The sequence below is a fragment of the Acinonyx jubatus genome, chromosome E2 (assembly GCF_027475565.1).
Source record: "Acinonyx jubatus isolate Ajub_Pintada_27869175 chromosome E2, VMU_Ajub_asm_v1.0, whole genome shotgun sequence".
NCBI lineage: Eukaryota > Metazoa > Chordata > Mammalia > Carnivora > Felidae > Acinonyx > Acinonyx jubatus.
This window is the reverse complement of record NC_069396.1, coordinates 56,847,823-56,971,493: the sequence shown is the minus strand read 5'-3', so window position 1 is coordinate 56,971,493 and position 123,671 is coordinate 56,847,823. Positions and strand designations below refer to the sequence as shown.

Below are 123,671 nucleotides of genomic sequence, written 5' to 3'. Positions count from 1 at the left end.
GTACCAATGTATACCCACATGTAGCATGAGCTCAGTTTTGAGTGATCCGCGCACCTGCTGGAACCCTAAGCAGAACACTGAGTTTGGAACACCTCCAGATCATAAGTCTGAAGCAGTTGCAAGCTGGTCACTTGTTGAGGCCTTCACAATGCAGGAAAATGGGGGTGATAACTGCTAGGAAGGGGTCAGCTCAGTGGCAAAATGACCGAGTGTACACAATCAACTGTGCCGTGAAAAATAGAGCACAGACCTGGTCACTGAGGGAATTCCCAACCAAGGCAAGGGAGAGAACTTGAAAACTGGAAGGAGACTTAAAACTAAGCATGCTTTAGGTCCTCAGAGGAAGATGAGACATGCGTGATATAAGAAGAGTTGTTCAGTGGAAACAAAGAGGTGCTCCCTAAGGAAATTTCATAGGTCAAAACTCATTAATTGAATGAAGGAACTCAAAAAATCTATTCTCTAACGGATAGAAGATAGCTGATCAGAAAATTGGAGAACTCAGGAGGTATTCCAGAATGCAGCGGAACATCATAAAAATAGAAACCCAAAGGATAAGATCTGAGACATGGAGAACAGAATAACCAGGTCCCAAGACACATCTGTCCTTCGTTTTAGGAGGAAACAAGAGAATGGTGAAGTGGCGGTAAGCAGGTGTCATTTTGGAAGTGAAACCAGAGAAGTGGGCAGCACGGGCTGTCAAAGCTGAACTGTGACTGGGAGCTACATCCTCGAAAGCATGTCACACTGTCAGTACCCAAGCAGGGTGATAACCTGCTCAAACAAACATCCACGTTGCCCAGAAGATTCTGTCAGAACCCAGTGCCTCCTGATGTAAAATTCAAAGAAACAGGCAAGTCTCAGTAACACTCAAAGGAAAAAATAATCAACAGACACCAACCCTGAGCTGACCAACCGTCAAAAGCCAGTTTTATAATCAAGCTTCATGAAATAAGGGCAAACACTTGTACAATAAATGGAAAAAAATAGACTTCTCCCAGCATAGGAATTATAAGGGGGAAAGAGGAAATTTTAGAAAAAAATTAAGTAACTGAAATAATTCATTGTGTCTAGTGGCAGGATGATGACAGAGGCAGGGGTCCGTGAACTTGAAGACAGAACAAGGGAAGTGCAATCTGAACAGTAGAGGAAAAAAGGATATAAAAAATGAATGCGGGGTGCCTGAGTGGCTCAGTCCATTGAGCGTCCAAGTCTTGATTTCAGCTCAGGTCAAGATACTAGGGTCATGGGATCAAGCCCTGAGTCGGACTCTGTGCCGAGCGTGAAGCCTACTTGGAATTTCTCTCTCTTTCTGCCTCTCTCTCCCGCTTGCACTCTCTCTCACTAATGTTTGTTTTTGACAGAGAGAGAGACAGACACAGACAGACAGAGCATGAGTGGGGGAGGGGCAGAGAGAGACAGAGACGCAGAATCCGAAGCAGGCTCCAGGCTCCAGGCTCCGAGCTGTCAGCACAGAGCCCGACAACGGGGCTCGAACTCACGGACCGTGAGATCATGACCTGAGCCGAAGTCGGACGCTCAGCTGACTGAGCCACCCAGGCGCCACTCTCTCTCTCTCTCTCTAAAATAATTTTTTTTTTAATTTGTGGGGTGCCTGGGTGGTTCAGTGGGTTAAGCGCCTGACTCTTGATATCGGCTCAGGTGGTGGTCTTGCTGCTGTGGGACGAAGCCAAGTCAGACCCCACTCTTAGCTTAGCCTGCTTGGGATTCTCTCTCTCTTCTCTCCCTCTGTCTCTTCCCTCCCCCACTTTCTCGTGTTCTCTTCCTCAAAATAAACAAAATAAAAATCTATCAAAAAAGATTTTTCTTTAAAAAATAAAGGTAAAAAATTAAAATTGAACACAGATTCAGGGATTTGTGAGTCAATGTATATAGTCAATCTTCCAGCAAAAGGAGAATGATACTAATGAAGAAAAAAAGTTTGAAGAAATAAATAGCTGTCCATTTTACAGATTTGTTGAAAGTCATACATTGACATGTACAATGTCCAAGATGATCAGCAAATGCAAAATAGGATGAGCTTTAAGAACCGTGCCCATGCACATCATAATCATAATTCAACTAGTCAAAACCAAAAAAAAAAAAGAGAGAAAGAGAGATGCCATTTTACATAAAGAGGGAAAACAATTAGAATGATTACAGATTTCATATCAGAAACCATCACGGTCAGAAGATTTTAAAGTTCTGAGAGACAGAGCCAACCTAGAATTCTGGATATATTCTTCAGGAATGGGATTCCTGGGTGGCTCAGTCAGTTGTCTGACCCTTGATTTTGACTCAGGTCAAAATCTCATGGTTTATGGGATCAAGCCCCACGTTGGGCTCTGCACTGGCAGTGCAGGTCCTACTTGGGATTCTCTCCCACATGGCCCTCCCCAACTCATTCTCTCTCCCTCTCTCTCTCAATTTTTTTTTAAAGGAATGAGAGCAAAATAAAGTCATTCTTAGAGGAAGGAACATGGGAAGAGTTTGTGACCAGCAGGTCTGCTCCACAAGAAATGGTAAGTTCTTCAGACAGAAAGGAATTAATTCTAGAAGGAAGCCAGGAAGTTCAAGAAAAAGAGATGAGAAAAAAAGGTAGATAACTAGGCAAATAGCATACTTCTTTCCTCTTACATTCATTACCATACGTATGGCTGTTGAAAGCAAAGCCAATAACGTTGTCTCGGAAGCTTTGAATATATGTAGGTGTAATACATACAACACATACAACATGTGAGGGTGAAGGCCCTAGACACTTGTAAGGCTTCTGTGTTTCTCTGAAAGAAGTAAAATATTAACTCTATGTAGAGTCTGTGAAATTAGGTGTGTATAATACCTACAACAGCTACTTTAAAAACAACATATGGAGATACAGAGTTATAGTTACCAACAGGTAAAATGGAATGCTTAGGGGCACCTGCGTGGCTCAGTTGGTTAAGCACCTGACTCAATCTCAGCTCAGGTCTTGATCTCAGGGTCTTGAGTTCAAGCCCCACATTGGGCTCCACCTTGGGTGTGGAGCCTCCTTAAAAAGTAATTAATTTAAAAAGTGGAATACTTAAAAATATACCAAAAAGCCAAAAGAAAGCAGGAGAGGGAAAACTGAAGAACAAACAATAAGAGGGGGACAGAAAGCAAAGAGTAAAATGATAAACCTAAAATCAACCTTATCAATAATTACATTAAATGTAAACGGTGAAAGCACAATTAAATGGCAGAGACTGTAGCACTGGATTAACACCACCATGACCCAACTATGTGCAGTCTACAGGAGGTAAAAGGAGAAAGAATACATTTTGCAAACATTAATCGGAAGTTAAGCTGAAGTAGATTTATTAGTTTCCTATGATTGCTATAACAAATAGCCACACACTTAGTGACTTCCAACAACAAAGATTTGTCTTACAGTTCTGCAGGTCACAGGTACAAAATCACTGGGCTAATGCCAAGGCGTCAACAGTGCCACTTGCTTTTGGTAGCTCCGCAGTGAGAATCTGTCCCCATGCCTTTTCAGCTTCCAGAGGCAGCCTGCAGCATGTGGCTCCTGACCCCTTCCTTCCATCACTGCAGCCTCTTGATTCTGTCCTCACATCCCCCACCATTGGCTCTGACCTTTCGCCTCCCTCTAATAAAAAGCCTGTGAATACATTGGGGTCATCCAGATAATCAGGTACTTTATTTAGTCACACTTCCAAAGTCTCTTCGGCCTGTAAGGCAACATCCTCACAGGTTTCAGGGACTAGGGCATGGATGTCTTCGGGAATTGGGAGGAAGCAGCAACTTTCTATCCACCAAAGTGGCCATACTCTCCAGAACAGTACAGTAAAAGATACCAGGTGAAGTAGGCTTTGGAACAAGAAAGTTATTAGGGATAAAAAGGTCAATTCACCAAGAAGACGTAGTAATCCTAATCATGTATGCACAAAACCACAGAGCTTCAAACACAGAAAGCAAAAACTGTCAGAAATGAGAGGACAAGTAAGTAATAGTTACTTGTCAGTAAGTATGGTTACTCAACAGTTATGGTCAGGGATTCCCTTGGTAATTGATAGAGCAAAGAGCAAATCAGCAAGGATATAGAAAACCTTAGCTACACTGTCAACCAACTTGACCTAATTGACACAGCACTCAACAGCACAATACACAGTCCTTTCAAGTGCACATGGAGTATTGGCCAAGATAGTTTATATCCTTGGATACAAAACAAAGCTCAACTGATTTAAAAGAAGCAATATCTTACATCACTTCTTTTCAGACTCTAATGGAATTTAAGTTAAAATCTATTACTATAAAGATAATCTCAGGGCACCAGAGTGGCTCAGTCGGTCAAATTCCTGACTCTTTGATTCAGCTCACCATGTGATCCCAGGGTTGTGGAATCGAGCCCCATGTTGGGCTCAGTGCTGAGTGTGGAGCCTGCCTGAGATTCTCTCTCTCTCTCTCTCTCTCTCTCTCTCTCTCTCTCTCTCTCTCTCTGTCTCTCTCTCTCTCTGCCCCTCTTCCCCACTCATGCTCTCTCTCTCTAAAATAAAAAAATTTAAAAAAAAAAAGATAATCTGGAAAATCTTCAGCTATTTGGAAATTAAACAACACACTTTTAAATAATTCATGGGGCAAAGAGGAGCTCAAGGAAAATTGGAAAATATTTTGAACTGAATGAAAATGAAATCAGCATACTAAACTTTGTGGGATGCAGCTAACACACATTTAAGAGGAAAGTATGAGCAATGAGTGTTCATATTTTAAAAAGGGTAGTTTCTAGTCACTAACCTAAGCTTCCATCTTAAGACACAAGAAAAAGAACAACTCACCCCAAAGTGAGCATGATAAAGGGCAGAAGTTGGTGAAACCAAAAATAGAAAAACAGTAACAAAAGCCAATGAAACCCACTGCTGATTCTTTAAAAAGACCAATAAATTGACAATGCCTGGCCAGGCTAATCATGAAAAATGGAAGACACAACTTGCCAAAATCTGGAATGAATGATAGGACATCACTACAAACCACACTGACATTAATAGAATATAAGAGAGCACTGCAAACTCTGTGCCCCAAAATTTGGCAACTTGAATGGTTCCACTCTCTCTTTTTCTTTTTTCAGTATAGTTGACATACAATGTTACATTAATTTTAGGTTTACAACTTAGTGATTTGACAGCTTTATACATTATGCTGTGTTCACCAAATTATAGCTACCCTCTGTCCCATCACATTGCTATTACAGTATCGTTGGCCATAGTCCTTGTGCTGTGCATTTTATTCCTGTGACTCACTCCACAACTGGAATCCTGTATCTCCCACTCCCCTTCACCCATTTTGCTCATTCCTCCACCCTTCTTCCCTCTGGCAACCATGAGTTTGTTCTCTGTATTTGTAGGTCTAATTCTCCTTTTTGTTTGTTTGTTTATTAGATTCTACTTATGAGTGGAGTCATATGGTATTTGTCTCTCTCAGTGTGACTTATTTCACTTGGCATAACAACCTCTAAGTCCTTGAATGGACCAACTCCTGAAAGACAGAAACTACCAAGACTCGTTCAAGAAGAGATAAACTTAATATTCTTTAAAATATTAAATTGCATATGTAGTTAAAACAACTTTCCAACAAGGAAAACTCTCAGCCACAATGTTCTCACTGGCATGCACCACCAAACATTTGGGGGAAAAATACAATTCTACACACTCTCTTCCAGGAAGTAGAAGAGAAAGGAAAACTTTGAACAATATTGTGAGCAAGCATTATTCCAAACTCAAATTAGAAAAAGACAGTACAAGGAAATAAAGCTGCAGACCAGGAGTCCCCAAAAACACAAGTGCTAAAACCCTCACCAAAATATTGATAAATAAAAGCCAACAGTATATGAAAAGGATCCTAGCATCACAACGAAGTGTGATGTATTCTCAGATGACAGGCTAGTTGAACATCTGAAAATCAATAAAGGTAATCCATCGCATTAATAGACTAACAACAAAAACAACAACATCATGATAAATGCATGCACAAAGATTTGATAAATAAAACGCTCAGCTGTATGCACTTATGAGGGAACTTCCTTAATCAGATAAAGAGCATCAATGGGGGCACCTGGGTGGCTCAGTTGGTTAGCGTCCAACTCTTGATTTTGGCCCAGATCTGATCTCACAGTGAGATAGAGCCCCACATTGGGCTCTGCACTGACAGCATGGGGCCTGCTTGGGATTCTTTCTCTTCCTCTCTCTCTGTCGCTCCCCCGCTGGTGCTCTCTCTTTCTCTTTCAAAACAAGTAAATAAAAGTTTTTTTTAAAAAGAAGAGAATCAGGATGCCTGGGTGGCTCAGTTGGTTAAGTGTCCAACTCTTGGTTTAGGCTCAGGTCATGATCTCACAGTTTGTGAGTTTGAGCCCCACATCAGGCTCTGTACTAACAGCACGGAGCCTGTTTGGGATTCTCTCTCTCCCTCTCTTTCTGCCCTTCCCCTGCTCGCACCCACTCACTCTCTCTCAAAATAAATAAGTAAACTTAAAAAAAAGAAGAAGTTCTATGAAAAGCCTTTAACTAATATTCTGAATGCTTTTACCCTGTGAAACAAATTACTGATAGTCTCACAACTTCTATTCAGAACTGGCTAGCAGTAAGACAACTGAAAGAAATAAAGGCATACAGATTAAAGGGGAAGGAATATCAATTGAATTTTATTCTGTAAATCAACAAGGAACAATTGGAAATCAAAATTAAAATATTATAATAGCTCCAAAAAGCATACACATGTAGGCATAAGTATAGATGTGTAAGATATGAAGACTGAAAACTATAATACTTGGCTAAAAGAAATTAAAGAACTAAAAAAAGACAGATACCACATTTATTGATTGAAAGACTCAACATTGGGGGTACCTGGCTGGCTCAGTTGGTGGAGCACACAACTCTTGATCTTGGGGTTGTGAGTTCAAGTCCCATGTTGGGTATGGAGCCTACTTAAAATATAAATAAACAAACAAAAGACTCAACATTGTCATAAAAAGAATGAAATCTTGTCATTTGCAATGACATAGATGGAACTAAAGAGTATAATGCTAAGCAAAATAAGTCAGAGTATAATGGTAAGCAAAATAAGTCAGAATTGATTTCACTCATGTGGAATTTAAGAAGCAAAATGAAAGAGCAAAGAGAAAAAAAAAGAAAACCAAGAAACAGACTCTTAACTATAGAGAACACACTGATGGTCACCAGAGGGGAGGTGGGGGTGGGGGACGGGTTAAATAAGGGATGGGGATTAAAGAGTGCACTTACTGTGATGAGCACTGGGTGATGTATGGAATTGTTGAATCACTATGTTGTACACAAACTAATATTACACTGTATGTTAACTAACTGAAATTAAAATTAAAAAAAAAAAAGACTCAACATAGTCAAGATATCAGGTCTCTCTAAACTGATACGCAAGCCAAATCAAAACCCCAACTAGCTGGGGCACCTGGCTGACTCAGTCGGAAGAGCAAGTGACTCTTGATCTCGGGGTCATGTACTACAGCCCCATGTTGGATTACTTAATTAAATAAATAATTTTTTAAAAATCCCAACTAGCTGTTTTAGCGCTGACAGGCTGATACTAACATGTATGTGGAAATATGAAAGCAATAATAGGGGCACCTGGGTGGCTCAGTTGGTTGAGTGTCCAACTTGATTTTGGCTCACATTGTGATCCCAGGGTCGTGGGATCAAGCCCCTCATCGGGCTTTGTGCTGACAGTTTGGAGCCTGCTTGGGTTTCTCTCTCTCTCCCTTTCTCTGCCCCTCCCCCATTCATGCACTCTTTCTCTCTCTCAAAACAAATAAACTTTAAAAAAAAAAAAAGAGCAATAATAGCACAACAATTCCGAAAAGGAATAAAATTGGACATCTTCTTACTCCAAGATTTTCTGTGAAAGGAACAAATGTAATGGATGGTGTGGTATTTGCATAGAGATAGGAAGGTGGAAAAAAGAAACAATAGAGATGCTAGAGGTAAACATGTATGATTGGTTGACTTTTAACAAAGTGACAAAAAGGAGGAAATTGAGGAAAAGATAATAGCTTCAACAAATGTTGCTGGAACAACCAGATACCTTTTTGGAAAAAAAAAATAAACCTAGGCCTTTACCTCACATCATACACAATAATTCACATGAAGTGGATCTAAGACCTAATAGCAAAAGTCAAAACCATAAGGCATCTAAAAGAAAATATTTTTGGGAATGCAAGCTGGTGCAGCCACTGTGGAAAACAGTATGGAGGTTCCTCAAAAAACTAAAAATAGAACTACCCTACGACCCAGCAATTGCACTACTAGGCATTTATCCACGGGATACAGGTGTGCTGTTTCGAAGGGACACGTGCACCCCAATGTTTATAGCAGCACTATCAACAATAGTCAAAGTATGGAAAGAGCCCAAATGTCCATTGATGGATGAATGGATAAAGAAGATGTGATATATAGATATAGATATAGATATATAGATATAGATATAGATGTATACAGTGGAGTATTACTTGGCAATCAAAAAGAATGAAATCTTGCCATTTGCAACTATGTGGATGGAACTGGAGGGTATTATGCTAAGTGAAATTAGTCAGAGAAAGACAAAAATCATATGAGTTCACTCATATGAGGACTTTAAGAAACAAAACAGATGAACATAAGGGAAGGGAAACAATAATATAAAAACAGGGAGGGGGACAAAACAGAGGAGACTCATAAATATGGAGAACTAACTAAGGGTTGCTGGAGGGGTTGTGGGAGGGGGGGTGGGCTAAATGGGCAAGGGGCATTAAGGAATCTACTCCTGAAATCATTGTTTCACTATATGCTAACTAATTTGGATGTAAATTTTAAAAATATATAAATAAATACAATTAAAAAAAGAAAGTTATCAGAATGAAAAAAAGAAAACATTTTTAAAAATCTTTACAACTTTGGATTAGACAAAGATTTCTTAGTGAGGAACAAAAAGCACAAACAATAACCAAAAAAGATTCTTGGACTGCATAAAACTAAAGATGTACGCTCTTCAAAAGACAGAATTGGTAATGGAAACAGCAAGCCAAGACTAAGAAAAGTCTGTGTGTATGTGTGCATGTCTGATAAAGGATTATATATAGAACAAATAAGGACTTTTACAAATAATAACAAACCCCCCCATATGAGCAAAACAATTTGAACAGACATTTCTCAAAGAAGATATATAAATAACAATGAAGACATGAAAAATGCTCAACATCTATAATTATTAGAGGAATGAAAATTTAAAAGATATCAATAAAATGGATGAGTTTTTCAGAACATACTGCACAAAAGAGTGCAGATGTGACAGAACACATGTATATGATTTCATTCCTGCGAAGTTCTACAATGAGCAGGACTAACCCGTGGAGAAGGAAAGCTGGTTGCTGTTTACTTCCATCAGGTTGACCGACAAACTCAGCATGGAATTTTAAGGAGTGATGGCAATGTTTTAGTATTGATTGTGGTGGTGGTTTTTAAATGAGTTCTGCATTTGCCAAAGGTGAACACACTGCACACCTAAAGAGGTACATCTTACAACTCAGTGCACACACACACACATACTAGTTAGGTTCCATCAGTGTCCATTCCACCGGGGATGAAATCCTCTTGCAACCACTTGTCTGATTTGCTTCCATAGGAATGAAACACTACTAGGGACTTGGTGTCGGTCTCCGCTGCTGAAGCGATGGACATTGAGCAGTGTGTGTAGTTCAGTCACTCTTGGTGAAAGGCATACCATAATATGAGACTCCCAAGTGCCCTCTGTCTTCTGCCACCTGTCCATAGGCCCCTGCATAAACACTGGGAAAGGAAAAACAGAGGCTGGCTGACATCTGCCCAATAAGCCACGTTGTCCTCTTGGCCATTAAGGACCATGTGTACAGGGGGCTCTCTTGGGGACATTTATATCTGATTCAAAGACCCAAGTGCTTTGTGCCCACCCCTACACATCTATGCATACACATGCCTCCTTCCTGGATATCCCTATCTCCTCCCTACCTGATTCTGCTCCTTCCAGTCCCCTGACCATGGAGGTGAGGCATTTGCTACTATCCAGGAGTCTGTGTACATCACATCTAGCCAGAACTCTTTCCACAAAAAGTGTATTATTGTTTCATCCTGCTTATTACTCACATACCTGCTCACTAAGGGCATTTTCCCTCACTGACATTTTTCAGAGTCCCACCAGTGTAGCTGTAGAGCAACACTACTCCAAAACCTCACACCACCCCAGCACAAGCCAGGCCACGCAGCTGTTGATGACCCCCGAAGAGAGGCGTCATTGTGAGAGCCTAGGTGTGTCCTCTGGACCTTTTCATGGCCACAGGCCTACCACTCACCCAACAGTGGGTTGCAAACTTACGAAAGGGTGGAAATGGCCACAGCTAGCTCATCGTGGACACTTCCAGTTGTGTACACACACGTGTCTCTCGTCAGTCATACAGTTTCTATTGGGATCAGAGGCAGCTTTTTATTTTTGTATTTTTTTATTATTTTTTTAAGAAGCTTTAATTCACTTTATTTTTCTTGTACAAAACTGTGTGGTGGACACCAGAAGCAGCTTTTTAAATGGTGCCTAGCTGCCTTGTGTGGGTGATGTGTTGACATGAGCCCAAAGCCCATTCGAGCTCGGCAGAAGGGTCACACAGCATCCCGACACACATGCCTACTCCCAGCAGCAAGATTGGGCAGGTCATGGACATGGCCACAGGGGTCCTGGTGGATATGAAAAAGTTGTGCTTATGATAGACTCTAGCCTATCAGGTGTGCATTATGTCTAAAAAACCAATGTACATACCTTAATTTAAAAATACTTTATTGCTGGGGCACCTGGGTGGCTCAGTCGGTTAAGCATCTGACTTCGGCTCAGGTCATGATCTCGCAGTTCGTGAGTTCAAGCCCCACATCGGGCTCCGTGCTGACAGCTCGGAGCCTGGAGCCTGCTTTGGATACTGTCTCTCCCTCTCTCTCTACCCCTCCCCCAGTCGTGCTCTGTCTCTCTCTCTCTGTCTCAAAAATAATAAACATTAAAAAAATTAAAAATGCTTTGTTGCTAACAAATGTTAACCATCGGCTGAACTTATAGCGAGTCATAACCCTTCTGCTGACGGAGGGTCTTGCCTCCATGTTGGTGGCTGCTGACTGGTCAGGGTGGTGGTTGCTGGAGACGGGGTGGCTGTGCCAATCTCTTCAAGATGACAACAGGGAAGTTTTCCACAACAGTTGACTCTTCCTGTCAGTTTCTCTGTAGCAGGTTTCATACCATTTTACCCACAGTAGACTTCTTCCGAAATGGGAGTCCATTCTTTCAAATCCCACTGCTTTACTAAGTTTGCATGAGGTTCTAAATCCTTTGTTGTCATTTCTACAGTATTCACAGCGTCTTCTCCAGGAGTCAGTTCCCTCTGAGGAAACCGCTTTCTTTGCTCATCCTTCAGGAGTGAGTCCTCATCCATTAAAGTTTTGTCATGAGAGCAGAGCAATGTAATCTCTTCTTCAGGCGCCACTTCTAATTGAGCTTCTCTTGCTGTTTCCACCACATCTGCAGTTATGTCCTCCACTGAAGTCTTGAACCCCTCAATGTCACCCGTGAGGGTCGTAATCAACTTCTTCCAAACTCCTGTTGATGTGGATATGTTGACCTCTTCCCATGAATCACGAATGTCCCTCGTGGCATCTAGAATGCTGAGTCTTTTCCAGAAGGTTTTCAACTGACTTCGCCCAGATCCATCAGAGGAATCACCGTCTATGGCAGCTATATGCTTACGAAATGTATGTCTTTATTGCTAAGACTTGAAAGTTGAAATTCCTCCTTGATCCACGGGCGGCAGGATGCGTGCTGTGTCTGCAGGCATGAAAACAGCCTCTCATTGTGCATCCCCATCAGAGCTCTTGGGTGACCGGGTACATTGTCAGGGAACAGTCATATTTTAAAGGATTTTTTTTTCCCTGAGCGGTAGGTCTCCACAGTGGGCTTAAAATATTCAGTAACCCCGTTGTAAAGAGATGTGCTGTCATCCAGGCTTTGCTGCTCTGTTTATGGAGCAACATTCTTAAGGGCCCTGGGATTTTCAGAGTGGTCACTGAGCTCTGACTTCCACTTAAAGTCAGCAGCTGCGTTAGCTCCTAACAGGAGTTGGGCTGTCCTCTGAAGCTTTGAAGCCAGGCCTTGACTTGCCCTGTCTGGCGATGAGAGTCCTATGTGGCATCTTCTTCCAGTAGGAGGCTGTTTCGTCTACACTGGAAATCTGTTGTTTGGTGTAACCACCTTCACAAGTGATCTCAGCGAGCTCTGGAGAACCTGTTGCAGCTTCTCCATCAGCACTTGCTGCCTCACCTTGCACCTGATGTTATGGAGATGCCTTCTTTCCTTCAGCCTCCTGAAGCACCTCTGCCAGCTTCAGACTGGTCTTCTGCCGCCTCCCCGCCTCTCTCAGCATTCACAGCATTGAAGGGAGTCAGGGCCTTGCTCTGGAGCAGCACTTCCAACATCCTTCACGAATTTCTCCTTTGCGTTTACAGCGGGGATGTCTGGCACCATAGGCCTAGCTTCTGGCCATCTTGGCCTTCGACCTGCCTTCCCCATTGAGCTTAAGCACTTCTCGTTTCTTCTGATTTAAAGGGAGAGACGTATGACTCCTCCTCTCACTTGAACACTTGGAGCCACTGTAGGGGTATTAATGGGCCCAATCTCACCACTGTTGTGTCTTTGGGAACAGGGAGGCCCACGGAGAGGGAGAGAGATGGGGAATAGCCGGCCAGTGGAGCAGTTGGAACACACACAACATTTATTAAGTTTTCCCTCTTATGAGGGTGTGATTCTTGGCGCCCCAAAACAATGACAATGGGAAGGTCAAAGATCACTGCTCACCCATCACCATCACGAATATAATAATCATGATAAGTCTTGAAATACTGGGATAATTACCAAAATGTGACCCAGAGACACGAAGTGAGCAAATGCTGTTGGGAAAATGGCACCAGTATATTTGCTTGACGCAGGGTTGCCCAAACCTTCAGTCTGTAGAAAACTCAGAGCGCCTTGTGTGGAGCGCCATGAAGGGAGAGTGCCAGTCTTTCCTCCAGCCCCTTCCCATCTGGAGAAACGCCATTCACGCCAGCGGTGCACTGATCACCATTAGAAGTATGCATGCATTGACGTACTTAGTCTCCACATGCGTTGACGTACTTGGTCCCCACAGGTGTTCATGTAGTCTCCAGCACTGCTTCAGGAGCCCCGCCAGGGAAGCTTCCCTCCCTCATGACAAGGAGTCACTAATACGGTCATCAGACCTGTTGTGCGGAGGCAGATCTGAGGCACCAAGCTTGCCCAAGATTACACGATGTGGAAACCAGTGAAGACCAGGCAAAGGAGAAGAAACAACGGCCACTGTGACCAAAACACAAAGGCAGGAGGAGGAGTGGGAAATCTCAAAGTGCAGACCGAGGAAAGCAGGTGCCCCCTGCCCGGAGCCTGTGGGCCCAGGGGAGCTGAGGCAGGCTCACTGCAAGTCGCTGTCTTACCTTAGTGGTTACGGGAGCATATTTGCCTGTCTCTTGTCGGTCCTAAATTAGAGTCGGGGACACAGATTAGGGGAGCTGGCGGTCACTCCTCAGGCCCTGGCCATTTTGGAGCGATTGTTACAGGGTTATCGTCTGGCTTCCTGCACGGCTACTAGAGCTTGCAGGCAGGCCTTCTGGGCAGGTGGCCACAGGCTGTGGGTCAGAATTCTATCTCGTGTATGGTCTGGCCATCCGTGTGCCGTGCAGTCTCTCAACAAAGGAGGTCAGGCCAAGGCTGGAGCTGAGACGGTCCGGCCCTATGCTCCCAGCGGGCAGTGCCCCCTCCTCTGAGAGGCGGCTCCACTCTAGCCAGACCCGTGGACGGAAGTCCTGCAACCCCTTGCTCGCTAAAATCCCCTGGACAAGTTTTGCAACCGTTCCCTGCCTCAGCTTCCTCCCCTGTGAAATGGGGGTGTTGGCGGGGCCTACCTCATGGGATCGCGGTGAGGACTGATGAGACAGTCCACACAGAGTGCTGAGGGCAATGGCCGCACAAGGAAAGCACCGTCAGCATCATTGTTGTTACCCTCACCATGTATTGCTGTCTTTCAGGCTCCCTTGTTCATTTTTACTTTCTTGTTTAAAGAGTAGCTCCCAGACGAAAAAGCTGTAGGAGGGCAGAGGCCTCATCTTTCCTAGTGATCAGTGTCTTAGGAGAGGCTCAACTATAGTTAATAGTCACTAAATTGTTAAATGTATGAATAACGGGGGTGCCTGGGTGGTTCAGAGGTCCAGCGTCTGACTCTTGGCTCAGGTCATGACCTTGTGGTTCGTGGGATCGGGCCGCACATTGGGCTTCCCACTGGCAGTGAGAAGCCGGCTTGGGATTTGAGATTCTCCCTCTCCCTCTCTCTCTGCCCGTCCCCTGCTTGCACGTGTGCTCTCTCTCTCTCTCTCTCAAAATAAATAAAGTTAAACAAATAATTTAAAAACGTTAACTTACAAAAAGTTAAATATATGAATAACTCTATGCGTCATCAATGATTGACGTTTCTCACAACCCCCTCCTCCAGTTCACTAATTTGCTAGAGCGGCTCACAGAACTCAGAGGAACATGTTACTTACCCGATCACTGTTTCATTACAGAAGAATGTAATGTAATGGAGACGCATCGGCCAGGTGTGGGGACAGGACGTGGGGCCTCCGTGCACCCTCCGGGTACGCCGCTCTCCCGGAACCTCTCCGATCCCATCCTTTGGCATTTTTATGGTGGCTTCATTACATGGGCACGATTAATTAAATTGCTGGCAATTTGTGAGCAACCCAACTTTCAGCCACTCTCTCTTCCCTGGAGGCCACTTCATCAATATAAACCCAGGTGTGGTTGAAAGGGCTGTGTTAGAAATATCAAGACACCTTTGTTGCTCTTAAGAAACTGCAAGGGTTTTAGGGGGACTGTGCCAGGAATGGGGCTGAAGACCAAATGTGTATTTCTCATTATAAATCACACCAGTGATCATGGTGAGACAAATAAATCAAGAAAGAAGGGGCAGACAGGAGGGGTGTTCAATTTTCGGGTCAGGTTACCATGGAAGGCCTGAGGTGACACGGAAGGAAAGGCCAGCGGGCAGTGGGGGACAAGACCATGTGGCTACCAGAGGAAGAGCATCCCCGGTAGAGTCATGGGAGCCCGCGTGGAGGGAGCAGCATAAGCAAGGAGGGGGGCACGGATGGGGACGGAGAACGTGCACCGTAGGGCCTTTGCTTTGACTTTGCGATGGAAATTACTGGAGAGTTCTAAAGGGGAGGGACACATCAGACCCACCTATTTACCCAATTACACCAGCCGCCAGCCATGCTGTTGAAAACCGATGACAGGGGCGCCTGGGTGGCTCAGTCGGTTGAGCGTCCGACTTCAGCTCAGGTCACGATCTCGCGGTCCGTGAGTTTGAACCCCATGTCGGGCTCTGGGCTGATGGCTCAGAGCCTGGAGCCTGCTTCCGATTCTGTGTCTCCCTCTCTCTCTGCCCCTCCCCCGTTCATGCTCTGTCTCTCTCTGTCTCAAAAATAAATAAATGTTAAAAAAAAAAAAAAAAAAAAAAGAAAACCCATGACAGAGGGGCAAGGGTGGAGTCCAGGGAGAGGAGTCAGGAAGCCACTACAGTCATCCAGTGCGTAATGTCGTTGCCTTTGCCAACGTGTTGGCCGTGAAGGTGGAGTGAAGTGGTCAGATCGGGTCTACGGTGTTTGGAAGGTAGCACCTATAGGTTTTTCTTAGACCAGTTTTAGGTTCGAAGCAAAGGTACAGAGGAGTGTGCCCCCTGCCCCCACTCACGCACAGCCTGCCTCTCCCATCCTCAACATCCCCTGCCAGAGGGTACATTTGTTACCACCGATGAGCCCACATAACACGTCATCAGCACCGAGGCCGTAAACATCAGGGGTCACTCGTGGTGCTGTGCCTTCTGTGGGTTTGGACAGATAATGATATATATCCAACATTTTGGTCTCACAGAGTAGTTTCACGGGCCTAAAACTTCTCTTTGCTTCCCCTGTTCATCCCTCCTCCCCAACCCATCAGCCACTCATCTTTTCAGTCTCCAGTTTTGTCTTCTCCACAAAGTCATACAGTTGGAATCGTATGGCATGCAGCCTTTTCAGGCTGGCTTCTGTCACTTAGGAGTGTGCATTTAAGGGTCCTCCATGGGAGCGCCTTGGGGGGCTCAGTCACTTAAGCCTCCGACTCTTGATTTCAGCTCAGGTCGTGATCTCACAGTTTGTGAGCTCACTGAGAGCACAGAGCCTGCTTTGGGTCTCTTTCCGTCTCTCTCTCCCTCTCCCAAAATAAATAAACTTAAAAAAAAAAAAGGATCCTCTTTGTATTTTTGTGGCTTGACATTTCGGCTCTCTTTAGCACTGAATAGCATTCCATCATCTGGAGGGACCACAGTGTATTTTTCATTCATCTACAAAGGACCTTGGTTGCGCCCGAGTGTCGGCAATTGTGAATAATGCCGCACTAAAAACATGCGCGTGCAGGTTTTGTGGGGTCATAAATGTCGGACTCCTCTAGGTAAATCCAAGGAGCATCACTGCTGGGGACAGTGGCACCCACTGCGGATGGTGAGGGTACACTCAAGTTTTGTGAAAACTCTCCACACCATCCTCCCAAGTGGCTGTGCCACCCTGTTCCCTGCCAGCCAGCCGTGAACCAGAGGTCCTGGCGCTCCACGCCTCGTCAGCACTCGGTGGTGTCGCTGCTCTGGATTTCCGCCCTTCACGCAGGCATGTAGCGGTATCTCATTGTTGCTTGACTCTGCACGGCTCTGATGGCACAGGGAGTGGGGCACCTTCTCACGTGCTTGCTTGCCAGCTGCGGGACACCTTCAGCGAGGTGTCCGTTAGGGCCTCCGATCGATTTGTTTTTTGGGCAGATAGTTTCTCATTGTTGGCTTGTAAGAGCTACAAAATATTTTGGACGACAGTCCTTTATCAGCTGTCTTGGACAGGACTTTCTCCGTTTTTCATTGTAATGAAGTCCAGCTTACCAATTCTTTTATCGGGCACACCTTTGGTGTTGTGTCTGGAATATCACTGCCACACCCACGGTCATCTACATTTTCTCATTACCTCCCACAAGTGGTCTAGCTCTGCATTTTATATTGAGGTCTATGACCTATTTTGAGTTAATGTCTATAAAGGGTATGAGGTCCATATCTGGATTTTTTGTTTGTTTGGTTTTTGCATGTGGATGTCCTTACAAATTTTGTTTCAGCAAGCTCTAGGCCCAACCTGGGGCTCAAACTCACGACCCTGAGATCAAGAGTCTACCGAATGGGCCAGCCAGGCATCCACATGTTTTTTAGTGAGGAATTTTTGAGAGAAGACATAGGTACTGAGTACTGAGTCAACTAAGTACTTTGTTGGAGAGAAGAGACAGCCTGGAGAAGATATTTACAAGCCAGTTACCAAAGAGGCACAAAGAACAAAGTGTTAACCAGGCTGGGGTTAGGGTCCTGTTTTAAATTAATCTAAGATTACTGGCAGTTGTGGTTCTAGCAAATGTGTTTACTGTGAAGGGTAGGAGAGAAAGAAGAAACTGGGGGAAACAGACTTTCAGCCCCAGAATCATTAACCATGTGACTAGACTTCAGTAACGAAATCTATTTGACAAACCTATACATTTAAAATCTACCTAGGGGCACCTGGGGTGGCTCAGTTGGTTGAGTGACCGACTTCGGCTCAGGTCATGATCTCACGGTCTGTGAGTTCAAGCCCCGTGTCAGGCTCTGTGCTGACAGCTCAGAGCCTGGAGCCTGCTTCAAATTCTGTGCCTCCCTCTCTCTCTGCCCCAACCCACTTACATTCTGTCTCTGTCTCTCTCAAAAATAAAGATTAAAAACAAAAATTTTTTTTAATAAAAAAAATAAAAAAGAATTTGGGAGCACCTGGGTGGCTTAGTCAGTTGGGCATCTGACTCTTGAATTTGGCTCAACTCATGGTCCCAGGGTCGTGGAGTCAAGCCCCACGTCAGGCTCTGCACCGAGTGTGGAGCCTGCTTAGGATTCTCTGTCTCTCTCTGCTTCTCCTCCCCCAACAATTGCACACACACTCTCTCTACAATTAGAAGAAAACAGGCACCTGGGTGGCTCAGTTGGTTAAATGTCCAGCTTCGACTCAGGTCACGATCTCGCGGTTTGTGAGTTCAAGCCCCATGTCCGGCTCTGTGCTGACGACTCGGAGCCTGCTTCAGATTCTACGTCTCCCCTTCTCTCTGTCCCTCCCATGCTCATGCTCTGTCTCTCTCTGTTTCTCAATAATAAATAAACGTTAAAATTAGGGGAAAAAAAGAGGGGGGGGGGTCCCTGAGTGGCTCAGTGGGTTAAGCATCTGACTTCAGCTCGGACCATGATCTCATGGCTTCTGGGTTTGAACCCCACCTTGGGCTCTGTACTGACAGCTCAGAACCTGGAGCTGTTTTGGATTCTGTGTCTCCCTCTTTCTCTGCCCCTCCCTGGCTCGCGATCTGTCTCTCTTAAAAATAAGTATTTAAAAAAAAATTTTTTTTAATTAAAAAAAAAAAGTATAGGTGTAGGGTAAAAATAATTCTAAAAATAATTCTATACACCTGAATAAACACCACCCAGGTCAAGAAAAAGACCACCTCCAGCATTCCCCAAGCCTCAAGTGCCCTTCTGGGCACTCCCCTTCCTTCCCCTAACTCCTGTCATGAAATTGCAAACTCACGTCCTTCTTTTCTGCAGGTGTATAGACATTATTTCATTTATGCCTTTGTACGCATCTGTAATGTTCCGTGACAATCTTTTCAAAAGGAGGTTCAGTGCGGTGGACAGAGTTCAGACTCTGCAATCAGCAGGACCAAGTTTTAAATGTCAGCCTGCTGGATACCTCCTAGATGTGTGACCTCCTTCAGGCCTTTCCCTCGCCGGCTTAAACAAATGCAAAGGCCCACGCTTCCCAGGATTGCCGTCGGGATTGAAATCACAGACTCCATGTTTATTCAACAAGTTTACTGGGACCTGTTGGGACCTGTGCCCGGTAGAAAACAGACATGAATCAAACCCAGTCTTCACCCTCAAGAAGCTCACAGTTTGGAAACAGGTAACTACAAAAACATCGCAGCCAATAAGTGCTTTGAAACAGGGAGGGAAGTAAGAAGGCGTAGTGTTTATAAATCCAGACTCAAAACTTAACCGCAGAGAGAGGGAGGAGGGTGTTGAGGCCTCCCGCGCAGATGTGAGCATGGGACCATCTAGAAAGGCTCTTTCCACAGATGCAGCCACGTCCCCCTAGGTCTCTGGAGTTCACTGCAGGCTGGCCCACTGCAGGGAGGTGTAGACCACCTTACCGTCAGGCTGAGGAGAACACAGGAGCAGCGTCTTTTTGACGCTGGTTCCCAGGCGGCCGGCAGAAACCAGGTCCTGGAGTGGAATGGGGTCCCCAGGAGCCCAGCACTGAGCAATGTAATGGGCGTGGAAACGAAGTGGGTCACCTGGGTGAGAGAGAGAGACATGTGGCAATTTCCAGGGGCAGAGGGCCGGAAGACGCTGGAATGTCCATAGGTAGGACATGGGAACCATCTTCGTAATCTCTATGAATATTTAAAAATAGCTATTCTTGGACACAGCAATTCCACTCGTGGAATTTTTTTCTTACAAGGATAGCACCCCTAAAATGGAGAATAAAGCTCTTCACCCTGTTATCATTTACAACCGCTAAGAAAGAGAAATAACCAAGCCACAGACTTGTTAAATTCAGGGTCTCTCAGTAAGACTGGATAGCATACAGCCTTTAAAATCGAAATGGTGTACCAACTTGGAAAAGCCAATGATACAGTGGGACAGGGGCAGGAAGCTGCCACACACCAACAGCATAATCGTCCTTAAACGACAAACCGAACAAGTAACTGAATATGTCACTGTCGTGATGTAAGAACCAGGATCACAAAGTCAGGGAAAGCCGTGAGGAACAAATAGGACATCACGTCAATGTCCAGGGAGAAGTGACTCCAAGAGACTAAAAGAAAAAAAGAATTTACAACAGGATGGAGTAATGAATAGATGGGATAACAGAGTTAATACAGCAAAGGGCCACACAGTAAATATTGTTTTGTGGGTCATGTTACAAGTACACACCTCACTCCTGTAGCACAGCAGAAGCCACAGACCGTACGTAAATAAGTGCATTGGCCTGCGTCCCAGTAACTTTCTCTTTAAAAACTGGTGGGCCGCATTTGATGGGGGCTGCAGTGTGCCCCTGGATTAGATAAATGTGATCGAGCAGAGTAGGAACCAGTGGGGCACGACACAGAAGATTAAGTGGTAGGTAATGGAAGTCTCCAAGAGCAAGGCTACGAGACATCCCATCTGACAGGGGAGTGTCATGGCAACAGGAAAACAAGGCCCAGGCTGGCAGCTGGGCCTCCAGCAAGAACCCGGCCAGGAGCCAGGCATCTCTCTGGCTGGTATGACACCTGCTGAGAAGGAAGCATCAAAGACTTGAGAAGTTACCCCAAAACTGTTCTTAGAGGCTTACTGTCTTTAAAGTTCAGGAGGATTTACTGTTAGAAATATTTAAGGGGCGCCTCGGTGGCTCAGTTGGGCAAACGTCCAACTTCGCCTCAGGTCACAATCTCGCGGTTCGTGGGTTTGAGCCCCACGTCAGGCTCTGTGCTCAGAGCCGGGAGCCTGCTTCAGATTCTGTGTGTCTCTCTCTACCCCTCATCTGCTCGTGCTCTGTCTCTCTCAAGATAAATAAATGTTTAAATATATTTAAGGGATCCAGACCTTGACTATTAATCTTCAGGGGACAAGGATTCCACGTATATTTCATACACTGAGTATGTATCATTTTAGAAATATTGATCCACTAGAGCTAACAGGCCAGTCTTGTGATTCAGTTTCAAATGTGTGATTGAGTTATTGGTGGAGTCAAACTTTTTTTAACCTGAAATTTTGTAAGTGTATTAACAGCATTAGAACATATAAACTTAAAAAGCACCCCATTTGTAGTTTTTTAGATCTGAATTAGCAGCAAGTTCTATAACCAAGAAAACCATTTTCCTTAAAAAGGAAAATATATTAAAATTTAAAATGCAGCTTATCACATTGAAAATTACTTAACTCCTTTTGCAAGTGGGATCAAACTTAGACTAAGAGTCCCCTTAAAATCTGCTAGACTGAAAAGATTTATAAATTGAACTGGAAGCTTCAAAAAGAACTGGATATTAGCATTCATATGATTAGTAAACTGACTATTCATTTTCAAAACCAAACTAATCTCTTACATACGGGAGTCTCTCACACACACACACACACACACACACACACACACACAGCAGCAGCAGCAGCAGCAGCAGCAAAGTAATCAAAGTGTGGTTATCTGCAGAGCACAGGGCAGGCACACTGTCCTGGGTTCCTAAGCCAGTCCCTTAGTTACGTGTTCAGTCTCAGAAAAGACGCAGGCCCTCGCCTCACCTCAGACACCCCAGTCGGTCTCCAGTGAAGAGCTAAGACCTGACTACTTATCAGGTGCTTCTATCTTTCTACATTCTCAGGAGGAACAAAGAGGTTGATTTTCCTGCAGACTTATTTTTCTTAACCTTTCAGTTACACAATAAAGGCACTCTTACTACAAATTCAAAAATTAACTGATACAGCAAAAGGCTCATGTTCCTACACCTGATGCAAATTCCCTCCCAGAGGAAACCACTGTACTTGGGCTGGAGTCCGTGTTTGCACACCTTTTTCCACTTGTTTGATAGGATTCTCTTCATCTACTCACACCGTTTTATCTTAAGTTCTGTCCACATTCTTTCACTGGAGCCGTAATTTTTAATGCTACTTAAATAACGTGCATAAGACTGCACAGTAACATAAACTATAGAGTATTTTACCATACACGTTTTTGACAAGTGGTTCTTTTTCTCCCCCTTTGGTCATCTTTTCATAAATGTACATGGACCTACGTTACTCTGACGACTAGCACCAGTGTTTAACTGCTAACCCATTCATAATCATTCTGGGGGCACCTGGGTGGCTCAGTCAGTTACGCGTCCAACTTCAGCTCAGGTCATGATCTCGAGGTTCGTGGGTTCCAGCCCCACGTCGAGCTCTGTACTGACAGCTCAGAGCCTGGAGCCTGCTTCAGACTCCGTGTCTCCCTCTCTGCCCCGCCCCCGCTTGCGCACAGTCTCTCAAAAATGAACATTAAAAACAATTTTTTTTAATTCTGCTTGTTTTCTAATATTTCACTACTTTAAAGGATCCTGTGATGATGATTTCTTGTATGTTCTGTGCACATATCTAAGTGTCTCTAAGTGAAATTTGGGGGTCAAAGTAAGTGCTTAATGAAATTTACTAAACTGCCCTCCAAATGAGCTTGGGTTCCCAAGTGTCTCCTGTCCTTCCACAGGTTTCAGACGCTGAGAAAAGGCAAAAAGGAAACATGCGGACTGTGGAGGGGTTGTGAAAAAAGGGGCCACAACTGGAGGTCCCCACCCAAACTCACCAGGATAGACCAGGAAGTCACCCCCAAACTTGCCAGCAGCACTGAGGAAGAAGCCTCTCTCCCACAGGTCTCTGTAGATGCTGTAGCGAAGTTCATGGAGAGGACGGCCAGCATGGGGCCAGTCTTTGGACTGGACGCGCCAATCCAGGGGTCTAGCCTTGATGGGTCGGGGCCTAGCAGTGGCCAACTGGACCAGCAGGGCGGACCTGGGCAAGGGGGCCACCCCATCTGAAGGCCCTGGCTGGGGAGAAGAGGAACCTGGGGGAGGTGAATCCAAGAGAACTGGGTGAATTCAAGGACGACGTCTTTTCATCCTCCAGGGAGTCCCAGGCCGGGATTCCAGCCAGGATTCCCAAAAGACCTCTCCCTCCCTTCCCCTGGTCCCTGGACTCCAAGTCTCAGCCTCACCTGCTTCCTCGTGCTCTCCAGAAGCCTGGCTGGCACTGGCCTCATTCTCCGCGGGAGCCAGGTTCCCACCCGCCTCCTGGCTCCCACCGGCCTCCTGGCTCCCGCTGCTCCCTGATTCCTGTTCCAGCCTCTGCTTCTTCGCAGCCTGGCCCTCCGCAATCTTCTCTAGGAGCTCCTGACGACGAGTCTCACGGGCCTCGGCTGCCAGGGCGCTTTGCTCCTGGAAGTCTTGCTCTTGCTGGCGTTTGAAGGATGCCAGAGCCTGACAAGTAAATCAGCGAGAATCCCAGGATCCAAGTATATCCCGCTTTAGAAAGCCAGGTATCCTGACCCCCTGACCCCTCCCAACCTCAAAGCCCGAACTCGGGGATGCCAATCTCCTGCACCCACATTCTTCCAGAATCGAGGACGCCCTGACCCCTCCCACCTTAGGGACCGAACCCGCGGAGTCCAGGTGTCCTGCCTGTACTTCCGCAGGTCCAGGGCGTTCGCGCCCCCGGCCCGCCCCTTACCAGGCTGTGTTGGCGTGGATCCGGGCGCGGGGCGCTGACCAGGGTCACGGCACCGATCTCGGCCAGGAGCCGCGCCTCCTCGGGCATCAGCAGCAGCGGGAGGCCCAGGCGCGAGTTCTGGCGGGGCCCGCGGGGCAGGGCGCCCACCGTGCGGCCCCCCACTCCCAGACGCTCCCGCAGTGCCTGCACCGCTTCGGCCCCCCATACCAGGGAGCGGCCGTTCGCCACCTCCACCACCAGCATCCTCCTGCGGGAGCCAGGGGGACACAAAGGTCACCGACTTAGCGCTCCCACCGCTTAGGGGTGGGGAGTGAGGGGGCGGGGGGGCGGGGGTTCAACGGGGCCCCGCCCCTGAGCCCCGGGGGTGGGGCCTCGTCAAGGCAGCCTTTGCCACCTGCTGAGTCTCCAGGCCGAGCCCCGCCCCCTCAGCGATCCCGCCAGGCCCCGGGGCCGCCGAGACAAGACCCCGCCCTCCGCCGAGTCGCTGGGGCCCCCAGGACCCCGTGGTCGACATCCCGGCCATCTCGCCTTCTGGCTCCGAGACAAGCCTCCGCTAGTGCAGGGCCACGCCCCCTTCGGGTGGCTCGGAACTCGGGCCCGCCCCCTTCCGAAGCCCCGAGGCGTGGCCTCCGGGCCTCCTCGCACAGGGTCGGACGCCCACGACAGAAGGCCCGCCCCCGCCCGGCGCCAGATTTCGGGCATTCGGACCGCCTCGACGCGGCCGAACTCGCAGCCCCGCCCCCTCCCGAACGCAGCGGTCCTGCGATCGGGCATCCTCGGCTCCCGTCAACCCCGCGGCCAGGCCCCGCCCCCTCCGGCCTCAAGCACTCCCAGTTGGGGAGTACCCGCCCCACTGAGCGAACCCCGCGGCCGGAAGCCCCTCCCCCTGGGCACCACGGTCCGTTCTCCGTCCGGGCGGGCTCACCCCCTCGTGAGCGCTCCCCTCAGAATGCGGCACCGTCCTCTGACAGAACCAGTTAGTCACCTCGTAAACACCAACTCGCAGTCCCGGCGGAGCCACCCCCTACGTAGCGCGCCACGCGCTGCTTCCTCCACCCCTCCGCATCCCGACCCCCTGCGTCAATTTCGTCACACCGCCACCTCAGCGAAGCGGGAAGTCTGGGATCCGCCCCCAGCGGCGCCGTAGCCCCGCCTTCCTCGTAGAGTGGAACACCTTGGCCCCGCCCTCGCGAAGGGAACGTCCCCGCTGCTAGGGTTCCTCCACTAGAGAAAGTGAGGCTTATTACCCTGGCCCCGCCCTATGGTGACGTCATCCCAGGGCCCCGCCCCCTCCGGCCGGGATGCTGTTCGTTCCGCCCCTTGAAATGTTCCAGATCGCTGCCTCCTTCGTGTTGCCTAAGTCTGTGGCCCCGCCTCCTTCTCCAAGAACGAGACGTCGCCTATCTCCTAACCTGGGTCACTGGTACCCAACTATGCTCGAAGGAAACCAACGATATGACCCCGCCCACATCCGGCCGAGGCTCTTGGCCCCGCCTACATCCGAACGGAGACCTCCGAACGGAGACCGAAGCTTGTGGCCCCGCCTCCAAACTGCCGCCGATTCTGCCCGAAGGAACCCGAAGCGGAGACCCCGGCTTCTCCCGGCTCCGAAGCGTCCGTCCAAGCCCGAAGCTCCGGTCCCCGCCTCTTTACGTGCACTGGGCTCGGCTGCCGAGGGGTAAAGGTGCAGCCACGGGCTGGAGCTGTCGGGTGCCGGTTGCCGGCCGCTTCCCTGCCCGGCCCGCAGCCTGACGGGGCAGCACATCCGGCCCGGGACCACGACAGAGCAGCGCGCGCTGGGCCGGGGAGGCGTGGCCACAGCCGGGGCGCCCGTGGGCCCGGACCGCTTGTCCGCCTCCCGCCCGGCGGGCGGCGCGGAGCCAGGCCCAGGTGGGCAGGGGCACGGGCGACCTGGGGTGAGGCGGGGGCTGCGGACCGGCCGGCGGACGGAGGCGGACTCGGCGCCGGGAGCGCGGCCGAGCAGGGGGTGGTGTAACCGCCTGTGGCTCTGCCGGAGCCGGTCTGACCTGCGCTGGGGGAGTGGGGACGTAGGGGGTGGGGGGCGCCCTCCAGGCTTTAGGTGGAAGAAACGTCTGCACCTTGGATGGAGGTGGAGGCTGGAGTCTGGGTTCTCAGAGAGGGAGGGCCCGAGTCCCTGGATCCTTCCAGGAGGAAGGGGCTGGGAGCTCTGGAATCCTGGGCTCTGCAAGGGAAAGGCCTGGGACAAGGGTTGTTGCTGGGTTCTCAGCGAGCGATGACTGAATCCGTGGGTCCCCAATGGGGGTTGGGAGATTAGCTTCGATTTCTGCGATCGCAGGGGGAGGGGCCGGATTCCTGGATCCTCGGGGGAGGGGCTGAGAGGTCTGGATTCTTGGGTTCTCAGAGGAGGACTGGAGGCCTGGGTTCTCCAAAAAGCGGGGCTGGGGGTGTATTGCTTTCTCCTTGAAGGAGGAAGGTCCTGGAGGTCCGGATTCCTCTGTTCTCAGAGGAGAGGGGCTGAGGGTAGGGCTCCACGATCCTCCACACTGGGGACTAGAGGGGGTGGGTTCCTGAATCCTGTAAGGGTGAGGGGCTGATGGCCCGGATCCCTGGGTTCTCACAAACCCTCTGCCCCTCCCCCAGACCATGTCGCCTGAAGAATGGACTTATCTAGTGGTTCTCCTTATCTCCATCCCCATCGGCTTCCTCTTTAAGAAAGCTGGTGAGTCAGGTTCCCTCCCTAGTGGAAAATTGGGGGGTGGGGGGCACCGGGCAGGGGACTCCCTGGAAGGGTCCAGGCTTATGCTGTCCCTTCTCCCCGCAGGACCTGGGCTGAAGAGATGGGGGGCAGCAGCTGTGGGCCTGGGGCTCACCTTGTTCACCTGTGGCCCCCACACTTTGCATTCTCTGATCACCATCCTTGGGACCTGGGCCCTCATTCAGGCGCAGCCCTGGTGAGGATTTGGGGGGGGGGGGTGTGGAGGGAGAACAGAGGGGGAGGAAGCAACCTGTTTCCTTTTTGGGTCTATCTCCCTTTCTGCCTTTGTCTCTGGGTGTCTCTTTTTATCTCTGGATTCTCCGTGTGGTTTGGTCTGTGTTTCTTCCTGTCCGGCCTTTTTTTCTGGGTCTTGTCCCTGCGTGTTTGTCCTGGTTCTTAATATCCGTATCATGTATTCGGGAGAACGGGGGACCGGTGGGCCGGCCCTGCCACCATTCATATTTGTATTACGTCTCCCTTTCTTTCTCCGTGTTTCTCGCCTCCCTCGGAAAAAAAATGGAGGCCTGAAGGGTTTTCACCCTAAAGCTTATCTTAACCCCTCCTCATTCTCTTCTCCGTTGTGGCGCATTTCTGTGGGGCTGAGCCCCCTCTTGCACTGGTTCAGTCTGGCTTCTCCCGTCCTTCCCCCCCTTATCTGTTGGGGGGGGTGAGGGAGGGCTTGTAGCTAGACTAGAATCTGGGGGAGGCGGAGTCGAGGTCCCTGTACCCAGCACACTCGTCGTCCTGCTCTGCCCCAGCTCCTGCCACGCCCTGGCCCTCGCCTGGACCTTCTCCTACCTCCTGTTCTTCCGCGCACTCAGCCTGCTGGGCCTGCCCACTCCCACGCCCTTCACCAATGCCGTCCAGCTGCTGCTGACACTGAAGGTCAGACGCCCCTCCACCCCTCTCTTGGTGCCAGGGAACGGCCCATCTTCTCGTCCTCCTCCACACCCACTCTCGGGGGCAGTAGGGGAGGTGGGATTTTTATCTCCGGAGCACCCCCAGGGGCAAGACTTCACCTCTCAACTGTTGGGGGGGGAGGGGAGGAAGAAGTAGTCCCTCCTTTCCCCGGGCCAAGCAGGGTAACCGCGGCCAAGTAGTGCAGGTGTCATTTGGTCTTTGCCGTGTGCCAAAGGTTGAGCTAAGTGCTTTACGGACCAGTTCTCGAGGAGTGCCTCTTGGTAGCAAGCCATTTAGCCAAGGAGGGGGAAACGGCTTTGGCGAGAAGGCGCTTCTCTGAGGGCACAAAAACAGGGCACCCGTGTCTGGCTCGAAACCACCTGGGGAGATGGGTGAAAGCAGGTTCCCAGGCCCCACCCCAGACCGAAAAGTCCTGAGTTCCTGTGTGCTGGGCTCCAGTGACATGTCACACAGGACACAGGACAGTCACGTGAGGTAGCGAACCAGGTCTCCCGAGCATCTTGTGTTCTCGGTGGCCCGGGATGCAAGGGCAGGCCGGAGTTGGTTGGCTGAGAGTTGGAGGAAGAGCCTTTCGGCATGTAGGAACAGAACGTGGAAGGGAGCAGGCTGAGCCCGGTGACTGGGCGCCAGCCACAGCGAGTGTTCATCGAGAGACGGAAGGGGAGTGGGGCCAAGGTGAGGGGTTTAGGCTTCCCAGGGGGCCCAGGATCCACCGGAAGCGGTCTTGGGGTTTGTCGCCAGAAGAGGTAAGGTGACCACATTGACGTGTTTGGAACTGCGCCCTGGATGCCCACAGAGTTGCCAGGGGGAGCGCAAGAAGGGATGAGGGCAGCCTCCTTGATCAGAGTCCCGCTGACCTGCAGTGGTGGCCCGACCCAGGCCATCGGTAGGCCAGTCAGAGCCCCAGGAGCAAGTGCCGCGTTGGGGATACTTTGAGGAGTCCTTCTTGACAACAGTGTGGGTGGGCGGGGGGCGGAGGAGCCAGAAGGGACAGTGAGGATCCTGGGCCAGCCACGGGAAGCCGGTACCAACCCTGGGGACGAGAGCGGGGCCGGTAGTCGAACAGAAAGGAGAGTGTTGTGTGAAGTCCTCCCTCTGCCTTGAGAGGATGGACCAAGGGACACGGCCCAGCCCTCACACCTGCCTTCCCCCCTCTGGTCCTGGGGCTCCCTTCTGGCAGAACCCAGCGGGAAGCCGGAAGGCCGGCTGAGGCCTGTGGCTGGCGTGTCAGCCTTGGGCCTGCGGAGAAGGTGGAGAACAGGCCTGCAGGGGCAGGCCCGTCACGTTCAGCCTGGGGGCTGGGCAGCAGAACGGAGGCCAAAAGCTACAGACTCAGAGACCTACGGTAGATTTGGGGAGTAAGGAAGGTTCCCCGCCTGAGCAGTTAATTGCCTGATGGTGGCATTTGCCGAGGGGAGAGCGCCGACTCTGGGGAACGGTAACGTGTTCCGCTCTCGAGGCCGTGAGTTTGAGGAACGGGATAGGCTTGTATTACTGACAAGAGGCACTTTGAATGGTTTTGGGGATGGAGGAAGGAGCCCAGACAGGGTACAGCTTGGAGATCATGAGAGCGTGTGTGGTATGAAGCCACAGCCCGCGGGAGAACACAGAAGGGGGAACGAAGAGACAGAAAGGCCCAGGAGGCAGTGCTAGGGAGCACCTGTGGCCAGAAGCCGCCACCCTGCGACTCATGACTCTGGATGCCGAGAGCCGCCCATGGACTAGAACCTCAGCTCCCAGTGGCTTCCCTTGGCTGCAGGAAGGCGAGGGTGAGGAAGGCCTGGGGTCTGATCTGTCCCCCACCCGTGCCCCTTCCTCCCAGCTGGTGAGTCTCGCCAGTGAAGTTCAGGACCTGCACTTGGCCCAGAGGAAGGAAATGGCCACGGGCTTCAGCAAGGGGCCCAGCCTGGGGCTTCTGCCTGATGTCCCCTCTCTGATGGAGACGCTCAGCTACAGCTACTGCTACGTGGGAATCATGACAGGTGAGTGTGGCTGCGTACCCAGCCCTGCCTCCCTGCATCTCGTCACCACTGCCTGTCCCCATTCTCCACCCGGACTTTGGTGCCTGTTCTGTGATCCTGCCTCTGTTCCAACATCTGCTCCTTTTTTTTTTTTTTTTTTTTAATATTTATTTATTTTTGAGAGAGAGAGACTGAGTGCCAGTGGGAGAGGGGCAGAGAGAGAGGGAGGCACAGAATCTGAAGCAGGCTCCGGGCTCTGAGCTGTCAGCACAGAGCTCGAGGTGGGGCTCAAACTCACGAACTGTGAGATCATGACCTGAGCCAAAGTCAGATGCCATGCAGGTGCCCCAGCATGTGCTCCTCTTGAGGGCGAGCATCTCTGCCTGGGTCTACATCAGACTCTCCCGCCGGCCCTCCAGAGCAGAGACAGACTGTTCTTGGCCTCAGTGGTTCCTTGTGGCTTCTTGGGAGCAATCAGGAGACAAAGGAGCAAGGTCTATGCAACCCTGATGTTTCTATCACCCAAGGAACAAATACATTCACATTATGCTCCCATTTTTAGCGTCCGAAAAGATTTTCCATTAATGTTGATGTCCTAGGAGGTTTTCTGTCTTTTTTTTCCTAAGATTTTTTTTAAGTTTATTTATTTATTTTGAGAGAGAAAAAGAGCACAAGCAGAGGAAAGGCAGAGAGAGAGAGAGAGAAAGAATCCCAAGTAGTCAGCGCAGAGCCTGATGCGGGGCTCAAACTCACAAAGTGAGATTGTGACCTGAGCTGAAATGAAGAGTCGGACGCTGAACCGACTGAGCCACCCGGGTGCCCCTAGGAGGTTTTGTTTTTTATGACAGCTTTATGGACCCGTAACTGATATGTTCACCCACTTAAAGCTACATGCAGCTCAGTAGTTGTTAGCATAGTTACAGACTTGTGCGGCCGTCACCACCATGTCATTGTAGACATTGCATCGCCCCAGAAGGAAACTCTGGATCCTGTAGCCATCGTCCCTCAAACCGCATCTGCCCCCAATCCCTGGGAACCACTGACTGACTCTCTGTCTCTATAGATATCCCGGTGCTGGTCATTTATGAATGGAATCCTACTCTCTTCTCTCTGTTCTTTGTGACACGTAAGGCTGTCACTTCCGTTAATCCGCACCTGCTCCCTCCCTGGGCCAGGCCGCCAGTTTATCTCCAGCGCTACCACTGTCTCCTGTTTTCCACCGGTGACCCTCTGCAGCCCCCGCCCTGCTCAGGGGCCAGGGTAAATGGCATCCCAGCACCTCTCTGTTGGAAGAGCCTACAGCGGTTTCCTGGCTCTTAGAACAAAACCCTGAGTCCTCCCTGCCTGCAACCCTCTGACCTTTTCTCAAACCACTCTGTTCCTCTCCAGTTGCACTGCCCTACTTCCTCCTTCATGCAGAGGTCACACCCCCCCCCCCCCCCCCCCGCCACCCCTCGGGTCCCGCCTATCTGCCCCTGTGTTTGCCTATCTGCCCCTGTGTTTCTTGGGGACTTGTCTCCATACCCCCCACTCTCCAGCTCTTTGTTCCTCGCTACTTAGCGGTCTGTCCTTTATCTTTTTCTCTGAGTCCTTGAACTCCCCCTCTCTGGTTTCTTTCTTTGCTTTCTTTCTTTCTTTTATTTTTAATGTTTATTTATTTTTGAGAAAGAGAGCGCAAGCGGAGGAGGGGCAGAGGGAAAGGGAGACACAGAATCCAAAGCAGGCTCCAGGCTCTGAGCTGTCAGCACAGAGGGGCTTGAACTCACAAACTGTGGGATCGTGACCTGAGCCGAAGTCGAACACTTTAAGGACTGAACCACCCAGGCGCCCCTACTTTATTTTTAAGTAATCTCTACACCCAAAGCCCCACGTGGGGCTTGAACCACGACCCCCAAGATCAAGAGTCAAAGACTCGCTGGTTTCTTGTCCCTTTCTCTCAGAGTCTCCCTCCTCTTGTTCCCGGTTACCTAGCCCCACCCCCTTCCCCACTCCTCAGCGCCCAGTCTCAGCCCCCCCCACCCCCCCCCCCCCCACCTCCAGACCAGTCTCTGACGGCTGCCCCTCCCTCCCGCCACAGGCCCGTTCTTCCGCTACCGCACGTACCTGGACTGGCTGGAGCAGCCCTTCCCGGGGGCCGTGCCCAGCCTGCGGCCCCTCCTGCGCCGAGCCTGGCCGGCCCCGCTCTTTGGCCTGCTCTTCCTGCTGTCCTCACACCTCTTCCCGCTGGAGGCCGTGCGTGAGGACGCCTTCTACGCCCGCCCGCTGCCTGCCCGCCTCTTCTACATGATCCCCGTCTTCTTCGCCTTCCGCATGCGCTTCTACGTGGCCTGGATTGCCGCCGAGTGCGGCTGCATTGCTGCCGGCTTCGGGGCCTACCCCGTGGCCGCCAAAGCCCGGGCCGGGGGCGGCCCCACCCTCCAATGCCCACCCCCCAGCAGGTCAGGCGGCGGGAGGGAGGCTTCCCAAGACCCGGCAGGCCCCGTCAGCACAGGCTGGCCCTGCCCCTAGCAGGGAGGAGAGCAGGGGAGCAGGGGGTGCAGCTTCGCCCCCTGCTGTCAGTGGAATGTCGCCCCTTGGCCACCACCGCCCACCTACCCCTGCCCTAGGGAGCAGTACTCTTCATACCTGCCACTGCCCCCTGTTGCTAACGCTTGTCACCTCGTGGGATGGTGAATTGCTCTCTGTTGCTAGGAAAAGGTGGTATCTTAGCAACCATGTGCCTCCCCTCTGTTGCCATGGAAGTGTCACCCCGGTAACCCAGCTGTTCCTGGTTACTTGGGATACCATCTTTTGGCTGTGATGGGGCCCACCCTTTGTCGCTAGGGAGATGGTTACCTAGCAACTGGACTGCCCCTCTTTGTTAGGGGGGCGCTTCCCTAGCAACCAGGACCTGCCCCTTCCTGCTACAAGACTCGCTTTTCATTGCTATGTAAATGGCGCCCCCTAACCTGCCCTTGGTTACTAGACGCCAGCGCACAGGCCCCCAACCATGTGATGTCCTCACGTAACAGCCTGCACTTTCTGAGGACATGGCGTCCCTGACCATGCTGTCCTCTGGCAGAGAGGACACCGCTCCCAGCAACCGCGGGTGGCTTTCCTACCACTGCTGAGGAAGTACCCCAGTAACTGTGGACTGACCTTGTTCCTAGTGCCACCCCCCCCTCCTCGTTCTTGAATTGCTAGCCTGGAACTAGGGGCTATCTTGTTGCTAAGGAAGTGTTGCTCTCAGGTTGCTAGGGAAATGATGCTTCTAACCACTGGGACTGGACTCCACCTCCCCACCCCACCCCCCACTTCCCCCCTCCCCCATCCCCGGTTCCTAGCAACCATCGGTAGACCTCCGGTTACTAGTGAGGGCGTCCGCCAGAAAATGGCAAGCAGGAATTGAAGGCTTTTGTAATAGATGGCTCCCCTCCCATTCTCAGAAGCCACCTACCCTGGGGTGGGTGAAAGATGTTCGCCGCCACTGGGACTGTTGGCACCAGTGATCCAGGAGCCACTGTAGTGCTGGAGATGACACTTAACTGAATAATCATAAAGACCAGGAGGGGCCCTTTCTGGAAGTGTTTCTAAACATCCTAGGCCTTGTTCCTAAGGAATACCCTTTCCCTAGCAACAGAGACCATCAGGTGTCACGTGGGCCTCAAACATCTCCCTAGCAATCGTAGACCACCGCGTTGTTAGGGATGCTACTTCCCTAGCAACCACAGTGTCTTGACAACTTAGGACCACACTGGGCAGCTGCTCTGAATACAGTGAGCTTGTTTGCCCTTCCTTAGCATCTGAGACCCCTGAAGGCTCAGGTTGCTGAGGACTTGTAGCTTAGCAACTGTAGCCCCTCAAGGCTTTTCGTTGCTGTTGTAGCCCTGAGACCAAGAGAAGGAGGACCCCTTGTCAGTGAACTGTTGTGCCCCCGCCCCCAGTCTTCATCCAGGAAAAGGCTCCCTCTGGGCTACCCTCTCCGGTTGCCCTAGCAAATGTGACAGCCAGAGCTCTGGCCTGGCCGCGATCCCCTCCTTAGCATCCGGGGCTGGGACAGTAGCCAGCGTCGGGAGGGGGCCTGGCTGAGCTGCATGTCTGTCCCCCACCCTCATCCTCCACCCCCCCCAGTCCGGAGAAGGCGGCCTCCCTGGAGTACGACTATGAGACCATCCGCAACATCGACTGCTACGGCACTGACTTCTGCGTGCGGGTGCGGGATGGCATGCGGTACTGGAACATGACGGTGCAGTGGTGGCTGGCGCAGTACGTCTACAAGAGCGCACCTGCTCGCTCCTATGTGCTAAGGTGAGCGCGCCTGCCCTGGGAAAACACGGAACTACACCTCCCAGTAGCGCCTGGGGCTGCTTGTGGGCTCCCGGCCGGGCCTCCGCCCCAGAGGGTCATGGGAGTTGTAGTTTCTTGAGCCGGTTCCCAGCCCCTGATTTGCATTGCTCTGGGGTAAATCGTTCCCTTTCTCTGGACCTCAGTTTCTACTTGTGTAAAGTCAACATCTTCGGACAGAAGCAGTGTACTGAATCCTGTGGACTCTGGCCAGACTTTCTGGGATCCTGGCCCAGCCAGACACAGAAAAACCTTAAGTAGCTAGTTGACCTGTGTTTCCTCAACTCTTAAATGGGGGTGATGCTGTTAACTTACTTCAGAGATTGATGAGAGGTTTAAGCGATGTGAACATACCTAACGTGAGGCCCGCCAGGTGAGTAGTCACCGTATAGTAGCTTTTATTCTTTATTCATCCGATACTTCTTGAGTGGAAACTCGAGTGTGCCAGACATTGTTATGTTTACAACCTTAGGACGTAGAGCTTACTACCCTGGTTTCAAAAAAAATTTTTTTAATGTTTATTTGTTTTGAGAGAGAGAGTGTGAGTAGGGGAGGGGCAGAGAGAGAGGAAGACACAGAATCCGAAGCAGGCTCCGGGCTCCGAGCTGTCCACACAGAGCCCGATGCAGGGCTCGAACTTGTGAGATGATGACCTGAGCCGAAGTCAGACACTTAACCGATTGAGCCACCCAGGCTCCCCGCCCTCATTTTAAAGATGAGGGAACTGAGGCTCAGAGAGGTTAGGTAACCTGCCGAGTGTCACTCCGCCTTCCCAGAGCCACCAGATGAGGTCAGGACGCAGCTGCAGAGCTAGGAGCTAAACCTACCTGGGTGTCCGGACTGGGCACGGCCTGGATGTGGGGATGAGAACGTGAGGAAGTGAAGCGTGATGCCAGGTGATGGCTGTGAGTGACTGAGATGGGAAGACTGGGCAGGAGGAAGTTTCCGGAGTGGCTCGGGTGAGGGAGTGAAACTTGGGTGGAGTCCCACGGACTCCCAGGTGACTGTCAGGTTTCGGTTGGGGTTACTGGGTAGGCGGTCAGTTACGGGACTCCGGCGCAGAAGGAGGAGACGGTGTGAGAAGCGGGCGCTCAGGTGCCTTCAGGTAGTGGTACCTAACACTCGGGCTGAGCAGCAGGTCAAAGCAGCGGGCGCTCCAGTGTTTCAGTTAGAGGTTCTCGGCTGGGGGCAGCTGTGCCACACTCCCCGGGGGCATTCGGCAACGCCTGGGAGCCCTTTGTGCCATAACTGGGAGATGCTACTGGCAGCCAGTGGTTACAGGCCCAGACGCTCTTCAACACCCTGCGCGGCACGGGACGGCCCCCGCTCTAGCACACAGTGATCTGGCCCCAAATGTCCGTAGCGCTGAGATTGAGAAACCCCGGTGTAGACGAGGGGCGAGGAGGAGCCGGCCTAGATGGAGCCGATGAGCTAGGAGGACAGTCAGGAAAGCAGAGAGGGGTCATTTGTGTCGGGCGGTCAGGAGCCTCAGTACAACAAAGGCTCGGGCTTGGGTGCGACGGGAGGGTGCGGGGGGTCTCCAGCAACCTTGACGGGAGCAGTTTGGAGGGTGGAAGTGAAAGCCAGCTGGAGTGGGTTCCAGGGAGGACGGAAGTGGGGAAAGGCCGAGGGGAGCACGGACTGTTCTTGGGAGAGTGTGCAGGTGGGGAGAGCAGGTAGGGACCACAGCTCAGAGTTCAGGTGCCTGTGTAGAGTTCAAGGTGCCTGGTGGGCCTTTTATGTGCGTCCCTTCCACCCTGTTTCTCCCTGTCAGAGAATGTCTCTTGAAATGCTCCCGACCCGGGAATTCTGTCTCCACCATTGGCAGAAAAGAAAGAACACGGTTTTGTTACTAAAGAGCTAGCATTGAGCCAGGCTGTGCACCATGTAACCCGCTAACGAGATTACCAAAACGAAAAGAAAGCTCGCCTTGTCGGAGCCACCTGTCACAGTCCCCTGCACAGCATGCTCCCGAGAGAAACGACAACCTGTCCTCAAGTAAGAGGAGCCACCGACTGTTTGCGGTGATGCACGGTCTCCTGTTCTGCCCAAGTTCAGTTGGCAGTGGGGTAGCCACCTGTGCTGATCGTCTCTACCTGAAGGAAGAATGCAACTAGGTGTCCAGCAGGCGGTAGCGTGATGCCAGGTGCCTAGGATGAACCCCCACAGTGGCGGGGAGACAGGGGCTCCAACTCCCATGACATTTATAGTTCAAAGACTGGGTACCTCCACCCTCCAGAAAAACATTCGTGGACTGTGTTTTCTTAAGGCTTATTTCCAAGCCTTTCCGAACGTTTCCATCTATATCCGAAGGACGGAGAAAAGTTTCTGAAGCACTCTGTTTTTTTCGTGGAAGTGGCTGAAGAAGAGAGAGAGGGGAAAAGGTCTCCCTTTTGGGCAAGAGTGAAAATTCAGCCTTTTTACAGACTCTATGCCTCCAAGGATGGGGGGCAGCATTATTGTGTCCTTAAGTTCAAGCACCCTGATGTGCCCCAGGGAAAGGCTGATGCCCACAGACAAGGAAGAACCCACATCTCCATTCCAGGCGGAGTCCTCTGTGGTGATTTCTCTGTCTCTGAGGAAGGAGGGACCGGAGCCTGAATTTATAGCATTTTGGGGTCCAGAGAGAGAGGAGACCATGGCTAGAGATGACTGAGTCTTCATGAATCAGGAATTCCACTCTTAGATCCCCAAGACGAAGTGGCTAGGGGCTCAGGTTCATGGGTCTTGAGGGAAGCTGTGATAAGAGGGCATTAACTGAGTTCCTGAAAACAGAATAGTGATTCCTGAGTCTGAGGGAGGAAGGGGCTGGGGGCCTGGACTCCTGGGTCTGAGGGAGGAGAGTGGAGTTCAGGACTCCTGGGTCTGAGGGAGGAGAGGCTGGGGGGGTCAGGACTCCTGGTCTGAGGGAGGAGGGGCTGGGGGCCTGGACTCCTGGGTCTGAGGGAGGAGAGTGGAGTTCAGGACTCCTGGGTCTGAGGGAGGAGAGGCTGGGGGGGGTCAGGACTCCTGGTCTGAGGGAGGAGGGGCTGGGGTTCTGGGCTCCTTGGTCTGAGGGAGGAGGAGGGTCTGAGGAGTCAGGACTCCTGGGTCTCAGGGGTCTGTGCTCCTGGGTCTGAGGGAGGAAGGAGATGGGGGCCTGGACTCCTGAGTCTCACGGAGGCGGGGTTGGGGGTCTGGGCTCCTGGGTCTGGGGGAGGAGGGGGCTGGAGGCCAGGACTCCTGGGTCTGAGGGAGGAGGGGCTGGGGGTCTGGACTCCCGGTTCTGAGGGAGGAGGGGTTGGGGGCCTGATCCTAGGTCTGAGGGAGGAGGGGTGGGGGGGGGGTCAGGACTCCTGGCCGGAGGGAGGAGGGGCTGGGGTTCAGGACTCCTGGGTCTTAGGGAGGAAAGCCTGGGGTCTGGACTCCTGGATCTGAGGGAGGAGGGCCTGGGGAGTCAGGACTCTTGGGTCTCAGGGGTCTGTGGTCCTGGGTCTGAAGGAGGAAGGAGATGGGGGGCTGGGGGTCTGGGCTCCAGGGTCCTGAATCCGAGCCCCTCCCCCAGGAGCGCCTGGACCATGTTGCTGAGCGCCTACTGGCACGGCCTCCACCCTGGCTACTACCTAAGCTTCCTGACCATACCGCTGTGCCTGGCGGCTGAGGGTCGACTGGAGTCGGCCCTGCGGGGGCGGCTCAGTCCCGGGGGCCAGAAGGCCTGGGACTGGGTGCACTGGTTCCTGAAGATGCGCGCCTACGACTACATGTGTATGGGCTTCGTGCTGCTGTCCCTGGGAGACACCGTCCGGTACTGGGCCTCCGTCTACTTCTGCGTCCACATCCTGGCCTTGGCCGCCCTGCTGCTGGGGCTGGCTTTGGGCGGGGGCGGTCCAGGCCGGAGGAAGACCGCGCCCTCGGCCGCCAGCCTGGCCCCAGAAAAGCTCCGGGAGGAATAGGCTGCCGCGGCGCCCTTTGCCAGTCGGCCCGCCCACCAAGCTTCTTGCTTGGGAATCCTGTGACCCTGGCTGCCGTCTCCTTTCCCAGAAAGATTGCTGGAGCGGCCAGGGGCCTGGCGAGGATTCCCGTCTCCGCTCCGTACCCTGCGTCCGACCGACGGAGCCGGGCTGCAGCTCTCGCTGCTTCCCCGCCCTCTGCCCTCTGCCCCGAGGGCTCAGGACAGCCCTCGACCACCCAGGTGTCCCTGCCCCAGCTTCCGGAGAGAGCCGCACTCCCCGACCCTGCAAGCAAGGGCCGCCAGAACACGGCTTCTTGGGCTTTTTCCTGGCACAGGGTGTGGGGTAGGAGCTTCGGGGCAGGTTCTGGTAGTGGGGAACATCCTCCCTGGGGCTTTCGTCCCACTTGTACCAGGATTTCAGACCCGGAAGGGAACATAACCCTCCCGTTTCATAAGGGGGAAACTGAGGCACCGAGGAGCAGGCCTGCGGACATGGTTCTTGCAGCTTCCATCTGAGCCACCTCAGGGTCCCAGCGCACCTGTCACCCTCCTGTCATTCTCTGGCCTGAGACACGGTCAGAATGTGTGAGCCTCCGCCAATAAAGTGTTTCGCAAAGACCGTACGTGTGCCTGTGGGTGATCGACGGGCGTGGGGCTCGTGACGCCGCACCTCCAGGGACCACGCTGGCGTCCGTGGGCTTGTTCCTAGGACGTTTCCCAGCAGCCGCCCTGACACCGAAGTGCTTGCCGTCCTCCCGCCACCGCCACCTGGTGGCCAGGGGAGGACCTGCCCGGGGTCCCTTCCTTACCTGGGGCAGTCCCCGCCCAGCCGGCCGCTAGAGACGGAAACAGTCGCACCTGGGGCCATGGAAGCGGGCCCGACGTGGGAACCGGAGGCCTGGGGCTCCTCCGGAGGCTGGCCGGCACCCCGGGGGGCCAGAGCAGGTGGGGGGAGTGGGGGGAGGGGCGTCCTGAGGGAGGCAGGGAATGGAAGCCTGGACTCCAGGGTCCAGAGGGCAGAAGGGGGATGGTTTCGGTTCCTGGCTTTCTGGGTGGGGGAAGGGAACCAGGGCGTGGGACTCCTGCGTCCTGGGGAGGGGTCTGGAGGTCCAGATTCCAGTCTCGGGGGAGGGGGGGGGTGAGGATTGCAAACTCCTGAATATGAGAAAAGGAAGTTGAAGAATGGGCTCCTCAGCCCTGGGGGGCCCACATTTGGGTGCTTGCAGAGGGGCCCTAGGTCCTGCACTCCCAGATCTGAGGGAGGAGGGGCTGGGGGCCCGGACTCCAAGGCCTGAGGGAGGAGGCCCTGTGGTTCAAGACTCCTGGGTCTGAGGGAGGAGGGGCTGGGGGCCTGGACTCCAGGGTCTGAGGGAGGAGGGTGTGGAGTTCAGGATTCCTGGGTCTGAGGGAGGAGGGCATGGGGTTCAGGGTTCCTGGGTCTGAGGGAGGAGGGGCGGGGGGGGGGTCAGGACTCCTGGGTCTGAGGAAGGAGGGGCTGGGGGCTGCGAGTCCTGCACCCTCCCAGCCCCCGCTCCCCTGCCCCAGGCCCCTCGCTCTCCTCTGTGCTGAATGAGCTCCCCAGTGCCGCCACCCTTCGGTACCGAGGACCCGGGGTTCTCCCCTGGGGGGCATCGGGGGAGGAGGAAGAAGATGGAGAGAGCAACATCCAGGCCATGGCCGAAGCCGCCCAAAAGGAGCTGGGAGAACCCATCCCCTCCAGGGAACTCCCCTGGCCCATGCAGGCCCGCCGGACCCACAGGTGAAGCTCACTTCCCGCTTCCTACCCAGCTGTGGGCCGAGTCTACGCGGTGTCCTCTGTCTCCCCCTGCCTGTGTCCCTGCTTCTCTGACTCCGGGGAGTCCTGCCTCCCCGACCCTGGGACTCCCTTCTCTAGCCTCCGGGCTCACGTTCTCTGTCTCCGCTCTCGCTCTTTCTCTCTGTGTGTTCCTCTCTGCTTGATGTGTGTCTCTGTGTCTGTCTCCTGCCTACTGACGCTTGTCACTGCTCCTCCTTTCCCTGCCGCCACAGAGCTGGCCGGGCTGGGGGACGATGCCTGGTCAACAAGGGGCTCCCGGCGCTGTCCAGAGTACAGCCTTCCCAGGAAACCTTTCCTAAGCCCGCTTGGCGTAAAGCTCAGACCATGTGGCTCTTTCCTCAAAGCAAAGTGCGGCGCTGGAACTTTCGGAAGGCGCGAGAGCGTCGTGCATTCCTAGCCCCGAGCTGCACGACGTCAGAAGCAAGTGCCAGGGCCGTCTGAGGACGGGGCCCCGCGTCCTGAAATTGTTCTCTGAACCCCTTCCTTTCGGGTGTTTATGGAGGTTCCCCTACACGGGCGGGCTTGATTAAATCTTGGGCCAAGGGCCATCGAACCCCGCCTCCAGCCCCGTTGCTCCCCCGGGAGGTCGGGGGTGGGGCTGCAGGTTCCAAGCCCCTCCCCCCTCCGCACCTGCGGGTGGTTTCCCTGGCAAGCCCCCCCCCCCCACTCTTACCTGGAGTCCAAAAGTCACCTCGTTTCCGCTGCAGACGACACCAGGATCTCTTCACTTGGTCTCCCAAGGGTTTTTATCGCTCCGCGCCAGGAACAGGGACAAACGCCAAACCAAACCTTCTTTCCTTTTCACTTTTCCTTTATGATACCTGCCTCCAGACAAGTGCAGGAGGCACCCTGCGCAGCCCGGGAGTACTCCCATGGCGAGCGCCCGGGCAGGCTGCACCTGGGGCAGGAGACTCCGCCCTGGGGAGCACCCCCACGTGCCCCTGTCACCCCCCTCTCCCCACACAGGTCCTGTGTGATGATCTCCCAGACCTGTGTGACGATCACTTCCCTGCCTTCCGCCCGGGGGCGCATCCCTAAAGAGCACGGCGTGAGCGTGCTTGTTCTGGAACTCCCAGTAGACCCCTGCACCCTCTGATTTCCGCCTGGCTTCTTACGTGTCTGCTCCTATCGCTGGAGAGCATCCCAGCCCGGTCCCACTGGCGGGGTGCTTCGCCATTTGGGGGTGTCCACTCGGGGCTGCCACGCCCTTCATTTTCTGTCTCTGAATCTGTTTCTGTACCAGGCAGAGCCATGCCAGGGACAAAGTGGCCCAGGGATCGGGTTCCAGGGTGGCCCAGTGGGCCCTGCGGCTTCGGCGGTCCAAGGAGAAGACCCAGGAACGCCTGCACACCTTGCAGCCCTGGGCGTGGACGCTGAAAAGGATCGGGGGTGCGGCAGGGCTGAGGCTGCTGGGGCGGGCCCACTCCTGGGTCTGAGGGAAGAGGGGCTGAGGGGTCTGGACTCCTGGGTCTGAGGGAGGAGGGGCTGAGGGGTCTGGACTCCTGGGTCTGAGGGAGGAGGGGTCTGGGGTTCAGGACTCCTGGGTCTGAGGGAGGAGGGGCTGGGGCCTGGACTCCTGGGTCTGAGCGAGGAGGTCTTAGAGGACCATGACTTCTGGGTCTGAGGAAGGAGGGGGCTAAGGGCCTGGACCCCTGGGTGTGGGGCAGGGGCTGGGGGCCAGGACTCCTGGGTCTCAGGGAGGAGTGGCTGGGGGCCAGGACTCCTAGGTCTGAGGAAAGAGGTTCTGGGGGACCATGACTTCTGGGTCTGAGAGAGGAGGGGGCTGGGGGTCAGGACCCCTGGGTCTGAGGGAGGAGGGCCGGGACTCCAGACTGAGAAAGCAGCCCCCCGCCTCTGTGGCGCCCCCTGCAGGCCAGTTTGGCGCCGGCACCGAGTCCTACTTCTCGCTACTCCGCTTCCTGCTGCTTCTCAACGTGCTGGCGTCCGTGCTGAAGGCCTGCATGACACTGCTGCCCACCTGGCTGGAGGGGACGCCCCCGGGTCCCCCTGGCCCTGACACCTCCTCACCCTGCGGCTTCTACAACCCCGACCCCCAAGGCCTGGTCACCTTCCCCACCCACCTCTTCAGCTTGCTCTCAGGAGTGGTGAGTGCCTGGGTCCCTGGGAGACACCCCCCACCCCCCACCCCCCCCCCCACCCCCGAGCCTGGGCGCCGCACCCCCCATTGCCTAGCCCCACGGTGACCTTTCCCTCGGCAGGGTTTTCTAGAATGGTCTCCTCTCTTCTATGGGTTCTACCCACCCCGCCGACACCTAGCGGTCGCCTACCTGTGCTCCGTCTTTGTCATTGGCCTTCTGCACCTGGTGCTCATCCTCCACCGGTCAGTGACACCTGGGACCCCGGGGAGGGAGTCGTGGTGCTAGCAGACCCCTCCCCAAGAGTCCAGAGTCTCCCTCCGTGATCCTTTTCTCTCAGTTGGAGTTGAAATCACACTTAAAAACGTTTCATTCGTGCTAAAGACCAGTGACAAATTGGGAAGCTTCTCCTTCCCGTGGCTTCAGAATCTAGAGCGGGAAGGTAAGATCTTAACCACACAAATTTAACGACATCTTTTCTGGAGGGGAGCATGCTTTGTAGGAAACAAACGGGTGATTCACTCGTTCCGGCAACAGCTGTTTATTAAGCACCTACTACGTGTCTGCCGCCGTGGTTCTAGACACAAACAGAAACCAGACAGAGTCCTGTCCTGGGGGAGCTGACAGTTTACCAGGGGGAGACAGGTGATAAGTAATAAGCCGTAAATGAGTCAACGACACGGTGCGTTAGAAGGTGACGGGGGCTCCGGACACAGATGCAGCAGGTGAGGCGGGCCATCGGTGAGAATGCGCCAGGCTGCTGCATTTAGGGGTCCCCCAGGGATGCCTGGATGAGGCGAGATGTTTAAATAAAGGCGTTGAGGGGGTGAGGGGTCTGGTCAGAGAAATACCCGGGGAATGAGCACTGCAGGCAGAGAGCACAGCCAGAGCAAGGCAGGAGCAGGGATGCGTGGCAGAGGGTGCACGGGGAGGTAGGGAGAGCCACGGGGGATGCGCCCCACTCCGTAAACGATGTGGCTGCTCTCCAAGCGCCAGGGGACTCACTGCAGGCTCTTGAGCAGATCACCCCGATCTGATTTAGGTTTCAAAAGGCTTCCTCTCTGGCTCTGTGGTGGACGGAGGAGGGAGAGGGGGGGCAAGAAGGAAAGAAGGGAGGAGAGTCGGGGATGCGCAAGCAGCAGGTGCAACAGTGACGGGGCTGTGGCGATAATCCAGGCAAGAGACAGTGGTGGTTTGCTCCGGGGTGGTGGCAGGGGTCAATTTTGGATCTCTTTCTCCCCTTCCTTCCTTCCTTCCTTCCTCCCTCCCTCCCTCCCTTCCTATTGAATTTCTAGCCACCCCCCTCAGCTTTCTTGAGATATCATTGACCTAAATCACACTGCGTAAGTTTAAGGTGTTCAAGGTGCTGATTTGATACATTTATGTGTTGCAACGTGATTCCCACCCTGGCATTAGGTGACGCCTGCACGTCTTTACATTATCATGTCTTTATTTATCTTGAGAGAGAGTGCGCGCACGCAGGCCGCAGTGGGCCAGGGGCAGAGAGACGGTGGGGGGCGGAGGATCTGAAGGGGGCTCTGAGCTGTCAGCACAGAAAACGTGGGGCTCGAACCCATGGACCATGAGATCATGACCTGAGCCAAAATCAAGAGTCGGGGGATCAAACGACTGAGCCACCCAGGCACCCCTCTATATTTTTCACTTTAAAAATATCACACATATCCAGAAACATGCAGAAACCAGAGGGTAGGGCTTGGTATGTTCCCATGAATATCAAGAAATGGAACATGGGGTGCCCGGGTGGCTCAGTCGGTTGAGCGTCCGGCTTCGGCTCAGGTCACGATCTCACGGTTCGTGGGTTCGAGCCCCGTGTCGGGTTCGAGCCTGGAGCCTGTTTTGGATTCTGTGTCTCCTTCTCCCTCTGCCCCTCCCCTGCTCACTCTCTCTCTTTCTCAAAAATAAACATTAAAAGTTTTTTTAACTTGAAAAAAAAAAAAGAAAAGAAATGGAACCTGACCAGCCTCCAGAAGCCCCTCAAGATCTCTTCAAGCTCTCACGTTTCTCCCCCAACTCCCCCCCCCCCCATGCTTTGTGTCAACACCGTGGACTGCTTTCACCTGTTCAGCATAGAAGAGGGAGGTTCTCCATGCCTGTTGAGCAGGGCCCAGAGGATTCCCAACGACTGGCGGGTTGGGGGCAGGGGGAGGTGGGAAGTTAGGAATGACTCCAGGTGTTGAGCCTCTGGAAGGGGCAGGGCTGTGGTCCGACGGGGAGAGCTGTGGAAAGGGCAGCACCCGCGGGGGGTGTGTTTTCGGCCGGCTGATTCTGAGATGGCTTTGGACACACGAGGGGAATGATGACTAGGCAGTCACATGTGGGCTCTGGAGTCCGGTCTGCGCTGGAGACGCAAACGTGGGACTCGCTGGCATTCAGGCAAGCCTGGGGGTTCTCTCAGGGGAGGAGAAAATAAAGTGGAGTGCCGTCTAAACTCCAGGCACTGTGCCAGGGCCCAGGGATACCAGATGAAGGTCCCCCACCTTTGTGCGGCTCACAGTTCAGGAGGGGAGATAAACTGCGAGATAAATAAAAAGCCAATTTTCTGCTGAAAAGCAAATCAGCTAGGGGCACCTGGGTGGTTCGGTTCAGTGTCTGACTTTGGCTCAGGTCACGATCTCACGGTAAGTTCAAGCCCCGTGTCGGGCTCTGTGCTGACAGCTCAGAGCCTGGAGCCTGCTTTGGATTCTGTGTCTCCCTCTCTCTCTGCCCCTCTCCTGCTCACACTCTGTCTCTCTCACTTTCAAAAATAAATATTTAAAAAAATTTTAAAAAGCCAATCAGCTATTTCAGTTTGGGAGCCCCATCTAGAAACCAGATGGGATGCTATGATCAAGGTGATAGGACAGGGAGCTGCATTTTTTTCTCGATAAAGGCCAGATAGGAAATATTTTCATCTTTTCCGGCCAGTCTCCGTGTGAATTAAACTCCGCTGTTGTCCGGCTAAAGCAGCTGTCGACAGTAAGTAAATGAGTGCACGTGGCCGTGTTCCAATAAAGCTTTATTTACAAAAACTGGCCCCGTAGTTCGCCACCACCCCGTGATAGAGAATGGGCGGGGACCCTCGTTAAATGGGGCAGTCAGTTAAGGACTATCTGAGGAGGCGACCTGTACAGAGAGCCCAGAAAGATGAGAAGGAATGGGCCAGGTGAGTGGCTAAGACCTGGACATTCCGGGCACTGGAAACTGCAAGGGCAAAGGCCCTGTGGTGAGAAGAGGTTTGGAGTGTTCTGAGACTCCAAAGGCAGGGGTGGGGGGGAGTGGAGGGGGAGGGACAGGATTTGAGCTTCAACAAGTAGGTGGGGGCTGGGTCAGGTGCGCGCTGGCTGGCTGTGCGATGAAGGGGCCTAAACGTCAGAACAAGGAGAAGCTGTGGAATAGGTTTTAAAGGGCAGTAATGTCTCATCTGCATAAAAAGAGGGTTCCACGGGCACAACAACAGAATGGATTCAAAAGGGCACGGGTGGAGGCAGAGACCAGGTGTCAGTCCTTCCATAGGTGTCCACGGAAGGGGAGCTGGGGGCTCACGCCAGGCCGGTGAATGTGGAGACGGAGCCCCCTGGTCCGCTTTTCTCTGCGTGTCTGTCCCCCCTCTGGGTCTTTGCCCCACTTCTCCGAGTCTCTGTCCTCCTTTCTCTGGCTCTTTCTCCCCCAACCCTTTCTCTGGACATCTGTCCTTCTGAGTCTCTGACTCCTTTCTCTAGATTTCCTTTTCCTTGTTTCACTGTTTGTCCCCCTTCCTCTGCATCTGTCCCCTTTGGGGTCTCATTGTCCCCTCTAAATTTGTCTCTCCCCAGGGTCTTTTTCTGTCTCACTCTGGGTCCTGTCCCCTTCTCTCTGGAGCTCTGTCCCTCTCTACTGGGTTTCTGTCTTTCTCTGTCTCTCCGGTGTCTGTGTTCCCGAGTCTGCCCCTGAATCTCTCTCTTGGTCTCTGACTCCTTCTCTGCTAGGTAGCAGCTCGCCACATGCCCGAGGCCCTAGGGTTCGTCTTCCGTTTGTCCCATAGGAGGGGGCTGACCTTCCACATCCTGTCTCCTGGCCCTTCCCTCCCTTAGCTCCGTGTCAGGACTGAAACAGACGTTGTTGGCTGAGTCCGGGGCCCTGACCAGCTACAGCCACCGCGTGTTCAGCGCCTGGGACTTCGGGCTCCGTGGGGATGTCCACGTGCGGCTGCGCCATCGCATCATCCTGTACGAGCTGCAGGTGCGCGTGGGGGTCTACACTCACACAGGGACCGGAGGGGGCGGGGCCTCGCTCAGGGATGCGGCTCGCAGAGATGCCGGGTGGAGCTTTCTTCTAAGGAGGCGGGCCTTGGGAAAGGAGGGGGCTGGGAAGAGGCCACAATATTAATGCCTGAGGTCAAAGGGCATAGGGAAAAGCCAGCAGCAGGAAGGCTGCGGGGCCTGAAGCTCCTCGGGGTAAGATCCAGGCCAGCAACCGGGAACTGGGCGCGGGGCGGGGCCTCGGAGGGGCGGGGCGTGGGGGTCTGGGGGCGTGGCCCGTGGTGCTGGGTGGGTCTCTGGAGGGGCGGGGCCGGGAGATCTAAATGGTGACCTAGAGGACCATGGAGGGGCTGGGACAAGGATTACAGCAGTCCTCAGAGGGACGGTGCTGTATCAGTTCAAGTTGAGCAGGGGCTCTCGACCACCGGCCGGGCCTGGGGGGGACTGAGCCCAAATGCCCGTCTTTCTCGGCTTCAGGTGGAGCTGGAGGAGGCCGTGGTACGGCGCCAGGCAGCAGTGCGGACCCTGAGCCAGCAAGCCAAAGTGTGGTCGGTGCGGGTTCTGCTCAATCTGCTGGTGATTGCGCTCCTGGGAGCAGCCTTCTACGGGGTCTACTGGGCTACAGGGGCCACTGTGAAGCTGCAGGTGCGGAGGGTCCTGGGGGAGGGGAGTCCTGCGGGCCTGGGCTCACCTTTCCAAGGTTGCAGGGCCTGAAGTCTAGAGTTCCTGCGATCTTGGAGAGGAGGGAGGGGGGTGTATGTTCGGACCTCGGCCTTCGGGGCGCTGAAGGAAGAAGAGGCTGGGGGAGGGCGTTCCTCCAGAACCCCAGAGCCTCTCTGCTTGGTCCACCTTCTCTCGCAGGAGATGCCCCTTGTCCATCAGATGCCACTGGTGAAGCTTGGGGTGGATTACCTTCCGTCCATCTTCATCTCTGGGGTCAACTTCTTGTTGCCACCTGTGTTCAAGCTCATCGCCCCGCTGGAGGGCTATACCAGGAGCCGCCAGATTGTTTTTATCCTGCTCAGGTTCTAGCCTTTGCAGGGTGGGCGGGGGGATGATGGCAGGGCTGGTCTGAAGGACCATGGCTGTAGTTCATAAGGCACGGAAGTCCCCAGGATATGGGGTCCAGTGAGCTCTGTATTCAGATCCTGACTCTTACAGAGCCTCAATTTCTTCATCTGTGAAATGGGGAGAATGGTGAGTGTGTCCCGCACAGGAGGGGCTCAGCACATGGTGAGCACTAGCCAGTGCTGATTCCCCTTCCTCTCCCTTCCCTCCATCGGCTCCGCCAGGACCGTGTTTCTCCGCCTGGCCTCCCTGCTGGTGTTGCTCTTCTCTCTTTGGAATCAGATCACTTGCGGGGGCAATGCTGAGGCTGAGGAGTGCAAAACCTGTGGCTACAAGTACAAAGAACTACCGGTGAGAAGGAAAGAGAGGGGCCCCAAACCCTGGGCCCCCCTGAAGGAGAGGAGGAGCTGGGTGGGTCCAGACTCCAGGTTTAAAGTGCTAGAACACCCCTCCTCTTGAGGACATGGGTAGGGATGTTCGAGAAAACTGAGGATCCCCAGAGAAAGGATTGCAGGGATCTCCTAGGCTTGCGATTTGGAGACTTGGATGCTTGGCCCTTAGCTTCCTGGGTCCTGAGGTCTTTCTGACCCGTGACTTCTTTCCTCAGTGCTGGGAGACTCGGCTGGGGCAGGAGATGTACAAACTCCTGATCTTTGATCTGCTGACTGGACTGGCTGTCATGCTGCTCATCCAGTTTCCTCGGAAGTGAGAGCCCCGCCCCTCGCGATAGCTCCGCCCCTTTCACAATCCCGCCCAGACACGCAGACCCCGCCCCCTTGTTACCTAGTTCCTTCTCCTGGCCCCGCCCCTATCCCGCCCTGGGCCCCCGCCTCTGGGCACACCCCCTCCGGGACTTTGAAAGCTCCTCCCCTCCTCAGACTTGCTCCCTTCTGATTGGTGGGTGGGGCGTGGAGGCGCCTCTGACTCGGCCCGGCCCCGCCCCTCAGGCTGCTCTGTGGCCTCTGTCCCGGGCCGCTGGGACGCACGGTGGGAACCCAGGAGTTCCAGGTGCCCGACGAGGTGCTGGGACTCATCTACGCGCAGACGGTGGTTTGGGTAGGGAGTTTTTTCTGCCCTTTACTACCTATGCTCAACACGGTCAAGTTCCTGCTACTTTTCTATTTCAAGAAGGTGAGGAGTGTGATGGACTTCTGAGTCCTGGGGGAGGCGGGTTGCAAGGGTCCCCAACCACTAGATCCTGAGAGAGGAGGGGTCTGGAGGACAGACTTCTGGATGTGGGAGGAGGGGGTCTAGGGCGTCTTTTCGGTCCGAGGAAAGAAGAGCGTGGAATCCTGGGTCTGATAGCAGCAAAGGTCTAGGGACTTATGGGGGCACCAGGGACCCAGACTCCTGGATGGTGAGAATAGGACAGGCTAGAGCTCAGATTCTTGTGTCTCAGATTTCCCCCTTCTCCCCCCCAGTTCACCCTTTTCTCCACCTGCTCTCCGGCCTCCCGCACCTTTCGGGCCTCCACAGTGAACTTCTTTTTCCCCTTGGTCCTTCTTCTGGGTCTGACCATCTCTGCCGTTCCCGTCCTTTATAGCATCTTCTTGTAAGTGTGAGAGGCACCTGCCTCTTCCTCCCTCCATCCCTTCGCTGTCATCCAGGATTCTGAATCTTGACCATCCTTGAGCACTGTCTCTGACTTCTTCAGGATCCCACCTTCTAAGCTGTGTGGCCCCTTCCGAGGTCAGTCGTCCATCTGGGCCAAGATCCCTGAGTCAATTTCCAGTCTCCCTCGGATCACCCAGAACTTTCTCTTTTTCCTGGGGACCCAGGCTTTTGCTGTGCCTCTTCTGCTAATCTCCAGGTGAGCGGGCCCAGACTCCTAGGTCTGAGTTTGTGTATTCTGGGGCCCCCGCTGCCTGTTTCTAAGAGCGGAAGGGGCTGGGGACCCAAATTCCTGAGTCTCAGGAGGAGAGGATGGGGCGTGGACTTGTGGGTCTGAGGGAGGAGGAGGCGGCTGGGGTCCCGGACTCCTGGGTCTGAGGAAGGAGGAGGCTGGGGGGTCCAGGTCTCTGGTTTCTAAGGGGCCATGCATTGAAGATAGTCTAAGAGCGTTTCGGGTGTGGCTTCCATTGCTGTCTCCTCCAGCATCCTGATGGTGTATACCTTGGTCTTGGCTAACTCATATGGACGTCTCATCTCTGAGCTCAAACGCCAGATAGAGACGGTGAGCCAGATCGGGTTCCTGTGACTGGGTCCTGGATATGGAAAGAAACAGTGGGGAGGGGCGTCTCACCTCTACCTCCCTTTACCCTTTACGTAGGAGGCGCAGAATAAGGTCTTCCTGGCACAGCGCGCTGTGGCACTGAGCTCGGCCAGCGGGGCTCTTTGACCTCCCCTACCCTTGCTCAGGACGATGTCCCACTTCCTGACCCAGACCTGCCCCCCCAGACCCTTTGTAAGCCTCCGGCACGTCATCTGTAAAATGGAGGAAGTGGAGAAAACCCATGCCCTTAACAGCCTTGGGATTCGGGGATTCCCAGGACTCTGAAGCTCCCCCACCCTTGGACTCCAGTGAACGTCTCTCTTTTATTAATAAAGATGGCCCAGCTTGCAGAGAGTTGTTTGTAAATTGCATCCTGCAGCGGGGCGGGGGAGGAGTCGGGCACAAGCCAATCAAGTGAATTGGCCTCGACAAGACTTGACAGACGTGCCAGCCAATTAGCGGCCGCGTCCGGTATGCTTCAGCGCGGGGACACGTGATTGGCTCAGAACCCTGGTAGGAGGCGGTCGCTAGGCTACACCAACCCAAATTCGGGCATCTCAGCTAGTCAGCTCTCCTTACGGACTTGGGGGCGTGGCAATCAGCCCAGGCCCAATCCGTAGCTAAAACAGGAACAACAGGGAGGGGCACTCTCTCACCAATAGGAAGTGGTTGGAGGCGGGCCTGCCAGTGGGTGACGGGCTACGACGCCATGAATATCTTGCCCAAGAAGAGCTGGCACGTCCGGAACAAAGACAATGTCGCCCGTGTGCGGCGTGACGAGGCTCAAGCCCGGGAGGAGGAGAAAGAGCGTGAGCGGAGAGTGCTGCTCGCTCAGCAGGAGGTAAGCCCCGAGCGCGGCCGGAGGGGAGTCCCGGGCCGATCGCGCAGGCGCTTTGGGATTGGCCGGAAGTGGGGGTGGCGCCCAGGCGCGGTGCATCCCGTGAGGTAGGAGGGGTTGGGCGCCGCTGGAGGCGCGTGTCCACCTGTGCCTGTGTCCACCGTGCGGGGCCCGCCTAGGCCTCCGCTTTGTCTTGGTGTCCCCCACTTGTGTCTTTCGCGAGGCTGAAGAGTGCCTGGTACAGAGTAGCGGCCTGTGAAAAGTGAACCCCTGAGCAGTTCAAGGAAACTCGGACTAGTTTGCCTGCATAACCTCCCTGTTGAGCGTTTACTGTATGCTCGCCCGGTGCAGAGCATTTGACCTGCAGTCTCTCAAGCTGTGGGGCGAGCCCTCTCCCTGCCCTCCCCGCTCCAGGGGCTTTCCGTGTAACTCCTAACCTCCTGCTTGTACGTAGTTTTGTTCTTTAGTGAATCTGATCCTCAAAGCTGACTGCACCTCGAGATGGGCTGGGCTTTTAAAATTAACCTATTGGTAGAGATTGCACGCCGTGGTGGATGGAGCCCTGCCTGTAATCCAGATCGCCTGTTGGCATACTTTGGGCTGTTTGTCTCCACCCGAGATTGGGAACCCTGCTGGTTGACTGTTGGGAAGGAGGCAGCTTAGAAACCAGGTGTCCCGCATTCCCCCACGCCCTCCGCGGGCTGGGACAGGTGCCTCTTCTGAACCCCCAGCACTAAGGACCGCGTTTTCTGTGGTCCAGCGTCACACCTATGTGAATCACATCGAGGTTCTCAATGCTGAGCCTGTGACTGACTCTTCCCCAGGCCCGCACAGAATTCCTACGGAAGAAAGCCAGGCGTCAGAACTCACTACCTGAGCTGGAAGCAGCAGAGGCAGGAGCCCCAACTCCCGGCCCTGTGGACCTATTCCGGGAGCTGCTAGAGGAAGGGAAAGGGGTGACCAGAGGCAACAAAGAGTACGAGGAAGAAAAGCGACAGGAGAAAGTAAGTTGGGTTCCCACCTCATGAGTGATGGGTGGGGCTGGGGGCGTCTGTCCTCCCGTGTGACTAACAGGAGTATGGAGTGAGGGTGGGGATTGAGCGAGCTGATAAAGAGGACCCAGAGGGGTCCCGGAACCTAGCGCTCAGAAGTGCTGTTTATTGCCATCCAAGCCTGCCGCCACTTGGAAGTGGCTGCTAGTTGCAGACCTATTGGCCTGGCGTCCAGGCCCTGTTGGGGTTTGGGAAGTGTCCAGGAGCTTTGTTGGCATAAAGCGGATCCTGTCACTCGCCTACTCGGGGATTCCCACCCAACTCTGAACTTGCCTCCCTCCTTTGCGCCTTGCTTGCTGCTTTGTCTTCAAATTATATCCTCAAAGATGCCTGCCTTTGAACCCAACAGGAGCACCACCTGTCCTTCCCTTCTGTGCTTTTTGTTACTGAACCTGCACTTGTGCCCAGGGCTGGAGGCTCACCTGTGCTGGTCTTTTGTGTCCCTAGAACATAGCAGAGCTGGCTCGTGACCTCTCCAGCACCTGTTGGCTAAACTGGTTCTGCCTCGCCCGGGAGCCTTGGGCGTCCTGGTATCCCCTGTAGGCCTCCCTGCGGGAGCCATTCTTCACATCCGCACCTCCCTATTTTCTGTCCTCTCAGGAGAGGCAGGAGAAAGCTCTGGGGATCCTCACATACCTGGGCCAGAGTGCTGCAGAAGCCCAGACTCAACCGCCTTGGTACCAGCTCCCCCCAGGGCGGGGGGCGCCCCCACCTGGCCCAGGTCCAGATGAAAAGATCAAGCAGCGCCTGGACCCTCTGCGGGAGATGCAGAAGCACTTGAAGAAGAAGAGGCGGCACAGTGGTGATGGTGGTCACAGCAGACAGGGGAAGGAGGGGCCGGACAAGCAGCGGCCGGAAGCGTAAGGAAGCTGGGCAGGCAGTGTCCGGGGCTGGCTGGGCAGAGAGGTGGCCTGGGCACCGTGTCTGGGGGTCTGCAGAGCAGTGAACTTTCAGTCTTGACTGTGCAGTGGCTTCCAGACACTGCTGTGGTAAAGCGAGGGATGTTGCCTCATTTTCAAGATTTTACTCCTTCTATGCTAAATAGTAACAGATAAAACCCACAGGCACACAAAGCTCTCGGGGGTCCTTGAGACCAGTTTGAGAACTACGGGGTCACTAAGAGCAGGTTTGTGTCCCTAGGAGGACAAAGCCCTGAGCAGAACTGCCATACAGCCTCCTGTCTTCTACAGAAGGGGAAACTGAGGCCCCAGCTGTGCTCATTGTCACAGCTGATTGCTGCTGGGTGCCCCTCCAGATCGAGAGCGCTGCTCTTAAAGATGGGGGTGGTAGGAGCCCACACAGGGGGAGGCTGAGGTCTTAACGCACTGCATGAAGCCAGCTTCTGGCCCGCAGGCACGGGGTCCAGGTGGCAGCTCCTGGGGGGGGGGGGGCACTCTGGGGCCTATGAGCTTTTTAACCAGACTCCTGTGCCCCCAGACGCCCATCCCTGGACCAGCTTCGAGCTGAACGTCTCCGGCGGGAAGCAACAGAGCGTGCTCGGGCAGAGGCCCTGCTGGCCCGAGTGAGGGGCACGGCCCCCCCCGAGGAACAGCCTGTGGAGATGGACGAACGGCGGGGGCGGTACAACTCCCAGTTCAACCCCCAGTGGGCCCGGCGCCCTGCCAACAAGACCCCAGCGCTTACGGACTCCTGGGGGGATAGGAGAGGCCGCAGCTGCCAGCCGTCATATAAAACTATTTATTCATAAATATTTTCCAAAATGAAAATAGGTTTACCAAAAAATGTCCCTCACTGGGGAGGGGAGGAGGGGGCAGCCCTCGCCCCCGGGCCCCCAGGGTGGGGCTGCTTCCTGGGGATGAGGGCTGCCTCATGGCCTGGGGCCTCCCCCAGTCTCCCAGGGCAAGGCCCTCACCTGGGCAGGGGGATCAGCATGCGGGGGGGAGGGGAGGGTGGAGGGGGGGCCGGTGTCACTGGAGGTCCCGGTCCTCCAGGTAGCGGTACTCAAAGGTGAAGCCTTCCTTCTTCCGCTGGCCCCACTTCTCGTAGTCAAAGTAGATGTAGGTGCCCTGGCCAGGGGAGAAGGTGGTCAGTGAGTGGACGCAGAGGTGGCTGGGGACCTGGGTTGGACCGACAGACCTAGGGGACAGATCTCAGGGCCAAGGAGGGGCCAGGCACGGGGCCCAGGGCCCTGCATGCACCAGCTGACTCCCTCCACCCTCACCAACCTCTTCTTGGGCAGGAAAGGTCATCCTGCCCACTTTAGAAGAAATGGAGGCACAGAGAGGACGTGCCCTAGAGGCTCGGCCTCGTTTACAAAGTGAACTAGGACTTCTCACGACGGCTGCAGCTTGAGCACTGAGCTGGTGCTTGGTGCTCGAAGTCTGGCCTAGCCTCTAGTCTTCGCAAAACCCTGCGACCATTCCCCCATCCTAGAGAATGGAACAGGCTGAGTCCACATCCAGGCACGCCGTCGGGACAGACGTTTTATTGGTGACAGTGCTGGGGTGGGTATTGCTGAAGGATCGATGCCTTGAAAGGTACTTGGAAGGTTACTTGGGACCAAACCAGGATGGGACAGTAAGTCTGGTCAGTGTCAGAGACGCAGTTGGGGGTGGGGGGTGGGGGAAGCGGGGGACTGGTTCTGAATGAAGGTCTGAACTGCTCAAAGAACCTGAAAGAACCGGGGGGGGGGGGGGGGAGGGGAACCGAGTTCTGAGGACAAGGACCCTGTCAATACTTGGCATCAGGCAAAGATTTGGAAGAAAGCACTGGAACATGGCCTTTAAGTTATTTGAAACAAAGTACACCAGGGATACTTACTAGGGAGCAGGCACCATTAGGTACAGGTCATTAACTCATTTAATCCTTGTAACAACTGTGTAACGTGGGTGTGTTAACCCCATTTTTACAGGTAAGGAAATGGAGACTGGTTCAAATGACTTGCCCAAGGCCACCTAGCTAGAACCATGTAGTCTGGCCCCAGTGGTGTGCAAGTGGGGGTTTCCAGTTATCAGAACATAGGAAAGTCGTTAAATAAAATGGTTTCCCCATCCGTGTTTGCTAGTGAGCCCCCCGCTCTGCCCGGTGTGGGGGGACAGGAGGGGAAGGAGACTGACCGTCGAGCGCCCTGTGTGAAGCGACCTGTGCTCAGAGGTGGGAGAAGCCACACGTGCCACCGTGCCTGAGCAGGTGCCCGGCAGAGGCATGGACCTTGGGGCTGGGAAAGGCTCCCCTCCGGGCAGACGGTTAGGCTGGGCCCTGAGGGGTGACGAGCCAGTGGCAGGCAGGATGAAGAGGACAGTGGTCCAGGTGGAGGTGAGGGCCCCCCGGACAGAGCTGGCTGCAGGTGAGGGTGTGGGAGGGGGGCCGGCCCGCAGGCAGGGCGGGGCACAGGGAGGGGCCCTCACCTGCTCAAACTCATCAGTGATGGTCTTGGGCTCCTCGTGCCTCTGGAACCACATCATGTACTTGGTGTGGAATCGCCAGGACTGCTTCTTCAGGGCCTTGGCTGCCAGGTACTGTGCCTTCGTGCCCTGGGGGAGGAAGGGTGCAGCCGGGGATCAGGGGGCCCCCAAGCCGGTGGGGGCGAGGGGCACAGAGCATCGGGGCTGACCCCGGGCCCCGCCGAAGACCGAAGCTGGGCTGGATGGGGCGGACGGGGATGGGCTGGGGCACGGAACATACCAATGCTGGTCAGGAGGAGGAAATGGCTTTCAGAGAGGCTTTGAGAAGGAAGAGAAACTAATGCGTGAGGAGCTGAGAGGAGGCGTTCTGGAAAGGTCCCCCAGGAGGGATGCAGGGGGGGGGGGGTTATGGCAACTCCCTGGGGTCATGCAAAGTGGCCTCCAGGGAGCAGTGTGAGGCCGGGAGACTGAACTGGGGGCCCCCCTGCAGTGGCCCAACCTAGCCCCCCACCCCAAGGCGGACATATCTGTGCTGCAGTGGGAGCGGGGAGAGGTTTGCCTCGGGGAAGGACAGGACTGAGGGATGGGGAGGGGGTGCGGTCCCAGGGGCCGCAGAGGGGCACCCACCTCACCCCTCCAGCCCGAGGGGGGACGGCGGCGGTGGCGGCGAAGCCGGGGGGCCCGAGGCTGCCCCGGGGGCCCTGCTGTACCTCCAGATAGTAGAAGATGAAGAAGAGGGTCTCGGTGGACAGGCGCTGGTAGAACTCCACGGTGTCCGAATGTGGGGGTGGCATCTGGTGGTGGTAGGGGGGCGTCGGGCAGGGGTTCCGAGGGAGGTACTGCCTGTGGAGGAGCAGGAGGACTAGTTGCATTGCCCAGCAGTCCCTGCCGTCTCAGGGGTGGGTGCAAACCCAGACCCCCCCCACCTCAGGTGAATGGGAGCTTCTTGGGCACCTGGTCACCCCAACAGTGAACTCCTCAGCCCCGCCCCCCCACAGTGGACAGCCCCAAGTTGGGTGCCCAGTAGTGAGGAGGACCACCAGCAAGCTTTACTTGACTTCTCAGGACCGGGGAACCTGATCCCCACCATGGCTGCCACCCTCACACTCAGTGCTGGGGGCCAGCCCCTCACCGGATGCGCTCGGAGTCTGAGGGGTGGGGCATGTGATGCCAGGCGGCCTCCTCCATGGCCTGCTGGTACAGCTGCTCCTTGGTGAGGGGTACAGGCCCCAGTGGACACACCCCCAGTGACAGTGGGATGTTCACTTCCGACAGCTGGAGGGGTGGTTGGGCTGAGGCTGGAGGCGCGGACGTGCTGCTCAAGATGATGTCTGTGGGGAGGGGAGGGGAGGGCAGGGCGAGGCCGGTGTGGGGCCTGCCCTTCCTCACCACACCACCCCCACCTCGCCCAGACCCTCACCTCGCTCGGTTAGGTGCAGCGCGGGCACGGGGTCCTCGATGCCGGAGCTGATGGCTGCCCGCTCTGCCATGGACTTGAGAGAGCTCAGAGGCTCGGGAGCCTGGGGAGAGGGGAGAGCTGGTACGCCACTTGCCGACTCTGCGGGAGGCTCGCTCACCGAGCAGAGGCCCCCCCGCCGCCCCTAGCCCTGAGGTGGGGATCCACCAACAGAAGTGCCCAGTGAGTGTGGCCTCTGCTATGCACAGGGACACCCGGCAGCACGCCCTTCTCCAAGTGTGCCCACTCCCACGTGGCGCTGCTGAGGGGCGGGGTCTGCACCCACCCTGCCTCTGGCCAGTGTAGGACCAGGGTCAGTCTCCTGCCGCCTCTGGAAACTCCACTCCTCACTTGCTGGTTAACAGGCTGGCCCAATGCCACACTGGGGCAGGTTCTGACCCGCAGTCCGCCTGCTCCTCCCCACTGCCCGGTCACCAGGCCGGGGGTGCGGGCCCTGAATGTCCCTGTCCTCTCCCACCCCCTCCCCCTCCATCCTGTTCTCAGTAGCCCCAGAGGGACCTTCCCAGCCACATCCTTTTTTGTCCCTTCTCTCGTCAGAACCCAGTGTATTTTTTCAACACCCTAACAGCTACTGATCCCTTCTCTCCAAAAAGATGCTCACTCCGTGAATTTCCCAGCCAGAGTACGTCTGAAGCGACAGTGCTTGCTCTGGGCCACAAGCCATTCCAAGAGCTTCAGTAGGATACCGAGCCTTTCAGAGCCCCCTCGTATTTGGGGGTTTCTCCAGATGAAAGTGCACAAGGCAGTGTGGGACTTGGACTCTTTGTGGAACTGAGATTAATTAAATGCACCAGCCCAGGAAGTCACTTCTGTACCCTGCTCCCATTTCAGACCTAGGGGCTCAGGCCCCCACTGCCCTCCCCATGGACACCCCGCCACCACAGCCTTGCAGCCAGCCTCCTTTCCCCACTACTGCGGAGCCTTTGTGCTGATGTCAGCCCCTCCTAGAACTCTGGCACAGGAGAACCCCTCCTTCCTCCATTAACCTTTCCCATTCTGGGTCCCTGGAGATCTGTCCCCCTTAGAAATGTGCCCCCTGAGGCCTTGCTGGGGTATCTTCCCCAGGTCAAGTCAGAGGCACCTATGTGGGGCCACAGCACCCTCTGCCCCCCCACCCCCTTACAGTCACATGAGGCTTCCGGCACAGGTGGGACCTGGGTGCATTCAACCAGCATGAAGCATGGCCCAGAGCGGATGTCAGTAAAGGAGGGTAGTGAGCTAGATGGTGGGGTGTGTGAAGGAGTGAGGACTGGGGACAGAGATGGTGGGGGGGAACCCAGAGAGCACAAGCGCAAGTACAACCAGGAGCAGAAGAGAGAGTTAGGAGGCCCTGAGGGCAGGACGGTGGAAGAAACCCGAGAAAAGGGGAAGGTGCAGAGGGCAGGGAAAGACCCGGAGAAAAAGCAAGCAGGCGAAGGGGAAAGAAAGCCAGAGCTACACAGAGTGAGGGACAGGGCAGGGAGACCTGCAGGAAGGGGACAGTGAACACCTACAGGGAAGACAACGGTGTCAGGACACAGAAGCTTGGGGCTCACCTTGATCTCCGGGGCAGTGCTGAACTGTGGGGGTCCGTTGAGCAGGGCGCCAGCTGCCTTGGCCTCGCTGAAGCTGGGTGTCGGAGAACTGGGGGGGTTCACAGGAAGCGGCACCAGGAGGCTGGGACCCCCTGTGTTGTTCCCTGAGCCTGGGGCCACACCCCCAGCCCCTGTTGGGGCTGCCGCACTGGGTTCCTTCCTGGGAAGGGGAGAAGGGGAGAGGACTCAGGGGATAGGAGTGACTGATGGTCAGGGGAGGGAGTCAAAAAAAAAAAAAAGGGGGGGGGAAGCCCAAAAGGTGGGGACCCATAAGGGCGTCCAGTCCTGGGGGTCAGTTCCCCTCTAAGGGTCACACAGCTGGGGAGCCTGGATTCTTGGGGGCCCTAACACAGGCCGTGTGGCTGAGGGTTCACCAGCAAACACACAGTCTTGTGCAGTGGTCCATGGAAGAGGGGGGTGGGGGCAGGGAGCGTTCCACCCACGGAACAGAATGCCCCCCACTTGGGGCTGCCCGTCTAGAGCCTGCCCCGTCTAGAGTCAAGCAGACCCAGGGAGCAGATTTTGCCTGCGTCCCTCGAAGATCAGAATCTTTCTGGGGCAATCTTCTGAGACAGGGACCCACAGCAAAGGTTTGGCCTGAGAACTGGAGCCACAGCCCCCTCAGGGGAGTCGGGAAGGCCCGGTGCGGGTCACAGAGAAGGGACTGTGTGGGGACTCCAGGAACAATCCTAAATACCCAAGGCGTGCCTGGAACGCTGCATAGGGCACAGCCCGGGGACTGATGTTGGAGGGACGTGGGGACCAGCACCCAAGTAGGTGGAAGAGGTCCCGGCAGGCCAGGGCAAGGATAGAAGCTAGACACTCACGTGGTACTGGGAGGGGGGTTGTGGGGGCCAGACGGGGGGCCCAAGGCCTGGCTGCTGGCACTGTTGCCCCCACTGCTGCCGAGAGCCACCTCGGCCGGGCTGTCTGCCACCACCGAGCTGTAACCTGGGGGAAGGAAGGAAGGAAGGGGGAGTGACAACGGGCCACCCCAGGGCCACCCCACCCCCCATAGCCCCCCTGCTTACTGGTGGCACCGTTCTGCTTGCCGGTGCCCGCCCCTCCGCTGCTGTTGCTGCTGCCTCCGCCGCCCCCTCCCCCACCGGGCTGGACGCTGGGGGGCCGGGGCTGAGTGGTGCTGGACCCACTGGGGGCCGGTGGGGCCACAGCCTGGGCATAGGGGGCGGGGGTGCCTGAATTGTGGCTGGGAGCTGGGCTGGCCTTGGGACCCAGGGCACTTGAGGGCGCTGCTGGCGTGGAGGCCCCGTTGTTGCCAGGGGCGGTGCTCAGGGCGGAGGCGGCGGGCGGGGGGCCAGACGGGTAGCTGGGCGGCACAGCTGGGGATTGAGGGTGCTGGCTGCTGTGGACGGGCTTGGAGCCATTTTTGGCTGGAGACTGTGGGTGGGGGGAGAAGAGGATCAGGACCCAGTGGGCCGGCAGGTCCACCAGGCCTCCCGCACACAGCCCTCCCCCAAGCTGGGCTCCACGGTCCTCGCTGGGCCTGCTGCCCCCAGCTGTCCCCTCCTGTGACCTGACGCTCCAGGCTGCAATCACCACCTTCATGCCGAGAACACTGGCATTCTAGCCCACACCAGCGTCCCACACCCCGTGTGGACGCCTCTGCACAACATCCCACCGGGCTGCCACGGCCTGCGCATCAGGGAGACGAACCCGCTGACAGACTAAGTCTGATGACAGGGGAGAAACTAACGAATGCACTCAGTATGAGACCAGCTGGACCCGACTACAAGTCCAAGAGGAGGAAAAACAGCCTAGAACTGGCCAGTAATTCTGAATGTCACCCAAAGGGTCAGAAAAGCAACTTGAGGGGCCACCGCTGACCCCCACCCCAGAAAGTAGAGGAATGAAGTGCCCAGGGCACACCCCGCAGCCAAGCTATTTGCCAGGCAAGTGCTACTGGCCAACCAGCACTCCTGTCCTCAGGTGGGGACCACCCTGGCACCTCGCATGCCACACATCAAGGGGTCTTGAGACCAACTCCCTCCTGGTCCCCCGAGTCCTACACAAGCCTCATCAGTGACAAGCCACCAGGCTCCTGCCTGACCGCCTCCTGATGACAGCGGTGCTTCCTACAGTGTGTGCTCTGGCCCCGTGCTGGCGGGGTGGGGGGTGGGGGATGGGGAGGGGCTCACTCGGGGAGGACAGAAATCCCGTCAATAGCACAGCCAAGGCTTGTGACGAGGCCCACGGAAACCTGTTCGATTTCAGACCTATCGCCTCTCCAGCCTGTTGGCTCTACAAGGTGGGGGTCCCGCAGCCTGACCCAGCTGGACCACCTCTAGCCACCTGCAAGCTTTTGGTGTTGACTCACCCGTGTCACCTGCCCCTTCCCACACCAGACAAACCTACATCCTCCTCTAACGCACAGGGCGGGTGCCACATGCCATCCCCTCAGTCCACATTCACGCTGGCCCTCCTCAGGGCTTGAGAACCAATGACAGAGTCACACCCACCTGGCTGACTTCACTGTCCGTGGAGCGCCCCCTCTTCTTGTCATCCTCAGAGTTTTCCTGAAGGAGGGGAGGCGCCCTTGGAAACCCGTGTCACCTCTAGGCCCCAACCAACCCTCCCAGGGCCGTTCCAGCACCTGTGCCCTTAACCTCACTGGGGAACCCAGGGTCCTAGTCTCCTGGGAGCCTCTTCCAGACCCAGGAGCCCCTCTCCTTAGGGAATCCAGCCCTGGATCCCTGCCTAAGCTGCCCTGCTGCCAGGCCTCCACCGCTGGCCAGGGACCCCACTGACACTCTATAGCCCTACGGCCTGGATCCAGGACATGTGGACCCCACCCCCTCCCGCACACCGTGTTCCCGCGTCCTCACTGTGGTGCAGTTGGCCGGGCTGGGTGGGATGGGAGAGCTGGAGGTGGTGGAGGTGGGTGTGCTGCTGGACTGGTTGAAGATCTCATCCTCCATGTGACTGTGGCTGGGGGGGGAGGTGGCGACCAGCGCCTGTGCTGTGGGGGCAGGGAGGGGCGTGCTTAACAAGCTGGGACGCCCCCCCCACCCGGCCCTCACTGCCCTGTGCCCACGGGCCGGCCCCGGGCCTCACGAATGTCCTCGAGGTCCAGGTCGTCATAGAGAAACTCGTTCTCCTCGAAGTCGGGGTCCTGGGACGAGTCAACATAGTACTCGACGTCGTCCTTGATCTTGCGGATGGCATCCACGAGGATGGAGTCATTGTCCAGCATGCGCAGGATGGTCTCCAGCATGCGCACGTGGTAGCGATGTTTCTCGATGTGCCGCTTCAGGCCCTCGATCCGGTCCTGCTTCTGCTGGCGAGCCCAGGGCCAGGCTCAGGGGCTGCACGGCTCCTGCCCAGGCCCCTCCTGCCCCCACAGAACCTGTCCTCAGTCCCCGACCCCCGGAGAGACCCAGAGGCTCTGCTCCAGCCCCTCCTGACACAGGCAGTGTGAAGTCCACCCACCCTCTGATGTATGAGAGGCGCAGGGACCCCCAGCTCCCACCCAAACATCCCTGGAAACCTCTAGAAGACCAGGCAGGCCTGTGCTTCCCTACAATGCGGCCCTGACAGCCCAGATCTCTCAAATGCAGCATACCCCACACCCCCCATCTCGCTCTAAGGATAATAACAATGCCCAATTAGGGGGGACTTGCCAAATGCGACCGTGATCACCTTTGTAACGGTCTGTCATCACACCTGCCCACCCTATGCATACACCCAAGGGAATCCAGAGTTGGCAGCTCAGTTCCTCCTCAGGCTTCTGGTCTCTATCCCCCAGCACCTCCTCAAAGACCTACTGTGTCACCCCTCTAAGCTCCAGCTTCCTAAACAGCTCAGTCTCAGACACCCAAATCTGGTGCACCTCCCACTGCCCCCCACCCCCGGACCCAGCTCTCTGTTCCCTGTACTTCATGTGCCAACAAGTACACATGGTTTGCATCCCCCTGAACCCACACCCCACAATCTGGAGTCTGTGAATATGGGCCCCTAGATCTGGCTTTGTCCTCGACTGCTCTCCTCGGGCCAAAGGAGCGGCTCCCGCGTCCCACCTTGCCTCCGCCTACCATCTCGGCCCCTCGGCACCCTGCATGTCCATCCACTCTCTTGCCTGGTCTGCGACCCCAGAACCCAGCGCGTGCTCCCTCAAACCACTCCTCCTTTTCATGGCACCACTGTTTGCGGAGGCGGGACCCCTGAGGCTGCCTCCCCTCCACATGCCACTCTCCCCAATTCGCCAGCCCCTCTCTGCCCTCTGGACGCAGGGTCCCCCCACTCACATCCTTGTCACCCTTCTTTTTGCGTGTCTGCACCGACAGGGACTCCACTTCACTCTCAAACTGGTCCACCTGCATGTTTAGGGTGTCGATGGTATTCTGCATGGGGGGAGGGAGTGGAAAGGCAGGTGGTCAGCCAGAGACCCCACAGTTGCCCAGTGACCAGGGCCCTGCAGCCACTTCTCCACCCGGACTCACCGTGAGCCACTGGCCAACCTCCTCTTTCTCCTTCTGGGCGGGGTCCACCTTCTGTGCCAGGCCCAGGCCCTCCTTGCTGTAGGCTTTGGTCTTGGTCTCTCGCTCCACAACTTTGAACCGTTCCATTTGCTGTGGAGAGCATGGTTGGCAGGGGTTCCAAGAAACCCTCCTCTTCCCAGGACCCCTAGGGACCCAGGAATCCAGCCACCTCCCCCCCCCCCTCCCCCCCCCCGCCAACCTCAGGTACCCAGCTTTGGGCTCCTACCGTCTCAATGAGCTTGCGGTTGTCTATGAGCTGCCTCTTGTCCTTGATCTCGTTGGATGCTACCCATGTCTTGATCTGGTCCCTCAGCCGCTGCAGGTGGGAAAAATCACGATGGTCACACTGCCTCAGGACGTGGTTACTGAGGCTGCCAGCCCCTCCTCCCTGTTCCCTCTGCCCTTAGGACACAGAAATCCAGGTCCCCAGTCCCCTCACTTGAAGCTTCTTAATCTCCTTCTTTAGGTCAGCCTCATACTTCTCTTTCTGGTTTGCGTTGGCTGCATTGTGGAGCTGAGGGATGAAGAGAACACAGGTGTCAGTGTGGGACTTGCTGTTCTCATGCCCACTCCAGCGGCAAAGCTCCAGTCTCTGAGGGCTGGGGACTGTGGGGACACCCCCTAAGCCATCTCAGAGCTGCTTCTTAGGTCCTCAGCACCTGGACCCACAATCCCTCTCCCTGGCCCATGCCTAGAGATCCAGAACCTTTTCCCGTGCTCTCCTCCCTGGAGACCCAGATTTGTACCTTCTGCCAAATGTCTTCGAACTGCTCCACGCCCTCGGACACCTTCTTGAGGCAGCGATCAATCTCACCTGGCAGGGGAGGAAGGAAGGCTGTTAGCATCCTGGCCGGGCAGCAGGCATCCAAGGAGCTGTGAGGACAGCGAGCACGTGGCCACGCAGGCAGTGGGCAGTCAACAAGGTACCTTGGAGTTTGCGCTTGTCCGCCATCTTCCCTGCCCTACAGACGCACTCTCTTCATACTCTCCTGGAGACGGACGCTGCTGAGAGATAAGGAAGGAACACAGGTATTCTCTGGCTGGTCCATCAGAGAGACATGAACGACACTGGGAACAGCAGGGCGTGGGGGATGGTAAAGGGAAGACGCGTTTACAGTGTAACGACGGAGACCAGGCCAAGTTCCACTTATGCAGCCTCAACAGCCCAGCATGGGGGGGCTGAATGAACGTTCTGGAAGAAACGTTCCACCAGAACACTCTGGAAGTTTGTGGAAACAAGGAAGGAGACATACTTTTTGTGTAACTCTCACCCAGGCAGTGAAAAATTGCTGGAGCACAGAACACCTTCTCCCCAGGTGACACTCCAGAATATGTTTTAGGGCAGGAAAAAAGTCAAGCAGCACATCGCTGAGTGCTGGGGATGAAGGCACGGGACCTGGAGGCCACACTCCCACAGCGGGGCAGGGCACACAGGTGACTAGAGTCCTGACACCAGAGAAGCTACCCCTCAGACAGGTCAGAAGAGAGTCTGCAGGAAGAAGAGCCTGATGCCGTCTGTGCATGAACTGTAAGGGATGGAGGGGAAGCACCAGGGGTGGGAAATGCCTGCCATTAGGAAGAACTACTTCCCCCCCCCCCCCCCATTAGGAAGAGCTACCTTCCCCGCTCCCCCCCTACCCCCATTGTGACAGGGCTGAGACCAAGCAGAAGAGGGCCTCACGGCACCAAGTTTACTCCAGAGCAGGAGACGATGCTCCTGACCCAACGCCAATGCCGAGACTTAGTCGTATGGGAGCAGACCACAAGGCCACAAGAGTGCCCAGAAATGAGTGAGGTCTCAGAGACGAGGGTGAGGGGCCTCCGCTGTGAGGCAGCGATCTGCGCACGCGAAGTACATCTTGGATGCGCTGGTAACGCAGACACAGGGAAACACAAACCTCTAGGACGTGTGCCCAGTACCTAGAGATAGGGCTATCTTCACCCTCAAAGTACACGACACGCGAAAGACAGAGCTCAAAGAGTCGTCACCAGGAGCTCTGGCCCAGGGGGAAACCAGAGCTGAGAGCCCGACACCAAGACCAACGGAGATCCAGGGGGTCTCCTGCACTGCCCGAGATCACCCCCTAGAAACGGGGCCTGACTGAAAAGCAAGGCTCCCTGAGATAGGGGGCCTCCCACTCTACAGGCCCAGGGCAGGGGGCCCCAGAGCAGCCTGGACTAAACCCAGGACTGAGCCTCAAACCACGGGGAGGCCATACCAGGAGGGTCCCTGCCCACCGGGAAGGACTTGTCTCAGGAACAGTACTTCCCGGCCAACAGCACTTCCTGCAGTGGATCTGTGCTGCCCGTGCCACTGGACACGGAGAACGTGGCTCATGCACCGAACAAGTGGAATCTTTCATTTGTATTTCAACTGTTTCAATCACACACAGCTGGTAGCTCCCGGTGGGATGGTGTACCAGAGAGCACGCTCTGGAACCAGAGGCCCTGAGCTGGTACCAGAATGGTCCACAGGGGCCCACTGTGGACAGCGGGGGCTGTGACACCTTAGACCTGAGGGAGCATCAGTCTCCTGGAAGGGCCCACCAAGAGAAGAACAACACCCCGGGCCCAGGCCCAGCTGCCACACTGAGGTGGGGCCCAGTCCCCACACAGAGAAATGCCAGCTCCAGGGCAAGGCAGCCAGAAAAAGGACGGGGGAGACAGCTGCACAGAGGGGACTCAAAGCCTTTGATCTGGGAGCTCAGGACAGAGCCAGGACTCCCAACACAGAAATGCCTCTTCCCGCCTGGGATCGGGGACAGGGACGTTAACACAGGAGTTTGCACCCCTGCCTCCGGTCCAGAGGGAGGGAACGCCTACCTTCTATCCCTACACGAGGCACTCCACACCGAGGGGCTGGGACACCCGGCTCAATGGGGAGGTGATACCCCTAAAAGGGGAACAGACTGGCAGCAAGAAGTCCTGCAGGAGTCAGAAGCAAGGTGCCAGGGGAACAAGAGCCCCAGCCTGGGGAGGTGAGGTCTCAGATCCTCAAGCGGGGAACAGCTGAGGTCCAGAGAAGACAACACCAGGTCTGGGGGAGGCACCATGGGCCCAGGGTACCTGCACCCCCTAGACAGGGCAGATACAACGGGGGCAGGAGCCCCTCCCTCTAAAGAGAGACCCCACTTCAAGACACCTTCCATCCCCCAGCAAAGGACCAGAGAGAAAGAAAGCCTGGGCCCTGAAGCGGAGGTGCCACCATGGAGAAGTTCCATTCTTAAAAGGCTGGGAGCCCCACTGCTCTTGGGGGGACCCAGCAAGACCCCGCAGCAAAAGGTGGCCGAGACAGGGGGCAGCTCAGGCACCGAAGAGCCTGCATGCTCATGGCGAGGGGTCTCCAACAAGACGGGGGAACCTGGGAACCAGTCTCTGTCCATGACAGCAGATCCCCTCGAGGAGCAGTGTGCCAGACGCCCAGGGGGGCCAGCAGCCATGTAAATGAGGGACACAACTGATGAAGGAGAGCCTCCGAGATCTGACCTCAGGGAAGAGGATGCAGTCACACACAGGCCTGGCAGGGACCACACAGGAGGGGTGGAAGGCCTAGTCCTGGGAGCTGACACCGGGGGAAGTGGGGGGGATCCCTAACCCTGGGGGGCTGTCATGTGCCTCCAAGCAGAGGCTTCCCACTGAGCCAGGAGCTCGGCCACTGGGAGGTGATGCTGGAGGGCCATCCTCAGCGAGCACCTGACACTGTGGAGGAAGGACGTGTTAGGCCCTGGGGTGGAGGTACTTATCTGCCCACTGGGAGGCCCAACACCAAGGATGGGGGGGCCTGGAAACCCCACTGTGGAAAGCTGCCCACAGCGGGGTCTCTCCCCCACCACACGGAATCACGTCTCAGCCGAGAACAGAAACCTTGGTCCCCCATAGCGAGACCCCACGACAAGTGCACCAACACCTGAGAGGCAGGAACCTCGACCCTGGGGGGTGGGCGGGGGCAGCGCTGAGAAAGTTTCCTGCCCCTGGAGGACAGAACACAACCCCAGCCAGCACAGCCCACGTGTCACAGCACGGGAACCTCACATCTAGGAAGCTATTCCTCCGAGTGTGGGAGCGGGGAGGGCAAACCCCGGATCCCATCAAGTTCACACACTCGCGGCCAGGGGACCCAACACAAGCACCAAGGGGGGCGGGACCCCAGCCTTCTGGAAGGACTTATGTGAACGGGGGACAGAAGACTCAGACGTAGCAGCAGCAGCAAAGGGACACGCTGGGGGCAGTCCCCAAACAGTGGGGGCGTCAATGCTGGGGGAGGGGACAGCCCTGCTCGGAGAAGCTGGCACTGCTTAGAATCAGGGGTGCTTGCACTGCCAGGGGCAGGACACCGTCTGCAACCCGGCGAAGGCAGGAGCTTTGGAAGGTGTCACCAAGCCGCGAGGAGGCTAAGTGGGAGTGACACCACAGGCCGGGGGCTCGGGGCCACAGCACCAGCGGCGGACACGCAGCCCGCCCCGAGCAGGTACCGCTCAGGACAGCCCTGACCCCCGTAGACTTCTCGCCGCAGGGGAAACTTTGGGGGCGCGCAGGGGGCCGGGCCCCGGGAACGGAGCCCCCCGCCCCGCCCGCGGGCCTGGCTCGGGGTGGGGGGGCCCGACCCCCACGTGAGGGCGGCCGCCTCGCCCAGGAGGGGCTGCGGCCGAGGGGGGCGGGCACCCGCGGCCGGGGCGCGCCCGTCCCCGCGGCGAGGGGCCGAGGCCGACGCGGAGGGGGCGGCCCCGCGCACCCGCACCCCCGCGGAGGAGCCCGGCGCCGCCGCGGGGCGCGGAGGGGGCGCGAGCACCGGCGGGCACCGGGGCCGCCCCGGTCGGGAGCCCGCGCCGGGGCCGGGGGCCCGTGGGGGGTCGGCCATGTCGCGACAGGCGGCGGTGGCGCCGGGGCGGGAGGCGGCGGGGAGGGCGGTGGTGGCGCCGGGGGAGGAGGGGAAGGGGTCCGGCCCAGTCGAGCCTGACGCTCTCACCACAGGAGCTGGCGCCGCCGCTGAGGAGCGTATCGCGACAGGCGGGGGAGGCGAGCGCCCGCCGCCTTTTTCTCGCGCCCCGGGCCCGGGCGCTATCGCGATAGCGGCGCGAAGCGGAAGTGGGGTGGGGGGAAGTGGGCCCGGGGTTGTTCTGACGACGGGGTCGGGGCTCAAGGGAGGCCGCGGCGTCTGCCGATGGCTCCGCGGAAGCTGACCGGGCCGGTCCAAGATGGCGGCGGCGGAGGAGGCCTCCCTCCTCTCTTCTCGTCTCTGGCGCCGACCCGCCCCCGAGCCCCGAACGGAGGCCTATGATTGCTCCTGCGGCACGTCGCTCTTGCCCCTCGGACGCGCTCTATTGGCTCTTGGCAGGGATGCAGCCGGCCCCCTCTTGCCGAATGGGCAATCGCTCCAAGGCGCGGCGTTCGATTGGCCTCCCGCGCAGACTGCTAGGATTGGCTCTGGTTTTCTTCCCCGCTCCTCCTCCTCCCCGCCTCAGGGCACAACACGCCAGCGCGAGGGCCCGTGCGTCAATCAAGAGACCATTGGCGTGCTGATTGGATACACCCGCCCCCCTCTCCTAAACTAATTGGTCGGGGGGAGGAGCTAGGCTGATCAGGGGCGGGAAGTCGTCCGTCAAGTTTAGAGCCATTTTTAATTGGTTCTGAGGGGATATTCTGCTCCGCAGCCATTGGTTGGCTCCGGAAGTGGGTGGGGAAAGCGGAGGAAGGCATGGAGCGTGGGCGTTAAAGGCCGAGCACCTAATGAGAGCGAGACAGGTACCTTCAAGCAGGGGCCGAGCTGGAGTCTTCTGCCACTCAAAACAGCCCTGGGGCCACCGGGGAGGAGCTGGGCAAGAGGGCCCACCCCCTTCCCCTCGTTGGCCCTGGCCGTTGCCATTCGCCCCAGCGTATCCTGCAACGCCGCGAGGGGGTTGGTACCCGCCCCTGAGGCGTGTGAAACGGGGCGTAGCAGGCAGCGTCGGCTCCTGGACACATCCTTCCGCATCCCTTGTGTCCCAGCTGCGTCGTCTTCCTGCAAGTGTCTGTTGGGCATATCTCTGAGTCTCTGTACGGTGAACGGAGGGAAGGAAGCAGTGGCCACCTCGCATACCCATGGCAAGGGCATGGCGTTTCTGTCCTGGTTGTGCGGTTACTGTGGGGCACTGTCCTCCGCAGCCCGCTTCCTCGGTGTTGTGGGTACGCTGCAGAAGGGACAGAGGGGGCTACCCCGTCCTCTCCCGCTCTCTGCTCTGCGCTCCAGCGGCGAAGACTTGCCGACCTCGTGTGCAGGATCCACTTTTGCACTTCTGCCGTCGTTTCCACGATACTTCCAGTTTGCCCTTCTGGGGTTTGCGTTCGCAGAAGTACAGTGACTTGTTTGCTGAATGAATACGAGGGATGAAGTGTGGTTGACGACTCGGTAGGCGGTGGTGGTACCCGAACCACCCACGAGGTATTTGCGCCGGGTCACATAGTCAATACATAAAAAAGATAAACCCAAGGAAGATGCAATTAAGAGCCGCATCTGAATCATCTGACAAGGGGAGATGACTAAAAATGCAGTGTTCTTAGGCCCACACGGACCTGAGGAGTGAAGCCTAGAGATCTGCGCTTTTACACACTTCCCTGGGTGATTCCCATGCTTACTGGGGTTTGAGAGTCATTCATCAAGAGCTTCGCTTTTCAAAGTGTGGCCCTTGGATGGAGCAGGGCCTCTCAGAGGTCTTGGTAACCATTTGAAGACTTGCTAAAATGCAGATTCTGGTTCAGGAGATCCCAGATTCTGGTTTTTGACAAGTTTCCAGGTGATGCTGATGGTCCACACTTCGCACTTTTGAGTAGCAAGGATTCAGATCAGTGGTTCTCAAACTCGGCTGCTATTAAAATCACCTGGGTGGCTTGGAAAAAAAAGCCACTCAGGGCTTACCCTAAATGAATGAAATCTGAATTTTCGAGGATATGAACCAGATAGTAATTTTTAAATCTGCTTAGATGATTCCAACATGCAGCTAATCTAACAGAATTTTATGGAGCAGTGGGTTCTCAGTGACGTACCTGGACCAGCAGCATAAACATCACCTGGGAACTTATTAGAAATGCACATTTTTTAGCTCCCCCATAGACCAACTGAATCAGAAACTCTGGGCCCTGAAACCCTGGTTTTAACAAGCCATCCAGGTAATTCTCAAGCATGTTCAGTTTTGGGCATCTCTGTTCCAAGACTATGCAGGACTGCAGCACCAGGTGACTCCGATTCTTTCTTGACTCTGGCCACGGAGGTGGAGGCTCTGAAGAGGGCGGGCAGAGCGCCCTCCCCCGGGCAGACCCATCAGCAGAGATCAGCAAAGGCTGTCACTTCCAAACAGGGCTCATCTAAAGACTCCAGGATAGGGGCACCTGGGTGGCTCAGTCGGTTAAGCGTCCGACTTCAGCTCAGGTCACGATCTCGCGTCCGTGGGTTTGAGCCCCGCGTCGGGCTCTGGCCTGATGGCTCAGAGCCTGAAGACTGCTTCCGATTCTGTGTCTCCCTCTCTCTCTGCCCCTCCCCTGTTCATGCTCATGCTCTGTCTCTCTCTGTCTCAAAAATAAATAAAAAACGTTAAAAAAAAAATTTAAAGACTCCAGGATAAACGTGGGGACACAGCTAAGCGATCTAGGTAATTTGGCCGGCCACTAGAAGGATCCCCCAGGGTGATGTAGACTCTGATGTGAGAGAGGAGACTCAGAGAGCTGCTAAGGTCCACAGAGTGAGCCCTGAACTGAGATACACTTAGAACAAATGTGATGGGGGGCAGCCCAGAGAGAGGAACAGGAAAGGAGATCTCAGCTAGGACCCAGCCGGCTAGAGCCCCAGGGAGAGAGCGAGAGATGGAGGGGAGAAGGCGGGCACAGGTGCAGGGCGGGCTGTGCACCCACCTCCTGGGTAACTAAGAGGGGCACTGCCCTCACGGGTCAGTGACCAGGCTCTGGCACTCTGTGGAGCCCGGCTCCAGAGCACAGCAAACGGCCCCCGTGTGGGGCTCTTCCTGAATTAGCTCTTGCAGGGTAGCTGCTGGGACTGCCTCTGCTGCCAGCGTTGTCCCCACCTGCCTATAGGCCACGTGCCCCTCAGCCAAAGCGAAGGAGACCTTGGCTGAGCGCCGGTTCCAAGACAGCCTGGGGGCTCCACTTGCTGAGCTGGCAGGAACTCTGACAGCACTGAGTCCCTGCCAGCAGGGAGCCTGTGTGCTCGGCCCCATCGGGGCTTGGCTCACCACTCCACACACCGGACCCTGACAGGAAGCCCAACACCGAGCAGGTCCTGGGCGTCCTTCACGTCCTCACGAGGGACCTGTGGCATGGAGGCTTGCACACCTGAGACCCCACAGCCACCCCGGCTGGCCTGTTTTCAGGGCTGGGGCTTTGGGCAGCCATATCACTTGGGAGCATCAAAACAATGGACATTCTCCAAGTGGTCTGGAGATGGAGAGGGCTCTGCTCTTCCTGGAATCCAGGACAGGGAAGCAAAGGGCCAGGTTGGGGCCCAGACACCACCTGGATCGGGAGCCCCAGCTTTGTCCCCCAAGCCCCACAGCGGACTCCTCCAGTCGTGCAGGTGTTTGACAAATGATCACTCCCCAGGAACAGAACCTGATAATGTGCTTTTAATTGCACTTTTTCCAAAAGTATCTCCCTTTCTAGGTAAAAAAGATGAAGCGTGATGAAGACTGGCTCTATCCCCCAAGATGGGGAGGCCGTCTTGGCGCTCAGGGGGCTGGCTCCTCCCATGCCTCCTCGGACAGTCCTGGCACGGGGCTGCTGAGGGACACTCCCAGCCCGATCCTGACCCGGGTCCCTTCAGAAGGGCAGGGCCCGTAGCTTCAGGGGCAGCCACCTGGGTACAGTCCCTCAGGTGGACATGATGCCGCTCTTCTCGCCCTTGACCTTGAGGAACTCGGCCATGCTGGAGAAATACTTCTGGTTGGCCTCGGCCACCTTCTTCTCGGCTGCTTGCGGGTTCACAATCTCCAGGCCCTGGGCAGGCGGGGGAGGGGACGATGGGGTGGGGAGCTGGGCTGGCCGCTGACAGGTTCCCCCCCACCCCGCCTCCCGGCCCAGTGAGAGGATCATGAAATGTCAGGGAGCCCTTCTCAATGGTCCTGGGGCTCCAGGCGATGAGGACAGTTTGCCAGTCACCAAACTGCCCCCGCCCCAAAGGAGGACCTGGGCATCTGAATATTTAACACGTCCTCCAGGTGATTTTAAAAACACAGTTTCAGAACAGCCAACCCGGTTTGGTTCCTGAGTAAAGAAAGTGAGTCACAGAGTGAAGCGGCTCCCCTGCCGCCGTGGTGCGAATCACACCAACCCCGGTAGGGACAGTGACCCGCGCTGGGGGCCCCACAGTGGCTGGCACCTTTCCCAGTATCCTCCACGCGGGAATCCTCACCTTGCGGCTGAGGCCTCCCTGGGGGCCTCCAAGCTGACCCCTCACCCTCTCTTGTCCGTGTGCTTTCCACTTTCCGACAGGCTGTGTATCTTACCTACCTGACCTGCCACCCCATAAGGTCCACAAAGGCAAGGCTTACTGCCTGGTGTCTGTGGTTTTACCCCCGGCCCTTCCAGCGGTGCAGGGGACTTAGGTGCTCAGCAGACCCTTGCTGACAGAGGAAAGCTGTTCTGTTTGATGCCGTGGGACACACCGGCCCTCTTTTGTGGGCGGGTAAGCCAAGGAAGGGACGGACGCAGTGGCTCCATCCTGTGCACTGGCCAGGCTGGGACCTCGCCCTCCCAGCCAGCTACGAACCTTCTTAGGAGGGCCTGCGGTTGTCCCAACCACCCAGCACCTCAGGGAGGGGCCGAGCCCGCTCGAGGTCACAGGGTCGCCCACAGCCTGAGTCCAAAGCCAGCCTGGGCTTGCTGGCAGGACCACGTCCCTTCTGTCCCTGCTAACTTGAGCACCGGGGGGCCACGCCCTCCAGGGGCTTCACTGATGCCCCGTCCACACCAGCCCTGTGAGGAGCTCGATCGTGTGCCTGTCTCACAGGAGAAGAGGCTGAAGCCCAGGGCTGCTGGGAGAGCTGGGAGTGGAGCCACCTGACTCGGGCGTCCAGTACCTGGAGTGGGGTGAAGGCCACACTGGAGGCTGTCCCTGAGGAACGGTCGCGGATGGTGGACTTCCCTCCGTACACCACACTCTGCTTCTGCAGTGTCCGCTGTGGGGAGGTGGGGGCAGGGGACGTCTGGGCTTGCCCACCGGTGCCCCCTCACCCCTGGACCCGCCCAGGCCTGGTCTGTACCTGCAGTGTCTTGGAGATCCTGGCTTTGGTGGCCTCGTTCACCTGTGTCTGCCGTACCCGCCCGCTGCCTGATTTGCCCAGATGGCCCAGGCTGAAGCCCAGGTCCTCCTGGTAGGCGTCCTCCTCGATCTGGTGGGAGGAGAAGGCATCCCGGAGTTAGCCACCCTCCATCAGCTACACGCCCGGCCGTTCAACCGGTTCAGGTGCCTGCGGGGCCAAGACGACCCCCGAGAGGGGCCGTGTGTGCATGCACACGGGCGCGCACGGCGTCAACAACCGAAGCCGGGCTCGCAGACCAAAGGACACGCGAGCTAGTTCTTGCAGGACCAGCAGGGCGACGCTCAGAGAGGACAGTGGCGGAGGTGCCGCCAGGGGAAGGACATGTACGGGAAGGGCGGGGGGCGGGGGGGGAGGGCCGGCACAGAGTGCTGTGTAGGGGTGCATGGATGTGGGGCAGAGACTGGAGGTGGGCGTAGTGCCCCAGCAGAGAGGAGAAACATGGCAGACAAAGAAGACCCCTGAGGCCCCGCAGTGGGAAAGGGCGAAGGATCTGGGTCGGGGTTCTGACCTCTCCAAAGCTCATGCGGTTGGCCTGCTTCCGGATCTCAGTCAGCCCCAGCCGCTCCTTCATCTTGCGGTACCTGGGGATGGGCACCGCGGGTCAGCTGGGGGGTGAGCCCCTTCCCTTTCCCTCCCCCTGACCCCGGGCCTCGGGACCCACCTGCGGCCACCTCGCTTCTTGCGCTGCCCGTCCAGGGGCGCAGGCAGCGGCTTTACCTGCTTCACAGGGGGTGGCTCCTGCCACTTGTCAAACTTCCGCTCGATCTCGTCCTTCAGCTCGTAGCCCACCTGGGGAGGGCGCAAGGGTCCCATCAGGGCCTGGGGGACCCACCCGCTCTCGGGCCCAGACTCCTCACTGCACTACACACACAACTGTCTCCTCGATGCGGGTGCAGGCAGCCCCTCAAATGCAACACAGCCAACCCCAGGCCCGCGCCTCCTCCCCAGCCTTTGGCCCCAGCCTCTGCAAGTGGGGTCACCCGGGAGCCTCACCTCTATGCTTTCTCTCCCAGCAAGCTCTTCCTTCAGAGAGACCCCAAATGCCACCCCCCTCCAGCACCTCTGCTGCAGCGAGGTCTCTGCAGGACCCACCCCGCCCCACCGCCAGGCTGGGGCCTGCGCACTGGCTGCTCCCTCCTCCTGGGTCTCTTCCCCCAGGCACTCACGGGAGCTGCTTGCTAGCGTGACCCAGGTGTACGTGCGTTACACCTTCACCTCTTCAGAGAAGCCCCCCGCCCCCGACATCCTGGTTAAACAGCGCCCACCTCCCCCACCAGCCCGGCACCCTTTGACCCCTACTCAGCAGTGACACGGCGCCCCTGGACACAGCACAGATGTCCCTGGCCCCCTCGCCCTGCCCCCAACCAGAACGTGCATGCGCACACAGGGCTTTGGTCTGAGCGGCTCACTGCGGTACCCCCAGCATCTCGACCAGCGGTTGAGAGGAAGAGAGAAAGGAGGGAGATCACAACCCTGAACGCTGTGCCAGGCTGGGTGTCTGGGCGCCAGTGCACAAGACACAAAACACATCCCCCTTCACAGAGCAGGTCTGCTGAGGAACACAGAGGCGAACTGAATGACGGTCTGGATGGTGACAGGTCCCGGTGCAGCAGGCAAAACCGCCCCACCAGGGTGTCCACATCCTCGTCTCCGCTCCGGATGGAACTTTGTGGGTGTGATCAGGTGAGAAATGTGAAGACGGGAGACGATCTACATGGCCAGCGTGGGCCCCACGTCATCACCGCGTCCTTAAAGGAGTCAGAGGAGGACCCGTGGAGACAGGCCTCGAGTCAGGGAGAGACAGAAGACGCCACGCTGCCAGCAGTGTGGACGGAGGAGGGCTGCGAGCCCCGGGCAGCAGGCGCCTCCAGACGCTGGGAAAGGCAGGGGGCGGATCCTCCCCAAGAGCCTCCAGAGGGAACGCTGTGCCAGCACCTGGATCTCAGCACAGCGGGACCCTCGGCGGACTGCTGACCCACAGGGCTGGACGACGACACTAATACACGACACACCCCCCTCCACACACTTAGAACAGTGCTCGTGTGTGCTGGGTCCCCTGATGGTGCCTCCCCCCAGGACACAGGACACACCACAGACCCACACAGACGCCCGCCCGTGCCTCACCTTCCCCTCTGTGCTCTCGTGGAAACTGTCCACGCGGGCTGCCAGCGTGCACTTAGCCGCCACCAGCCGGGCCGCTTTCCGTCGGAGATCCTGGAGCAGCAGGAAGGGGCAGAGTCCGTGAGAGAATTCGTTTGAGAGCCCTGAGCGTTTCAGAAACCGCAGGCACCAGGGCTCACCCTCTGCCCACCAGCACTTCACCGTCCCTGCCACGCGTTACCGTGAAAACCTGTAATAACGTGTTACCGCAACAAACTATCATCACTGCTGTTTCCTTTCAGCCCACGTTTCAAAAACTTGAGCCCCTTTGCACAGACATCTATATCACTGCAGTGGAAGACTGTCACATACCAAAAAGAAAGCGATGAAAATAGAACACATCCATCTGTGCATCAGAAAATTGTGTCCTGTGCCACGAAAGGCAGGTGGCCCATGATCTGAGATGCACCAAGATGGCACACGTAAACCCACAGCCATGTCTCGATAAATAACGAGAATAAAGTTGGCAGTGGCTTCGCGTGGCGAAAAGCAGCCTTGCCCTAAGAGTTCCGGCCTGGCCCTCAGCTCTGGGAGGTAACCTTTGTTGGCCTGGGACCTTGGACAAGGCAGAGACCAACCATGTGAGACACTCAGGGGGGTGTCTGGGTTACAGGATCTCAGTCAACCTGGAACCCAGATCAGCCACCTGGGCTACCCAGTCAGGTCTACACAGCTCAACCCCAGAGAAGACTCCCAACTTGGAGGCCCAGTGGGGCTTCCCTGGTGGTGGTTCCCCCACACGCTGCCACGTGTGGAGGCCGGGAGTGACGTGGGCAACGGGGAGAGGAGGTCTGGAAGTGCCGTGGCTGCTACTTCTGGCTCCGACCCCACTCACTTCCTCCCTTGGCTGCTGGGAGTCTGTCCTTTCGTGACAAACCACAATTCAAGTGCGTCAGCTCAGTGAGTCTGCACCTCCCTCTAGTGGGTTATTGAAGCTGGGGGTGGTTTGGGGACCCCTGCACCTCACAAGCTAGTGCTTATGTTGCTTCTTATGTGCAAGCGTGACCTGAAGGTGTTGCATACGTAAGAGTCCTAATCACAACCCTGGGAAGCAGGTTCTATCCCCCCCACTTTACAGACAGGGAGACTGAGACACAGAGCTCACATCTCTTGCCCCGCTGTTAATCCCAAGCCCAGCACATCTGCTCCAGGGTCCTTGTTCTTACGCTCCATGTGACCCTGTCGTCTGAGCTCCTGACCACTGTTGTCAGCTGTGACCAGTGGGAACCGGGGAGCAGAGGGGCAAGTTGCTGAGGCTCACACTGCCCCCCAGACAAGGCTGCTTCTGCCACAGCAGAAGGTTCCACAGGGACCACGTGTCAGGGCGGCTCACCGGGGGCAGAGACTGCACGATGTCGCTGTGGTAGATGTAGCCAGTGTGGGGCAGCACAGAGGTGGACGAGAAGCCAGACAGCGTCTTGCGCTGGGCCCCAAGCAGCATGATGTTGCAGGCGGGCATCTTGGAGAGGTTGGTCAGGCCCCCAGCCACCCCTGTGGCAGGAGAGAGGGAGGGAGGAGGTCAAAGGAAACACAGCACTTGTTTGGGGGCTCACCGCACACTTAGTGCCTTAACCTGAGCGTCTGGTTGAGTTCCCGAGCTGGCCCTGCTAGGGAGGGCTGATGGGTCCCGCTTCGGAGGGAGGACTCAGAGGAGGCCCAGAGAGGTGAAACCACCTGCCTGAGGGTGCACAGTGCGGAGGCGGCCCAACGGGAGCCCCCAGAGTCTACAGAGCTGCACAGCCCCTGCTCTGTGTTAGAACAGCGGCGACCAGGCTGGGGACGCTCTGATGACGGGGCCTGGTGTCAGTCACCCCTGGGTTCCCGTGGGCTTGTCTCCAGGCCCAGCGCAGAGAAGCTGCAGATAAAAACGTTTACCTTTCACGGGGGACTGCTGTGTGCCAGGCTCCGCACTAGGCGTCTTTAAGGATTAGGTAAGCGATCAAGGCATGGTAACTCGCAAGTGAGCAGAGCGCCCCCCGCCCAGAAGCTCACATCAGAGTCCCCAGAACCTTGGTGCTGCCTTATAGGACCGAAGGGACTTTGCAGACACAGTTAAGGACTTTGAGAGGGGCGGGAGGGAGGGGAGGATTCTATGAAGCACAAGGGTCCTTGTAAGCTGAAGGGAGAGGCAGAGAGTCACAGGGATGTGAGGCAGGAGACTTTAAGGTGGGGAAAACCCGGAGCCAAGGGTGCAGGCAGCCTCTGGAGGCCAGGAAAGGCCCGGAAGCGGACTCCTTCCGCTCCTTTCTCCTAGAACCTCCATGAGGCAATGCAGAAGCCGGCCGACACCTTGATTTCAGCCCGGAAGTCACAGGCAAGTAGCACACCGTCAATCACCACTGGGGAAACTGAGGCACGTGAAGATGGGAGGTCAGTGAGGGGGAGGCAGGATCCACACCTGAGGTGATCTCGCCCCGAAACCACCGCAGCCCGCACACACCTGCCACTCCAGGCTGCGCTAGGAGCTGAACCGTGTCTCCCCAAATTCCTGTGTCGAAGCCCCACGCCCACGACCTCAGAATGTGGCTGTGTTTGGAGACGAGGCCACGAAACAGGGGATTCAGGGGGAATGACATCACTGGATGGGCCCTGACCCAGCACAACTGGTGTCCCCACAAGAAGAGAGGACAACACAGACGCGCAGAGGAGAGGCCAGTTGGGCAGACAGCCCCCTGCAAGCCGAGAACCCAGCCTGCCGACACGCTGCTCCCGCCTTCTGGCCTCCCAGCCTCCAGGACCCCGTGACAACGAACCTTGGTTTTTAAGACCCCCACTGCCTGCTGCCCCCGCCTGTGCTACTTTGTTATGGCAGCCGAGCAACCTAGCACACAGCTGCTCCACCCAGGTCCCCAAAGAGCCCCTCAGCTGAAGGGGCTAGGAGCCCGAGGGGGCGCCTGCTCGGAGACCGCAGGGAGTCTGAGGAGGCCCACCCTTCAGTCCCAACCCATCATCAGGACTGCTGTCCCCATCTCATGGATGAAACCGTGGTCCCGACGGCTCACACCGCCTATGCTGGGCAGCCCAGGGGTCTGTGCAGAGCCGGGAGCTGCTGGGATGTGCTGGCCGAGCAGTGCCGGGGTCCCCAGCAGCCGCACCACCTCCTCCGGGCTGGTCAGGCCAGCCCTCCTCAGGGCCACCATTCTTTCTGCGGGTCTGCAGGACAAGCAGGCTGGCCGACCTCTGTGATCTCCAGGAGGGATGACAGGGAGAGAACAGGGCACTGGGGCCCTGGGCCAGATGCCCCGTTTCATACATGAGGGGTGTGGCTTCTCCACGATCACACTGTCCAAGGTCAGCCCTCTGTCCCCACTCTGCCCCAGGACCTCACCCATGATCTTTGCGGCTGTGGACGCCCCGATGATGATGGAGAGGTTGGGCGCGATGAAGGACATCCGAGACTCCACGTACTCGTAGATGCGGTGCTTGGAGGCGTTTAGCTCCAGTGCCATGTCACAGGCCTCCTCCAGCCGCTCCAGCTCCTCCTCCGACAGCTGCTGCCTGCGGTGGTTCGGGACTTAGGGATATGGCTGGGACAGACCCGGCCCCTCCTGGGTACCCTACCTGACGGGCACGGGAGCCCTGTCCTTCTGGCTGTGTGCTCATGCGCACACGCACGTGTGCGCACACGTGCACATGTACGCATAGCGTATGTGCATGCACGCACGTGTGCACATATACACGTGTAGCCACAGCATATACGCACGTGTGCACGTGTGCACATATGTACATGCACGCAAGCATATAGGGGTGCACACATACATGCGTAGGTATGACGTGTATGCATGCACGCACGCGCGCATACGTGTGTAGGCACAGCATATACACGCGCATGCACACGTGTGCACATGTACACACAGCATATATGCATGCATGCACATTGTGCACATATGCACGTGTAGGTGCAGCATATGTGCACACACACATGTGCACATATACACACGTATGCACAGCACATACACGTGCACATATACGTGTGTGGGTATGGCATATGTGCACACACACACGTGTGTGCACATATACACGCGTAGGCACAACATATATGTGTGGATGCACGTGTGCGGCCTCAGGGCTACTGTAAGTGCTATTAGCCCGGAAGCGAGGGTTGCTGGGAATCATAGGTTTTCAGTCAGCACCGCTTGTCAGCCCGGGCCGGGCCCTTGCCCACGTGCCCCTGCCGGCCCCTCCTCATCCTCCAGGCCTCAGCCTCGCCGAGCACCAAGGTTCCTGCCCTGCTGCTTCCCTCGGGCACCATCACCAGCTGCGATCCACCGAACCTCCCGTCCACCTCTGGCGCTAGACAGCAGCCCCCCAAGGGGACCCCATCCCAGATTCTCAGCAGCGTGCCCAGCACACCCTGGCACACGGAAGGTGCCGGGCTAGTACTTGCTGAAGGAAACCACAAAGGTGGGCTGTCATCACTGTCACTTTACAGAGGGGACCCGAGGGCAGGACAGCTAAGGGACCCGGCGGCCACAGAGCTGCGAGCCGGCAACCAAACCGGGCCATACCCCTCCCTCCCTCAGTTGCCCCGTCGCGCTTATGGCGCACAGACGAGGGACCGTGGAGCCCGCCGTAGGCCCCTACAACCAAAGCCCAGTGGGCTGAGGCTCAAGGCTGCTCCCCCCAGTGGCGAGCTAAGAGCCCAGTATTCTCCCACTAGAGACCCTGGCCCCTGCATGAGGCTGAGACGTCACCTCCTCCAGGAAGCCACCTGCCCCAGTCTGGAGAGATGCCCCTCCTCTTGCGCCCCAGGCCACTCGGCACCTGTCTGCACTCTGACACTCGCCCTCCAGCCTGTGACCTGCGTGTACACCTGCCTCTCCCCAGACAGGAGCTGCTTTGCTGAGTTCTCTATCTCTGTCCTCAGAACAGTGCCTGGCGCTCGGTCAGCATTTATTCAGTCAACAGAAGTGCAGCCCGAGGGAGGTCTCCACGCCACAGGGCTGTTCTGGAGCTAAGGACATGTTCTTCTCTTAGACACGGCACGGATGCCACAGGGGCAGGCAGACACCAAGGGCCCCAAACCAGGTCCCTGCCTTAACGGACACCTTCATCCCAGCGAGGGGGAACGTGCCCGCGACAAACGCTTGTAACTCAGGCTGGCCCTCTGCCTCACCACTCAGGACCCCCAGACCCCACACTCACTCCACATGCGTGGGACAGAAATGAGCTGTCCTCCTGAGACAGACACCCGCCCACTGGGACCCTGCGATCCTCCTCTGCCATTAGATGGGCCTGCGGGGGCCCCGGTGACTCCTTGCCCCTGAGCACGCACCCCTGGGTGGTGGAGGCGGTGACGCTGACGACCATGATGGTGGCGTTGGTCAGGATCTGCTGCAGGTTCTCGTTGTTCTTGCACTTGTCCAGGCTGTTGCCCAGCTCCTGGGGGCGAGAGGGCAAGACAGGGGAGGCCTGGAGATTCAGGGAGGCCCGAGAACCTCTCTTGCTCATGCAGCCATCTGGGTCTCTTCTGGGGACACTGGCAAAGCTGGGCTCTGTACACAGAGGACCTCCTACCAGTTCCAAGAACCTCCCCACTGAAGGCATCAGCACCACAGTGCTGATCCAGAACCGGCCACCCAGGGAGGCCCCGCCACCCACGTCAACTCGGAGCGCAAACACAGCCATGCTGCTTCCCTGCACGGACGGCCCCCTACCATCCTCCTCCCCTGGACTCACGAGGGAGCCTCCTCGCCCGTGTCCCTGCCTCCACCTAGGCCTGACCCTCCCACGGCTTTCCCGTAAGGCCCAAAGCCTTGGAGGTCAGATGGCATCCGGCCTCACCAACTTTGTCTCCCCACCGCCGACCGCCTCGGGGTCTTGGCGCTCATAAGTTCCCCCAAGTCTCTGCACAGCTTCCCCTGCATCAACCTTCAGATTTCCACTCAAGTGCCACCTGCTCCAAGCACGGCCAGAGAAGCACTGGCCGACACGGGGCACCCCCTCATCTCCCTCCCTGCTTCCTCGGCCTCAACCAGCTCCGGCCCTTCTTGGGAGGCCCACCCAGGGAAGGAGTGGGCCTGGAGGTGGGCAGGGCAGCCTTGAGAACATTCCTTCCAGGCTCCACCCCTTTCTTGCTGGGAAGCCTAGAGCAGCTCCTGGCCTCAAGAGAACAGGGAGGGCAGATGAGCCCTCAGGAGCCATGGCTCCAGGCCGCTCACCTGCTCTCTGTTCCCAGTGGCCGAAGGCTGACTGAGGGGAGCCTTTCCCCTTAGACCCGGGGGTCCAAGGGGAGGGCCCTGCCCCCCATCACTCAGTTCTTCCTGAGTCCCCACTTTGATGCACTCACCTTGACCGTGCGGATGTAATCCAGTGCGTTGGGGACCAGGGACTCCAGTTCGGGGAATCGCTTTGAGTACTTATCCCGGATGAACTTGTGGATGATGTCTGAAGTGGACAAAGAGGCGAGGTGTCTGATGAGGGGGCAGGCGGACTCCGCTGGCTGTCCCAACATCCACTGCCCCTCTTCCCTTAGTAACTGAAGCCCTGAATTTAGCGGGGCTCATGGCCACCCAGCAAAAACGCCGTTTCCCTGCTGCACGCAGCCACGTGAGTTAGTTCTGGTTTACGACACGTGATCTGAAGTGACATGCAATTTCCAGGATACCCCTTAAAGAACTGTGCCCTCCTCCTCCTTCCTCTTTTGCTGGTGGGATGTGGAGGTGGGCAGTCACCTTGGACCCTGACACAGGTGGCATATCAACAAGACAGAAAGGGCCTGACACCAGATGCCGCAACTTTAGGCCTGGGGTCCTCACCCAGACTCTCACATCACAGGAAAACACACTTCCTTCTCAAATAAGCCACTCTGCTACAGCAGCCGAACCTGGCCTTGAACTAAATGAGGAGTCTGGGGGCAGGACCCTGGGGAGGCCAGTGGGGAAGGCGACCAGGATCCTGCCTCTGCCCTCCTTGGGGACTGGAGGGGGCCGTGAGGGACGCCAGGCAGGGCCATCTCTGCTCGCCCTTCAGGGCACTCACTCAGTTCGTTCTCGATCTCCACGGTCAGGTTGTTAGCGTCCACGATGACCCGGTATTCAGGGGCCGCCTCTACTGGTCCCATCACTGTGAGGGGGAAAAACAGCCTGGGGGTGTGTGTGTCTAGGCTCCCGCAGCTGGGGGGAGATGGGGTGTGGCTGGAGGGGCTGGAGGAGTAAGCCTGGAGGTGGGTGTGCATGTCTGCAAACCTCCCATCTCTCCCCCTCCAGTGCGCCCTCCAGGCGTCACGACCCCATCTTGCCCTGGAACTAACCCTCTGGCAGCTCCCCACACCACGAGGCCACGGGCCTAGCTCCCCAGACTGCCGTCTGAGGCTCCCAAAAGACAGGAAGCCCTGGGAGAACAAGAACTGTGTCTGTTTCCCAGGGCTGCCCCCTCCCTGTGCCCAGAACAGCGCCTGGCACACTGGTGCCACTCAGGGGTATCCGCCAGCCTCTGCACCATCCCAGCCCCACCCTCTCATGACGCCCCAAAGGGCTGACTGCAGTGCCTGAGTACCCAGGGCTGCTTTGCTCTCCTCTAGGCCTCTGCATATGCTGTTCCCTTCCCCTGGTACATCCCTTCCTCACATCGGTTTCTGAAACGTTCCTCTCCAGGTTTCAACAACGATCACAACAACGATGGTGAAGGTATCACCATCAGCAGCAGGAGCAGCGGCTGACACACACAGGACTTACCCTGTGTCTCCCACCGTCCTAAGCATCTTGCAGGCATTAACCTCTTACCCACAACCAGCCAGAGGTGTGGGCGTCAAACTAGACCAATGTTGCACAGAAAGAAATGGAGGGACATGGCCTGATGTCACAGAGCCAGCAGATGGCAGAGCTGAGATCCGGCTCCAGAATCCACATTCTTCACCCTGATGGCTCAAGTGTCTCTACGTCCCTAGGACTCGGAAGGCACCCCGGAATCCTCTCTGCTCCCTCGGCACCCCCGCGTACCCATTAGACACAACCGCCACCCAGTGCTGAGATGTCCCGTGCCCGCCTCCCACTCTAGACGCCTGGTGACATCAGGTCTGACTTAACCCTGAGCCTGACCCGACACGTCACTTTCACTGCTCCCCACAGCTCGTCAGATGGAGAAGCCCCCTAGCCTGGTGTTCAAAACCCTGCAGGATCTGGCACTTTCTTCTGCCGCCATGAGCACAGCAGATAAGCGAGGCTCTACACACACACCTCCTTCCCAGAGCACGTGGCTGCTGTTCTCCATCTGGTGTGTGTATTCACACTTCAAAGTCCGTTTCAGGTACTGGCTCTTCCCTGGCCCCAGAGCTGGGGTCAGCCCGCCCCTCCAGCGGCTCCAGAGTCCGGAGCCCCCTCCATCCCAGCAGGTGCTGCCCACCAGCAGCTGCCTGGACCTGCCTGTCAGCTCCGCCAGAGCCTGAGCTCAGAGCGGAGAGCTGGGCGGATTCCCCAGGGCACCCAGTGCCTCCAGGGGCCCGCCACTGAGTGCCTCAGGAAAACTTTAAAGGAAAGAAGCAAAGAGCGGGGAGCGGGTCTGACCACACCGCTGCTGTGCCTGACAGCGTCCCATGGCCGCTTCAGCAGTAAGTTCCATCCCAGAGCTCCCCCTTGGCAAGAAGACCGTGCGGCAACATGAGCAACCTGTCAGAGCTGAGCTGAGCGCTCGAGACACCCCAGCACTCCCGGAAGCTGGTGCTCCGATAACTGCCTGCTGCAGGGTCACTCACTACTTACCAAATGATACCAGTCTTCCACACACAATAGCAGTAATGTTCCTTCTCTTTCTTTTTAAAAAAAATTTTTTTTACATTTATTTATTTTTGAAAGACAGAGAGAGACAGCACAAGTGGGGGAGGGGCAGAGAGAGAGGGAGACACAGAATCCGAGGCGGGCTCCAGGCTCTGAGCTGTCAGTACAAAGCCTGATGCAGGGCTCAAACTCACAGACTGCAAGATCATGACCTGAGCCAAAGTCGGACGCTTAACCGACTGAGCCACCCAGGCACCCCACCTTCTTAAGTAAACTGAAGGAAAAAAGCACGCTGGTTTAGAGAAAAATGTAAAGTAAATAACGAAACAAGTGGTTTACAGAGGTGGCAAAACCCTTAACCGGACACGTGAATCACTGACACTTGAGAAGCCTTGAGGGGAGTCCTTCTGCAGCAAGTAAGCGCTTGGCAAGAACTTAAGAAATGTCAGCTTCATGATGCAATGTATTCTCAGGAGAGAAGGGAACCGGGTTGGGATGCAAAATAAAAAGAAAGGGGCGCCTGGATGGCTTAGTCAGGTAAGCGTCGGCTCTTGGTTTCGGCTCAGATCACGATCTCCCAGTTTTGTGAGATTGAGCCCCGTGTCAGGCTCTGTGCTGACAGTGTGGAGGCTGCTTGGGATTCTCTCTTTCTCTCTCTCTCTGTCCCTCCCCTGCTTGTGCGCTCTCTCTCAAGAGTAAATGAATAAATATTAAAAAAAAAAGAAAAGAAAAGAAAAGAAAAGAAAAGAAGGCTCTCAAAAAGTCTGAGAAGGAGGCAAGCCGAACTTTCAAAGCTACAAGCAGCAGAGAGCCAAGGGGCGGGGCAGGGGAGGGACGTGGGAGGGGGAAGTTACCTTCTGAAGCTTTGGCTTGCTTGCTGATATACTCCTCGATCTTCATCATGATCTCAGCAAACTGCTCAGGGAAGACAGGAGAGTCGGAACTCGGAACTCTTCAGGAAAAAGAGCTACTGCGCACATCACCCCTGAAGGGAGCCCCTATTTACAGCCCGCTCACCATCTTGCTGTCCCACAGCTTGGCGATGCTCTTGACCGAATCCCCGGAAAGATCCAGCTGTGTCTCCTCCTGCACATCCTCGATCGCTGGCTCCTCTTCTTCCTCCCCATAGCTTCCTCCTTCCTCCTCTTCCGCCGCTTCCTCAAGGTCAGCCAGAAGCTCATCTGCCAGAGACATGCCGAGACCTATGGGAAGGGAGAGTGAGGTCCCCCCTTCATTAACGAGAGGGGGCTTCTCCCCAAGAACGCCCTGGTCCTTATTGGATCGACCCCACGAGCAAGCAAGCTCCATAAGGACAGGTGTTTTCATCTGCTTTGTTCTTCAGCTTCTAACTGTGCCTGGCATGTAATAGGTGCTCAATAAATACCCAGTGAATCACTCCATGAACAAACCTCCCAGAACCAGGTGGTCTCCGGTCATAGCTCCCACCACCTACCCTTCTCACACTCACGTCACTGGGCAAGACACAGCACGCCCCTCATGCCACTACCTAAGGCTTAAAAAAATTCACATCCTCTCTTTGAGATTGGACGTCTCCTAGGATCCTTTTTTCTCCTATAACAGAGACCCCTCCCCAAAACTGTAGGGCCCCAAAAGAGTGACAGATATCCTAAAATATTGATCTCCCTAGACAACAGGGCAACCAGGTGGGGCCTAAGGTGTCTAGAGCCCCCAGGCCGGTCCCCTCTGGCCATGAGCAGCCTCCTCAGGTACTCCAAGCGCTGGACAAAATTAGTATTTTCTTTGAGTCCCAGAGGGTGGAAAAGAATGGGAAACACTACTCATCAAGATACAATCCCACTGTTTTTTTGTTTTTTAACGTAAAACACCTCTCCTCCTTCCCGTTCCTCCTTCCTTTCCATAAAACAACCCCCCTTCCTCATTTCCTTCCCTTCTACACTGCCGTGCCTGGAAGGAAGTATAAAAACAGAGGCTGCATGGGTAATGTGTCGAGTGAAGCACGCTGGGGGCTGGGCCCCCGGGAGGAGCGGGACTCGGACACAGGGGGCCTCACGGCCAATGTAAACGCGCAGCCGAGGCGCAGCTGCAGACACGCCTGGCCAAGCGGCCAAACATGTTGTCAGGTGCTCTTTCTTCAACAAAAGAGATTCAGAACTTTAACGCAGAATCTCTGTTTCAAAGTTTCCATGTGATCATTTAAGTGGATAATTTAAAACTATAACCCCCGAAATCCCCGCAATACAGGCCAAACCCAACGGATCACGGGACAGATTTGGCCCCTGAGGCGGCAGTTGGGGACAAGCCTCAGAAGTCCAGTTGCGCGTATGAGACCCTCCTGCCTCCCTGCGCACGCCGGCCCCTGGCCCCAGGAATCAGGGCTCCCGCCCTCCCCGCATCCGCCGCGCACACACCTCTTCCCAGCCAGCAAGACGGTTTCTAGGCAAGTCGCTTCCCGACAGCGGTTGACGCTCACCGATTACGTCTCAGCTTCGCGCCGTCGTCGCGGCAAAGCTGCGCTCTGATTGGCTCCCGCCCCGGGCGGCCTTTGGAACAACAACTTTATTAGCTCCTGCCGCTAGGCGGAGAAGCGGTGAGTCCGAGAGGAGACGGATCTGTCCGGTTTACGGCCTGCCGAGGACTGAGGCTGCTAAGCGGAGAATCGCCGTAGCCGGGCGAGAAGGTGCCGAGACAAGAATAAAGACGGGGGTAACTCGGACGACTAGGAGAGGAGTGCGACGAGAAAGCAAGGCCTTTAAGCCGGGACTCGGGGTGGAGGTGGAGGGGGGTGGGGAGTGAAGCCGGAAATAGGGAACTACAACTCCCAGAAGGCCTAGCGGCTAAGTCCCGGATGCCTTGGCCGTAAAGCCTGATGGGACAAGTAGTTTTGCGAAAGACTTAACCTGGAGGTTTGCGAGGTTGGAAGTTCTGAGACCCGCGGCGTCCGGAGAGGGAGACAGACATGGAACTGGAACAGAGAGAGGGGTGAGTGGCTTTGCATAAAACTACGACTCCCAAGAGACATTGCGGTTGCAGCACGTGCAGCCGTCTGCGCTTTTAGCTGAGGGTGGATGGGTATTGTAGTTCATGCAACTGCTTTCGCTTAGCGCTCTTAAGGGACCAGGGTCTGTGCTGGGCCATCCGCGGGGAGAAAGCTACGGTCCGGAGTTTTGGATCCTAGGACCAGGGGTCGGGAGCCTGGGCTCCTGGATCCTGGGACGAAGGGCTGGGGGCTTGAACTTCTTCGGATCCTCGGGGAGCAAGAGTCTGGAGGTCTGGATCCTGGGACGAAGGGATGGGGCTCGGACTCCTGTGGGACTCTAGGATCTGAAGGATCCGGAGGGGGCTGGGGGCCGGGAGTTCAGGGTCCCTGAGCCCCCTGACCTTGCAGGACCATGGCAGCCGTGGGCTTTGAGGAGTTCTCAGCGCCGCCAGGCTCAGAGTTGGCGCTGCCTCCGCTGTTCGGTGGTCACATCTTGGAGAGCGAGCTGGAGACAGAAGTGGAGTTCGTGTCTGGGGGTCTGGGCGGCTCTGGGCTCCGGGAGCGAGATGAAGAGGAAGAGGCCGCCCGGGGACAGCGGCGGCGCCAGCGAGAACTAAATCGAAGGAAGTACCAGGCGCTAGGTCGGCGCTGCCGGGAGATCGAGCAGGTAGGTGAGTGCGGATTCCCCGGCTTGGGGGCCCCTTGGCCTAAATCACCACCCCTTCCCCGTCTCTGCCCATATGCCAGCTTTCCTTACCTAGCTGAATGAACCTTTCATTCATTTATTCATTCATGGTTCGTTTGCTCTGCGCCTGTTACCTGTCGGGCACATGCAAAGCACCTGGAGAGCGGTGTGCTCACCAGCGACCCTGACCACCCAGATCAGCTCACTGATGTTTCCTACGTGCCTCTGGTGCTCCCGCTGATCAGGCTTTTCAAGTCCCCCTTACCCCTCGCGTCAGGCTCTCACGTCCTGTCCATCCTGCCTCTTCAATCCCGCTTGGATCCTTCTCCTGTCCATCCCCATGGCTCCTACCCCAGACACAGGTTCTATACGCAGCATCACAGCATCAGCTTCCTTGGTGAGAATGAGGAACGCACCTTTGGCAGGGACCAGATCTAGAAAGGCCAGGAACACCAGGGCACGAAGTTTGGATTTGGTTTTGTTTTGAAGGGAGGAGGAGCTCCTGAAAGTTTTCAAACGGAGGGAGGAACAGGGTCAGATCTGGGTGTTTGAAAGACTGAGCTGGGTTGTGTTAGTGTCACAGGCCTCCTGTCACCAGGTACTAAGTAACGGCAATGCACCCTCCCGTAGTTATGGAGGCTGGAAGGGCAAGGTCAGGGCAGCGGCGGGCTTGCTTGCTGGCAATCATGGTGTTCCCTGACCGGTGGATCTCTGCCTTCATGTGGTGTTCTTCCTGTGTGTGCCTCTCTGTGCCCCAGCTTCCTCCGTTTGGAAGGACACAGTCATGTTGGATTAGGGCCCACTTAGTGACCTTTGACTCCAACACCTCTGAAGACCCTATGTGCCAAGAAGGTCACGTTCTGCGGTACTGGGAGAGTTAGGACTCCACCCACACCATCCAACCCCTCACAGTGGTGATGGGGAGCACTGGAAGAGGGGCGGCTGGTGTAGTGGCCCGGGCAGGACGGGACGAGGTCTGAGCTGGAGCGGGGGGGGGGGGGGGGGGTCAGGAGGCGGCAGATGGAGACCGCGGGTGGGCGTTCAAGCCGTCTTAGGATGAGGAGTGCGTCAGGCTGCCTGGAGCAGGATCTCGGTTCACCCAGGGCTGGCTGGATGTGTGCTCTCACAGGAGGTGTTGGAGGACCACAGGGCAAGTGGGAGGGAGCAGTCAGCCCCGTGTACTAAACCGTCCCCCCTGAAGCTGCACTAAAGCCCAAGCTGTGTACGCCCAATGGCAGCTAGGATGTGCACAGGACGCGAAGAGCCATTTGGTTTTATGTATGTGTGTGTGCGCAGGCGTGCACTAGATGGTTTGTGGACAGATCGGGTGTAACGTACACGAACCAGACAGCATACATCTCGAACTAGACTGCGGTTGCCTCCACACCGTCCTTCAGCTCACCCGGACCTTCCTCCCTCCTCCACCGCTGCTTTCTTACTCTTCCCCCTGGGGACTCCTCTCGGGGATTCCACAACAGCAGTGACAACAGTAACATTTCATCCCGGGAATCCTGCGTTCACAGGGCTTTTCAGTACCCGGGTGGTGCCATCAGAGCGACCGCTGTCATAGGGGACCACCCACCGTGTGCCAGGCTCGCCCAAGGCTTTCCGCACAGGGCATCTCCGGGCTCCCCTCTGTCTCCACCCACTCCACGCCCCACCCCTGCACTGCCCCAGCTGGCAGTGGGGACCCCAGCCCTGTTTTAACACGTCATGCTGGGGTCCACAGGGACTCAATCATCTGCTCCAATGGAGCTGGCATTTGAGCTTCTGCTCTTAGCCCCACCTCCCTGCCCCACTCCCCATTAGGAATAGGTGGTGGTGTTATTCCTGTTTTTACAAATGCAAACACCTGAGGCTCAGGGAGGTTCTAAGGAACTGGCCCAAGGTCACCCAGCAAAGTGGCAGGCTGGGGTCGGAGCCCACATTTTCTGACCCAGGGGCGGAACCTGCTCATCTGTGTCTCTCTGAGGGCACCGAGGTAGCCAACTCCTGTTTGGTGTTGCGCCGCACTTGACATGACAGAAAGTCACGCATTTATTAGCAAGTATGCGTGGAGCACCGCCTCTGCCAGGCTCTGCTCAAGGCACGGTGACACAGGCACAAGTCCCTGTCCTTCGGAGCTAATGTCCTGGTGGGGGAGACAGACCGTGAGCAAGAAGAAAAGTGGGTGGGCGAGAAGGCAGTGAGGAGTGTGGGAAGGAAACGAGCGGAGAGGAGGGGCTGGGCGCCCAAGTTCTGGGGGGGCAGGGAGAGGGTGGTGCAGTGTAGCGGGAGGTCCCTGACTGGGAATGTGTGAGCTCAGACTTGAGGGAGCGGTGCAGGCGTGTGGGGGAGCCCCCAGGACAGAAGGAGGCCCACGGGAGTGGAGGGGATGGAGGGAGAGGGGCAGGAGAGGCTGTGTGGCCGCTCCCGGGGTCACGGCATGGCACGTGTGGCGTAAGCGACGGGAGTCCCGGTGACCCGTGCGCTCTGCTGCCTCCCTGCAGGTGAACGAGCGGGTCCTGAACAGGCTCCACCAGGTGCAGAGGATAACCCGGAGGCTTCAGCAGGAGCGGAGGTAACCCATTGCATGTCAGGCCGGGCCCCCTGCCTCCGCTCCCCGCTGTTGCTTCCGCCACCTCTCGGGCTGCGCGTGCCCCCAGCGCTTGCCGCTTGCCACTTGCCACGGCCGGGAGTGGAGTCGGCCTGGCGGGGAGAGGTGGGGGGGGGGGGGGGGGGCGAGGAGAGGCGGGGCGAGAACGAAGGGGCGTGGCGTGAAGCCACGGGCTTGGCTTCGGGCAGTGTTGCTGGGGGACTCTGAGCCTGCTTCCTGTCTCAGTTGAATACCCACAGGTGGCGACTTCACCTGAAACTTCATTAAAGTTGAAATTTAACATCTGTCAGGACACACTTAGTTCGTTGAAATGAAATAGAAAATTCGCAACATCAAAAAGTCCGTTCCTGTGTCACTGTCACCACATGCCAGGTGCTCCCCAACAGCAGCAGGTGGGCAGTGGTGACTACAGTGGATGGTGCAGGTGCGGGAAGTTTCTGGGTGCACTTCCGGAACACTTGTAACACCGTGGCAAGGCCACCTAAGCGCTGCCAACCCTCGATCCTGTCTGCAGCTCTGGACAGTGTCCACCCGCTGGACAGTGACTTCTGGTCACCTCACAGGCATCCAGAACTAACCCTGATCTCACCCCCCCAGCCCCCCCCCCTCGTCTGCTCGCGTCAGAGACTGAACCTTCCCAGCTGCTGCTTTCTGTCCCCCCCTCATCTACTGCAACCTCAGAACAGACCCAGGATGCCAGCACCCTGGGCCCAGGGGCATGGCTCCTTGTCCAATTCCTGCCACCCTCTCCCTGGCCTCTTAATCTCTCCCAGGTCCCCTGTCCCAACACCCTGGGTGAACCACTTTTCCTATCTGCACCAGTAGCCAACATCCTCTTTACAGTAGAACCAAGAGAGCTTACGAAGCCAGCGGTGGCCTGCATGGCTGAAACATCACAAGGTTGGGAAGGTATCTGTAGCTGGTAAACTCCCCTCAACAATACACATCAGTCAGGACGGTTCACCGTCTGAACCATCTATCTGGAGCTCAGCCCTGTGGTTCTCACAGTGTGGTCCCTGGACCAGCAGCGTGGGAACTTGCTCTTGGCTCAGGTCATGATCCCAGGGTCAGGGGATCAACCCCCTGCATCAGGCTCTGTGCTGACAGTGCAGAGCCTGCTTGGGATTCTCTCTCCCCCTCTCTCTCTGGCCCTCCCCTGTGTGCACTCGCTCTCTAAAAAAAAAAAAAAAAAAAAGTGCCACTATGTAAAAACGGTAAGGCAGTTCCCCCAAATTTAAGAACAGAATTACCATGAGATCTAGCAATTCCGTTTCTAGACGTGTCCCCAGAAGAATCGGAAGCAGGTCACTTGCAGAGGTGTGCACACCCAGGATCCTAACCGTATTGACAAGAGCCTAAATGTGGAAGGCCCCAAGCATCCGGGTATGGGTGAGTGGAGGAACAAAATGTCTGCACGTGAGAGTATGATTCAGTCTTAAAAAGGAAGGAAATCCCACCACAGGCTACACTGTGCATGAGGATATTGTGCTTAGGGAAGCAAGCCTGTCCCAGAAGGACAAGATACCACATATACGAGGCACTCAGTCAAGGTCACAGGGGCAGAAAGGAGAATGGTGGTTGTTTAATGGGGCAGGGTTTCTTTCTGGGAAGAGGAAGAGAGCCCCGGAGTCGGATGGTGGGACGGTCGCACAGCAGTGTGAATGTACTTAATGCCACGAAGCTGCACGCTTAAAAACGGTTCCGCGGGCAAACCGTATGTTATGAATGTCTTAGCATAATTCTTAAAAAACACTTTTTTTAGAAGTTAAAAAAAGATAAAAAGTAAGACGGACCAAGTCACTTCTCTGCTTAAAACCCTGCAGAGGCTCCCAGCTGAGTCCCCAGCACACCCCCTGCTCCTGCCTCAGGGCTGCTGTACTCGCTGTGCGGTCAGCCAGAAAGGCTTTCCTGCCATTCCCTCGCCTCCGTGAGGCGGCCCCCACCGTCCATTTGAGGTTCAAGCCCTCTTCCAAGTATCCTTGTATTCTCCTCCCTACTTTTCCAGCTTACTCTTTTTTTCTTATTTTAGAGCGAGCACGTGTGCGCTGGCGGGGGGGTGGGGGGTGGGGGTGGGGGTGGAGGGGGCCAGGGGGAGAGGAGAGGAAGAGTGAGAATCCCAGGAAGGCTCTCTACACTGTCAGCACGGAGCCTGACGCAAGGCTTGATCCCATGACTCTGAGATCATGACCGGAGCCGAAATCAAAAGAGACGCTTAGCGGCCTGAGCCGCCCAGGCACCCCACAGCTTACTCTGCTCTGTTGATTGGCTGATGGTCCCCCTGCAAAACTGAGCTCAGTGTGCACAGGGGTTTCGTTTGGTTCCCCGATGTGTCCCTAGCACTGAGAACACGGGTGCAGAGCTGGTGTGGACACACCATGAGATGGCATGATAAAGACTCCTCTGGGCGCCGGCCCACAGGTAGCATTCAGAGCTTAAACAAACAGAAGAACCCCAAAGCCCTGGAAGCCGAGATGGAAGCAGAGAAGGCGGCATCAGCAGGAGTGCCCTGCACCTTTCTCTAGCCCTTTGGTTCCTGGTAAAGAACTCAGCCGACGCCGGAATGTTCTCTGAGCCCGCACACTGAGCACTAGGAGACACCACTGTCTAGCTGCAGGGTCACCCTCACGGCCACCCACCCACACAGGGTTGTTGCGTCCTGTCGACAGTTAACAGTGAAGAGAGGTCACCTAGTGTGGCCCAGGGTCCCGCTGGCCGGGCAGGTATCAGGCACTCAGGTCTCAGATTTGGGAGCTCCGAACCCCTTTCCCGACCCACCGGACGCTGACGCTGTGCCCCTGGGGGCCTCTCTCCGGAGCAGGTTCCTCATGAGAGTGCTGGATGCCTACGGCGATGACTACCGCGCCAGCCAGCTCACCATCGTGCTGGAGGTGAGCGCGGCCTCCTGGCGGGCCGGGCGGGCTGGGCGATGGGATGCAGCCTTCATCTGCTGCCCCTTCCCCCCACCAGGACGAGGGCAGCCAGGGCACAGATGCTCCCACCCCTGGCAACGCAGAGAACGAGCCCCCAGAGAAGGAGGGGCTGTCCCCGCCCCGAAGGACACCCGCACCCCCGGAACCCAGCAGCCCGACCCCTGGTGAGGGGCCCAGCGGGCGCAAGAGGCGGCGAGGGCCCCGGGATGGACGCCGAGCCGGAACTGTGCTGACTCCAGAACTGGCCCCAGTGCAGGTGGGACCAGGGCTCCTGCTTTGTGACAGTGCTGTGGGAGCCGGGCCCTGCAGCCCATGCAGGTTCAGGGCTGGGGCAGCTGGAGGAAGCAGGTTGGGCTGCAGGGGCTGGGCTGGGCAGGGAAGGAGAAAGCTGGAAAAAGCCAGGTGGGGACTTGGGTGGAAAAGGAAGGAGAGAGACCTGGAGAAGGGAGGGGTAGGAGGGGGGCAGGAAGGAGGATGGAGAAGGTTGGGAGAGACCTGGAGGAGGCTGGGTAGGGGGCAGGTCGGAGGACTGGAGCAGGCGGGGACAGAGGAGGAGGAGGATCAGAGAACAGGGGTGGAAGGGAAGGCAGGGCTGTTGGGGTTCTCCCCGAGGTGCCTGAGGAGGCAGAATGGTGAGGCCAGCGGCCTTTCTCTAGGTCCCAGGCCTGCTCATGCCTGCCCCTCTCTCCCCCAGATTAAGGTGGAAGAAGACTTCGGCTTCGAAGCAGATGAGGCCCTGGACTCCAGCTGGGTTTCTCGGGGGCCAGACAAACTGCTGCCCTACCCCACTCTAGCCAGCCCCGCCTTTGACTGACCCCCCTGCCTCCAATAAACTGACCCACAGACTTGCCTTGGCCACCGTCTACTGTTTCCACCTCTGATCACACACAAGCTCAGATTCTGGGGTCGCTTTTCACATTTTATTGGCCACAGGGGAGGGGGCCTCCTCCATGTCACCGGAGGTGCTCACAGTTTCTTCAGCCACTCCAAGCTTGGACCCTCAGGGTCCTGGGGGTGGCTGGGCACGTCAGGCATGTTTCCATCATCTCGGAGGGGCACTGTGGGGCAGGAAGGTGGCCCACTGAGACCAGCAGATCTCGGGAGGCCCATAGAGAAAGGCTAGACTGGCAGTTTATACCCAGAGAGGGAAACGGGACCCCAGGGGAGAGAGGGGACACAGAGAAGCAGGCGTATAGAGACCCAGAGGGATGGGAGAGCAGAGAGGGCAGAGACCCAGAATGACAAAAATCCAGAAAGCAACAGAGAAGGAAACCCAGAGAGGAATACAAATCTGCAATGACAGAAACTCAGAAGTGTAAACACAGACAGGAAATAAGTTTTATGGCACGTGGTTTGGATCTCAAAAGAAAAAAACAAAGTCCAGCCTGCACTGCAGAATCTGTCCCTGCTGAGGAAAGAGCCACCCATTCTTACTCCTCCCCCAGCACAGGGAAGTCTACCCACACCCCCACCCCTTCTGGGCAGCCCTCCTTCCAGCTCACCTGGATAGTTGTAGGGCGTGGCCTGGTTGATCATGGTGGCATATTTGGTGAAGGGGCTGATGGTGGGCAGAATTACAGCTGTGGAGAGACAGGAGTGAGGCCCAGGGGACAGTGGCTCTGGGGCGGGGGGTTGGGGGTGGTCAGGGGCAGAAGCTGAATCTTGGCAAAGTAGGAGTCAAATGCGTGGGAGGAGGGGAGCAGGGAGGTCCTGGCCCCTCCAGGAGGCCCCTTGGCACTCTGGGATCCCCATTTATCATCAGGAGAGGGGGTGAAGGGAAGAAATAGGGGTGGTCACCGAATGAGTGCAGGACCATAGAGGTGGTCATGAAGCAGCAGGGGTGGTAGAGGGGAGCATTTTGGGAATGTTCCAAAGAAATCATGAACTGTAACAAAATCAGGGAAAGGGGGATTGTCATTGAGAAAGGATTAGTCTCTGAGAAATTGCAGTTCACCTAGGGTGGGAGCCAGGAGTCCCAGAGGAAGTATAAAACAATGTTCTAGGCCAGCACTGTCCAAAACAAATGTAAGGGCCACATCTTTAATTTCCCACCTTCTAACACTCACATTAAAAATAAAGGATACAAATGAATTAAAAAATTTTTTAACCTGGTACATCCCAAACAACTCAGCATATAGTCAACATGCAAAAAGCTTGAGATATTTTATATACTCGTCCTGTTCCTTGCAATCTGGCGTGTACCTTCCACGAGCTTAGTAAAAGTGCTTCTTCTCAGGTGCTCAGTGGCTAGTGTGGCCGGTGGCGGCCGTATGGGACAGGGGCTCTAGAACCTTACCCAGTGTGTGGCCCACAGATAAGCCGTGCTGACAAGGCCTGGGACCCTGATATAAACGCTGCATCCCAGACCTATGCAATGACAGCCTGCGAGTGACCCCCAGTGCACGTTGAAGTATGAGTAGCCTTGTTCTAGAACAGAAGTTATCAATCAAGGCAGCACTGAGGATTTGCAAAGGACACAGATTCCCCTGCTCCACCTCCACTCCACTCAACTCCACACTGAATCTGGTTGATAGCGAGTGTGGAAAGTGGGTACGATTCGGACATTTTTACCGCTCCGGTGCTTTTAATGGACACCCAGGGCTGAGAACCTGTCCCTTAGAGGGATCACGGCCTCTTGGGTAGGTGTATACGGGTGGGAAGGGGTCATAATATTGGCGAGGGGGGTAGGCAAGGGGTCGGCGTGGGGGCGCTGACACACAAGCGGAGCAACAGAACGTTGAGGGCGGCGACGGGGCCTCGGAGCTCCAGGATGGACGCAGGTGGGGAGCGATGGGACCTTTGGCGAGGGCGGGGAATGGGGGTAAAGCTGGGACGCCAGGTGGGGGCGATGCACGCTCACGCACCGAGGCCCGCGATGGTGAAGGACGCGACCAGCACCGGCTCCTTGGCCCAGACATCCTTGAGGAAGGCGGTGAGTCCTGGAGCGGGGGCGAGGAGGGTCACCCCTGCAGGGGATGCCCCTGATGACCTCTAACCCTCTCGCGCCACCCCCACCCTGAAGGAGCCCTCTCGTGATCTCCGCGTCCCCCGCTAACCCCGACCCCTCCGCCTCTACCGGGACTCGGCCCTGCCCTACCCCCGACACTGCTCGGGGCTCCCGGAACCACCCGGCCCCGCGCGCCTGCAGCGCCAGCACTTACTCCCGGCCATCTTGGTCGCGTCGGCGGCGGCGGCAAGAGCGCGGAGCACTCTGGGAGTTGTGGTCCCTGCGCCGGAGGCTTCGCTGAATCTGCGCGTGCGCATTGGCAAAGAGCAGCTGTCCTGGGCCGCGGCGAGGACGCGGAGTACTCCGGGACTTGTGGTCCCCGCGCGCGTCTCCGCAGTCTGAGCCCGCGCGTGCGCACTGCCGCAGAACAGCTGTCCGAAGCGGTGGCAAGAAAGGGGGCGCCGCTGCAGATGTAAGTGCAAACCTGTCTCTTTCGCCTAGGAGTCACTCCGGAGCTGTACTCCCAGTCCTTCAGCTGCGACCCATCTAAGGCGGAATGCAATAGTCCTCAGTTTAGAGTTTGCTCAGGAAAGCCCATTTTATAGATGGAAAAGCGGAGGCTGGGAGAGGACAAATGACTGAACTATCATTTGAGGTCGCAGCTCAACATCAGTTCGTCCTGGAAGCTTTAACTCTCATCCCAGAAGGGTTAAGGGCCTTCTGTGGATTCTCTCAGCGCCATATGTGTCCTCCATAGTCGCTCACCTTTTTCTTTTTTCTTTTCTTTCCTTCCTTCCTTCCTTCCTTCCTTCCTTCCTTCCTTCCTTCCTTCCTTCCTTCCTTCAACTCACACGGTCGGCCTCTCTCTTTACATCAGCCTGGGAGCTGCTCTAGGGCAGTAATAGGGTCTGACTCCTCTCTGTGCCCCCAGAATAGTGCAGCACAGGGTCTGGCACATAATAAGTGCTAGTTGTCTTTTTTTTTTTTTAATTAGTGAACTGCCCATTCTCCCAGCTTTTTCCACAGCACCATGGGGCTGTGACTCTGTCACCCAGAGGCCCCCACTTCCCTCCTCTCTTCCTTAAACAGAGCTCTGACTTTCTGATATTGCATTTCCTGAGACGTTAGAGGGCACGGCTGAGCCCTGGCTCCTACTTCTGCTCCAGCCGAGATCTGCCCACCATGATCCTGGTGCTGATCCTGCTGCTGCTGGCCCTCTGTGAGCTGCTCCCCCCTTCTCCCTGGGTCCCAGGCTGGCTGGGGTGCAGGGAGATAGGCTGTGTGGAGCAGGTGTGGGGCAAGGAAGAGGGCTACTGAGTCTCCCTGAGGGCAGGTACAGGATAGGCAGCACTAGCTGAGGGTCCCGAATTCTAGGCCAGAATAAGGGGACAGGGCAGGGGGCCCAGATCCTTGGGTCCTAAAGCAGGAGGACACATGGACCCTGAATTCCTGTTCCTGGAAGGGAAGAGGAGGGAGTGGGGACAGGATTCGCTGGGTGTGGAGGCAGGAGGGTGCTAGGGTACCTGAACTCCTGGGGATAGCAAGTGTAGAATCCTAGATTCTGATGTGGGAGGGGATGAAGCCGGACCACTTGGGTCTCTGGGGAGAAGGGAGCTGGGGGCCCAGACTCCTGACCCCCAGGGAGGAGACCCTGTGGGTTCAGATTACTGTCTCCTGTTAAAGGGGAAGGGAGTCCAAGGGCCTGAACACTGGGTGTAGAGGCAAGAGGGGGCTGGGGCCAGACTTCAGGCTTCTGAAGTAGGTGAGGACTGAAGTCCACAGTTATGGCTACCGACAGAGGTAAGATCCTGTTTCCCAGAGGAAGGAGGGCCTGGGGACTTAGGTTCCTGGGTTCACAATGAGATAGGATGGCAGCAGCCTAGGGCTTTGAAAAGACTTAGCCCCTCCATCTTCCGCAGGGCCTCTGTGTGATGCAGACGGCACGCCAACTGGTGAGTAACACCCTCCATCTGTTCACCTGTATGCTGCTGACAGCCCATTTCCAACTACTCAGATTTCCTCTTGGTGCCCAGCTTCACCCCAGATTTCCGTATTTTCCTTCCTCCCTCCCTTCCCTTCTTTCATCTTGTCTCCCCTCTCCTTCCTTTCTTTCCTTCTAACCTCACTCCCTTTAGTGACCAGGATAGGTGAGGCAGCTAAAGAGATGTAAGCTTCACCATATTATTCATTGACAACTTTGAACAAATTACCGCTTGCTGTTTCCTTCTCTGTGAAATGGGCTTTCCTGTGGGTGTAATAAAATCACCCACGTGTACGGGTCGCCTGTCTGGCTCAGCGGGAAGAGCATGGGGCTCTTGATGTCGGGGTCATGAGTTTGAGCTCCCTGTTGGGTGTAAAAATTACTTTAAAAATAAAATAAGGGGCCCCTGGGTGGCTCAGTCGGTGAAGCATCTGACTTTGGCTCAGGTCATGATCTCACGGTTCATGAGTTCAAGCCATGCATCAGGCTCTCTGCTGACAGCTCAGAGCCTGGAGCGAGTATTTTAAAAATTAATTTAAAAACCCTTGGCTCAGAGCTTGGCATAATGCAGGGCAAGAAATAGGATCTCTGGGGGCGCCTGGGTGGCTCAGTCGGTGAAGCATCTGACTTCGGCTCAGGTCATGATCTCACGGTTCGTGAGTTCGAGCCCCGCATCGGGCTCTGTGCTGACCGCTCAGAGCCTGGAGCCTGTTTAGGATTCTGTGTCTCCCTCTCTCTCTGTTCCTCCCCTGCTCGCACTCTGTCTCTCTCTCTCTCTCAAAAATACGTAAAGATTAAAAAAAAAAAAAAAAGAAATAGGATCTCTGGCAATGCCGAGTATTGCCCCATTTGGAACCCTACATCCACGAGAGTAAGATTCTCCACCCTGAGATAGCCTTGGGTTTCTTTACAGGTTTTGTCTTTTCTTTTCTTTTTCATTCCTTTTCTTTTCCTTTCTCTTACTTTCTTTCTTACCTCTTTTTACTTATTTATTTTGAGAGAGAGAGAAAGCACGAGTCAGGAGAGGGGCACAGCGAGAGAGGGAGAGAGGGAGAGGGAGAGGGAAAGGGAGAGAGGGAGAGAGAGGGAGAGAGAGAGAGAGAGAGAGAGAGAGAGAGAGAGAGAGAGAGAATATCCCAAGCAGCTCCACACTGTCAGCTTGAAGCCCAATGCGGGGCTCAAACCCACAAACCGTGAGATCATGACCTGAGCCGAAGTTGGATGTTCAGATGGCTGAGCCACCTAGGCACCCCTCTTTTCAAGTTTTCTGATTGGTGAGATCTCTTCTTTCTCTGAAACCTCCCCCACTACATAACAACTTCAAACAAGAATCACCTGGAAAACAACTGATACCTTAGCTATCAATTTATTTTAAATTATTATTTTTTAATGATAAATCTAACATATACTCATGATTTAAAAATTATTACCAAAGGACTTAGAAACTCCCTCTTTCATTTCCCCATCTTCCTTAAATAAGCTCTGAATCCTTATTTAAAAAAATCCCCATGCATTCAGACACATGTATGTATTTATATACTTCTTTGTTTTCTTACTGAGGCAAAATTGATATTTCATGACCTACAATGTTCTGCCTCTCACATTTTTCACTTTACAATCTGTGTTGCAGATGTTTCCATATTATTATAACTAACTCTGCTTTTTTAAAAAAAAATACCGTTTAACATTTGCTGATGTATGGTAGGATTCTATTTTATTCGTCCTATTGATGTATATTTAGGTTATTTCCAGTATCCTCCTCCGGCCCTACCCCAATCAATAATTCAGCGAGTGCTCCAGTATGAGCTTTTTGTGCCCATATAGCTACATTTGTGTAGGGCAGAACAGGAATTATTGGGTTGTTTGTCATTTCCTCTGTGTATTTTGATAGAAATGGACAAATTGCCTTCTCAAAAGGTGCACTTAAGTGGACCTAACTACTCGTTTCACTCTGTCTTCACCCAAACAGGATATAAACCATTGTTTAAATTGTTGACAAGCTGATACGCCAAAAAAAAAAAAAAAAAAAAAAAAAAAAAAAAAAAAAAAATCTTAACTGTTAACTGTTAATTTTTTTTAATAACTACTACTAACATTAAGCAACTTCCCCTCCCCCCGCCATGTATTTTAATCGATTGGACTTCCTCTTCTGTGTACTGCCTTATTCATATAATTTGTCCAATTTTCAACTTGGCTGGGTTTGGGATTTCTTTCTCTATCCTTTTTTTTTTTTTTAATTTTTTTTTCAACGTTTATTTATTTTTGGGACAGAGAGAGACAGAGCATGAACGGGGGAGGGGCAGAGAGAGAGGGAGACACAGAATCGGAAGCAGGCTCCAGGCTCCGAGCCAGCAGCCCAGAGCCCGACGCGGGGCTCAAACTCACGGACCACGAGATCGTGACCTGGCTGAAGTCGGACGCTTAACCGACTGCGCCACCCAGGCGCCCCAAAAAATGTTTATTTATTTTTGAGAGAGAGAGAGAATGGGAATGCAAGCGGGAGAGGGACAGAGAGAAAGACACAAAGGATCTGAAGCAGGCTCTTCACCGATAGCAGTGAGCTTGATGTGGGACTTGAACTCACCAACTGCAAGATCGGGACCTGACCTGAAGTCAGACACTCAGTCAGCGGAGCTACCCAGATCCCCCTCTTTCCATACTCTTAATCTCTGTGATTAATGAATAAGTCATTTCTGTCAGGGCTGCTGCTTGTCTTCTAGCTTATTTCTTCTATTCTCATACACAACTTTAAAAATTTGAAGTCATCAAATTAATTAACCTTGTCTCTCCTGAGTTTTTTGTTTTATGTTTTAAGATAGCTGTCTCTGCCCCCAGGACAAATATATTTTCCTGTATTTTCTTCTCATACTTTAACAGTAAAACAAAACAAAATAAAACATTGCAGGTCTTTAATTAACCTGGAGCTGGTTTTGGGGAATGGTCTCAGGTACAGATACAACTTTTTTTTTTTTTCTACCCAAATAGATAGCGAGTTCTGGCAACTATTGAAATATGTTGACTATGTTAAAAATAGTCAAGAGCAATTTAAAATTGCAGATTTCTGGGACCCAATCCCTTGACATTATGTTTAAAAACCATGGAGTAAGGGGTGCCTGGGTGGCTCAGTCAGTTAAGCATCTGACTTTGGCTCAGGTCATGATCTCATGGTTCATGAGTTCAAGCCCTGCATCAGGCTCTCTGCTGACAGCTCAGAGCCTGGAGTGAGTATTTTAAAAATTAATTTAAAAACCCTTGGGGCGCCTGGGTGGCTCAGTCGGTTAAGCGTCCGACTTCGGCTCAGGTCACGATCTCGCGGTCCGTGGGTTCGAGCCCCGCATCGGGCTCTGTGCTGACAGCTCGGAGCCTGGAGCCTGCTTCCGATTCTGTGTCTCCCTCTCTCTCTGCCCCTCCCCTGTTCGTGCTCTGTCTCTCTCTGTCTCAAAAATAAATAAACATTAAAAAAAAAATTTAAAAACCCTTGGCTCAGAGCTTGGCATAGTGCAGGGCAAGAAATAGGATCTCAGGGGGCGCCTGGGTGGCTCAGTCGGTGAAGCATCTGACTTCAGCTCAGGTCATGATCTCATCACAGATCATGAGTTCGAGCCCCGCATCAGGCTCTGTGCTGACAGCTTGGAGCCTAGAGCCTGTTTCTGATTCTGTCTCTCTCTGTCTCTTTCTCTGAGAAATGAACAAACATTCAAACAAACCATGGAGTAAAGCTTAGGAGTTGCCCTGATGCTCTGACTTGTAGCTAGTGTTGACAATCCTTGATTGGAGTCAGTGCGTCCTATTTTCCAAGCAGGAAACCGAGGATGAGAAAGAAGCAGTGGTTGCCCCAGGTGATTCTCTTCCTACCCCATCTCCTCGGGCTCTCAGGAAGCCCAGGGACCCAGGCAGCCCTGTTTATTCAGTCCCCCCAGCCTCATACCCCAAGCCGCGGCTAGGGGCTCAGCCTGCCGCAATTGTAACCCCTGGGGTCAACGTGACCTTGAGTTGCCGGGCACCTCAACCTGCCTGGAGGTTTGCACTCTTCAAGTCTGGAAGGATCATCCCTGTGCTGTACCGGGGCGTGTCCATGGAGCTGGCAGAGTTCTTCCTGGAGGAGGTGACCCCAGCCCAGGGGGGCAGTTACCACTGCTGCTACCGGAGGCTAGGCTGGGGTCTGGGTGTCTGGTCCCACCCGAGTGATACGCTGGAACTGCTTGTGACAGGTGAGGTCCTGGGGCGGGGAAGAAGAAGGGACATTGGGGCAGGATGAGGGAGGGAAAAGGAGGGATGGACATACAGGGAGAGAGAACTGAAAGAGACATAAAGACGGGCTTCTACAATGACACAGAGGAAAAGAGCTACATGGGGAGAGAAAGAGAACCAGAGAAGCAGGGGTGATTCCTAACAGGGAGGACTGTGCCCCCCAGGTGATCTTTGGCAATATCCAGAGACATTTTTGGTCGCCGTGACTGGGGAGAGGTGTGCTACTGTCATCCAGTGGGTAGAGCGAGACCAGAGATGCTGCAAAGCACGGGGCAGCCCGCACCCTTCTCCCGTAAAACAAAGAATTATCCAGATTTATCCAAAATGTCACTAGTGCTGAGGTTAGGAAACCTTGGGAGAAACCCCGAACCACAAGGAGAAAATATTGGGGAGACACTGCCTCTGAGATTCAGGACAGTAAAACACACGGGACGGGGGGAGAGAAAAACAGAGAATTTTGGTGAGGCAACAAGCGGAGAGAGAAAAGGGGACATCGAGGGAGATGGAGACGCGGAGAACACAGAAAGGCATACTTGGAGACGAAGACACAGGGGGAACACAGGGACAAGGACGCAAAGGGCACAGAGATCCACGAGGAGGCAGAGAAACTGAGGGAGACACAGGCAGAGATTGAGAGGGACGGACAGACTGAGGGAGGGGAGGGGGGAGGGGGGATGAGGAGGGGGAGGGGAGGGGGAGGGACGGAGGGAGGAAGAGGCCGAGGGCGGAGAGGGAAGGGGGAAACGAGGAAGGGGGAAGGGACCAGGGAGAAGAAGAAGAAGCCCAGGAGGGACCGGAGGGAGGGAGGCCGAGGCGGCAGGAGGAAGGGGAGGAGGAAGAGGGGCGAAAGCCGGGGAAGGGGGCGGGGGCGCAGGGCCGCACCAGCGATCGCCCTCGTCCGTGCCCCTCGCAGACGAGCTGCCGCGCCCGTCGCTGGTGGCGCTGCCCGGCCCGGTGGTGGCGCCCGGGGCCAACGTGAGCCTGCGCTGCGCGGGCCGCCTGGGGGGCATGAGCTTCGCGCTGTACCGTGTGGGCGAGGCGGCGCCAGTGCAGTACCGCCGCTCGGCGCAGCCCTGGGCCGACTTCCCGCTGCGCGGCGCCCGCGCGCCGGGCACCTACAGCTGCTACTACCACACGCCGTCCTCCCCGTACGTGCTCTCGCAGCGCAGCGAGCCGCTGGTCATCAGCGCCGACGGTGAGGGCTGCGCGCGGCCCCAGCCCCTGCTCCCGGACCCCCAGCCCCTCCGTGCTTTCCATCCTGGGGGTCCGGGCCCCCAGCCCCTTCTCATGGGACCCGGGGGTCCGGGCCCCTAGCCCCTCCCTGCTCCCCATCCTGGGGATCCAGGTCCCCAGCCCCTCCTGCTACCACCTGGGGGTCCGGGTCCCCAGCCCCTTCTCATCGGACCTGGGGATCTGGGCCCCAGGTTCCTCCCTGCTCCCCAACCCGGGGGTCCGGCGCCTAGCCCCTCCCTGCTCCCCATCCTAGGGGCTCGGGCCCCCAGCCCCTCCTGCTACCACCTGGGGGTCCGGGCCCTCAGCCCCTTCTCATCCGACCAGGGAGTCTGGGCCCCTAGCCCCTCCCTGCTCCCCAACCCAGGGGTCAGGTCTCCCAGCTCCTCCCTGCTCTTCAACCCAAGGGTCCCGCCCCCCAGCCCCTCCCTGCTCCCCACATCCTGGGAGTCTGGGCCCCCAGCCCCTCCTGCTACTCATCTGGGGGTCTGCGCCCCCAGCCCCTTCTCATCTGACCCCGCGGTTGGGCCCCTGGTTCCTCCCTGCTCCCCATCCTGGGGGTCCCGACCCCGGGTTCCTCCCTGCTCTCCAGCCCAAGGGTCCAGGCCCCTAGCCCATCCCTGCTTCCCAACCAGGGAGTCTGGGCCTCCAGCCCCTCCCTGCTCCCCACCTGGGGGTCTAGGGCCCTGGCTCCTCCCTGCTCCCCAACCTGGGGGTTCAGGCCCTATGCCCTCCTCCCCAAACCCAAGGGTTCAGGACCCCTGCTCGCACTGACCCACCTCAACTTTGAGACTGGGAATTGTGTCTGCAGTCTCACCCTGGAGGTTAGAGACCAGGAGGGCAGGGCAGGCCGAAACTGGGTTCGGAAGCTGAAGACCCCTCTTCCTCGCTGCCCTGCAGGCTCAGGCTCCTTGGACTACACACAGGGCAACCTCGTCCGCCTGGGGCTAGCTGGCCTGGTGCTCCTCTCCCTGGGCACGCTGGTCTTTTTGGACTGGCGCAGCCGGAGTCGCATCCCATGTAGTATTCGGCCCTGAGTCCTGGAGGACTGGATATAGACGCCCTGAAGCGTGAGAAGACTTTCCAGAGGTGGCGAGAAGAAGCAGGGATTCCCGGGGTTGGACCGGCCCTTGCAAGAGCCCACAGTTGGGCTGAGCCCAGCTGCTGAATAATAATCTGCTTCATACTGTGTGTTCTCCCTCCCTTCTGGGCCAGTACCTCCTAGATCCGTGGAAGGCTCTACCCGTGGTTAAGGCTTCCCAGTCACAAGGCCTGGGTTCGATTCCCAGTGCTGCTGCCTCCTCACTGGGATACTAGGAAGATGACCTTTGCCAAGTCTTAGTTGCCTGGACTGTAAAATGGGCTCACTGATAATACTCACTTCCTAGGATTATTGTAGGATTAAGTGGGCAACACGCACAAAGCCCTTAAAAGCGACTGGCCCATAGCAAACGCTCAATAAATGTTAGCTATTGGATGAGTGTGGTTTCTACTCAAGGCTCAGGGCTGGAATGAAGTCACAGTCTTTTTTTCCATGGTGCCAGCTCCAGCTCACCTTGTAAGCAATTCGCTGCCTCTTCCTTCGTGACATCATTCCCGGTCGCCAAGCAAACCTTTTTCAAACCCCTGCTCAGACCTTCCCCAAAGGTGGGCCAAGGTCAGATCAAGTGGAACTTCTCTAATTACAGCTTCATTTGCATGCACTGCAGACTGGTTTCTTGAGCCGTCATTAGGATTAAGAGGCATCCACTGCCAAGGCAACAGCAAGGGCGGTGTGCACAGACCTTTGACGTGGACATTAACACATTGCACCTGGCCTGTTGCCCCGCTGGCTCTTGGCTGCCTTCGAGGTTGTCAAAATAACATAAACCGTTCCTCACGCAGCCTGCTTGCTCTCTCCTCTTACCTCTCTGGAAGGCCTGACTACATTCAAGTTTCTCCTGTAAAATGGAATGGAAAATGGTGGAATAGAGGGGTGGCCTGAAGCTCCCCCCTAGTCATACGGGAAGTCAGTGGCGCATCAGGGAGGCTCCCCCTGACTTTGTGCTTCCACTCATTTCTGGTTCCTTTGCTTTTCAACCACCCTCTCACTCATTTCTCGTCATCCATCCACCTGCTCATTGATTCTCACCCTTCTTTCCTTCCATCCCTCCGTCCCCTTTGCACTTGCTCTCATTGGATTTTCTATCCTTTCTTTTGCCCTTACCCATCATTTATTCATTCTTACACCCATTCCTCCCTTTATTAATCAGTTAATCAGCTTATTAATCCAATCACCTATTTACTATACTTATTCAGTATCTATCAACCAACCGATGCATTTAATTCTTTTTTAAAGATTTTGGGGGGCGCCTGGGTGGCTCAGTCAGTTAAGCCTCCGACTTCGGCTCAAGTCATGATATCAGGGTTCGCTGGTTCGAGCCCTGCATCAGGCTCTGTGTTGACAGCTCAGAGCCTGGAGCCTGCTTCGGATTCTGTGTCTCCCTCTCTCTCTGCCCCTGCCCAGCTCACACTCTGTTTCTGCCTCTAAAAAATGAATAAAAAAACATTTAAAAAATTAAAAAGATTTTGGGGCACCTGGGGGGCTCAGTTGGTTAAGTGTCCGACTTTGGCTCAGGTCATGATCTCACGGTTTGTGGGCTGGTGCCCCGCATAGGGCTCTGCGCTGACAGTTCAGAGCCTGGAGTCCCTCTCTCTCTCTGCCCCTACCCACTTCGTGCTCTCTCTCTCTCTCTCTCTCTCTCTCTCTCAAAAAGAAATAAACATTAAAAAAATTTAATTCTTGGGGCGCCTGGGTGGCTCAGTCTTGGTTAAGCCTCCGACTTCGGCTCAGGTCATGATCTCATGGTTTACGGGTTCGAGCCCCACGTCGGGCTCTGTGCTGACAGCTCAGAGCCTGGAGCCTGCTTCGGATTCTGTGTCTCCCTCTCTCTCTGCCCCTTCCCCACTCGTGCTCTGTCTCTCTCTCCTTCAAAAATAAATAAACACCAAAAAAATTTTTTTTAATTTAATTCTTCTGGGGCGCCTGGGTGGCTCAGTTGGTTGGGTGTCTGACTCTTCGTTTCAGCTCAGGTTATCATCTTAGAGTTCGTGGGTTCAGTCCCTGCATCAGGCTCTGTGCTGGCAATGCAGAGCCTGCTTGGGATTCTCTCTCTCCCTCTCTCTCTCTACCCCTCCCCTGCTCGCCCTCTCTGTCTCTCTCAAAATAAATGAATGAAGTTAAAATTTTTAAAAATAATTCTTCTTTAAAGATTTTATTTTTGGGGGTGCTTGGGTGGCTCAGTCAGTTAAGTGTCCGACTTCGGCTCGGGTCATGATCTCACGATCAGTGAGTTCAAGCCCCGTGTCAGGCTCTGTGCTGACGGCTCGGAGCCTGGAGCTGCTTTGGATTCTGTGTCTCCCTCTCCCTCTCTGCCCCTCTCCCACTCATGCTCTGTCTCTCTCAAAAATAAATAAACATTAAAAAAAAGATTTTATTTTTTAAGTAACCTCTACACCCAACGAGCCACCCAAACTCACTCCACCGACTGAGCCAGCCAGGTGCCCCAACTTATGCATTTACTTATCCAACAGGCCTGAAGAGTCCTTCTCCCTAAAGTGGGGAGAGGGGGAGGGGAAGGTGGTAAATATAATAACAACAGAGAGGGATGTGTGCCCCACCGAAATCAGGCATAAAGCAGGAAAGGCACATATGAGTGCTGAGTGGCGAGAAGGGCTTGGAGACGGAAAGTGTGCGTGTGAGGACGAGAAAGGCATCAAGGGGAGCCAGGTGAAAATAGATTATTGATGGCTAATGTTATTCATAGAATGTTACTGAGTGAGCAGTCGTGAGAGTACTAACTGCATTCTCTACCAGCGACGGTGCCTCTGCACCGGTCGGTCCGCCGGGCAACCCCCATCATCACCAACAGCCCCCTATGGCCTGTGTGTGTGTCTGGTCTGGGACTTCAGAGGGCCCTTGCCGTCAGGCTGTGGGGTTTGTTCCCCGTGGTTGTGCCACAGGACCAGGACAGCAACAGTGACGACAGCCGTCCCTTCCAGTCTGTGGAGTCAAGTCTTCTTTGGTCTCCTCGGTCACTTCCACTTCTGAATGAGGAAGAGGAAGGGGAACGTGATCACATTTAACAACTGCAAAGCAATTTACCGTCCCTGAGGCGGTGGTTCCTGGTATTTGTCACCCACAATTGCTCAGCACTTACAAGGCGTTCCTAAGGAGGCCGTGACAGATCTGCTCCCCTCCCTCCTCCCTAGTTCCTCTGGCCGGGTCCACCACTCTCAGCCTTCTGGCCTCAGAGTAGATGTCGTTTCAACTGCCAACTTTTGCCCGGCCCACGTGTGTTCCGTAGTGCCCTGTCGTCCCCGAATTGAGTATTTGGACCGTGTTCTGATTCTCTCTCTCCCAGACTAGACCACAAGATCCTCCCAGGAGTGGCCAGGTCGTTTCATCACTATGTCTCCAGGGCCTGGGAGGGGTCTTAGGAAGCACGCACAGTGTGGCTGGGTGAGCTCAGCACGCTGAAGATTAATTATCTAAGCGGGCTCTGTACTTTCGCCCTTGGGCAGCGAGCAGAATGACGGGCGCCCCCAGCACGTGATGTCCCAATTCCTGTAGCCTGTGAAAATGTTACACATAGCGAAAGGGACTTCCCGGGTGTGATTACGTTAAGGGTCACGAGGGGAGGTTATCCTGGACTATTCAGGTGGGTTCCATGCAGTCACGGGGTCCTTATTAAAAGAGGGAGATAGAGGGGTGCCTGGGTGGTTAAGCGGCTGACTTCGGCTCAGGTCATGATCTCACAGCTCGTGGGTTCGAGCCCCGCGTCGGGCTCTGTGCTGACAGTTCAGAGCCTGGAATCTGTTTTGGATTCTGGGTCTCCCTCTCTCTCTGCCCCTCCCTCACTCATGCTCTATCTCTCTCTCTCTCCTTCAAAAATAAATAAACATTAAAAAAATTTTTTTTAACTTAATTATTTGGGGCGCCTGGGTGGCTCAGTCAGTTAAGCATCCAACTTTGGCTCAGGTCATGATCTCATGATCAGTGAGTTCGAGCGCCGCGTCGGGCTCTGTGCTAACAGCTCCGAGCCTGGAGCTGCTTCAGATTCTGTGTCTCCCTCTGTCTCTCTGCCCCTTCCCTGCTCACGCTCTGTCTCTCTCTCTCTCTCAAAAATAAATAAATATCAAAAAAAATTTTTTTTAATTTAATTCTTCTGGGGCACTTGGGTGGCTCAGTTGGTTGGATGTCCAACTCTTGGTTTCAGCTGAGGTCATCATCTTGCAGTTCGTGGGTTCAGTCCCTGCATCAGGCTCTGTGCTGGCAATGCAGAGCCTGCTTGAGATTCTCTCTCTCCCTCTCTCTCTACCCCTCCCCTGCTTGCTCTTTCTGTCTCTCTCAAAATAAATGAATAGTTAAAAAAAATAAAAATAAAGAAAAAGAATTCTTCTTTAAAGATTTCATTTTTGGGGGCGCTTGGGTGGCCCAGTTGGTTAAGCGGCTGACTTCAGCTCAGGTCATGATCTCATGGTTCGTGAGTTCAAGCCCTGTGTCAGGATCTGGGCTGACAGCTCGGAGCCTGGAGCTGCTTTGGATTCTGTGTCTCCCTCTCTGCCTGTCTCCTGCTCGTGCTCTCTCTCTCTCTCTCAAAAAATAAACATTAAAAAAAATTTTCTTGGGGCACCTGGGTGGCTCAGTCGGTGAAGCGTCCGACTTCAGCTCAGGTCATGATCTCACGGTCCGTGAGTTCAAGCCCCGCATCGGGCTCTGTGCTGACAGCTCAGAGCCTGGAGCCTGTTTAGGATTCTGTGTCTCCCTCTCTCTCTCTGACCCTCCCCTGTTCATGCTCTGTCTCTCTCTGTCTCAAAAATAAATAAATGTTAAAAAAAATTAAAAAAAATTTCTTTCAAAAAGAAGAGAGAGGCAGCAAGGTCAGAGTCAGAGAAAGGAACCTAGAGACAGAAGCAGAGGTCAGCATGAGGCAGGGTCACGAGGCCAGGAACGCAGGCTCCTCTAGAAGCCGGAAAAGTCAGGGACCTGGGTCTCCCCTACAGCCTCCAGAAGGAAGGCAGCCTCTCCACCCATTTTGGACCTCTGACTTCCAGAACAGAAAGATAAAAATTTTATGTCATTTCAGGCCACGAGTTGGTGACAATCTGTTACAATAGCAAAAGCAAAGCTAATACTATTAGCTTCAGCGGAAACCTCTTTTCCTTTTCTCGCAAACCTGGGCCTGTTCATCCTTAGGATGTGCATTTTCGGCCCCGAGCCCTGCTTCCCCCCCCAGTTCCCATTCACCCACTTGGGACACATCTGTCCAATGCCCACCTCGCGTGGGGCACTGTGCTGGTGCTTGGGGACACAGCACACACACCCTGCTCTCATGAAGCTCACCCAGGAAAGCTCGGGCCAAATTGGTAGTCACCGTACTGATCAGGGAGCACTTCCAGCTGCTGTAACCAAGAGACACCCCCCCCCCCGCCAAAGAAAAAGAAAGCCATGTAATTTGATTTCTCTCTCACTTAACAATATATAGAAGAAACAGTCTAGGGCTGTTTATCAACAGCTTTGTTTTTGTCAGTATGTAGCTTTCCTAGGTGGTTCTGAGCCAGCACGAAAGGAGGACCAAAGAGAGACAAAGAGAGACAGAGAGGGAGGGAGGGAGGTATTGCACACAATCATTTTTTAAAAATGGGAGGGGGTTTCTATTACTTAAAGGAAGAAAGGAAAAGTGGATGCTGGGAAACCATTTGCCTCTCCATCGGTACAACCAGAGCAAAAACCAAGAGGGAGTTTTGAAAGCCTCTAATAGGATTTGATCCAATCAATGGAGATCTCTGATGGCTTTGCTGAAGAAGTGAGGTGAGATCTGAAAGTTGGGCAGACCTTAACTAGACAAAGAGGGGCTGGAAGGGTGTTCTAAGCAGAGGGAACAGCCTGTGCAAAGGCTCCCTGCGGAGGAAGCTAGGGGGTTGCGGTTGGGAGACCTAAAGTTGTGTGCTGTTGCCACCTTGTGGTCACATCATGTTCCTTGATGGGTAAGGAAATCCCTGAACTCACTGGCGCGTCACAGGACTATTCTGGCTGGACTGGACGAGTGTCACTTCCAAGCTGGAGCATTTAACTGTAAGAACTCCCTCCTCCCCACTGTGAGTCCCCTCTTGTCTCAGACACAGTGACCAGCACTGTTTGAGATGGTGGCTGGTCCACTGGCCTGGCTGCCTGAGTGCCAAGGATGAGCCGGGCCACCCTGCAGGCTTTTCCTACACCTGTCTCCCTGCCTCAGCTGGCTCCCAGGCACTCCTCCTGGGAGCCCATCAGTGTGACCATCTTCTCACACACCTGTCTCGGTCTACTCAGGCTCTTGTAAAATGCCACACGCTGGGTGGTTTGAACAACAGAAACTTATTTCTAGCAATTCTGGAGCCTGGGAAGTCCGAGATCAGAGTGCCAGCATGGTTCTGGTGAAAGCCCTCTTCCTGGCTTACGGGTGCCCTCTTGTATCCTCACATGGCAGGGGCAGAGGGAGAGAGGTAAGGAGACAAGGAGAGCAGGGGGAGAGGAGGAGAGGGAGAGAAGGGGGAGAGGTAGAGAGGGAAGGAGAGAGGGAGGGAGGGAGAGCAGGGGGAGAGGGAGAGAGGAGAGAAGGAGAGACCTGATGTTTTCTCATGTCTCCTTTTCTTTTAATGGTTTTTAAACAATTTTTTTAATGTTTTTTTTTTTTTTTATTTTTGAGAGAGAGAGAGACAGAGCATAAGCGGGGCAGGGGCAGGAGTGAGGGAGACAAAAGCAGGCTCCAGGCTCTGAGCTGTCCGCACAGAGCCCGACGTGGGGCTGGAACCCACAGTGAGATCATGACCTGAGCTGAAGTCGATGCTCAACCAACTGAGCCACGTGGGTGCCCCTAATGTCTTTCTTTTTAAGTTTATTTTTGAGAGAGACAGACTGTACTCTTTGTACAGAGACAGAGTACAAGCGGGGGAGGGGGAGAGAGAGAGGGAGACACAGAATCTGAAGCCGGCTCCAGGTTCCAAGCTGTCAGCACAGAGCCCAACGCGGGGCTCGAACTCACAGACTGTGATATCATGACCTGAGCCAAAGTCGGACGCTTAACCGACTGAGCCACCCAGGCGCCCCAATTCCAGCCAATTTAGAACATGCATAGAAGCAAAAGGAAAAAAAAAATATTGAGCACAATTCCACCACTTGGAGAATAAACACTTAAAAAATACTAGATTTACCCTTCTAGATTTTTCCATGCACACGTCAGCTCCTGCCCATTGCCTGGGTCCACTGCCTGGGTTGTCTCTCTATCTGCACCTCAGCCAGGGTCCCTGAGCTCTTCTTAAGAGCCCCTTCCCACGAAAGATCTAATGAGTAGAAGATTTCACAAGAGATTTCACTGAGGAGGGAGTTCAATCATGTCCCCACAGCAAACAGTTTTCAAACTCACCACAGAGCTTTCTCTTCTTCAAATTCCTTGTCCGCCATGCTGCCTGCCGCTGAGGGTTCTTTTCTCTTACCTTCTCTCTGTAGGGCCTGTTGTCTTGTTCTCCCAGATCCTCATCTGTCCCTGATGCCTTGTGACTTCTTCCCTCTTTGCCCTCAGCTCTGGCTCTAACCCTGCCCTCAGGGTCCCTGGGACATCACCCAGAAGTTGTGCACATCTCTTCTGCTTACATCCTATGAACAGAAGGACCTACGGTTCCCCAATGGAGAGAAATGGGTCTCTTATTCTGGACTGCTGGGGGCCCAGCTCTTTTCAGCCACTTGGCAAAAGGGGACAAAGGCTAGCAATTTCTCCCATGCTTTGCATATTCATGGACGTGCCTTAGCAGTGGATGATTGCTGTGCTGGGCATGAAGCCTGTGGGAAGTGGCTTGAGAGTGTGTTGCAATAGTCCTTTCCTAACAGAGACCAGAAGACACAACGTGTGGGTAGGTAGAACAGAGGTTTGAAAAACTGGGAGCAAAGCTGTTCCTGCCTGTCCTGGAGTCAAGAGAACGTTTTGGCTCACCACCAACAGCAAAACTCAAGGAAGATCCTTGGAGGAGGCTTGGGGGCGCCGCCATGATGCCCCAGCTCCCGACCTGGCTCCGCATCGGTAAGCCCTGCGGGGGCAGGTGGGCTGTGGCCGCAGCTGGAGTTGGTGGGACCTTCGGGGGCAGTAGTGGGGCAGGGGTGAATAAGCACAGACTAGAACCTTCCATTCCCTGAATACATGTTAGGTACAAGGACGCTTCACACACATTTTCCTGTTTCTCCAAACTCAGTCATCCCTGAACTGCCCAATGAATGACATTGTGCCCTATGTCTGTGACATGTCCCGGGTTTTCACATTAGTATTTTTATGCTCAACTCTATTTTATTATTTAAAAAAGTTTTAAAAATATTTTATATATTTTTGAGAGAGAGAGAGAGAGAGAGACAGAATTCGAGTGGGAGAGGGTCAGAGAGAGAGGGAGACACAGGATCTGAAACAGGCTCCAGGCTCTGAGCTGTTAGCACAGAGCCCGACGTGGGGCTCGAACCCATGAACTGTGAGATCATGACCTGAGTTGAAGTCTGACACTTAACCAACTAAGCCCCCAGGCACCCCTATTTTATTATTTAAAAAAAAATTAAGTTTATTTATATTTGAGAGAGAGAGAGAGAGAGAGAGAGCAAGTGGGGGAGGGGCAGAGAGAGAGAGAGAGAGAGAGAGAGAGAAAATCCAAGCAGGCTCTGCATTGTCAGCTCAGAGCCTGGTGCGCAGCTCAAACTCATGAAACCTGAGATCACAACCTGAGCCTGAACCAACAGTTGGACGCTTAACCGACTGAGCCCCCCAGGCTCAACTGTACTCAACTCCATTTTAAAAGATCTGTAAAACTCATGTATTAGTGGGAAAATCCGTGCCCCTCATCAAAAACAGACCCGAACCGGCCCCAGTTCTCCCCGGTCTTGTTTCTGAGAGGTAGCAGTGAAGCCGGAAGCTATGTTCAGCCGAGCACCCGGCTGTGGTATCTTCCAGGGGCTTGGTGGAGAACGAGCCAGGAACCGAGAAGAGAGAGACTTTCTCACACAGGCTCAGTGATACCCTCCTGTCATCATATGACCAGGAGTCACCTTATATCTCTTAGAGAGCTTCTCCAAAATAGTCCTCTTCCCCATACTGCATTCGAGGAATCTGAAAATCAGCCCTGAAGTCCATGCCAAGGCCACTCAGCTACTAAGTGGAAAAGCTGAGCTCAAATTCTGGTCTGCGTAGGGCCAAAGACCGTAATTCTCCATGGAGCCACACGAGGGAACTGAAAGGGTCCGACGTGGGGGGGCGGGGTGGGGGGAGAGCTCTGGGGTGGAAACATCTGGAGGCTGAATAAAGGGAGTCATGGTTAGCAAGACCACAAGAAGGTAAGTGAACAGTGAATCCCTCTTAGGAAATGTCCGGCAACCTTTTCAGAAGGGCTCTGTGGCCACAGGTTGTCGGTTCCACTCAACTGGTCAGAATGGCCCTCATCTTGCGACAAGTGTTGACGAGGATGTGGTGCAAAGGGAGCCCATGTGCTCTGTTGGCAGGAATGCACACTGGTGCAGCCACTGTGCGGAAAACAGTTTGGGGGCTGGTTCCTCAGAAAGTTAAAAACAGAACCACCCTGCGATCATTCACCCCACTTCAGGGCTGTGTGTCAGAAGGAAATGAAAACAGGAAATTGAAGGGATATCGGTGCCCCCACGTTCATTGCAGCGTTATTCACAAGGCATGGAAGTGACCTAAGTGTCCATCCACCAACAAACGATGAAAGAAGATGCAGCATGTTACATACAAGGGGATGTTATTCGGCCGTGAGAAAGAAAGAAATCCCACCATCTGAGACAACACGGAGGGACTGTGAGGGCATCATGCTCAGTGAAACCAGTCAGACGGAGAAAGACACTGGACTGCTTGTATGACCTCACTTGTATGTGGCACCTAAAAATGTTGACTTGTTGAAACATGACGGTGGGATGGTGCTTGCCAGGAGCTGGGGTGGTGGGGAGAGGGAGATATGGATCCAATGGTACATGCTTGCAGTTCAAAGACGAGTGAGTTCTGAGGCTCTAACGTACAGCATTGTGACCACAGATGGCAATATGGTATTACGTGCTTAAAAAAAAGTCTCAACATAGTGCCCAACGTCCCTGGTGTGTGTGTGGGGGGGGGGTGCAGAACCACTGTTATACGCTAATCAAACTAGAACACCTATAAGAATGTGCAGGAACATATTTCTTGGGGTCAGTTTGGTCTAGATCTGAAAGTAAGGCCCCCAGAGGGGAAAGTTGGGGGACATACACTTCATCCTTCCAAGTAATACCAATCTTAGATTTCTGAGATTTACTCTGGGGCACCAAGGAGATGACTCATGGCCAACCGTAATGTCCGAGATGCGTTTCAGTCATACCTTGAGGGCAGACAGAAGTATCTCAGCACAAAGGACTGTGTTCTCAGTGTCTAGATGTCCCCTATCATAGGGCAGGGATCTCCCCACCTCACTCCACGTCCTGACTCCCCGGAGCTGTGGATACCTTCCTTTACATGGCAGAGGAGATACATACAGGGTGGCAGGTGGAATTAAACTTATCCGTTGACCTTGAAGTAGGGAGCTTCTTCTGGATTACCTGGGTGGTCACAGTGTAATCGCAGGGTCCTTAAAATAGCAAAGCAGGCAGAAGAGGGTGCCAGTGCACCAACCATTGATAGTTTCAAAGTCAGAGGGAGGGGCGCCTGGGTGGCTCAGTCGGTTAAGCGTCCGACTTCAGCTCAGGTCACGATCTCGCGGTCCTCGAGTTCGAGCCCCGCGTCGGGCTCTGGGCTGATGGCTCAGAGCCTAGAGCCTGCTTCCGGTTCTGTGTCTCCCTCTCTCTCTGCCCCTGCCCCATTCATGCTCTGTCTCTCTCTCTTTCAAAAATAAATAAATGTTAAAAAAAAACATTAAAAAAAAAATAAAGTCAGAGGGAGAGGCTGCCATGATGAGATGCAGGCATCTCTAGAAGTTGGAAAAGGCCGGGGAATGGATTCTTGTCTAGAGCCCCAGAGGGAACACAGCCCCAAAGAGACCCTGGGTTTAGCAGTGAGACTGTTTTGGGGCTTTTCTACCCCACAGAACTGCAAGATAATAAATCTGTGTTGTCACAAGCCACCAAGTTTCTGACAATTTGTTAACGGCAGCCATAGAAAATTAACACAAGGTGCAAACCAATGCCCACGCCAGATGGGTTCTTGGGCAGGATGCTGGGACCGGCCGTGAGCTGGACCTCCAGGGTCCGGTCTCAGCGGCAGCCCCCCAGGAGTTCCCTTCGGGATGGGGCTCAGTTTCCACGGACAGACGGTTCTCTTGCAGGGCTGTGCGCTGGCCAAGGAAGCAGAGGGACTGACGGTGAGTGTTCCTTCAGTTAAACCCTCCCTCTCCTTCGCTCCAAATTCCCCGCATCCCTTCTCTTTCCTTCAAGGGTTTCCTGACAGCAGGCGAGGGCACCAAATCCTGTCCCCAATCTGCTTCCTTCCAGAGCCCCTTCCCAAGCCCACCCTCAGGGCCTGGCCCAGCTGGGTGGTGCCTCCCAGAAGCAGTGTAAGGCTGCGATGCCGAACTCCGACCAAGAATGTCAACTTTGCTCTCAGGAAGGGAAATATTCTTTTGGATTTTTCACGATCACCGGCTTCCAAGGAGGGCCTGGCTGAATTTCACCTCACTGACCTAAGAACCAGCCACGCTGGAGACTACAGCTGTGAGTGCTACAGACCAGGGGCCCCGGACATAAGATCACCGCCCAGTGAGGTCATCCTGCTGCTGGTGACAGGTGAGGAGCAGGACGGGCCTGGGGGAGGGACCAGAGGAGGGGACAGAGAAGGTGGAGACACACAGCAACAGAATGACTTGGTCGGCCTCATCCAGGGCTCGTGGGGGGGGGGGACCTCCTTCCCGCAGAGTCGAAAGAGGGTGACACCAGGGATCTGTGTCCCACCCTCAGCAGGAACCCCCTGCAGGAGAACAAGGGTGAGTGGGGGACCCCGGGCTTCTCCCCGTGACCTCGGAGCCCCCCTTCTCTTCCAGGAGGTCTCCCTAAACCTTCCCTGCAAGCCCACCAAAGGGGTGTGGTGACTGCAGGAGACGACGTGACCCTGCAGTGCCAGAGGCCAGACAATGTTTTCGGGCCCATGAGTTTGCCCTGCTGAAGGCGGGAGTGGCAGAGCCCATCCGGCTCCGGACCCCAGCCGGCAAGGAGGCAGACTTCTCCCTGCAGACTGTGACAGTCGGTGACGCCGGGAACTACAGCTGTGTCTACTTCCAGACCAGGACTCCTTTCTGGGCCTCACAGCCTAGCGATCGTCTTGAGATCCGGGTGAGAGGTGAGGTTTTTACCATTGGGAGGACCCCAGCTGGATTACCTGCCCGCTCAGGTGCTGCCAGTCTGTCTCCACAAGATTCTGCAGCTTGGAGCAGTCATTTGGGAAGGACCGAGGGAGGGCCAGGATTCTGTGGAATAGAGCAGAGGATCTTCTGCTGAGAGAGAGGGAGCACCAATGGTGGAGATCACATAACTGGAGGCTGGGAGGGGGGCTTCCCACTGTAGGTGACCAGCTGTGTTGTGAGGGGGCCAGGCCTGGAGGAGGAGGGATCTGTAATAATTGACCCCCGCCCTCACCAGGAAAATAAGATGTAGACACAAAGTCATTTCTGTTCTCCTGGGAAGGGCACAATTCATTTAGACTCAAGTGTGGATGACACCTCCTGGGGTTATACAGGAGGAGAGTCTAGCAAGAAGGCAGAGGAGGAGGGAGAGAATAACAAAGTGTCCAGGAACATCTTTCCGAGAAAGATTCAGACTCCAGGAAGATCTCAGTTTCATTTTAACCGGGACTCTAGCACTCTTGCCTTTAGCTCAACTGAATCGAGTTTTTCTCTTCCTGCTGAGACTTCTTCTTTTTGAAAGGAATGATTTTTACAAATTATGGCAAAACTGCATAAGGTAAATTTTGCCATCTTAAGTATTTAAAAAAATTTTTTTTAACGTTTATTTTAGAGAGAGAGAGAGGGAGAGAGAGAGAGAGAGAGAGAGAGAGAGAGACAGAATCCGAAGCAGGCTCCAGGCTCTGAGCTGTCGGCACAGAACGCGACTCATGAGCTACAAGATCATGACCTGAGCTGAAGTCGGATGCTTAACCAACTGATCCGCCCAGGTGCTCCTTAAGTATCTGCCTCCAGAATGCTCTGCATCTTGCAACACTGAAACTCTGTCCCCATCAAACAGCCTCTCCTCACCCCTCCTCCCCAGCCCCTGGCACCCACCATCCTACACATCGTCTTAGTCAATCTGATGAATCCAACGACCCCACATCATTGGAATCATTGAGTATGTGTCTTCTTATGTCTGGCTCATTTTGCTCAGAATAATGTCCTCAAGGCTCAGCCACACTGTAGCACATAACTGGGCTTCTTCCTTATTAAGGCTGATAACGTCCCATTTTACGGATAGACCGCATTTTGTCTCTTCATCAGCTGATGGACGTTTGGGTTGTTTCCACCTATTTGGCTGTCGGCCAGTCACCTACTGGCCATTGCTTCTTCCGGATGTATACTCAGAAAGGGGATGGGGCGCCTGGGTGGCGCAGTCGGTTAAGCGTCCGACTTCAGCTCAGGTCACGATCTCGCGGTGGGTGAGTTCGAGCCCCACGTCAGGCTCTGGGCTGATGGCTCAGAGCCTGGAGCCTGTTTCCGATTCTGTGTCTCCCTCTCTCTCTGCCCCTCCCCCGTTCATGCTCTGTCTCTCTCTCTCCCAAAAATAAATAAACGTTGAAAAAAAAATTAAAAAAAAAAAAGAAAGGGGGTTACCGGATCATATACTACTTCTGCTTTTAATTTTTTGAGGACCCACCACCCTGCTGTTCTCCATAGTGGCCACACCATTCTACATTTCCACACCCAGTGCACACGGATTTCTGTTGGTTTGTTTCTGAAACGGATGTTTTTTGACCCTTGTGTATTAGGGCCAGTTTTGAGGACTGAGTTTGTCCAGGACAAGGGGAGGGAGAGAGGCCAGCAGGAAGCAGGCATCCTCCCGGATGGGGGTACTGAATCCCCCAGGGTTGATATGGGGCCAGTCATAACTGCACAGGGCACTGACCAACGAACCCAGATTCTCCCAAACCACACACGGGGGAGGCATTCAGGGCCTCTGAGAGAAACCACACAGGGTACGAGATTCTGAAGTCAGTGGACCCGCAACTCACTTCTCTCGTCTGTCAAGTTGGGGGGGGGGGGACAGTGATGCATACATCTGACCATGAACTTCTGTGAGAAGGAGACATAATAGTAATTAATTATAAAGGAGAGTTGGATGATTGTATTAGTCATGGCACTTGGTTCCAAGTGAAAAAAACACCGATCTCGAAGTGACCTAGAAAAGGTGAGGTCCTCGGAATTAAAGGGGTCACTCGGGGCTGCCCAACCCGGCACTACTAACATTTTGAGTCAGGTAATTATTTTGGGGGCAGGTGAGGAAGAAGAGTGCCTCCTGTGTAACATAGGATGTTTGCAGCATCTCGGATGTCTACCTACTCCACGTTCCCCTTCCCAGCTGTGACAACCATGGTGTCTCCAGACACTCCAGACGTCCCGCAGGAGGCCAGACTGTGCCCGGCCAGACACAGCTGGGATCCAGAGCTAGTGAATCTTGGGAAGCATGGGGATACCACTTGGCTTCACAAACTAGAACGAGGGACTGGAGTCTTGCCCAGATTCTCTTCCTCTCTGACACTTGTTTGTGTCTTTATTATACCTGTTTCATTCTTTTAAACTTTTTAAAATGTTTTTATTTTTGAGAGACACAGAGCATGAGCGGGGGAGAGGCACAGAGAGAGAGAGGGAGACACAGAAGCTGAAGCAGGTGCCAGGCTCTGAGCTGTCAGCGCAGAGCCCGAAGTGGGGCTTGAACTCACGAACCACGAGATCATGACCTGAGCCAAAGTCAGATGCTTAACTGCTTTACGGACTGAGCCACTCGGGCACCCCTGTTTCATTCTCTTTTAGTGGGGACCAGTTCCCTCTTTGGGGCAGAGAGCTTGGCTTTTAAAGCTGAGTTTCGTAGCTCATAAATTCTACTCCTGGAGAAGCATCCGGCTCTCCTTCCCAGACCAGTTCAAAACAGACAGACAGATAGACAGACTGGGGAGGGCTGTGAATAGTCCTGGTTAGCTCAGCCTCTAGATCGATCCTAGGAAATGCTCATGGAAGGATGCCATTCAAGAAAACCCAGCCCCATCCAGGGAGACTGGAATGTAGGAGGGTAATGAACAGTTCCTAAAAGAATGAGAGTTGCTACCCTTTGATCTGATCCTATGGGCTGAAGGTCTATGTCAACCCCCCCCCCCCCCGCCAATTTCATGTTGATATCCTGACCCCTAACGTGACAGCATTAGGAGGTGGGGCCTTTGGGAAGAGCTTAGGTCATAAGGGCGGAGCCCTCATGAGATCAGTGCCCTTCTAAAAGAGACCCCAAAAACTCCCTTGTCCACTTCCTCCACGTGGGGCTCTAGAAGTCTGCCGCCCAGAAGAGGGCCCTCCCTGGACCATGCTGCCCCCCTGGTCTCGAACTTCCTGTCTCCAGACCTGTGAGAAAAAGGTATCTGCTGTTCATCGGCCCCCCCAGCCTGTGGCATTCTGTTAGAGCAGCCCCAATGGACTAAGCCGACGAGGGGGAGGTACGCCCAGCAAGTGTGTTTGCTTCAGAGTCACAGACCCCCGGGCAGAGCAAGAAAATCCCAAGGTCCGAATGTTGATCTGGAGCCCATCGGCCACACGGGGTAGAGGAGAATGTTTGTCTCTGCCCCCTGCTGGGGCCATGGAGCCCAGGAGTGAGGCAGGGAATTCTCACATCTAGGATTCACCTGCTTCATGCTGTTTTCTAGGTCAGCGTGAAGGACATTCCATGTCCCCTCCAGGGAGAAGGCAACTGGGGGAAAGGGGAGAACAACCACACAACCAGGGATGGGCACCCGTCACTTGGGTACATGGCCCCACCGTCTGCAAGTGTGTGTATGGACTCTTGAGTTGCAGATAATTATAACCGCTTGGATTTGGGCTGGGGCCAGTACCTAACAAGCTACGTGCCTACACATTCCTTAGCTTCCCTCTGTCTCAGCTTCCGTATCTGTCAGGGGTTGATAGTAGTACCTACACAAGGGACTCGTGCTTGGAATTTTGAGGAGTTATTTTACCTAAATCCCTCCTAAACTGTGTCCAGTGGACCGCAAAATATTATCTAAGGATCTGCCATTATTATCATTATGAAACACCCAAAACTTCCTCCTCTGACTACTGAAGCAGCTTTATCAAGAACTCCATTCTTCAGGGGAGACTTTCCAGGAAACAGAGAGCCTGCATATCCCTCGGAAGGTACCAGTAAATATCCTTATCGTTATAATGAATGATAAATATTAGTGGAAAATTCCACGACCTGTTAAGGGCTTCCCGGTTCTAAAAAAGCCCATGGGTGCGTGTCTGTGTCTTTAACTCAGTTCAACTGTATGTGACACGGTTAAGCACCGATGAGACGGTCTTTCCAAAACAGGATGATAAAACAGAACGGAAAGAAAAATACCACAAGCTAGATTGGCTCTCTGTAGGAGGGGGAAATTTTACATAATTTTGGGTTCTTCCACAGCTGGTGAATCATTTTTTTTCCCACTTCTTTATTTATCCTTGGCATATGAGGACACTTCTGAGTTTCTTCCTCGATGGTCATAAATATTGCTGCTTCTGACATGAATACATCAGTGACAGGACACTTCACCAAGAAGGACCCGGGAAGCTGTTGTCAAGTCAACGTCGACCTTTCCTGTCTTCCTTCAGCCACGGTTCCAACCCTGGCAACTGTCACCAAGGGCAAGACTGAGGAAGAGAGGAGGACATCGTGGCGGGGAGGGGGTGTTTGGCAGGCAGACGACTGGGTACAGGTGCATTGGCAGATTATTGAAAATGGAGCCTGAGGGTTTCCCTTTGGGATCCCCCAGAGCCTTTTACAAACCCTCACAGTTTTACGCGGCTCTTGCAGGGGCCAGAACCGTGAAGCTGCAGCTACACCCCCGTGTTTGACTTGTGGGGACGTGAGCGTCACCTGACTGGCCAAGGGCAGGAGGCGGGGAGAAGGTGGGCAGCAGGAATCCTGACAAAGGACAAGGAAAGAGAAGTCCCTCACTTTTGGGTCACCTCTTATTTTCCTCAGGCCACTGGTTGTCCCCTGGGGGCGATTTTCCACTCGGCAGCGTATGGCAATGTCTGAGACAGTTTTGGCGGTCACAGCTGGGGGTGGGGGATGCTTCTGGCATCTAGGAGGTAGAGACCACGGATGCTTCAAAACACCCTACGACGCAAGGACCCCTCCCCGCGAAGAATCATCTAGCCCCAAATATCAGTGGTGCCCAAGAGGAGAAATCCTGTTGTAGACCCACCGTCTAGTTTCCAGTTAGACACCAGAGTTCTTGCAGGGATCTCACAGGTGGAGACCATACTCCCCTCCAATTCCTGAAGCCTCGAATTACTTCAACTACGTGCCCCAGACCAGTAGCTGTTTCAGAAAATACTTACCAGTGATACTGGCATCACCTGTCTTCCTTGAAGGCCGCTTGTGATGTTTGGGTTTTTTTTTTTTTTTCTCCCTTTATTACGGTTTGATTTGTCTCCAGGCTCCCAGAGATTTCTTCAGAGCCAGACCCCAGGGTTTCGTGGGGTTTTCTCGTCATTTCCGAAGTTGGAACCAGACGAGTGTATTCTCCGGTTCGGAGGAGAGCAGAATGCAGCTGGGGGTGGGGGAGGCTGAGTCGGCAGGAGGAAGCTGGGACAAACGGTGTCCCACCTCCTGACGGTGTGGCTGTGCAGGGCAGAGGTGAAGAACCATATGCGGTACCACAGGGAACAGAGGAGACAGTGGTCGGGAGTCAGCAGGCTTCCCAAGCTTGCCTTCTCTGAAGTGTAAGGCTGAGGGTAGGGGTGGCGGCTTCAGGCTCAAGGAGGCGGGGCCAACACAGCTGTGGATGATAAAGGCAATGAAGAGTCATGTGGCGTCACATCAGTAGAGCTTTGTGAAGCTCGGCTCTGCTACTCACTGGCTGTGTGACCCCAGGCAACTCTGGAGCCAACAAGCTAGAGACCCCGGGAAGAGGTGATGTCGAGTCTGAAGGCAGCCGGAAGCCGAATTCCTTCATCCTCAGAGGAGATCAGTCTTGTCTCCTTGGACCTTTGACCTTTGATTAGAGGAGGCCCACCCACATGATAGAGCTTAACCTGCTCCACTCAAACTCTACCGCCTTAGATGTTAAACACATCTTCTTTTTAATGAATTGACTTAAGATTGCATTTGCTTTATTTGACTGTAATTCCAGTGTAGTCAACATAGAGCGTTATATTAGTTTCAAGTGCCAGCTTCCTGGCCACCATTCTAGGCTCGTATTAGACCCAAACAACTGGGTACCGCGGCCTAGTCGAGTTGACACATAAAATTAACCATCACACCCACCCACATAAGAGTCTTGGGGTCCTTGAATGGGGTCTGGACATTTCTGGAATACACTCACCTTCTCTTTCTGCATTCCATCTTACTTGTTTCCTAGCTAAACCTAAAACTCACAAAAATTTCCCTCCAGAAACCAGCAAGACAACGGATGAGGATTAGCTTTCTTTTGGGGCACCTGGGTGGCCCAGTCAGTTAAGCGTCCGACTCTTGATTTCAACTCAGGTCACAATCTCACAGTTTGTGGGCTTGAGCCCTGCATCGGCTTCTGCGCACTGTCCGTGCAGAGCCTGATTGAAATTCTTTCTCTCTCCCTCTCTCCCTGCCCCTCCATCACTCTCTCTCAGAATTAAAAAAAATAAATAAATAAAAAGAAAAGAAAGAATTTCCTTTCTTTTGAGAAATCTGAAAAAAGTACTATCTAGTAGAAATAACAGTCAAATAGCAGATAGTCACGTATCCACCGCCCATAATTATACTTGTTCACATTTTGTCGTATTTGCCCCAAAGCTGTTTTCTTTCCACAAGATAAAAAAAAAAGTCCTTTTTCTCTCTCAACATTACTTCTGTTATTTTTCCCCTTTCCAGAACTTTCTGCCCTGAAGTTGGTGTTATTTCTGTGCAGGTTTTTACACTTTTACTACATAGACATGCCTTTGTAAACACAGCATAGAGTTTTACATTCTATTTACAATTATTTAAGTTTAAAATTTAACTCTGGGGGGCGCCTGGGTGGCTCAGTCGGTTGGGCAGCCGACTTTGGCTCAGGTCACGATCAGGTCTGTGAGTCTGAGCCCCACGTGCTGACAGCTCAGAGCCTGGAGCCCGCTTCAGATTCTGTATCTCCCTCTGTCTCTGCTCCTCCCCCTCTCACACTCTGTCTCTCTCTGTCTCTCTCTCTCAAAAATAAATATTTAAAAAAATAAATAAAATTTAACTCTAGAATTCTCTCTTCTAGATAAAACTGAAAGGAAATCACCCAAGGGAGCAGAAACAGGACTCGGTAGGAGCACAGATCTTACATACACTCATCCATGCGTGGGATGAGATATCCTTGTGACGCTGTGAACTGTCCACACCTGGGAAAGTTCTCAAGGATGTCTGTCTGTCTTGTGGTGACGCCTGAAGGCTGTGGCTCAGTGCGAGGTCTTTCGAGGTGGTAGGATTAGGGGCGCAGCCCTGCCTAGTTACCTGGGCCACTTTGGAAAGGGAACTTCAAATCTCTGATGCCCAGCTTCTGCATCTGTGAAATAGGCATCACTCTGTCGCTCTCCCGGGATACTTGTGTGAAGAGAATGTCGTGAGAGCTCCAGCAAGTGGTAGGAATGTGATCGACGGGAGACACAGTGAGGTGCCTCAGTGCACACTCAGGGAACCACTGACCCTCTCACCTCCTATCCTCTCCCCAGGGACCACGGGGATTTCCCCCTCGCTGTGGTCTTTGCCCTTCTCTTCCTGCTTGGAGCCTTCCTCATCTACAAATACACCCGGTGGGGCGAGTTCAGGAAAACAAGGGCTAAGTACCTGGGAGGAAATGGGAGAAACAGAACGGGAAAGTAACATCACAGGGTCAACACTGTCTCTGTCTCTTTCATCCCCAGGGGCAGCTCCCGACAAGATGACCAAATGGTAGGGCTACTCAGCAAATTCCCTCAGCCCATACCGAACCCTTCCCCCACTATTGCCTTGACCACGCAAGACCCCCTTTCTTACCTGAACCTTTCATGTGCCCCCGACCAGCCCCGACGATCATCCCCAAGTGTCTCTCCACGTCCACTCTTCTCATGACCACCTTCCACTTCTCGCTCAAGGTTCTT

General features: G+C 55.1%; 10 protein-coding genes and 1 long non-coding RNA gene across 25 annotated transcripts; 6 read left to right on the top strand and 5 right to left on the bottom strand.

The window, feature by feature from the left end:
- Positions 1 to 19,040: 19,040 nt before the first annotated feature.
- TSEN34 (tRNA splicing endonuclease subunit 34) lies at positions 19,041 to 24,617 on the bottom strand. 3 transcript variants are annotated; one of them, XM_027037352.2, is made up of 5 exons: positions 24,462 to 24,617; positions 23,477 to 23,723; positions 22,965 to 23,226; positions 22,557 to 22,814; positions 19,041 to 19,539 (listed from the first exon to the last, which is right to left on the bottom strand). In XM_027037352.2, exons 2-5 carry the CDS (start codon positions 23,717 to 23,719, stop codon positions 19,352 to 19,354), a joined length of 951 nt encoding a protein of 316 aa, XP_026893153.1. In that variant the 5' UTR covers positions 23,720 to 23,723; positions 24,462 to 24,617; the 3' UTR covers positions 19,041 to 19,351. The 3 variants fall into 3 exon arrangements, with proteins under 3 accessions (XP_026893153.1, XP_026893152.1, XP_026893154.1); XM_027037351.2 differs by having other exon boundaries at positions 24,402 to 24,540; XM_027037353.2 differs by lacking the exon at positions 24,462 to 24,617 and adding an exon at positions 24,005 to 24,137.
- A 439-nt stretch (positions 24,618 to 25,056) lies between these two features.
- MBOAT7 (membrane bound O-acyltransferase domain containing 7) lies at positions 25,057 to 37,968 on the top strand. Of its 2 annotated transcripts, XM_027037332.2 has the most exons (8): positions 25,057 to 25,366; positions 26,099 to 26,177; positions 26,280 to 26,409; positions 26,972 to 27,098; positions 28,957 to 29,116; positions 31,173 to 31,533; positions 33,206 to 33,382; positions 36,963 to 37,968. In XM_027037332.2, the coding sequence occupies exons 2-8, from the start codon at positions 26,102 to 26,104 to the stop codon at positions 37,348 to 37,350; spliced, it is 1,419 nt and encodes a 472-aa protein (XP_026893133.1). In that variant the 5' UTR covers positions 25,057 to 25,366; positions 26,099 to 26,101; the 3' UTR covers positions 37,351 to 37,968. The 2 variants fall into 2 exon arrangements, with proteins under 2 accessions (XP_026893133.1, XP_026893134.1); XM_027037333.1 differs by lacking the exons at positions 25,057 to 25,366; positions 26,099 to 26,177; positions 26,972 to 27,098 and having other exon boundaries at positions 26,296 to 26,409.
- Positions 37,969 to 38,139: 171 nt separating this feature from the next.
- TMC4 (transmembrane channel like 4) lies at positions 38,140 to 49,129 on the top strand. Its single transcript, XM_027037274.2, has 15 exons — positions 38,140 to 38,294; positions 38,895 to 39,108; positions 40,409 to 40,554; positions 41,038 to 41,270; positions 41,385 to 41,506; positions 45,332 to 45,479; positions 45,977 to 46,144; positions 46,361 to 46,524; positions 46,792 to 46,918; positions 47,175 to 47,272; positions 47,515 to 47,698; positions 47,989 to 48,119; positions 48,222 to 48,377; positions 48,662 to 48,740; positions 48,837 to 49,129. The coding sequence occupies exons 1-15, from the start codon at positions 38,216 to 38,218 to the stop codon at positions 48,903 to 48,905; spliced, it is 2,118 nt and encodes a 705-aa protein (XP_026893075.1). The 5' UTR covers positions 38,140 to 38,215; the 3' UTR covers positions 48,906 to 49,129.
- On the top strand, positions 47,564 to 52,396 carry LENG1 (leukocyte receptor cluster member 1). 4 transcript variants are annotated; one of them, XM_027037376.2, is made up of 5 exons: positions 47,564 to 47,698; positions 49,442 to 49,620; positions 50,442 to 50,621; positions 51,270 to 51,529; positions 52,107 to 52,396. In XM_027037376.2, exons 2-5 carry the CDS (start codon positions 49,489 to 49,491, stop codon positions 52,375 to 52,377), a joined length of 843 nt encoding a protein of 280 aa, XP_026893177.2. In that variant the 5' UTR covers positions 47,564 to 47,698; positions 49,442 to 49,488; the 3' UTR covers positions 52,378 to 52,396. The 4 variants fall into 4 exon arrangements, with proteins under 4 accessions (XP_026893177.2, XP_053066666.1, XP_053066665.1 ...); XM_053210691.1 differs by lacking the exon at positions 47,564 to 47,698 and adding an exon at positions 48,239 to 48,377; XM_053210690.1 differs by lacking the exon at positions 47,564 to 47,698 and adding an exon at positions 48,673 to 48,740.
- Positions 52,354 to 66,819, bottom strand: CNOT3 (CCR4-NOT transcription complex subunit 3). Of its 7 annotated transcripts, none has more exons than XR_003413433.2 (18): positions 66,548 to 66,818; positions 62,509 to 62,586; positions 62,328 to 62,395; positions 62,021 to 62,095; positions 61,808 to 61,897; positions 61,543 to 61,671; positions 61,348 to 61,443; positions 60,158 to 60,380; positions 59,929 to 60,062; positions 59,563 to 59,619; positions 58,117 to 58,483; positions 57,913 to 58,036; positions 57,047 to 57,245; positions 55,455 to 55,554; positions 55,167 to 55,365; positions 54,662 to 54,877; positions 54,038 to 54,163; positions 52,354 to 52,696 (listed from the first exon to the last, which is right to left on the bottom strand). XR_003413433.2 is itself a non-coding variant. In XM_027037268.2 (18 exons), the coding sequence occupies exons 2-18, from the start codon at positions 62,531 to 62,533 to the stop codon at positions 52,598 to 52,600; spliced, it is 2,244 nt and encodes a 747-aa protein (XP_026893069.1). In that variant the 5' UTR covers positions 62,534 to 62,586; positions 66,548 to 66,817; the 3' UTR covers positions 52,354 to 52,597. The 7 variants fall into 7 exon arrangements, 6 of the variants coding, with proteins under 6 accessions (XP_026893069.1, XP_026893071.1, XP_053066576.1 ...); XM_027037268.2 differs by having other exon boundaries at positions 54,745 to 54,877; positions 66,548 to 66,817; XM_027037270.2 differs by having other exon boundaries at positions 54,745 to 54,877; positions 60,158 to 60,377; positions 66,548 to 66,816.
- Positions 66,820 to 70,168: 3,349 nt separating this feature from the next.
- PRPF31 (pre-mRNA processing factor 31) lies at positions 70,169 to 85,284 on the bottom strand. Its single transcript, XM_027037323.2, has 14 exons — positions 85,150 to 85,284; positions 83,777 to 83,961; positions 83,614 to 83,674; positions 81,027 to 81,110; positions 80,335 to 80,432; positions 79,321 to 79,427; positions 77,374 to 77,543; positions 75,379 to 75,536; positions 74,010 to 74,099; positions 72,547 to 72,674; positions 72,394 to 72,466; positions 71,826 to 71,954; positions 71,643 to 71,741; positions 70,169 to 70,560 (listed from the first exon to the last, which is right to left on the bottom strand). The coding sequence occupies exons 2-14, from the start codon at positions 83,951 to 83,953 to the stop codon at positions 70,435 to 70,437; spliced, it is 1,500 nt and encodes a 499-aa protein (XP_026893124.1). The 5' UTR covers positions 83,954 to 83,961; positions 85,150 to 85,284; the 3' UTR covers positions 70,169 to 70,434.
- Positions 85,285 to 85,335: 51 nt separating this feature from the next.
- Positions 85,336 to 92,785, top strand: TFPT (TCF3 fusion partner). 2 transcript variants are annotated; one of them, XM_027037382.2, is made up of 6 exons: positions 85,336 to 85,720; positions 86,127 to 86,385; positions 88,893 to 88,963; positions 91,818 to 91,887; positions 91,967 to 92,185; positions 92,624 to 92,785. In XM_027037382.2, the coding sequence occupies exons 1-6, from the start codon at positions 85,698 to 85,700 to the stop codon at positions 92,741 to 92,743; spliced, it is 762 nt and encodes a 253-aa protein (XP_026893183.1). In that variant the 5' UTR covers positions 85,336 to 85,697; the 3' UTR covers positions 92,744 to 92,785. The 2 variants fall into 2 exon arrangements, with proteins under 2 accessions (XP_026893183.1, XP_026893184.1); XM_027037383.2 differs by lacking the exon at positions 85,336 to 85,720 and adding an exon at positions 85,790 to 86,008.
- Positions 92,786 to 92,835: 50 nt separating this feature from the next.
- Positions 92,836 to 95,208, bottom strand: NDUFA3 (NADH:ubiquinone oxidoreductase subunit A3). Of its 2 annotated transcripts, none has more exons than XM_015078989.2 (4): positions 95,091 to 95,208; positions 94,794 to 94,895; positions 93,432 to 93,509; positions 92,836 to 92,987 (listed from the first exon to the last, which is right to left on the bottom strand). In XM_015078989.2, exons 1-4 carry the CDS (start codon positions 95,191 to 95,193, stop codon positions 92,896 to 92,898), a joined length of 375 nt encoding a protein of 124 aa, XP_014934475.1. In that variant the 5' UTR covers positions 95,194 to 95,208; the 3' UTR covers positions 92,836 to 92,895. The 2 variants fall into 2 exon arrangements, with proteins under 2 accessions (XP_014934475.1, XP_014934477.1); XM_015078991.2 differs by having other exon boundaries at positions 94,794 to 94,868.
- A 624-nt stretch (positions 95,209 to 95,832) lies between these two features.
- OSCAR (osteoclast associated Ig-like receptor) lies at positions 95,833 to 105,074 on the top strand. The gene is made up of 5 exons (XM_027037365.2): positions 95,833 to 96,095; positions 96,796 to 96,828; positions 100,769 to 101,068; positions 102,022 to 102,303; positions 103,239 to 105,074. The coding sequence occupies exons 1-5, from the start codon at positions 96,059 to 96,061 to the stop codon at positions 103,373 to 103,375; spliced, it is 789 nt and encodes a 262-aa protein (XP_026893166.2). The 5' UTR covers positions 95,833 to 96,058; the 3' UTR covers positions 103,376 to 105,074.
- LOC113593357 (uncharacterized) lies at positions 103,463 to 111,881 on the bottom strand. Its single transcript, XR_003413451.2, has 3 exons — positions 110,975 to 111,881; positions 110,853 to 110,924; positions 103,463 to 106,424 (listed from the first exon to the last, which is right to left on the bottom strand). It is a non-coding gene; the product is annotated as an uncharacterized LOC113593357 (long non-coding RNA).
- Positions 111,882 to 114,308: 2,427 nt separating this feature from the next.
- On the top strand, positions 114,309 to 115,631 carry LOC106980860 (T-cell-interacting, activating receptor on myeloid cells protein 1). The gene is made up of 3 exons (XM_053210701.1): positions 114,309 to 114,725; positions 114,856 to 115,146; positions 115,401 to 115,631. The coding sequence occupies exons 1-3, from the start codon at positions 114,548 to 114,550 to the stop codon at positions 115,520 to 115,522; spliced, it is 591 nt and encodes a 196-aa protein (XP_053066676.1). The 5' UTR covers positions 114,309 to 114,547; the 3' UTR covers positions 115,523 to 115,631.
- Positions 115,632 to 123,671: the final 8,040 nt, after the last annotated feature.

Bases quoted from the DNA above. Each gene is read 5' to 3' on its own strand.
- PRPF31 (XM_027037323.2), bottom strand. From the start codon at position 83,953: ATGTCTCTGGCAGATGAGCTTCTGGCTGACCTTGAGGAAGCGGCGGAA. The intron at 72,675-74,009 runs GTGAGGCACGGG...CGCCCTCCCCAG, and splicing joins ACGAGAGCACAGAGGGGAAG to GTGGGCTACGAGCTGAAGGA. The intron at 71,955-72,393 runs GTCAGAACCCCG...TCCTCCCACCAG, and splicing joins ACCGCATGAGCTTTGGAGAG to ATCGAGGAGGACGCCTACCA.
- MBOAT7 (XM_027037332.2), top strand. From the start codon at position 26,102: ATGTCGCCTGAAGAATGGACTTATCTAGTGGTTCTCCTTATCTCCATC. The intron at 27,099-28,956 runs GTCAGACGCCCC...CCTTCCTCCCAG, and splicing joins AGCTGCTGCTGACACTGAAG to CTGGTGAGTCTCGCCAGTGA. The intron at 31,534-33,205 runs GTCAGGCGGCGG...CACCCCCCCCAG, and splicing joins CAATGCCCACCCCCCAGCAG to TCCGGAGAAGGCGGCCTCCC.
- TMC4 (XM_027037274.2), top strand. From the start codon at position 38,216: ATGGAAGCGGGCCCGACGTGGGAACCGGAGGCCTGGGGCTCCTCCGGA. The intron at 45,480-45,976 runs GTGCGCGTGGGG...TCTCGGCTTCAG, and splicing joins TCATCCTGTACGAGCTGCAG to GTGGAGCTGGAGGAGGCCGT. The intron at 46,919-47,174 runs GTGAGAAGGAAA...TTCTTTCCTCAG, and splicing joins ACAAGTACAAAGAACTACCG to TGCTGGGAGACTCGGCTGGG.
- CNOT3 (XM_053210601.1), bottom strand. From the start codon at position 62,533: ATGGCGGACAAGCGCAAACTCCAAG. The intron at 61,898-62,020 runs GTGAGGGGACTG...TCCCACCTGCAG, and splicing joins AGGAGATTAAGAAGCTTCAA to CGGCTGAGGGACCAGATCAA. The intron at 54,164-54,744 runs GTACAGCAGGGC...TTCCTCCCCCAG, and splicing joins TCATCTTCTACTATCTGGAG to GGCACGAAGGCACAGTACCT.
- TFPT (XM_027037382.2), top strand. From the start codon at position 85,698: ATGGAACTGGAACAGAGAGAGGG. The intron at 88,964-91,817 runs GTAACCCATTGC...TCTCCGGAGCAG, and splicing joins AGGCTTCAGCAGGAGCGGAG to GTTCCTCATGAGAGTGCTGG. The intron at 91,888-91,966 runs GTGAGCGCGGCC...TCCCCCCACCAG, and splicing joins AGCTCACCATCGTGCTGGAG to GACGAGGGCAGCCAGGGCAC.
- NDUFA3 (XM_015078989.2), bottom strand. From the start codon at position 95,193: ATGCGCACGCGCAGATTCAGCGAAGCCTCCGGCGCAGGGACCACAACT. The intron at 94,896-95,090 runs GTAAGTGCTGGC...CATCCCCTGCAG, and splicing joins CGCGACCAAGATGGCCGGGA to GGGTGACCCTCCTCGCCCCC. The intron at 92,988-93,431 runs GTGAGCTGGAAG...CCTGCCCCACAG, and splicing joins CACGCCCTACAACTATCCAG to TGCCCCTCCGAGATGATGGA.
- LENG1 (XM_027037376.2), top strand. From the start codon at position 49,489: ATGAATATCTTGCCCAAGAAGAGCTGGCACGTCCGGAACAAAGACAAT. The intron at 49,621-50,441 runs GTAAGCCCCGAG...ACTCTTCCCCAG, and splicing joins TGCTGCTCGCTCAGCAGGAG to GCCCGCACAGAATTCCTACG. The intron at 50,622-51,269 runs GTAAGTTGGGTT...CTGTCCTCTCAG, and splicing joins AAGAAAAGCGACAGGAGAAA to GAGAGGCAGGAGAAAGCTCT.
- TSEN34 (XM_027037352.2), bottom strand. From the start codon at position 23,719: ATGCTGGTGGTGGAGGTGGCGAACGGCCGCTCCCTGGTATGGGGGGCC. The intron at 23,227-23,476 runs GTAAGGGGCGGG...TTTACTTGTCAG, and splicing joins ATCCACGCCAACACAGCCTG to GCTCTGGCATCCTTCAAACG. The intron at 22,815-22,964 runs GTGAGGCTGAGA...CACCTCCCCCAG, and splicing joins TGGAGAGCACGAGGAAGCAG to GTTCCTCTTCTCCCCAGCCA.
- OSCAR (XM_027037365.2), top strand. From the start codon at position 96,059: ATGATCCTGGTGCTGATCCTGCTGCTGCTGGCCCTCT. The intron at 96,829-100,768 runs GTGAGTAACACC...CTGTTTATTCAG, and splicing joins TGCAGACGGCACGCCAACTG to TCCCCCCAGCCTCATACCCC. The intron at 101,069-102,021 runs GTGAGGTCCTGG...TGCCCCTCGCAG, and splicing joins GCTGGAACTGCTTGTGACAG to ACGAGCTGCCGCGCCCGTCG.
- LOC106980860 (XM_053210701.1), top strand. From the start codon at position 114,548: ATGCCCACGCCAGATGGGTTCTTGGGCAGGATGCTGGGACCGGCCGTG. The intron at 114,726-114,855 runs GTGAGTGTTCCT...GCTTCCTTCCAG, and splicing joins AGGAAGCAGAGGGACTGACG to AGCCCCTTCCCAAGCCCACC. The intron at 115,147-115,400 runs GTGAGGAGCAGG...CTTCTCTTCCAG, and splicing joins CATCCTGCTGCTGGTGACAG to GAGGTCTCCCTAAACCTTCC.